Raw genomic sequence first — 141,775 nt, forward strand, 5'->3', positions numbered from 1 at the left:
AAAGAGACACAAAACGACCACAAAGAGACACAAAAAAAACACGCAAAACGACCACAAAGAGACACAAGAAAAGAGACACAAAACGACCACAAAGAGACACAAAAAAAGACATGCAAAACGAGCACAGAGACAAAAAATGATATGCAGAAAAGAACCCCACAAAGAGAAAGAAAAAGACGACAAATAGAATTAAAATGACCACAATAATACAAAAAATGACGGCATACAACAAAAGTTCACTGAAATACACTGGGAAATTTGAAAATTTGAAAATCTGAAAAAAACTACACTTGCATACTCACTTTGGTACCACTTTCAGATGAGGCACTATTAATTAACCACTTGTAATTAATAAATATATCAATGGGTAATACATAATTTACTAATGATTTATAGATAAGTTATAAGCCTATTAAAAGAAGTTTTGGGTTTGCAAATTGTGGAAAATTACACTTTTTCTTCTTAGCTCTTTGATACATTAGGAAAACCTCTCTGATGGACCGTTTGACCACCAAAGGTCTGCAGGACATCTGGACCAAATTGCACTTATAAACTGCTTATTAACATTTACAACAAACAGAAAACAATGTATAATATTATACGTTATGTAAGAAAAAATGACAAGAATTTATATAATTCTACATGTATGTATGTGTGTGTGTGTGTATATATATATAGAGAGAGAGAGAGAGAGAGAGAGAGAGAGGGAGGAGAGAGAGAGGGAGGGAGAGAGAGAGAGCTAGAAGTTGTATTTTAAAAAGAAATATCAGTAAAACACCAAATAATATTAAGAATATGAAAACACCAGTAAGCTCGAGTAAATGGAGAAAATAAATGCATTGACTTTTCACAATTGTCACTGAAAATCCATTATCCACATGAAATATTCCAATTCTGTATAACCGAGCGATGTGTACTGTAAAATATAAACTAATTGTGTCCATTTGTTTTTTATCGGTTCGCTTTTGGCATCTCTCACGTGAACTGTTGAGATGTAGAGGAAAATATCGCGAGGTTTTAGCGCGTCGTTCTCGGCCAATCAAACGCCAATGAACGCCGCCAATAAACGCTCGGCCAATGAAACGTCAGTTTGCTGTCGTGCGGTTGCTACGGAGGGAAAGGTTCTGCTGCTGTTCGCGGGCTGGCGGAGTGGAGACAGGCGTCGCCATGGACGTGGTGATGGCGGAGTCTGAGTGTGAACAGAAACCGACGGAAAGCGGACTGAAGACAGACACAGAGGCCGGAGAGAGTTCGTCTAAAAGCTCCGGCAGCGCCTACGAGCTGCCCTGGGTGGAGAAATACCGTCCGCAGAAGCTGAAGGAGATCGTGGGGAACGAGGAGACTGTGAGCCGGCTGGAGGTGTTCGCCAGAGAGGGAAACGTCCCCAACATCATCATCGCAGGTCCGTATGTGCAGAGACACGGAGGAAGGGAGGTCTGAAAGTGGAAATATAGACTTTTTGTCTTCTCCAGACAGCTGCCAGGCTGGAGCTCCATTTACAGGGAATCTGCAGGTCTTAAAAAGTCTAAAAAACCCAATGAATTCAGTTCCCTCAAAAAGACCGTAGAGGCTGTTTCATGCACAAAGCCTTAAACATTTGCTCTCGAGTGCTGTAGCTTTAACTTTGGTTTGTGTGGGATCCTCTTACTGTTGTGAAATGAAGCCTTAACGCTCTTTGAAAGCCACTTTCAAATCGGTGAAAACTTTATTTTACTCATGAAAGGGAGATTTCACTGCTTTCTTCACATCCAGACCACATTGGATCAGGTCTGGATCCAAAACCACTACACTTAACTTGTCAAATCTGGACTAGATTATCACAGAGAAGCTGAAAACTCTTAAAAACCAGCGTCAGGTTTGTGAAACTTTGAGAATAGGAGCTGTTTCCCTGAACTTTCTCCTCAAGGAGCCTGCTCGGTCAAACACTGTCACTGCTGCTGCTACAGGAGCTGGAAGATCATCGGCTCCAGAGCAAGTCAAGATTTTAGCCAAAACTTGCAGGGATGAACATGGTCAGCATCAATACTCAGCCTGTGGCATTCAAACCACAATTGGTTGGTGTTAAGGGGCCCAGAGTGGAGCCAGGAAAACTTTCCCCCCACCATTACACCACCACCAGGCAGGACTGTTCACCCAAGGCAGGTTGGGTCCATGGATCCATGCTGTTGTCTCCAAATTCTGACCCTACCATCTGCTGCCTCAGCAGAAATCCAGATCCATCAGACCAGGCTCCGTCTTTCCAGTCTTCAGCTGTCCAGGTCTGGTGCAGCCTGTGTCCACTGCAGCGTCAGTTATCTGTTCTTGGCTGACAGGACTGGAACCTAACGGGGTCTTCTGCTGTTGTGGACCCTCCGCCCCAAGGTTCTGCTCACCACAGTTGTAGAGAGTGGTTACCTGAGTTACCGTAGCCTTTCTGTGGGCTCCAAACGGTCTGGACGTTCACCTCTGACCTCTCTCACCAACAAGACGTCTCCATCCACTGAACTAATTTTTAGTTTTAGTTTTTTACACTGTGTGTGTGAACATCCCAGGAGATCATCAGTTTAAGAAACACTCAAACCAGCCCCCCTGGCATCTAATTCTTTTCAGATACACGCTTCTTGCCTGTTGCACCAAGCTGGAAAATATTGGGCTGGTCATTGTGGAAAATCATCACAACTCTAAAACAAATACTTTGGTATCAAATCTATTATTGTTTGCATATCCTAGAAAGCAGCAGCTTTATAAAATTTCTCAGATTATCGTAAAGCATTTGCGGCCCAAAACCTTGACGCTTGGTGGATCAAGCCAAACTCTGTGTAGCACTGGACTTTTATCAGTGAGGAAAAGAGAGTAACTACATCTGACTGTTGTGATCCAGGTCCTCCCGGCACAGGAAAGACCACCAGCATCTTGTGTTTGGCCCGAGCGCTGCTTGGAGCCTCCATGAAGGACGCCGTGCTGGAGCTCAACGCTTCGAATGAGAGGTGAGACTTGAAACAAACACCAGTATTTGACAAAATAATCTTAGCTCAGGGTCCGTTTACTAGCTTGAGACAGCTAGCTAAGATTATTTCTGTTAAACTACTCTCTCCAAGGTCAAGAACAAACGCTAAAACAACCCAACACACACTGGCATTAACGGGTGGACGGTGACTGTTACTGTTGTGTCTGTAGGGGAATCGACGTGGTGAGGAACAAGATCAAGATGTTCGCTCAGCAGAAAGTCACACTGCCCAAAGGACGACACAAGATCATCATCCTGGACGAAGCCGACAGGTGAGACGGCAGCAGTATTATCAGCTCCTGACTTTGGCTTTAACATTACAGAAGTCTAGCTGAGTGGTCCGAGGATAAGTCTAAAGGGTCACCAGACAATTAAAGGGATGAGAATGACCCAAAACGTTCTGTTACACAGAATTAAGTTTGACTTTGTCCGATTTTGCAGCTTGCCATCAATAAACGACACCAGAAAATGTAATTGACATATAATCTTTGTTTTTGCCAGACTGTAACGTCTGCATCTTTCCCTCCCTGCAGCATGACCGATGGAGCTCAGCAGGCTTTGAGGAGGATCATGGAGATCTACTCGAAGACGACGCGCTTCGCTCTCGCCTGCAACGCCTCAAATAAGATCATCGAGCCCATCCAGTCTCGCTGCGCGGTGCTGCGTTACTCCAAACTGACAGACGGACAGATCCTCGCCCGGCTGCAGGAGGTGGTGGAGGAGGAGCGTCTGTCCGTGTCGGACGACGGGCTGGAGGCCGTCATCTTCACCGCCCAGGGAGACATGAGACAGGTGAGACGAAGAGCTGAGAGCCCGGTGCTTGGCTCAGAGGCGCGTGGGCGATCGGCTGACCTCCTGTTTTTGCGTTTCCAGGCGTTGAACAACCTGCAGTCCACCAACTCCGGCTTCGGCTACATCAACAGCGAGAACGTCTTTAAGGTGTGCGACGAGCCTCACCCTCTGCTGGTGAAAAGCATGCTGGGACACTGTGTGGACGGGAACATTGACAAGGCCTACAAAGTGGTGGAGCAGCTGTGGGCACTGGGCTACTCTCCAGAGGACATTATCGGAAACATCTTCAGGGTCTGCAAGACCTACCAGATGGCCGAGTACCTGAAACTGGAGTTCATAAAGGTGAGGCAGAGCTCCACCCCCTGACATGTTTGAACAGGACGCTGCTTAAAGTGGATTGACAGACAAATTCAGGAGTCAATTCATTGTTTAAGTCATTTATCGAGAAAAAATGCTGTTTTCAGCTTCTCGACACATCAAGATTAGCTGCTTTTGTCAGTTTTGTATTGTAAACTTGATGTATTTGCGTTTTGGACTGTTGGATGGATAAAAGAAGTTATCTGAAGATTTTGGCAACGGACATTTGCCTTGTTTTTTTTCTTTTTGTTTTGAATTAATTGATTGCAAAAAGAATTGGGAGCTTGATAACAAAAATAATGGTTAGTTGCAGCCCTACATTCATTAATTGATAAAGTCAATTATGGAGCAAAATTGCCAAACATTCTGGTTCTGCAGCTTTTCCGTCATTGTAAATGGACACGTTCTATAGTGCTTTTCTAGTCTTAATGGCCACTCGGAGCACTTTACACTGCTGCCGCACGTTCACACACCAATGATACGTCGGAATCTGGACACTTCGGCATGCGGCCTGGAGGAGGAGCCGGGGATCGAACCACTGACCGTCCGGTTAATGGTTCGATTAGTGGACCCGCTCTAACTCCTGAGCCACAGCTACCCCTTGTAAACTGAGTATCTCCTGGTATTGAACTGTTAGTTGGACAAACAAAACATCTGGAGACATCACCTACAGTGTTTTTCTAACATTTTATGGACTTGATTAATTAAAAAACACAAACCAAAAACCCCAGTAATCGCTAGCCCTGCCTGTGTGCGATGACAATCGTTCCGGTTGACCAGAACACAGCAGAACAGCTAATTTATTTCTGGAAAGATCTTCCAAAGTTGAATTCTACAAATATTTGTCTCATGATTGTACTACTAAAAAAAAATAATATATATACGAATTACAAATTGATTTTAAGGTACAATTTCACTTTAAATGCAGTGAGGCAACGGGGGAAGGATTCTGTTTAAGTACAGAAAATGAAATTCCAAGGAAATCAGTCAAAATCGAAGATAAACGATACTAATATTACTAGTTAATAATATGCTTATTTTAACCAGCAAAAAACCTCAACTTGTCCTTTAAGTTACAGTACAGCCCTGAAGGAACAGTTCAGTGTTTTGGAAAATTTGATTTTTCACTTCCTCGGGAGACGTGTTGGGTGGATGGATACACCGTTGTCAAGAAATAGTTCCTTCACATAACTTCCCCTAAACCCACGAACTGTTGTTTGTACATTTCTGTCAGGCTAGCTGTTTCCCCCTGCTTCCAGTCTTTACGCTAAGCTAGGCCAACAGCGTCCCGACTCCAGCTGTGGACTGAACGCATAGACGAGAGGTTGTTTCCAATCTTCTCATTTCACTGTCTGAAAGAAAGAGAATGTCTTTCCCAAAATGTCAAACTGTCCCTTTAACCTCACAGGTAAAAGCATCTCGGTCCCAGTTTCATTCACGGCAGGTTGAAATCCAAACAAGCGTTTCACTTCACTCACCCTGTGATTTTCTGGTTCCTTCCTCCAGGAGATCGGTTACACTCACATGCGGGTGGCTGAAGGTGTGAACTCCCTGCTGCAGATGGCCGGTCTGCTGGGTCGACTCTGCAGCAAGACAACGCCCCCCGCTGCCAGCTGACCCTGCAACCCCCCAGCCACTTGAAACCTGCTGCTGCCCGTTGGGACTCTATTCTGGGTGTTCTGTTTTCTTAAAAATCAAAAATGGTGCATGGTTTTTCATTCTGACAGCGCTGTACGTTGTAGTCAACCCTTCAGAAGCTCTGATCGGCGCTTCGCACCTGATGATGTTTCAGATCAGATCACCGGTGTGTCCCTCTGTGCAAGCCAAATAATGTAAAACAAAACAACAAACTTGACTGTATCATCTGAAATAAAAGCTCTTTTCATTGATTTGTGCTGACGTGTTTTGGTTTGATTTTCCAGTTTTTCTTCAAGTGAAAACGTGACTTTAACTTACCTCTAGTATTAAAGAATCATTCACCTGTCTGCAGGTTTTAATGGATGCTGATTGACACCAGTGAATTAATCACTTTGCAGCCAAGAGGTATCAACAAATACACGAACCGAACAACTGATGCAGTCGTGTACGCTGGCTCTTTTTCCATTAGGACTTTGGTTTTGAGTATTTCATTTCTTTCTAAAGTAAAGTACAGGTTATTCACACGATTAACTCTCCTGTTTCATGTATGATTCGATGCAATCACTGTTTGCCTTTTTTTTTTTTTTTAAATCAGCATTCCTATTCGTGTTTGAGATGCGGGTCATTGATTGTGATCACCTGATTATAAACTGTTTACTGGGATTTGCAGGCGCCTTGTATCTACATTATGTTACCTGCAGTAGATTTGTGGAAAATTATGCAAAATGTTTCGATGCAAACTATAAAAGGGAAAAGTGAAGCTTGTGTTCGGGGGCCAAATAATTTGAGTGGTGGGCCAGGTTTAGCCCACAGGCTTTTTGCCTACCACGGCCGTAGAGACTAGAATGTTCGTTACACGAGCCTGATGGCACACTCATGATTTATCACCTCCCACGTTCCATGGAAATCCCCGTCCAATCAGCTACGACACATCTTCTTCATCCTCTTTGTTCTTGAAATCCCTCCGGACAAATCTGTAAAACTTACGCAAAAACTGGTCAGTGGTCAATACAGCTGATCTCAGAGCAGCATGCGCTCTCTTCAGTCTGTCTGGAAACTGCTCTGTGCTGGTCTGTGATCAGCGTTATATAATGATCGTGCAGATGTTTCACCATCAGTCAGAATATCAGTGGTGGAGAGTAACATTTACTCGACTACTTTATGGTACTAAGTATATTTTTGAGGAACTTGTATTTGAGTTTTTCCGTTTTATGCAACTTTACACTTGTAAAGTTTTTTAACAATTGTCCATTTTACTACATTACATTAGTGTAACAGCTGTAGTTACTGGTTAGTCTGCAGATTCAAATTTCATTTATGTGCTCAGTTTATTAAATACAATATGCTGCTTGGTTAAACTAACAAACTACAACAGTAAAATTCTGCTTGCACAGTGGTCCATCAGAAACATGATCCAATAATATAAATCAATAACAACACTCTCTTACATAATAAGTTCTTTTGTTCACAATACTTTGCTGTAGTACTGATGTTCCTATACTTTAGATTTCTAAATTCAGGACTAAGTCTTTTTACATAGTAGTGTTGCTACTTTTACAGAAGTAACATGCAAACTTTTTCCTGAATGTTCAGGTCAAACCGTGTTTTCGGAGAACAAACTTTATTTCATTACAAACCTTGTTTACATCCAAAGTCATGGAACAACATCTAGTAGGTACAAACCTCAGTGTAACACAACAGCTACTGATGCTTCAGTACAAATCTCAAAAGTAATAGTTGTAATAAATATTAAGAACAATAACAGACGGCAGAATTACACTGAGTATATATAGAATAGAATAAGTAAATATTTGCCTCTTGTCTACAGGTGACTTCGTCTGAACCGGACTAACAGGTTGCGGGTCGACCGTGTTGATCAAGGAAGCGCCTCATTAGTATGTTTTAAGTACAGACTGGAAACCAAACCGTTCTGAACGTCTAATAAGAGCCGTTTTAAAGGCTGCGCACAAACACCAGGATTCATGTCTTGAGTCCTCCAGCAGGGGGCGGCATCACCCCGACCATGCGGCAACACAACGGAGAGCAGAAGAAAATCGGAGTATGAGACCGAGACAGCAGGGACCAACAGGTCAGCGGGAGCAGGACGAGCAACGTGACTCTGACCCACAGCTTCAACGACCATCGGGGCAGAGCTCATCGGCTCCTCATCAGGAACCACATTCACCACATAAATGTGACCGAGGCCAAACACGTGCTGTCCAGTATGATGATCAATAATCAACACGTTATCGCTGTCCAGTGAAAATGAAGTATCTAAATTCGGTTTGAATTTTTCAGATAATTTACTGCTGCGTGACAAGGCTGAGAACTCTGCTGTTTTTCTGGACTCGCGGAGCATGAATGTTCTGGAGACACTGGGTTTTCAGAAGGCAGCGATGGTGCCTCGCTCAATGAGCTCGGACCAGAAAATGAACTCAGCCGAAACCCAGTCCAGAGACAAGAACTGGAACTGCAACGACACCATGTAGGAAATGAAACATCAGCATTGTTTTTATGTGGAGGACACCCCCCCCGAGCTTAGAGACGCTGGACAACATCAGTTACTCACTAGACCACTGAACAGTTTGCATGCCAAAACTCCACAACGAGCATGCTGCCGACGGGCCTAATGAACAGAGCAGGGAGCTTCTGGGGAAAGAAAAGAGAAAAAAAAAAAATCACGTACAGCTGTAGAAAAGGAACAGACCAGGTCACAGGTCGGGGCGGGGTTCAAGATCTGCTCTGAAGGAAGGAATCACTTAAAGAGCTTTGTTTTCAATCAATTATTCTCCCCCCACGGCCTGGGATACCAGCGGTAGCCACTTCTGACACAATTCACTTTAAAGTCCGGTTTTAACATCAGCATAACAACATCTGAACGTCTGCCGCATAAACAAAGACTCAGGTATCCTGAGATGTGTTTGAAATCACTCTCAGTTTTACTGTTTGTGTGACAGTCTGTACTGACGACTTCCAAGAAAGCAGCTTTGAAACTGAGCGATCCTGCTGAAATAGAGCAAACTGAACTGAATCAAATCCACTATATCCAGCAGTGTTTGTCTTAGTATCCAGTCTTACTAAATAATAAATAAAAAAGTGTGGCTGACAGAAAGGAAAAAACCTGAAGTTGACTAAGACATGAAGCCATGAAAGGTGTCCGATCTAAAATATGAACCTGAATTAACTCCTGCACACGTTTAGTCCCCGTTTGTGCCTCTCACGTATTCACGTTACATTCATGTCACAGAACTAAGCTTTAGATTTTCGGAGAAATACCAAGAGGGTTGTTTGACATTCATCATTGTTCTGAAGGTATTTCCAGAATCCTGTTCGTATAGAAATAAAAAATATTTAAAAAGTCAATCAATGGAAACAAACAAAACTTCTGAATTTCGGTCCACGTCATACAAATTGAGAAGGAAATGTCACTTCCTGCTACCATCTTGGTTTGGAATGGGGAAAAGTCACAGAATCACTTCATTAAAATCTTTTGTATGATGCAGCAGCAGGGACACTTTTTTATCCCCACGGTTAGAAGGGTCTGAGGTTTCTGGAGACATCTTAAGACGGGCCATCAGTGTTGTTAATCAACGTATTTATTTTTCAGAATAAGAGACGCTCTGTGACTTGAATGTGACGATAATACAAGTTTCACGGCTTCTGAAGTTATTTTTGTTCGTTAAAAAAGTTACCGCGCTTAGAAGAGCTATTCGGGCCGTTTAAAGTAACAAGAGCGTCGTTCGGAGTTTCTGATTCCAAACAGAGCAACCGACAGCACAGTTTAAAACGATCTTGACAGTGTTTTTCTTTCGAAAAATGTGGATCAGAACTGGATTTGAGTCAGACTGTTCTGCACGTGTAGTTAAATACCTGAGTTTTTATTCATATTTTGATTTTGTTTCGCTGTTGTTAAAACTTGTCTCCCATCAAATTCCCCTGGCTCGGGCATCCCAGGGTGGGAGGGGCGATTATTTTGGGGTCAATTACAGCTGCAGTCTTACAGGTAGGAAAAAGGTTCATCATTTCAGAAGCAAGCTCCGTATCAGCCAACGGCACCACCGTGAACAACAATCATAACAAAATAATGATGATTATAATAAGAGTAATAATAAAAAGAAGAGATCAGGACCAAACTAAAGGAAGAGAAGAGTAATGTGAAAATCTGGTCTGACCTGAGAAAACCACCTGAAGAACAGTCTACTTTAGAAATACGACACAACTGTATACAAATATGAACCGGCTGAACTCCACGCACAGTTACATCTACGCCGTCACCAACCGTCTGGCTCCAGAGAGGAAGGAGTGAAACTACGAGCCAACATCAGCGTCCTAAAGAGCACAGGATAACAGAGCTAACAGGGCTGCTGGCGCCACAACGTTTATGACACCGCTCAGATCTAAACTCCCTACGCTCACTGGGAAGATATTAGGAGAGGGACTTCTGACAGCAGTCATCTCTACTTTAAATGATGTTAGATGTGACATTTTTCAGCAATTTGGGAAGAACGTTTACAACTAACACAGCAGGACTGTTGGGCTGCGTCCTGGAAGGATTTAAGTTCAGATGAACACGGCATCTGAGGAGCAGAAGAAAAGAAGTAGAAGCGCGAGGTCTAGATGGAGAAAACGGAGCAGGAGCAGTCCTACGCGGTCATTTCGATGGTGTGTGGTGCTGTGTGTTCGGGGCTGGTGGCGTTAGCGCCCTCTGCCAGCGCGTTGGTCGTGCTGCGGCTCCGGACGCCGTCGGTGGAGCCCACGCTGGAGGCCGAGTGAGTCCTGGAGCGAACCAGCCGGGTCATACCAGCTGTGGGCACTGGGGGGCGACACAGAGACACGAATGAGTTCAGCGTGCAGCAGGTTGAGGTGTGTGTTGGTAACCCGGTTGCGTGACAGCAGGTCATTTCAGACGTCACTGTCCAACCGGCATGTGCTGATTTGAATCGTCCACACTGTGCTGAGCAGCTGGATTCAAATCTGATGATGGCGAGTCTGAGGCTCCGTTCACACTGAAGATAAAAATGTTTCACATTTTATGTTCAGCAAAAACATGCACTGAACCACATTTTTACTGTCTTATGGGGACCCAAAGAAGAAACGCTGCAAATCAGAGTTAATCAGGGTCTCAATCCCAGCAAATCCAGCTTCCACCACTGACCTGAGCCAGGTGTCATCATGTTGTCAGGCTGTGTGAGCAGCGTTAACCTTACAAACGATGTGACGCACAATGATGAGAAGGCAACAAACCTTCAGGCCTTTTCCACTACAGGAAGTTAAGGACCCGTAACTTAATGTGTTGCCACTGTCACAGGTTCTGCTTTTGTTTCCACTGCGCTCCCACCGCTTAAGGGACAAGTTCCTGTAACTACATTTCTGCTCTCCTCGGGAGCTGATTCTAAATCCAGTTCCTGGTGCTTTTGGGGGGATGGAAAGCAACGGCTAACTGGTGGAGACAACGGGGCAGTAACAAGACAGTTAGCTAAGCACTAAAAGGAAGCGTGTTGTAATATACAGGTGATATTCTGATTTAGAATATCCCACGAGGTTTTTTGCTGCTTTGTTCTGCATTCGTCCTTGCCAACTGTAGACTGTTTACTATGTTGGGGAGGACACTGCTAATTTGGCTGCATTTTCCTGCAATGTTCAGGTAGCTCAGGTATTTTCAGAATCATGAATCATGCAACGCTTCCAGTATGGAGCTATATTTTCCAATAAGTGGCGGGGTAGGGCAGCCAACGATGCAGTGCCATATTTGATTTCTTAATGGAGAATAAAAAGCTGAGAAATTATTGTTCTGTATCCTAAAGTCTGTTCTCCACCAGATTCTTCACCGACACCTCCCTGTCTTCTGATTTAGGAGAGACACAAGCGGCGGGCTGGTTTGACAGTAGGGAGCAGAGAGAGCGAGACATCCGGCTGACGTGTCCTGAAGGAGGAATTAAGCCGATCAGCTGGGTGGGAGCTGGTCTGGAGTCAGTCTCCGTCACTCTGATCCATTCTGTCCACCTCCCACTGCGGGTGGGGTCCTCCTATTAATCCAGTTGTACTGACATCACTACACGTCATTCAGATCTCAGACAGGCGAAAGAATATCAATATTAGAGCCACTTATTTAGAGCGACCGACGGATGGACCAGAACCCAAAGATATTGAATTTACTGTCATTATGACAAAGAGCAGGAACAAAGCTGAAACCAGAGTTTTTAGTATTTTGCTTAAAAAATATCTGAAACGATTAATCGATTATCAAAATGAGCAGGTCACCATGACATTTTTTCCAGTTTTTCTTTTAACACTTTATAAACTAAATTGTTAATAATCAATTAAACTAACTAAGCAAATAACCGGCAGATTCATTTACATTGAAAATAATCAGTAGTTGCAGTCCTACTCTTATTCCACTGCTGTCTGTCCCACAACTGCACTCGATTACCAAACAAGATTTAAAGAAAAACCTACGTTTTTTTGACCCTAGAACCAAAGACTTACAGGTTCTTATAAGATCATGCTACAGATGGCTCCAGATTAGGGGTTGCTACATTCTCGAAGCGGGAAAGGCCTATTTGGTTGAACAGACGCGACATCATCTGTTACTGTTCCTCCTCTCATCACTTTCACGTCATGTTTCTGTGGGATATGAGTTTTATCCCACAGTTCATCAGATATGAGCAGCAGCTGAGAACTGAGCCTGAACACCTGCAGTGTGAACGGAGCTGAAGTGTTGGCATGCAGCACAGCCTGCTGGTCACTTTCACTGCAGAGGAGGAAAATCAGTGTGATCAGCTGAACAGCATGCAGACAGAGACACTAGGACACACAGAGACAGACAGACAGACAGACGAGGGGAAGGTCTAACGAGAAATAAGCAAAGATGGAAATGGGCAGAGGTGGGGAGGTGGAGCGGGTTTAAGATTCTGGTTGAAGTCCTGATACCTGATTGGCCGCTCAGGTGATTTAAAACAACATGAGGGACTGGAGGAAACAAAGACAAAGAAACGGAGAGAGAGAAAGAGAGAGAGAGAGAGGAGAAGAGCAGAAAGAAAGGAGGACACGTTGAGAAATAATTGTAATTTTGGAAATAGACCAGACACACACTCACACTCACTAAGCAAGAACTGTACGTGCGTGTGTTCAGGAAACTCAACTTTTTCATAGACTGCTGTTTAGAGTACAACCCCACAAACTGCTACTTACAGTTAGTGAGGCAGGGCTGTAGACACACACACACACACACAAAAACAGCTTTTGACTGTGTTTAAAGGTCCGTTCCCATGTTTAAATGTACTTAAATAAATAAATGATCAATAATAAAAACAAAACAAACAAAAGACAAACTGCTGAGATCAAACTAAAAACAGCTACAAATGTTTTTACAGATGTCAGAGGAGTTCTAGCAGCAGTCTAAATGCTTTCTACTTAAGCCTTATACTTATACTATTACTAGAACTAGAACTGTTAACATCAGGGCAGAAACATGGGAGAGACGAAGACCAACAGGAAGTTGGTGTGTTGAAGAATCAGGATTAGATACTCACTGTAGCCCATCCCCTGGACAAAATACTTGAAGGCCTCTGCTAGTTTTCCAGGCTGAGGAGAGAAAACCACACGATTCAGTTAGGATGGCTGATGATGTGTAAAACTGATCATTGTTTATTTTTATAAAACAATGTGACAAACACTACATCCGCCTGATAGATCAAGACTTCTTTGCTTTTCACCCCATCATTCCAGTGTGGACATTCAGATCAGATCGTCTGAAGCATACTGAGACCTTCAAGGATAGGTTCACATGTTTGGACAAGTCTGTCTTAAAACAATATCAGCAAGGCAACGTGTACATTAAAATAATTACTGGTCAAGCCAAGAAATAAGAACACAACGATTCGACTTCCCAAACATAAGGGAGGTGTGGCCCTTTAAAGAATAGGGAATAATATTATTACACAGCTCTGACCTTTGGTAAACTAGTTTGATACAGGATTTACTACAAGATGGTGGGATGCTGAATTAAATGTGGAGGGATGCCACGTCGAGAGTTTGACCTCAAATAGGGATACGTTCAAGGAAAATGAGAAAATGCTTAACTCAATCACTAAATCCCCTTTGGAAATCTTGTATACAGTGGTAGAGAAATATAATTTGGAGCAGGAGGTAAAAGTTTCTCAGTTGGAGAGCTTAGGTTTTTAAACTCAAGCCGGCGACCCTTGATCATAGGTTACAGCAATTAGCACGATAACTGAGAGGAAAATCAGATGATATCAAAAATGAAAGAAAAATACGATCTGGAGAACAAAGATTTTTTAGGTAGCTGCAAGTCAGAGTATTTTGAGAAAGACAATAAACCAAATTTCCCTTCTGAGCCACACAGAGTGATTGTGACACTGTGTAACACACACAAGAGCATGACAAGAGTGATTTCAGTGTTTTATCGAGGTTTGGTGTTGATTAGAGCTACCGCCACTGCTGTTTGTTCTGTAATAATATAAAATATGAAGAGCAGAAAGATTTAAGTTTTAAACAAAGTGTTATTGGCCAATGCTATTGTTTCTACTGTTCACACAGGATGTGAAGAGATCCCTTCCTGAGTGGAGAAATGCACTCGGAAGGCCAGCTGAAACTAATATGAAGCTTTTTTGGTCTGAATTAGACAAATCAAGTGGATATTTTCAAGTCTTTCAGTTCAACATGTTACTATCCCATCACCATAGATCAGCAAGGAAACACTGTCCAGGGACAAACTAGTGGAAGATCTGCTGAAGCCTCATATTAACTTAAGCTGAACTCTGGAATACATTTTTACATTCAGCCAAAACTGTGTATCTTGTTCCCAATCACTTACATTGGAATCACCTTAACAACAGATCTGGACAGAAGGAACAATTACAGCAACCAGTCAATCTTTCAAAGTACATATGGACATGTCAATATTGTTTTAGGACTTGAAAAGGTGCAAACTTATCATCTAAACCCACATTATGAGACAGTAAGAGGCTCAGACTCACCTGCACCACCTGAGGAAGTCCTCCACAGTCTGCCATCTAGCAGAGAGACAAATAACAACATCTGGTGAGAACACAGGCCCCTTAAAAGGGTACAATTACAACTGGAACTCATTTTCAGTTTCAGGTTGACCTGTTACCAAAAAAACAAAATGAAATCGGGGCCAACCAGATCACTCCCAAACTCACTCACAGTTGAGTCCATACAAGGATAAGATAACTAAGTCGAAGGAGGAGTTTGGATCCAATTTTTTTCAGTTTTAAATCAGTATTCTACCAGCACCACCAATCCCCCCCCCTATCTTCAACTTGTTAAGTAGAAAGTAAGTACAGTAAGTCTGCAGTCTTCCTTGCAACAATACACGAAGGGTACTTCAGTAGGAACTTCCAGACAGACTCTCTGTTAATTCACCCTGTAGTAGACTGCTGAGCTTGGCCCGACAGTTCAGAGTTCAGGTCAAGGTAGGACCGTGCCCTTTTGGGAAGGGCCGCTCAGTTACTCCCCCACTGTGGAATTAGTTGAGCAGTTAACTTACTGCATGTGTGGGTTTGTATGAACACAAACAGTCAAAGACTTATGTCGACTGAGATTGCACGATCCAAATCTTCGCCAAAACTTGCCATTTTCAGCCTGCAGGTTGCTAGCTCGGTGGTTTTTGTTGTGTCCCGTAGCGGAGGGGGTAACGGGAAGGGGAAGTGGAAATGGAGAATGCCACGTGAGACACGCAGCCAATGGCAGGCTTATACTCGCAGCCTACATCCGGTGAGTCAGACTAACCACCAAGTAACCTCTGTGTTTACGTCCATTTATTCATACAGAGTGATGATCGCAGTGAGAAGAAGGTTTGCTGTGTTATTGCTTTGTTAGATGTCTGTTACTGAAAAGGAAGGGACTACTGAGAGTCTTTCTTTGACTGACTGAATAATGACACTCTCCAACCGGCATCAAAAACATGGAGGAGAACACACGAGCAGCAAGTCACAGTTTTTGCTGTCAAACAGCCTGCGGTATCTCCGTCAATGCCGCAGTCCTGACAAGTAGTTACATTCTGAGGAGGCACACAACAGCTACGCTGTAGCCTAAAACATAACCTTGGAGCGTACGCACAAAGCCGCCGTAGGTAACCTCTTAACACACCAGTATAAATCCAGTTTAAGAGATGGAGGAGACAGATACTCAGGTGAGGAAAGAGACAGCCAAGTGATGAGAAGATGCATGATAAAGAGACAAACAGGCGTGGAGAGAGACAGACACAATAATAGATAGACAGACAGACATAGACTGGTACCTTGAGCAGGGTGGTCTTGGTGGGGTTCAGTCTGGAGTTACACTCCACCTGCAGGGCAAAGCAGCGCACACACACACACACACACACACACACACACACACACACACACACACACACACACAATATAGTTACAACAATGTGACATCACATACTGGCTGTTGTCATGGAAACAGAGCAGACACTCACCACGACATCAACAGCAGGCGACGTGTCTCCAACCACCAGCAGAGCAGGACACCTGACACACACACACACACACAGACTGACTATGAGCATGTGTCAGCAGTAATCAGACATATTAAAGAAACAAAATAAACAAAGAACAAGTGATACCTGAGTGTGGTGACTGTGTTTTCATTCAGACCAGGGACCGGCCGCTCCATCTGCAACTCAGTACGACTAACAAACACACATACACACAAACAGCAATGTGGATCATAAAGAACAACAAAGTGCGGAAAACAGCATGATTGTATTGTTGAATTTATTAAAGGAGTAGAAATGTACATTATGCTTAACTGGCATGCGCATTATATGGCAGTCACCAGGAGATTATCCACCCTTGTTTTTCCCTGGCTTGTATTTGGGGGCCAGCCTTTATTTGTTCGTGTCAACCGCGACCCCGGCCATTATTGGAGGCCCGGCTTTAAATTGATTACCAGTTTTTATTTGAGGAAATATGGTATTTAAGTCCTTAAACTTGGAACAACTAATTTTTTGACCACTTGGACGCAGTGGAAACAAGCAGCGAACACAACATTGACATATCATCAGCTTTTAAGTTTATATGAACTTGTTAGCAAACTGTTGTGTATTTACGCATCCAGTAGTTACAGAGCAACATTAGCTTTCAGTTGGACTTGTGTTTCTGGCAAACTTAAGTCCAATATTCACTCTCCTTTTTGCTCTGGTTTGGTCTCTACCAACTCCTGAGGGAAACATCTGGCTCTTTAGCTGCTAAATGCTCCACTATGTTCACCAGCTGGTCCCTGACTGAGTCTGTCTGCTGTTTGCTGCTGAGCAGGTAGTGGACAGTGGCTTTTTTACAGCTGTTTCTCTGAAAACATCTGCCTGCTGCCACCAAAAATGACACTATGAGCGGTAAGAGTGAACCAAAGCAGTGAAGCTCTGGGTCCAGGCGGATAAACAATGAGCTGAAACTCACCTTAGAACTCAGTAAAGCTGAGGTGGAGCTGCAGATTCAGCGGATGATTCTCTTTAGATTAATCACTACCAGAGACTCCTTTCACACTGTCATATTGTTTTCACATTGTCACTTGATACACTGTTATTCTAAAATACCAGATATAGGCGCTTTCAGTATTTAAGTAATGTTTTGATCCCCTTGAGGAAAACAAAATAAGTGCACACACAGCCTGTAGCGTCCTACCTGTCATAGCTGTTGTAGAACATAGCCAGGTTATCCTGCGGTATATCCTGAGAAATGTGCAGTCTGTACGTCTGGATGATCTCCTTGTTCTCTGTTAACTCATCCTACAAACACAGTTAACAGTTCACAGTTCAGTAGAGATTCTTCAACTGTCAAACCTGCTCCTTATGGAACAATAAAATGTCTCTCTGTGTCTGTCTGTTTGTCCTCACAGTGCTGAAGTGGTGTCCCATGATGATGTCGACCAGGTTGCTCGTCCAGCCGCTCAGCTATAAGAAACAAGAACATCGCATTTTAATATGATATTTCAGTATCAACACGCAGTCCCCATCAACACGCATTCTGAACTGTTTTCGTGGCTTAGACATTGATGGGCATTTTAGATGCTTACACCTCTTACTCTTCAGCTGACAGTTCAAATGCTTTCAGAGTCTACACTCCAACACTGACACTTTCAACTTTCAGTTGAGCTCTTCAAATGAAGAGCTCAACTCTTTTCATCTTGTACACTTCAACTGACCGTTTAACTGCTTTCAGCGCTTACAAATCAAGTAACATTTCAGTTGCATTCGTAACTTCAACTGAGGCCAAGTGATGACAACTGAACCAACTCTTTTACATCTGCGCAAACTCCATACTCTGATCACGGCAATTACATATGGTTGGAAGCTCTGGAAAAACCTAGTAAGTGGACCTTAAGTTAATATTATTTTGTTAAACTACTATTCTCAAGGTCGAGAACAAAGTTTCAGGCTCTAATAACGAATTTATTTTAAACATCAAATACACTGTTATTTGGTTTAAATAACTGAAGTATAAAATCACTTCACTATGTCAGTGTATGTGTTTTACCTTAGAAGCAGCCCAGTCCATCCAGCCCTTGGCACAGGGGTCAATGTTGATCAGAACTAAACCCTCCACCAGACTGGGATCATTCAGCTGAAACACAACAGCAATCATCATCATTGAATGTTCCTATTAGCAGCACCAAGGCAGCGGCAGGCAGACGTGATGTGGCAGAAAGGAGAACGTTGGCGTTAAATTCTCTTCCTTTAGTAAAGAAGTAATGTTTCCCAACTGCTCCTGGGTTCAAACCAGCAACCCTCCAGTCACAGTTGTGCCTGCCAGAACCTCTACCTGCGCTCAGTGAGCTTCTCTACCGTTTGACTTAGTTTGTTGATAAATGAGTGAAATGTATTTACTTACAGCCATTTTGGTGAGGATGTAGGCTCCAGCTCCAACACCGATACCAATTACACTCTTCACCCTGATGACAACGAACACGAACACACACACGAACACACGAACACACACACACACACACACACACACACACACACACACACACACACACACACACACACACTCTAAGAGATCAGGGTGAATTAACAAAGAGTCTGTCTGGAAGTTCCTACTGAAGTACCCTTCGTGTATTCTTGCAAGGAAGACTGCAGACTTACTGTAGCTGTGTCAGGACAGATGGCAGCATCTCAGCCAGCTCATCCATGGTGGGGTACTGGTACCTGCACACATGTACACCCACGCACACAGAGTCACTGTTAGCCTGTAAAATGGGCAGCACTGCCATTTTACTGCCAACAGACTTATTAACCCACTGTTGCACAACTGATAAATAAAAGCACTTGAGTAATTTCGCCATTATTGTTGTGTCAAGACACAGAACCTACTGGGGAGTTTTTATGTCACTTGACTTCATGAGGATGTAAATGTAGGTTGGAATATCTTAAAAAAGAAGAGGGACTCAAAACACAGTCCAGCATTATGTCTCGAACTGGATTCCAGTTCATCTAAACATGTTGACCAACTGGGGCTAATATCCATTTATGTAAATATTTTGTGTACAAAGTTGACTAACAAACATCGAATATCTAAACCACCAGTAGAAAATCTGCTCCAGAGCAGATATGGCAAGTGCTGTAGTTGTGCTTTATTTTCAGATACTCAGCTTAGTATCAACTTCAAAGTCAAAATTTAGGTAACATGTCACCAAAAGCAAAAAGGCAATGCATCACCTTTTTGTTTTATTCAAACCTGCAATAGCTGATTTTTTTTCAACATTTGGCTGTTCAGAGATCCAGCACTGACATATGATTACATTTCTAGTTGATATGGTGTCAGAAAACAGCGGCTTATTTCGACATCCAGTTACAGAGCAACATGATCATGCATCTGGATCTGGTGTTTGAGTCCACCTGATGAGTCTCAGTCCAGTATTCTCTCTCTTTTAGTTCTGGTTTTGGTCTCCACCGGCTCCTGAGGGAAATATCTGGCTCTTTAGCTGCTAAATGCTCCAGTATGTTCACCAGCTGGTCTCTGACTCTGTGTGTCTGCTGTTGTTGCAATTATTGTTGCTGTAGAGACATTTATTTTACAGAGCACTACCTTTACCTTGTCGCTAAGCTTGTAAGCTTTTACTACCTAAGGATTTTATTTTCCTTTTTCTAATCAGATCTCTGTGCCAACAGTTGTCTTGTTGGTCAAATGTGATCAAATATTTTATTTTCAATTCTGTCTGAAAAAGAAAACAACTGGTATTTAATGGTAAAAGCACTGTCTCGAAGTATAACAACAAATCACATCAGAGCCTGGGGAAAACATTGGTGTGTGTGTGTTAAGCAGTGGAAAACGGTAGACGTCTTGTGCACATGTGTATTTATACCCAACAGAGGCTGGTGAGGATGTTTTGTTGCTTTATTCGGTGTGTGTGTGTGCGTTTGTTACCCGGTGGGGAATATGGGAGCATTCTCCTGCTGTCCTGGAGCATCAACATGCAGAACTGAGAAATGCTGTGTCACTTCCTGCATGTCCTCGTAGTTAAACAGGCTGTTGAAACAAGACTTATCTACACACACACACACACACACACACACACACACACACACACACACACACACACACACACACACACACACACACACACACACACACACACACACACACACACACACACACACACACACTTATTAACACATTATTTCAGCTATACAGAATGTAAAATAACATATCTACAAACTAATGTATGAAGTCCATGTGTTTATGTTTTTGTGCATACTGTAACTCTGTGGTACATATGCTGTATGATGACAGTAAATGTGTGTGTTCATGTTCACTCACGGTTAAGTCCGATGTCGTGGTAGGTCAGGATTGTGGGTCGGTTGCCCTTAGTAACTCCCCTCATGGTAACGTGCAGCACACCGTGGGCTGTTTCCACATCGTGCTCCTGAACAACACAACAAACAACAAATAAACATCATCCTGTCAGCACCAACATTTAATACTCCTACAGAAGCCTTGACGGGTGAACTTGTTAAACTTATTTCATGCTGTAAAGTAAATAACACACAGCTAACAGAGCACATAGGGAGCATGTACCAGTGGGGTGTCTCCAATTTCAACTTCCATTTTAACATGAGTAAAGATAACAGTAAAACATCATCCTGATATCCCAAAGAGAGTCAGCAGCTCATGATTTTGTTTCTCTTTGAAACGCCTGAACCCACAAGCAAATACGTGCCCAGGCAGCAGCTGCCCAGTGAAAAAAATGAAAAATGAGGTTTGGGTCAGAAATCATCAGCCAAGTGGTAAGCAGATGCTTTATCACCTTCATGCTTGTTTGTATTTCCAAAGAACAAGCAGTGAAATGTGATAAAGGAGAACAGTGCTTCCACGGTGCACTTGAATGCACCACATTATAATTTTGGGACATGGTTCAGCTGGTTCACTTGTTTAGAAATCAGAATGTGGAATGATATGATTTTATTTCACATTTTATTTCAGCGGTGTGGTCACCGTCAGGGAGAGACTGTACTGTTTGCTGTATATTTAGCTTGTTACGGACTGAAACATGGACAGACAGATGAATGGTTTCATATGTTTATAGGCTGAGGTGTTGTCTAGTAATCCCATTAATGAACTGACCATGGAAACACCTGACAGATCCTATTAATGGTTCTTAGGCTTCTTCACATTCATGTGCAAACACACTGTTTGTAACTACATTGCAAAATTTATATACCTGTAAATATTTTTATTGGTTTTTCATGAATTTTATGCATTTTTAAACTAAAAAAATTAAAGTTATTAACCTGTGACATCCCTCAGAGCTCCTGTGGGTGACATGCTAACGAACCCCAAAACCAGGACTTAAAATTTTGTGTGGCTGTTCAAAACACTGACAGTTTTAGATGCGATCTCAAAAAATTCTCATTATTCTAAATATGAGATTAATCAAATACATTTATTTATTGTTATTTTCTGCAGATCAACTTTTGCTTTTCCTTTTTCGAGCTCGGATTTTCTCAGTTTGCCCATTTTTCTCTGCCCTGGGAAATACTTTCAAATGTATGTACATAAATGGAAAATGTTATAAATAAAATTTGACTTATTGTTGTCTCTCTGTCATACAACTGAAAGAAAATATATACATGTGAGCAGTTAAAACAGCTAACTGCCTGCCTGCTAAAAAGGTGAGCGGGCTAAGTAGCTAACGGGCTAAAAAGCTGACTCCTGTATGTTAGCAGCTGGCAAAGCATGACTCAGGAGAGCAGGATAATGAACAGCTAACTGGCTAACTCACCACCCCAACTCCTAAAGAACAGGAGATCTGGTGCAAGTCCAGAGAGTCACACATCCTGACAGAGGAAAGGAGGAGGCGAGAGAGTCAGAGAGTTTCAGACAGAACTAAAGTTAGAAGGTTTCACATACAGATAGCAAAAGAGAGAGAAATGTTTCAGAAAGGAAAGAGACAGAGAGGTCAGTAGAAAAAGAAGAGACAGAGGTCAGACTTGTTGTTGTCCTTTAGCCTTCAGCTAAGTTAAAGAAGAAAGATTAAGTGGGGGCGTGGTGATTGGATCAAGAGGAATAATCTCTGTAGTCATTGGCTGAGAGCTGTAAGGTCTTAAGATCTGAACAGCCAAACACTTGTTGCCCTTCTTTCATCATGCATTCTCTCCAACTCCCTTTTATTTTGGCCTCCACTCCTTCCTCTCCTTTCATCTTGCCCTTCCTTATTTCCCCTCCTCCTCCTTGTTTCCCATTCCACAGGGAAATCAAATTTCACAACCAACTACAAGAAAAATCCTAAAACACCATTAGGAAATTATATCTGAGATACCTGAGACATGCAGGGTGCTTTTAATTAAAGTTTTCTCCCTCACTGTTCAGACTGAATATAAAACAAAAAAATATTACGACAAGTGTGGGGATATTTTAGGGTCCTGAAATTATACCGAACAACAGACGGACAGAGGGCAGTCAGACGGACGTCTACAGGCTTCAGAAGGAGTCTTTTTTAAATTTATTCTCTCTTTCATATTGTGCCATTTCAAAGTGGATTTTTTCCAACACTTAAAAGTCAAAATAGAATGAAATATACAGCTGAATAGTTTTGAAATAAGAAGCAACCTTCTTGTGGTGACAATAACGGAAACATACTATGCAACCAGTGTTTTGCACATACAGAATTTAATTGGGCAGCCTACTGAGATTCTAGTATTAATTATTTTTTCCTTTCAAAAATGCAAGGAAATGCAGTAGAAATTCAGACTTCCCTGACCTGACTCAGCTCCTGAATGAACTGCTGTTATGCAGCTGACGGCTGGATACAGGTGGGTGATATGGCTTTAAAATGATTCACAAGATGTTTTGGCGGTACAGACAGAGAGGCAGAGCTGTGACTCTGTGCTCTCATTCAAAATAACTCTGATCAGACTCATTGATGTAAACTGACCTGATGTAGTGACGCAAGTCCTGCTGATCAATATCTGTGCATACAGCTAACTGCTACGGCTAACTTATCCAACTAAATTCAGCCTAGTGTTTGAATACTCTTTCTCCTCTGCTTCTGTGGTGTTTTCCTCACACATAACCTCCTGAATATGACTGGCTGAGCTTTTTGACTCTGCTTTTCATAAACTGGAAGAATTCAGAAGACATCCCTCCCCCAAATGTTGAATCCTGCTGCTCTGATCAATTACTACAGTGACATACAATGTGATTGATCCATCATGACCTTTGCTAAGTCAGACAGATCCTGATGCGTGTCATTACATGGTCAGTGTAGTTACCAGATGACGGCATATGTGGCTTTTTTCTGTGAGGCACAGCCTCTGCTCTGTCTTTCCCTGAAGGTTGAATGGTGTAAAATCCTATCGCTTTTACTTTCAGTCTTGTGTTTTGCTGTTGAAAGCAGTCATGACGTAAATACATCAACACCATGTTATAATCAAAAATAACATGATATGACAGGTTTTGTCATCAGGAGATTTATGTTGGTATTATCACAAACATTTTGATATGAAACACCTCTTGAGCTTTCAAACATAAATATAAACATATAAACACCCCCCACCCCTCAGTTTCAACCATGACAAATTAATTCTCAACCTTTGGGAAACAGACTCTCTCAAATTACTCACAGTTAGGTACATGATATGTTTCATATTTGAAAACATGATTTAACATATGAAATTATCTCCTCAAAAACTGTAATGAAAACCTACTCTAATCAATTTTGAAATGAGTTTACAACACCACAAAAAAAAGAGTTTCAAGGTATCAGTGTGTTGGTGCTGAACTTACCTGACAGTCAAAGTCCTGCAGATTTCTCCCATTCTGAAGAGACAGAGAGAAATTCTTTAATCATAAATTGTTATGAATTTAGTTTGTTAAGAAATGAGGGTATCCAGGATATGAGGCTGATCGAAGGTTTATAACTCAGAGGGAATTTTTATCGAATATTTTTGTATTCACGTCATCAAATATTTTGAAACAGCTTAAATTTAACATGGACTAAGTCAAGGGGGATGATGAAGTCAGAAAGATGTAGGAAAATACCCAGTTACAAAACAGCCTTTAAAAATGTCAACATGGAAGAAAAACAAGTTTTTGTCCTGTTATGCAATTTATTCCATGTTTACAGTTATTCGGACGACAGGTATCCATTAAAATAAATAAACGTAAAGGATCCAGTTTTATTTTTGTTAACTCAGTTCATTATACTGTAAGAAAGCTACATGTTAATTGTGTCTTTTGGTCTGGATTTTTTCACTGAACAGCACATTGTTGTAAGTTGCAGACGTCCACCTTTCTCAGCAGCGTATGAACGCTGGCCAAGACCCAGGCTAAGTCCCGCCCCCTCACCTGTCCTGTCAGAAGTGGTTTGATCTCAGTCAGCTGGACGTCATGAAGCTCTTCCATCATAGGACCGCTTTACTGCCAGTCAACTTTATGAGACACACCTTCCAGACAAACAGACAGATTTAAAAAAAAAACACAAACAAGCACGTAGACAGTGTTAGTGAGTAACAGGAATTAAACTGTCATGTGACTGCCTCCTTCTGAGATTTTGGTTCAAGTTGATGCAGTTTACATGTTCTCTGTTAAAAGATCTTAAAGGCTTTATAGCAGCTAATGACACAATTTGGTCAATTTATGTGACTGTTGAAGACGGAGATCATAAATGATTGGTCAGTTGATCAGTTAAATAATTAGACATTACTGACAGTGGCTCCCTTCAGAGCAAACTCCAAGGTAGGCAATTACGGTAAATTGAAACACACAGCGTTACAGAAGGTTGCATCTTTTGACAAGCATCAACTGATACCTGAAGCATGCACCGCTAACATTTATACAGACTGAAGAATTAGTGGAGGTACAGTAGCCAGGGTGTGCTGACTGAAAAACACAAATTAAATATGAAAAACGGTTAAGTTGTAAATTAAGACCTAAAAAATTCAGCTATACTAATGAATTTAAGGATCTGAATTTTAGACATTTTAAGACTTCTTGCTGGTACCTGACAACACCCTGGCAACACTAAGAATAGATTATTTGAGTCAAAAATAAAATAATTTGTTTCTATCGCCCAGCTCTGCCACCTGTCTCGCTGCCCGTCTATCTGACTCTCTCTGGATGTCTATCCGTATGGTCTGTAAAAACTGTGTTATCCAACTGTGTGAATTTAATGGAAAGAGCCAGTGATCTCTCATTGGCACTGAGCCATCCGGGTTCATGTGCAAGTGTGTGTGTGTGTGTGTGTGTGTGTGTGTGTGCATGCGTGGGCCGACAGGTTGGGTAACAGTGTTTTAGCAGAGTGCTTTGGATGGATGTTGAGCTCCCTGCCGGCTGTCTGGCTTTGACCCAAACAGATAACTGACTGACTGACTGCGAAGCTACAGCAACCAGATCAGACCACACGCTGAACAATGACCACGAGATGTACTGTTAAAATAGTTAAAATCCAACATCAATTGTACAAAATTTTACTGGAGATGAAATGAAGAAGCTAAATTGAGCAGAGTGTTAAATACAGCACAGTCCAGGCGGCCAAAAACCTAACCACTTCATCTTGAGGTAACTCAGTTGGTACAAAAATGAACGCATGATATGTCAAGGAGTCAAAAACAAAACCTGCACACAGACGATCAGAAACACGGCCAGCGTTATAATTGTAAAGACAGGGAGCTGAATAACCAGATTTCTCTATGTTCCATGTAAAGCTCATATTCGGAATATAATCAAAATCAGGACATGACTCAAAACCCAGATAGTTATGTGTGTTTTTAGTATATGTGGGGATATGACGTTAAGATGGAACACAGAAAAACCCAGTTGTTCAATACCCTGTTTACATTCTTATGGTTCTGTTTGTCTGCAGTGGTGGAGACTTGTCTTTGACTCCTCCATATCCTACAATTCTGCCATTTAAAACTAAATGAACTGTCTCAACAGTTGAGAATGAATTGCTTTCTCACTGCCTGTACTTCTCTGCTATAGCTTCTTCTTCTAGTCTTCAGTAAGGGAAGACAACAATTAAACTGCTCTGCCATACCAATGTCAGACTTTTATTTCAGCATGCAAGCCATCGCTACATCATTTATCATCAGATTTTTTGTTTTACTGACAAAAACACATAACTCAAGTTAAGGACACACCTGCTAACAAGACAGACAACCATCAGACACCTGGATCAGGTGTTTACATGCCAGAGTATCCTGGTTTCTCTGAACCAGAATAAGGGCTTATCCAGGTTCCATAATAACTGTATAATCTTTACATTTGTAAACACATAACTAGGATAACTCAGGTTTTTGCACCGTTCATTACATTAACTTGAACACTTTTTAATACTTCATACAGTTGAATTTAATATCTGTTTCACAATATGTATCAGTAGGGACAATGAGGCCTGGAATTAGGTATTATAATATCGCATTTTTTCATTATTTCCCCGCAGTATATTACAATAATATTGAATTATATAAGTACTTATATTAATGCCCCCTGGACAAGTGGCAAAATATGGATGGATGGACTAACCAATTTAAACTGACTAACATATTTAAGTTCACACAAGTTTTTGCTAAAATCTTCACTTGCTCATTCAGAGCTGATGCTCTTCCAGCTTCTGCAGCACCAGCAGTGACAGTGTTTGACTGAGTCTCCACAAAGAAGGACTGAACAGCCTCCTGCAGCTGGATCCACTGTCACAACAATCACACTTTTAGCTTAGAGGCGTAGAACATCCTCCAACAGCCGCAGTCACACACAGAAACCTTCAGAACCGACATTACTGCCCACAGCAGCCAAATGACAAGATTTAGGACTTTAGTCAATCAAATTTAACACTTTCTAAAACCGTCCAAGGATTTTTTTTTAGGAAACTGAATTCAGTGCTTTTCAAGACATTTTAAGACCTGCTGATACCTGGACAAACCTGATCATAACTGGGATGCAAGTGTTTATGTAAACACACTAAATAAACACAACACACCTGCATGTTAATGATCAGTAGCTCAGTTACTGAAGATATTTTTGCTTCATATGTAATGTTAGGTTACTGACATTTTTACATTTTAGATCTGGGCTTTTATTTATTTTCATGTATAAATCTGCTAATTAGGGGAGAACTACCTAATTAGCAGATTTGTCTCAACTTTACACTCAGGGTTGCAAACCAGGTTGAGTCCATGTTTTCCCCCGCGGGGCATTTAGTGACTGTGCTGATGATGATGTACAAGTGCAGGAAACATTTATGTAGAGCTGCAACAATTAGTCGATTAATCGACCAGTCAGACTCATTCATAATTTCAGTTATTTTTCCAGCAAAAATACCAGCTGTTCTTTGGTTTCAGCTTCTCAAATGAGAGAATGTGCTGTTTCCCTTTGTGACATTTAGTTGAATATCTTTAGGTTTTGGACTGTTGGCTGGACAAAACGAACAAACTGAAGACATAACCGTGGTCTCTGAGAAATTGTGAATGGTATTTTTCCACTGTTTTTAAAAAAATATATTTTATAGACAAGAAAAATAATCAGCAGATTAATCATTAGCTGAAGCCCTAAATCTATGCAACCCTGTCGATGTCTTGTTTCTTCACAACCATACCTGTATGATGGTTTATGCATGGCTATTTTACATTATTCTTCTGAAAGACGATTTTTGGCTTTTAAGTTATTTATATAATCTGCATTTCATCTATCCTATCGTGAAGCATTACCTTTCCAACCCTGAGAGTGTTTTCTCTCCTCACAACTACGGTTGCTGTTGCTGGCGTTCGGCAGTGATTTCGCTCAATGACAGGGAAGTGTGTTCCTTACCTTCCGCACAACACAACGCAGAGTCAGACCCAGCGCACACGGAAACACACTCATTGCAAAACCGAACACTAAAATGTGGATGCAGATAAACGATAAAACAGGGCCGACTGAAGACGACATTTTGTCCTCTCGTAACTTGTAACTGAATCATTCATTTGTCATTTTTCAGATTCGGTTCATGTAAAAAAATCGCTGGTTGGAGCCCCCAGCTCAGATCTGAGGTTGGGTTTCCATGCTGAACTGTGTGTACCGATGCTCTTAGCCCTGCTGTCCGCCCCCACACACACACACACACACACACAGACGGAGCAAAGATCTAAGAATCTGTGCAGATGAGCTAATGTTAAACGCCGCCTAATTAATGAGCTGGGATGCTAATGTAAGATCCAGACAGACAGCTTAGGCTTAGCAACCGTTGCTACGGGAGAGCTCGTTAGTTAGGGACACACACACACACACACACACACACACACACACACACACACACACACCTGTAACCAAATACTCCATCGCCATCGTGGATAGCCTCACAAGGAGCGGACACCAACCTTGTTATCCGAGCTAACTCGGTTCACTTACTAGGAAACCGTTAACACTTGGCCGTTAGCTGGCTAATGAGCTAACCAGCCGTTACTAGGTTAGTAACGCCACAGCGGCCACCGAACCGACCCGAACCGAACCGAACGGCACCGGCCGTATGCACTCACCGTCAGCAGCCGTTGGCTCCAGAAGCCGCCAAAGTTATGCGTCTAGTCCAACGACTAGTTAGCTGGTTAGCCGACTGGTGACCGTTGGGGCGGCGCGGAGCTGGTCGCGAGGTTCCTCTCGCCGGACTCTCTGTCGGCAGCACGCGGACCGGGGCGGGCGAGGCGACGTCACGCAGCGTACGTAAACAACGGGTCGATCATCCGCGGTCACGAGACCAGCCGCCGAAATCACGACAGGTGTCACAGTTCACCTGTCCTCACACTGATTTTACACCAGGGCGAAAAAAGTCATTAGGTACATTTACTCGAGTACTTTATGGTACTAAGTATACTTTTGAGGTACTTGTACTTTACCTGAGTATTTCTATTTTATTCGACTTTATACTTCTACTTCACTACATTCAGGGGAAAGTGTTGTACTTTTTATTCCGCAGCATTTGTCTGGCAGGTTCAGTTGCTGTTACCATGGACGGTTGTTTAGTGTCTCTTTGTGTCCCTTTGTGGTTGTTTTGTGTCTTTTTACTGAGTTCTATGATTTTCAAAGAAGACAAATTAACAGCCACTTCATCCAGAGGCTCTGTCCCCATCAGGCCTGGTTGCTGATCCATCTATGCCAGTTACTGTTCAGATTAAGACTTCACACATAATAATCTTGTAAACGCATTTTTAAAGATTAAATCAGCGGGTCCCACCTTTTTTGGCCTGTGACTCCGTGGGATGTCTATGAGCTGAGTGAGATTTCCCAAACTGCTCAGGTGGTTTCATTGAAACTGTTCGAGGCCCAAACTAATAAAATGATCAGATTTTTTCACAAAGACAGCGAGAAAAAAATAAAAAGTCCAGAATCTGAAAACAGACCAGTGAACCAGAACAGTGTTTCTTCTTCTGTCCTCTCCAATGAATCATCCGACGACCCCTCAGGTTCACCTGGTGACCCTCTGGAGGGGCCCGACCCCCGGGTTGGGAACCAGTGGACTGAACTCTCTCCCTGTCCATGACGTAGCTAAAAGCAGCTCCACCTGGAGCAGCTCCAGCAGTAAGACGCTGCTGAAGCCTCAGGATTAAACTTTATTGACAACTGTGTCAGCCACAGGAGACATTTTACTGCAGAAGCAGTACTTTTACTTTCGGTACTTTCAGTACATTTTGCTCTGAAACCCTTCTGAACGTTTACTCAGGAAGGATTTTGAACGCGGGACTATTTCTTCAGTAGAAAGTAGTTCCAGTGAAAACTGTAGACACTGTCACTGTGGCTGAGGACAGATGTCTTACACTGGATCTAACTATTTAAACATCCAGATACCACTAGGGAGAAGCTGCACATTCTCACTTTCCTTTATTTCATTTATTTATTGGCAATTCAGGTGAGGCGACCCTTTAAATGAATTCAACCTCTGTGAAGCGCTGTCAGGTGCCGAAAGAAAATAGTGTCCCACCCTAAATATGTGGGCCTACACCCAAATACGCACAAAGTTTTCACAACTTTGCTCGACCAACACTACACGTGATATAAAGTCTCTAAAAACACGTTCTTCTTCACACACATCTCTGAACACGTGGATTCTCACAATATGAGGATAAGGGTTGCAAGGGCCTTTATTCTGACACCACCCCCTGGTCTTACATTAACTCTTTGCATCGCAAAGATGGATCCATCTGAGAGTTTGGTTTTCCTCCACGTTAAGCATTAAAGTCTCACAGAGCCGCTAAAATTCAGTCTTTTCTCATGTGGAGACTCCAGTCTGAACTTTTGTTTCGACCAGGCTGGATTATTGTTACCGTTTTCAGGCCTGCTACCTGCTCTTATGGTTCACCCTCTGGGGACCAAGAATGTGTGAGAAATTATTATTGTTAAAAGATTCACTCTGGACTAAAGTCAGGCTGATGGATCGACCGACACTGTCATCCCTAGAGCCACTGTGCTTACGTGGCTTAAAGAATTGGAAAATCCATATTTAGGATGCTCAATGAACTGTACTGTGTGGGGGGAGGGACCACTGTAACACACACACACACACACATGCGCCATAAGGGAGTGTCCTAGCGGTCTTTGAACACACAGCGAGACCATCTGGCTGACTGGAGCGGCCTACAGCACAACAACATACACGGATACCGTGTCCTGTATCGAAACCTACAACTCAACACGAACACAAAGCTCAGACTTTCAAAACAGCTGAAAATTCAGAAACGCATTCGTCGGCCCACACGAACAAAGACATAACGAAAACCATTCATTGTGCGTCACCGCTCATCAGGAGGTTTGTAGATCAGCGACATGTAAACACTCTATTATTATTATTATTATTATTATTATATGACATTAAAAAGAGCCGAACCGGGACTATTTCTCCCGGGTCCTGATCCACTTGTCATTATTATTATGTGACTAAGTTTATGAGCAGATATGAGCTGGATCTCTGGGACTGCTTGGACCCACCGACGGATCCTAGTCTGTCCTGTGTTTGTCTATTGCTTTTCTATATACCACAAGTTTTACTTGTTAGAAGTGATTTCCTGCCAAAACTTTTCCAAATTTTAAGACTTCTGAACCAGAGAAAAGTGTAAGTAACGGATTAGCTGCAGAAAAAGGAGGAGACTCGATAGCCTGCCTCAGTTGAGATTTTGCCATGATCAGTAATTCATATTCATGATCATCTGTGAACATGTGCAGGGCTGCACTGCCTGCTGTCGTATCAGCACCAATCTGGTTTGTGGAGGAATTAATATTCTTAATTCCTAATGAAACGGATTCATGATGTTTGAGTCTAACATCTGCTCCTTAACCTGCAAGTTGAGGCTTTATTTAACAAACCTACCAGATGGACACAAGAACTTAAATGAATGTTTAGATTTGACTGCATTTCAGAAGAAAAAACAAATACATTTAATTAAGATGAATGAAACATAATATTCTCTATTACATACCTGGCAGCAGAACGTAATGCAGAGAGAGCAAATTTACAGAAAATATGAACAAAACAAGAATTATAATAACGTAAAACTTTGGTTGTTCGTAACACAAAATGTCCTAAATGTGACACGTCCGTGTCCACACAGTGACTGGCATTTTATCGTTTCAATCAAAGGTCGAAATCCTCAGAAAAATCTTTAGAGTAAAAAAGAAAACTTTTACTTCTGAGTTTGAGGCTCGATGTGCGTGAACGTGTACTGCATTCGGGCTGATCCTCCTTGACGCCAACAGAAACGATCACACGACCGAATCGCGTGCTTGCGTTTCGGTCAAGATGCCACCGTGGGTTTTCGAATGACGTGAGGCGGACTTGTCCCAGGTGACGAGGACCGTCCGAACACACCATCAGAAACCGGGGTGAACTGAGCAGGTAACCGAACAGCATCGGAATGAGAACAAACCTAGTTGCGCAGTAACTGAGGAGAAGCACCAGAGGCTGTGTTCCTCCACCAGACAGCCAGGAACTGGAAACACACCAGAGTTCATCAGGAGAATGTGTATGAGGATAAAAGGGCCACTGCTGGAGAACAACTGGAGATTTTGAGAATAAAGTCGTCAGTTTCAGAAAATAGTCGAATTACGAGAAAAAAGAAAAAGTCCTGATACAGTATCTCAAGACAAAAGTCACATTTTGAGAGAAGCTGTAATTTGTAATATTTTCATAATTTTACCAAAAAAAATATGAACCACTTTTTCTTGTAATATTTTGACTTTTTACTAGAAATTACAATTTTTTTCTCAAAATATTTTTTCTAGAAATCTCCACTTGCCCCCACTGCTCCATCGTAGATTCATAAGCACTCTTTCTATCAAAATAAATCTGCAGCTTTATACAGTTTGCTTCTTGTATAAGAGTATAAAACATTCAATTGGACATATTTACATTTTAAAGTTGTTTTTGGGTCACAACGGAGGAAGCTTGTGTTGGTTCCTTTTACTGGGAGCGGGCTAGCAACGCTTATGAGCACCGCCAGTGTTCTCCATCTCCGATGAATCATTTCTACGTACAGAGTTCTTCAGAGGGACCCGCTGGTTCAAAATGTGTCGAGGCTGAACCGAGAAGAGACAGCTTGAGGCTCCGAAACACTCCGGCAGTAAGAGAACCTGGGAGCTTAGAGAACTGTGTTGCATACATGGTGCTATTATACTGCACTGAGCTTGTTAACCTGGAGACAAAGCCAGGAGCTACTCAGAGTGAAACTATGGAAACGGCTTAAAGCTGATATGCAAAATGTCTTTTAGTTGAAAAGTCTTTTACATATGCATCGATATGTATGTTTGCTCATTAAATGTAGATGGAAACTCTCTCAACACTCTGCTTTAATTTCAAATTATTTTATGTTATGAGTCTGTGTAGCATAAATTTGTGTCTGCGTCGGTTCGTTTGGACTGTCAGTGCAGATTGGACGCACTGACAACTTCTCTTTTGTTAAACCTAATTTGGACGAAGATGTGTGCCGAGTTATGGAATTTGAGCTTTAAAATGCTCGTTTCTGCCTCACCATGTCCTGCAATGGCCCAGTCACGCCAGCATTTAAAAAGTCCATGAACTTCAGTGCAACCACCACAATCAACGGATTCTCTTCTCGGATTAATCTGCTCAAGTTTTTTTCCCATCAGCTTCAAATTCGGTGAACACAGATGCACAAATGTGTCACGCAAAACTGTCCTGACAGAGCGGACCTCTGAGTGACCAGAGAGGCAGAGAGTCCAAAATGGAGGGAGCTATTGCAGCTTATTAGCTGCGCTGCACCTCCCGGTCTTAATCAACCTTCACCGTAAGAGCATGAACGGCTCCACAAAAGAGGACTGGTTTTCAGACGGTTAGGAGACGGGTGTCCATGCTACCTGTATGTCTTTTAAATGCACCGTGGGAAGCGAAATCTCGCATTAGCTACCGAGCTAACTAGCTTGTTAACTGACAGTCGATGCTGGTTAACAGTTAACAAGCCAGTTAAGAGTTCTTTATTAAACTCTGTACTGGATGACATGAAGTACAATCCTGAGGAAACCGAAAGCAGCTCAGGGAGCTGTTATGACGGACTAGTGCTAACACAGCTGGCGTGTTAGTGGTCACCGGGCTTTTACAACCAAATATTTCACCAAGATGCACAAATGAATTTTGCTGCAACGCTTGACTGATGCTGTGACAAAGACCTTAAAACCCCCTGAGAATGTTTTCTCTCTGTTCTTTTACCTAAAAAGGGTAATGACCCCTTTTTAAGTAGAAAAAATTTCTCAGTCGGTGCTAACTTTAGCACAATTACAAAAATCTGTGCAGTGAGAAATATCAAACCAATGAAAGCATCACTGTGGAAATCTTTTGACTAAATCCTCATGTTTTGAAAAATCCACCCAAACCCTTAAGGTGCGTGTGTCGGCGGTTACATTTTACACAGCGGGACGTTTGTTAGCCTGGATAGTTGCTGGAATGCGCTGTGTGACAACGTGTTAAGCTCAGTCTAAGCTCAGCTGTAACTTCGTTCTGATGTCACGGCAACACACGCTCCGAGGCGACGCGAACAGACAAACATGATTGCGTTCCTGATGACAACATGGACGACAGAAGCTGATTAAAAACCAAATCCAAACAAATCAATCATTAATCAAACCTGTCTTCACCGTAAACGGTGCGGTATTGAGTCCTGCTGGAGGCAGTTCGGGAAACGCTCTTGTGCCTTTGTCAAATTTAACTGCAAAAATCACCCGTTCAGTCACTTTATAAAAAAAAATCTCGCCCTTTTTCGTTCTCTTGTTGCAGTGCACCTTTTCTCCACCAGAGGGGGCGTCGTCCTGTGACTGTGTGGAAACAAGCCACGTTTTCCCTCCAGACTCGAGAGTGACGCGCTCAATGACTCGCTCTCGACAGGTCCGTCTAGTCGTGTGCTGGCAATCGTCAGTCAGTCAGTCTGTCCGTTTGCTCCTATTGGCTAGCGGTGACGTGCGGGATAAAAGGTCAGGGGGCGCAGAGATGAAGGAGTGGAAGCGTCAGCGGCAGACTGACAGGCATCTCACAGTGCAGAGGTCACGCAGCAGACGCCCGATTCGCTGTTTGAGCTGCGGAAGTCGGGACAGAGGGTCGGGAGGCTCGAGCTCGCCCGAGTGGTCCAACCAGGACTCTAAGACTGGAGAGAGAGAGAGAGAGAGGGCGAGAGAAGAGACAGAGAGAGGGAGAGAGAGAGACAGAGAGAGGGGAGAGAGAGAGAGAGAGAGAGAGGGCGAGAGAGAGAGAGAGAGACAGAGAGAGGGGAGAGAGAGAGAGAGAGAGGGCGAGAGAGAGAGAGAGAGAGAGGGGAGAGAGACAGAGAGAGGAGAGAGACAGAGAGAGGGCGAGAGACAGAGAGAGAGACAGAGAGAGAGAGACAGAGAGGGGAGAGAGAGAGACAGAGAGACAGAGAGAGAGAGGGCGAGAGACAGAGAGGAGAGAGAGAGAGAGAGAGAGAGGGGAGAGAGAGAGAGAGAGACAGAGAGAGGGCGAGAGAGAGAGAGAGAGGCGAGAGAGAGAGAGAGAGAGGAGAGAGAGAGAGGGGAGAGAGAGAGAGAGAGAGAGAGAGAGAGAGAGAGAGAGAGAACAGAGAGGGGAGAGAGAGAGAAGAGAGAGAGAGAGAGAAGAGAAGAGAGAGGAGAAGAGAGAGAGGGGAGAGAGAGAGAGAGAGAGAGAGAGACAGAGAGAGAGAGAGAGAGAGAGACAGAGACAGAGAGAGAGAGAGAGAGAGAGAGAGAGAGGAGAGAGAGAGAGAGAGAGAGAGAGAGAGAGAGAGAGAGAGAGAGAGAGAGAGACGGGGGGTGAGTTTTTTACTTTTTTCATATGGATTATTTGAGAGAAGACTATCCATCTACAATTAAACCTACAACACAAAAAAGTGAAGGGGTCTGAATATTTTCTGGAGCCGCTGGAAGTCTGGGACCAGATTCAAAATCAGCAGATACACAATATTAAAGACTCGGACTGCGATCAGGGTCTAAAAAGAAAAAAAAAATTCATCTGGACACCGCTGATGTCTTCCAGCATGACTAAAGAAACGTGTGTGTGTGTGTGTGTGTGTGTGTGTGTGTGTGTGTGTGAGTGTGTGTGTTACCGTCAAGCTCTCGTTCGATCAGGTCCATCCTGGCACTGATCTGGTGGTGAAGAGACTCGACGTGCTCCAGCAGGTTCAGCTGACACTCGGCCACAGACGCCGGACGAGGCCCGGGTGCGTGTGTCTGAGTGCGTGTGCGTTCCTCGCAGTCCGCGCGCGTGTGCTTTTCCGTTTTTATGCCGCTGTCGCTGTGTGTGTCTGTGGTTGTCACAGTGTTCCTATGGTCACCTGTCGTAGCGTCAGTCACCTGCTTGCTGATGTCTTCGGGCTTTATTTCCTACAAAAGCACAGATTTTCTGTTTTAGTGAAGGAGGGGCGGGGTGGGGGGCTCACGTTAATACAGTTTCCTCTGTGACACTGGCTTCATTGTGCTCACGCTCAGAGAGCACTGGGAGGTAAATATAGTTCCACATTTACCACAATGAGCCCAGAGCCTCAAACTGGATCTCAGTGGTCTCGTAGCAACAGCAGGAGCCTGTTTAGCGCTGAGAATAAGAAGTGCAGCTTCTACTCAAGGTTTCTTTGCCTCTCTCATCTACATCTACTGTCTGTCCGTCCCGGAGGAGGGATCCCTCCTCTGTTGCTCTTCCTGAGGTCTCTTCCATTTTCCCCTCGGTTTTTTCCTCATCCCAGTCCAGGGTCGAAGGACAAAGGGGGCTGTATCCTGTAGGGATTTTAAAGCCCCCCCCTCAGGCAGATTCTGATTCGTGATATTGGGCTGTCACATGAAACTGACTCGACTTGATACTGCGAGTTCAACCTTATTTCATTTAACTTGCCTCGGACACGCGGCTGACCCGCAGTTGGTTTTACCTTCTGCTCAGTGTGTCGTTCCTGCTTCGCTGCGGCCGCCTGCCTTTCCTTTTCTCTCTCCTCCGCTTTTTCCCACGATGCTCCGGGCTTCTGGTAGCAGTGCTCGCTGCTGACGTAACAGATGGCGGGGTCTCCTCTTGGGCTGGACGTCAATCTCGGCCCCTCTTCCCGTCTCCACGGCAAGCTCCACAGCTGCAGATCGGGGTGGGGTGGAGAGCTGCGCGGACAGACGCACAAGCAGACCGAATATACGTCTGTGCGGACTGAGAGAGATAAACAGAGTCACTGATGTAGCCGTACTCACTGTAACAGGCTGATTTTGAGCTGCAGCCCACTGAGGACCTGACTGAGGCCGTGTGTGTGCGCCAGCAGACGGCTGGTGTGTGTGATCTTCGAGGCGTTTATCTCCGAGTAGTTCTCCTTCACACACGACAGGCCAAACATGTGACCAGATATCAGAAAATCAGGCTCGGACAGGAAACGCTGGGCCCGCCTCCAACCTGAACGAGACAAAAACACCATGAGAGGACACACACACACACACACACACACACACACACACACACACACACACACACACACACACACACACAGTGCAGGACACAATCAGTACTGAAACAAACTAAGAATGAACCGGTAAATAAAAGGACCAAAGGTAGGAGAGCTTTATGGCTGCTATGATCATCATGTTTATTAAGTGTTTATCGATTCAAAGGCCGTTCAGACCAGATTTAGCTTCCCGTTCATTTCTACGTGGAGCGGGGCGAGACACATCAGCATCTGGCCTCGAGTTGACTCTGCCTCCTCCGATTCGCACAGAGTTCAGTCTGACTGAACTTTAAGGCGTGAAGGGTCCAGCCAGATATACAGAGGGGATGGGACTGACCTCATATTCCTGTTTTATATCTGCTTGGGGAAACAACAACAGACCATGTCCCACTCGGTTCCATCAGTAGTCACTCCCAGATCATGTTCTGGATTGGCTTAACCGACACAATGTGTGTCCCTGCCTTAGGTAAGCACCGATTTTGTGATCTTCAGAGTCTCCAGCCATGCTAACAGTTCTGTGAGGCTGTGCTTAGGACACAGCAGCGCTCTGAGCTAAATGCTAACATCTGCATACTAACATGCTCACAGTGACATTTTTAACAGGTATGACGTTTACCATGTTCGCCGTCTTAGTTTAGCTTTTTAGCATGCTAACACTGGCTAGTACAAAGGGAACGTCTAGAGTTTTTCAGGTATTGGGTCATGAACCAAAGCACTGGACAAACTGAAATTTTGACCTGACGATGGCGCTAGAGGAAAAGTCAGAGGATTAATCGCGAGTGGGATGTGATTGTCTGAACCAGAGTTCATGTCAGCTCATTCAACAGCAGCGGAGAGGGAGGGCTGCCGACTGGTTGCAGTGACCTAGCGTGTCCCGACGCTCAGAGTAGTAAATCATACCTGCAGCGTGTCTGCAGTAGTAGCAGATGTAGTTATGTGGGATGTTGTCTTCATATAAACCCATACAGGTGCCGTGCTGCCAACACAGACACGACTCACACTACAGAGAAACACAGACAGACAGGGTTATAATAGACCATCATGGACCACCTGTGATGTGTGTCAGGGATCACTTCACTGGTAGTTTGGACAGGAGAGATGATTACAGACCAATGACGAACAGAAGGAAAGTGAATGGAAAAGCTGCAGCTCTAAAAATATCTCTCTGTATTTCTATCGGCTGAATATAAAAGAGTACGGGTGTGTGTGTGTGTGTTAGTTACCTGGATCATGAAGTCGTTCTCCTCGTCCACCTCACACACACACCTCACCACCTCACACTCCTCTGTCTCCATGGCAACGGGCCAAGAGGCCGTGTCCTCTCCGCTCTCCGCTGTTAGCGTCGACCAGTCGCTGCCGTCGTCAACTGAAAGGGTCGAGGGACCGAGTCACCTTTATTTTCAACGCAGATAATCCAAACTTCACATAAATAAGAAATACTGCGCAGAGTTTTCGGGATGTATGTGTGTTCCCACCGGGTTTGTGTGTGTCGTGGTGTGCGGTGGAGAGCTTCAGAGTGATCGGAGGTCTGTCTGAGTTCTCATCGTCGCTGCTGCCGAGTCCTGACGAGAAGAAAGAAACAATTAGTAAATACTCACACTGAGACGCAGCCTGGTCATTATTCTAATACACGTAGGTTCCAGCTCCAGGTTTTACCTTCTGAACTTTCAAACTGGAAAAACATGGCAACAAGAATTGACCAAAAAGTTTCAACTCTGAGGCAAGAAGCCAGCCATGCAGGTGAGGAATCATGCTTTAGTTTATATTCAAACTGCCTACACAAGCGTAAATAACTGAGTTTTAGGGGATTTTAAGAAGCGACGACTCACGTACTTAACGTAAAACACTGTGACTCCTAAATAAACTGTAGCTGTGTCTGAGTTCTGGGTCTGAAACCTTCTGAAGACTGTGGGCAATGTGCACTGACCCTCACCTGACTGACTTTTCTTCTTCTTCTTCTTCTTTTTCTTCTTCTTTAGTTTGACTCTCAGGAAGTTCTTCCTCTCCTTTCTGTTCTGCCCTCCGGTTTTCTCCCGCTCTCCGTCCCTCTTCCCTTCTGCTTACGGACAGGCAGGTTAGACGGCTCAGAGAGAGTAATGTTGCTGTCTGAACTCGTGCTAAAACTAGAAAATACCTTAAAAGTAGCCACATTTGAACTTTAAGCAGAGCCTTGTATTTGAACAAAGATATTTCTTATTGTCTTTAAACATTAAAGATGTATCAGATATCATCGGTTAATAGTCTTCCGAACTGTGTTTATGTGTGTGTCCTGGTTGTTTGTTTACCTGTCCTACCTGTTCCCATGGTGCTGTGCTCTCTGTCGTCTCGGTGACAGGTGATATTCCGGTTCTCGTTCTTCCTGTCTGACACGAAGTCGCCTCCCTCAGAAGACGACCGCTTCCTCCTACAACAACCCCAGTCAGCGTTAAACACTTTCTGCGCAGCTCCGGCTCGGGGATTTGAACCGTCAACCTACCTCGGTGCCTCCTGCTCGCTGCCTCGCTCGTCCAGCTGCTGGTCGGAGTGGTAGTACTTGATGTGGTAGTGTAGCAGACTCGCCTTCCTGAACGACTTGGTGCAGCCCGCTGCGGGACACTTGAAAGGGTTGTGGTCCAACTCAATGGAGAGGATGGGAGGAGGCTGGTTCTTTATCACTCTATACACTGAGACAGGGAGAGAGGGAGTAAAACAGGGAGAAGAAAGACAAACAAGTGAGTTTCTGACGTTAGGAGTGGGTCTGGAAATCAAACCTCAAAACCTTTTTGCTACCGACCAGAATGTGTCCGTAGCAGCGCGTTGTAAAGACTGTTGAGTATCGAAATCTAGCAACGAGTGTCTGGTAAGATTCATACTCGTGTTCACATATTCCTTTGAGATTTAAATAGAAATTTTCCATTTGAGACTGCGTTTTATTAAGATGTTGAGTTGTCGTACAGCTCTCTGTGTTTGGACGGCTTTAAATATTTGAGACATTTGAATTCTCTTGTTGAATGACGAAATAAAAAGAGAGAAAAAAAAAACATGTCAATATTTCTCAAATAAGGTGTCATAAAAAGGCATAGTTTTGGTATCAGTCACCAAAACTCAGGTATGGGATTATGAAGAATTTTCAAAACACCCAGCTGTAGTGAGCAGGGGGTGTGTTGTAGATGTGTGTGTGCTTTGAAGTTTGGAATAAACTACATGTAATATAAAGCCACAAATACATTCGTCTTCACTAAGCCCTTACAGATTAGAGCGGCAGTGTGTATGTGGGTCTGTGTTTATGTGGAGCCTGGCGCTTACGTGGTTCTCTGCTGAATTTGTGTGTGGTGGGCAGGTGGGCCTGACGCTCCAACAGGACGTCTGAGGAAGAGAGAGAGGGACAAAGATTGAGATGAAACAACAGAGAGAGCATGTTCTTACAGAAACACTATTACCCACTAAAACATAAACAGCAGTTATAGCAGTTCTTAATATTGTTAAAGCCCAAATCAAAGACAGGTTTTTGTTTCGGTCTTTTTCTGAGACACTACAATACACACTGGGCACAAAGGACACATTTTAAAATGTTTCAACTGGGTTATTTGGTTTTTGCTATATTTTATTTAACTTAAGTCTAGGTTTTATAGTCTAGGTTTTATAATAATAATAATAATAATAATAACTAATTTATATATAGCACTTTTTAAAAACATTGTTTACAAGTGCTTAACATTGTTTGCACATGTATAAACAAAACACACAACAAAAGCACATATAAATAATCAACAGATTTTTAAATTAAAGCGTTAAAACAAAACACAATGATGCCCACGGGAATAACGTAAAGGAAAAGAAAAGGAGATCAATGGGAAAAATGAAAACCACGAGTGCCAAACGATAAAAGCAGGCAGACACAAATACTGATATAACTAACGCAATTAATACAAACACAATTACAACAACAGAAAGCACCACAAACTAAATTCAATCACAGAGCCGAACAAAATCTCCATGTTTTCTAAGTATCAGGGACATTGCTCCTTTTCCTTATTGGCCTTAAACTAAAAGGCAGATTGTGCAAATGCAGAGCTTGTTTTAGGGATTCGCCCCCGACCCCGACCAGTCGACCCTGAAGGTCTGGTCAGTCGCTGTGAGCAAAGTTGTACAAAGCCTTTCAGTGGTGAAGGTGCGCATGTACAAGGTATTTTAAACAACAAATGTAAATGTGAATACGAAACCAAATTCTCACAGTTCAAAATTCTGCATTTAAATAGTATATCACAATGACGATACTGACATGGTTTCCTATCCAAGACTCTCAAGGCTTGTTTACGAAGCGTAGTAATAAAACTCGACGCACGGAGGATGTGCATGCAGAGGCTGTTTTCTGAAATAACGTTACCACGGCCATGTTCTTATTTTCCACCTATTTGACATTATATTCAATCATTTTGCCTCCAAAATCTGCTTCACGTTCACTCGCCCCACACATTTATAATCAACGTTGTCTTATGTTCCGTTCGATAGTTACTATGCAGCAGTGATCTCAAATTCTCTGATGTTTACCTCTGTCGATGTGGGCGGGGTTAGGAGCGGCTGGCCGGGTGGAGTCAACCGTGATTGGCTGATTCTCAGCGCCGCTGCTTCTACCTGGAGGAGTCAATTAACATAAGAGACACGACTGCAGACTACGCAAGTTTCCCAGTTACCTGCCTGAGGAGCTAACTAATCATGCTAAGTCCCATGCACCAATCAGCTTCAGGGGCATTTATCATCACCCAAAATGCATTGCAACACCTTTGAAAGCATCGATAAGCATCAGTGACAGTTTAGGCAAATTACATCTGTTGTTGATTTTTGAAGGGAAAAGAGGTAAATCCAGCCCCTGCAGCAAAAACACATTAAAAAAATTAGCTTTTCTGCAAATGTTACTGTTACAGTAATTGTGTCAAATGCAAAAGCTTGGGCTCAGTACTTAGTAACCCCCCCCCGCCCCCCAAACACACACACCTGTATGTATAGACCTACTTTATGTTAAACGCTGGGTGCTGGATGTCAGAGGTCACCTGACTTACTGTCATCTGTTTTCTTCTTTGCTGGTGGATGCGAGGATGAAGCTTCTGCCTTCCTCTTCCTCTCCTCCTCCCCCTCCACAGCTCCGTCCCGCTCCTCTGATGTCACCTTCTCCTCCGCCTCCTCTTCCTTCTTCTCTTCTTCTTCTTCTTTTTCTCCACCATCCTCCTCCTCCTCGCTCTCTCCTTCCTCCCATCCCTCGCTTCCCACCGCACTCTTCTCAGATCTGGACTTCTGTTTCCACACACACACGTGCAGAAAAGACAAAGCTCTCAGAATCAAAAAGACTGTGACTGGTGAAGCCAATCAGATGATCAGACACATGGGCGCTGAGTATTTCTTACTTCCTGGAAGGGTTTGACCTTGGTGGGCTTCACGGTCCGAACCACGCCATCGTAGAAACGCACTGTGTAGGAGTCTTACACACACAGACACAGACACAGATACACACACATACATACGTCAGGTTTACCAGGTTTAGCATTGGTAGCATTCGAGTACGTTTCTGTGATCCAGTTCCTAAGCATAAACAGCAGCGTGCCGCGGTGCTGTGATCTTACAACTCTAAGTCAGGTTTCAAGTCTCCAGTTCCCAAGTCCAAGTCCAAGCCATTTAATCACCAGTGCAAGGATTTGTCCCATAGGCCAGTGGCCTTCCAAAAACTTTAAGCTTTATTTGCAGCACAAGGACAGATAACAGAAGTGAACCAGATGTGACAGGAGAGTTCAAACCCTCTGCTCCCCACAAAAATCAAGATATAAAGAGACAGGAATCATGAAAAAATAGTAAGAATTCAAAGTACACCACCAACAACAGCTACTGGAGTTCGGCTACATGACTCGAGTCTGGGCCTTTTTCTTCTGACGATGCTAATCATCTGCGTTCATGTTGTGAAATATATGCAATGGTCACTGTGAAGAGGGAAAGACACACGTAACCAATGCGTCGCAGCAGCCTGGCAGACTAATGGTCATTGATAGAAGAAATGACACAAAAACACAGCTCAGGGTTCGTGTCTCAAATTTGGCAGTATCGTTCGATTCGGTCGGCTCAGCCGGGGTTTCACTCTCAGTTTTAGGCCCCTGCAGAACTCTTGTCAAAATGTTCTTCTGGGAGTTTTCCTTCATTTTTTTCCCCAGAAGACATCCGATTCAACCATGCCGGCTGTTGCCACGTAAATGCAAGAACAGCAGTAATTTTAGGAAATTGTAAGAATGCAATAGACAGCTCAGCTCAACAGACTACTATTTCCATTGTTGCTTTATCTGTTGTGTTTTTTCAAGTAACAGATTTGAACATTTTATCTACAAAATGTTGGAAAATACCCGTCACAATTTCCCAGAGTCGAAGGTGACATCTTCAGACGACTTGTTTTGTCTGAACACCAGTCCAAACCCCAAAATATTCAATTTACAATGATATAAAACAGAGGAAAAAGCAGAGGATCCTCAGAAACCAGAGATTTATCAAGCATTTTGACTGATAAGAGCCTTAAAAGATGAAAGAAAACAGATTGATTTTCTTTCAAGTGACTGATCGATTAATCAACTCATTGTTTCAGCACTAATGTACAGCAACATAACTCATGAGGCGTATAAAAGGTGAAACTGAGCCTCACCGTCCTTGTTGACCCTGAGGATTTTGGCCGGGTAGAAACGACAGTCTGTCCAACAGGCCAGAACCTTCGTTCCTGAAACAAACATCTGAGACAGAGAGAAAAATTCAGTCCACCGAAGAAAACAAAGAAGAGGAGCAGAGACTGACAAGGCAACATGCAGATACTTGTACATGCAAAATATTCCTTCAGTGAAGCTCCCAAAACTTTGTCAGTGAAAACCTCTCAAAACTCTCAGTCTAATGACCGGGACGAACAGTGTCACTCTCACGATGTGGCGCTGATGGTTAAGAATCTGTAGAAAACTTTTACCAGGATGTATGAAACAACACACATGTAGCCAGCGCGTCGTACCGGGTGAGATCGTGGTGGATTCAGGCCCTGCCTCCTCAGACTGACTCGCTCCAGCGGCCGAAGGTACGGCGAGTTCCACTGAAACCATTCATCATGTCGACGGCTCCACTGACGGTAGTGGATCAGGACCCGCTCTTTGTCGTAGTCGATTTTTTCAATTGTAGCTGTGTACCTGAGAGGAAACCGACACGGTGCAGGATGAGTTGTTTAAAGTTATCAAAACTGTGATCAAATTTTAAGGGTCAACTGAACAGTTTGATTAAGACGCAAAATCCAATTTTGAGACAAAACCACAATTTTAAATACCATCGTGAATCAACTATTGCAGGAGTGTTTGCCACTACAGATGTGTGTGTGAAAACTCCAGATAATTTTCTATATTAGTGTATGGTCCAGACCAGTTCTTGTGTCGATCTCGGGCTTCCAGCTGCGCTCCGACCTCGAAAGTGATTCCTGACCTGTCTGGAGGAGTCTTCATCTGCAGAAACAGAGAGAAAAAAAAAAAAAAAACTCCACTAAATTTAAAATTTATAAGCCATTTCTGACAATTCACATTTCCTTTCTTTGGCAGTAAAGTCTCCTGGTACTGTCCGTCCACACTTTGTAAAGATCATGCTGATACTTGCATTTTAAAATGATCCCCTGCTTGCTTTTCTTTTGTTTTGAGGGAGCTGAGAGGATATTTTTACACTTTGTATGTTTCCCGGGGCCTCGTGCGTCCGGTTTGACACCTGTCAAAAATTTGTTCACTCCTCTGGGTTTAGTTACAACCTTTATCATCAATGTGCGTCTGCACTTCTTTCTGTGGCATCAAAATAAAGCGCAAAGTTTACTCTTCGCATTCAGAATCAGAGTCAGCTTTAGTGGCCAAGTCAAGTTCACTTACAAATTCAAGGAATTTGCCTTCAGCTATAAGTGGCTGTCAATATACAGAACTACTTACACACAGGGCAGAGAACAAATGTTTATACAGATAATGACATACAGCTAAACAATGATAAGCAAACTCTGCCGGCATACACAGGTTTCGAGGTGGACAACAAACTATCTATATATAGATTGTTATGTACTGTATGTGCAGGGTTGTGGAACAGATACAGTGGTGTGAAAAAGTTTGGGCACCACTGGTCAAAATTTCTCTTACTTTGAATCGTTTAGCGAGTAGAACACGAACCGATCTCCAAAAGATGAAACATTGTTTTTCAACATATTAAGCAAGATTAGTGTATTATTTTTGTTTTGTGAAAGTTTAGAATGGAAAATAAAGGGCAGGAGCAGCAAACAAAAGTTTGGGCATCCCAAGAGATTTGAGCTCTCCAAGGTCTCAGACCTTAATTAGCTTGTCAGGGCTATGGCTTGTTCACAGTCATCGTTAGGAAAGGTCAGGTGATGCAAATTTCAAAGCTTTATAAAATACTCTGGGTGCCCAAACCTTGTCCCAACAATCAGAGTCCAAGGTGACGTCCTCAAACGTTGTCTTTTGCCCAGCAAACACTTCAAAACCCAGAGAGGTTCAGTTTATTACCACGTAAGACAATAAAAGGCCCCAAATCCTCAGCTCTGAGAGCCTGGAACCTGACAAGGTTTTGCCAGTTTAGCTCAAAATGATGACGAAAACAAACCAAGAGCTGCGGATCAGTTCTCTATCAACTGACTAACTCACTCATTGAGGAATTGCTGCAGCTCTTTTTAGACCTCCCGTCTGATTTAACTGTTTTTACAAATGTGATGCCAGGTGGGAAAAAAACGGCCATGTTGGTCGTGGTGTATCCCGGACCTGGCATGTGATGGGTCTGCAGTCTCGTTATCAGTATGTCACCTTTATGCTCAGGAATAACCTGGAAATTACGCGTGTGGACATTAAGCTCCAATGTCGTCATCGTGAGCGTGCAAATTTGATTAAATTCTTTTCAGTATAGGCGGCCACCCACTTCCTGTCAGCTACAAAGATAGGACTGACTCTTGTTATTATTTTAATCAGAAATGAATAAAAAAGTAAATAAATAGATAAAAGCGCGCCGAGTGGTATTTAAAGAGAGATTTCATTTCCATACCAAAGGGTTGAGCGGTCCAAGTTGTTTCAGTGACGTCTGCTGTACGTAACGTGATGACAACGGACATACCGGACGTCGCCAGCGTCTCTGGGGTAACGGTTGCACAGACAAACTTTTTAGTTTAGTTTATTCATTAAGTTTCCCACAAATCTTGTCTGAGCTGTGAGAGATTAAAACGGAAAAAAGAGCAGAGGGCAACCAATGAAAGAAACTCCTCTCCTCTCCTCTGAAGCGTTTCTGACATTTTTGTGTCTGATCTGTCAGTGTTCTCTGTGAAAGAAGCTGATTGGCCCACAGGCAACTGAGGACACGTGTTCAGAATTCTCATTGGATCTCCCTGCTGTCAGTCAAATGGAAGAGGCCCGCCCCCTCTGGAGCTGCTCAGATATTTGACAGTAGCTAACATGCTAATGCTAACTGTGCTAGCTCCAAAAAACAGCAAGAAATAGCATTAGACGAAACACAAAAATGCGTAAAAAATACACGTTTGTAAACTACACCTGCATCAGAAAGGAGACGACCGGATGTTTCAAGTTGTACATTAAGCTCGTCCAGTTTAACGGAGTTCTGCCTTCTCTCCATTGACTGTGAATAGATAAGCTAACACAGCTAACTGTTAGCCTGCGCTCAGTCTGAAAAGTCCCAGTGACAGCTGCAAGCGGATTAGAGTTTCATGTCGGCCAGTGAGCTGCCGTGGAAGCGGAAACCTTTATAAAACCGTCTCCACTGTCCAAATGTGATACTGAGCGGTAAATGTGTAAATGAGTAACACGAAAGCTTGTTTACCTCTGGCGCTACTTGTACACTGCACTCTTCATACTGTGATGGCCGCAGAGCGCATGCGCGGATGCAGACTTTCAGCTGCTGCGTGTTTATCTGTCTCAGGGATGTTTTCGTGTAAATCGTATAAAGCACGGATTATAGGATGTGTTCCTATGATTCCTATGATACTGTTGGAGGACTGTGTTTTTGTTTAATCAAGCAGATATGTCAAAAGAAGAATATGGAACCAATGACGTCCCTGTCCAACAGGGTTTATGCTTAATAGTCTCTCACCGTTGGACTGATTTGCAAGTATTGCACATCTGATACACACCATATTTATTACGATCTGTATATTATACTACTGCAGAGATGTTGGCTTATAAGGGGGACACTTTACTTTAGCCCCCTTTATTTCGTATTTATTAGCAGTACGTAAACATTTCACAAATGGATAACAACCCATGTATTGATAGGCAGGTACAGCGTCTTTTAAGTGGTTACTGATGTATTTGTCAACAACTGTAACTTATCTGTTGCTGTATCAACAGATAATGAAGTGACAAGACAGTAAAACACATAGGAGACATGTCTTCGTAGGAGACGCTCGAATAAATACTGTACATTAATAACCACTTAAAAACGTCCTTACAGCTGTTACATTATAGTGTGTTATAAACTACTTACTGAATATGTATATACTGCCTATGAATGCTAAATACGAGGACCTAAAGTAGCGTTTTACCAAACACCCTTTCCGGTACCACTTCCTAATAAGACGCCTTTTCTAAAGAGCTTTTACTTTGTAACTGCTGGCTTTATTAATGGTTAGTAAACATTTGCAGCTACTTTATAGATGAACCATAAGTCATCAATAAGATCAGGTTGTGAAAAATCCCACTGGCACGTGTTCTCCTTACTATTTGGTAATACTGCAGGTTTAATCCATTAATAAATGCTGATGTGTTTTTCAACTTCTATCACAAGTGTCACTTAATGTGTTTGTTCTCCAGACCTAATAGATGAACAATGAAAAACTCATTGTTCCAGAACCAAAACAGACAAGTGATTAGAGAGAACAGAAGACAACAGAAGAAACCCCACTGGTGACACCTGGAGGCAGGAAGGTTCATCACTGTAGAAGGGCTACAAAATCAAATTTGTCCTGAAGGGGGAAGGTCACGGGCCACAGGGTCACTGAAAGAATAGGTTTGTCCCCTGGTAATGGATTATGACCCTGCGGCTTTGAAAACCAAAAACAAAGTTGGAAATCTTGGTTCTATTGTAGTCACGGATCCAAACTTTAATATAAATGCCTCAGTCTGCACACTACCCTCTTAGAAACATAGCAGGAGGATTCATGTTCAGGCATGATTAGGAACTTGTCCATGCTTGTCCAAAACACATCTCTGACTGACTGGGTCCTTCACCATTTGAAGCCTCTCCGGTTATCTGGTGGTTTGCTAACTGTTCCCGGAATCCAGTCTAAACATGGAGAAGCAGCAATTAGTGACTCTGCACCTCAGAGTTCAAACACATGTCCAGAAGACAGAAAACTTGCCCAGACTTTGACTGCCTTTAAATCCAGCTTAAAACCTTTTTAGTTCTCCATCACCTTTGACTGAACCTTAACCATTCATTATTTCCCTATGTTGGATTTACTCCTTTCATTTTACTTTAAGGTGATTGCTATGTCTTGTATTTGCATTTTAATATTCTATGCTGTAATTCATTTTTAATGTTTTCAACAATGGTGTTTGAAATGTGCTCTAGAAATAAACTTGCCTTGGGAGTCACCCAAAACACTGGGATGCATTAGGACTAATTCGGAGGAAGGGCTGTGGCTGTTAAACTATTGTAAATCATATCCATAGATTATTCTTACTCATGCATTAATATACAAACAGGATTTTACTGTTGTAGTAGGTTGAGGTGGAGGTAGTTCTTTAACTATTGGTTTAAGACTGCAACTAATAGTAATTTTCATTCTGGATTATTCTGCTGATTATTTCTATTGAATGGTTTGTAAGAATTCTGAAAATAGTTAGAAATACCCTTCAAAACAGTCCACACCTCAAAGTGATTACAAGTAAATTAAAATGATTAAAATATTGAAAAGGTAAAGCAGCAAATCCTCAAATGTGAGAAGCTGGGCCCATGAAATGTTTGGCTTTTTTTGCACGAAAAATGACCTCAACAATAATCAAAATAGTTGCCAGTTAATTTTCTGTCCATCGACCAATCGATTAATCCGAGAAAGGTTTCAGCTGTACTTGTATTTATTGTTGTGTAGTTTAATGTATAAGAAAGCATCATATCTTATAAGCTCTTCATATTCTTTGTATGCAAAAATCTTAATTTGTAAAGTGGCTCCTAACTGAAGACGTCGACAAATTGTAGTGTAGTAGAAAGTACAACATTTCCTCCTGAAATGCAGTGAAGTAGAAGTAGAAAGAGGTATAGAAAGAAAAGACTCAAGTAAAGTACAAGTACCTCAAATTTGTACTTGAGTAAATGTATTCAGTCAGATTCCACCACTGATGTGTTACAAATACATTTTAGCAATTAGCGTTGCTGGAGTTCTTCTCTCTGTTTTTGAGCTTTATTATTTGTAATTTATCCAGGTACCGATTAGCTGCTCCGGACAAGAGGCTCACCTGTGGTAACGCTAACACCATAGGAAAACCAGTCCACGAGCTCCGCTGTCTAAGCCAAGTCGAGTCAGACTCTGAGGTCTGGTGTTGTACATTCTGCTGCTGCTTTGCATTTGGTTAACTCATCTGTGCGCCCGCACTGGCATAAGAGCTCACGAGGAGCACTGTTTAACCGGACATGGGCCACTGGTTGATGAAGATCAGCTAACACTGATGTAAGGTATAATAAAGACAAACAGCACACACCTGCCCCCTACTGCCTCTGTGAGGAAAAAGAAAACAAGGCACGTGTGGAAGAGGATCTCTAAATCATCCTCTGTGGAAAAGTACGCACATGCATAAAATTCCATATGCTCCTTAAAAACAAGAAGGCAGGTATTTGGCTCATCCGAGCAGGTGAGGGGCCAGTCGAGGGTCTCGTCTCAGCTTCTGATCAAGAGCTCGGTACTTCTGAGGAGCCGCTTCCCTGTGCCTGGGTCAAAAACACACGAGCACATAAATAATCACATGGTATACACACACCGTTCAGACTCATAATTAGCTGTTGGATCAAAACACCTTTTGTTCCTTTATTGCAGGAACAGCCAAGCAATGGTCTGGCCTCATTATATGACGTTAGAGAGTTAAAATGTTAAAAATGAAACATTTTTCATTTTATTTTGTGGATTGAGAAATAATGACGATTTGTGTGCGAGTGTGTGTGTGTAGGTACATGCTGAGCCGTTTCTTGGCGACGTGTATTTGTAGTGTTTTCTCAGAGCAGTAGGTCCGGTACTCCTTCTCCTGCTGTTCCGTCATGTCGAGCTGATTCTTCTGGTACCACTGCTGCTTCCTCTGCAGCTCCTGCGTCTCCTAAACACAGTTTCGTGTCCTTTTTATCACAAAACGTCTGATAACAGCAGAGTTGTAGTGTCTCTAAATCCTCTCGTTTATCCCAAACTCCCGTCTGCCCATTTGCACACGTCTCTGTCCTGCACTGCTCACATGCAGAGAGTCTCTCTGTGGGTATATAAACTCTGAACATGCATAATAAGCATATGGCATGTCTCCTTAGAAAAATGTATTCAGCCGTCAGACATACATAATGCAGTAGATAAAACCAACTAGGAGCTGTATATAAAACCTTGTGATTGGACAACCTACATTCATGTAACGCTCTGTAACCTGAGGCTTCCTATAACTAAATACTGTGACCAACTATACTGTGTCGTATAACTAGAACTAAACTACAAACTTCTATGTGCTGTTTGGTAGGCAAGCGAAGGAAGTAGTTGCGGGACTGACATCGATGGAATACCGATCATTTTCCTCTTACTTTGAATCCAAGTCCTCGCTGGAGCCAGCGTGAGCTGGTGGGAGGCCCAAAACGCCGTCTGGCGGGCCGAACCACCTTGTAGTTTTTTGAATTTGCTCCACTGTGTACAGTGTGAACCTTTGTATTTCTATAATCTTGTTTCATCTCCTGAACAAATCTTTTCTGTTTCCAACTGCTGAGACCAGCTCTCTCAGAGTGGCCTCCTCACCACAGATACTAATGAGCGTCTGGACGTAGGTTTGTCCATCAACCTCTGTCCCCTGTTCTTTTTTTTAAGCTTTCGTTGTCCTGCTCCATACAGATGCAGGAGTAAAACGGTGGTTACTCTCACTGTGTTGGTTGTTTGTTGTCCTTGTTGTGATGTGATGAGTGTCTGGCAGACTATTTTTTTGATTTCAAGAAATGAGTCCCGTCAGCATTAATTTGACACGGGCATAGTATCAGACGTTTTTTATTAATGTTTTATTATACATTAGATATTCACTTTATTGCATTAGTTAAATCAGTGTTTGTGTCTACCTGCCAAGGACTGCAGATGGAAATGAGGTAGTTTCTAATTCTGGAACAACATCTTCTCTCTTTGTATGAAGATGAATGTTTTTGGGACATGGTCCCTGACAAATAAATGTATAAAACGAATAAACTAAACTAAACAACACATCTATCTTACTAATCATGACTGACAGCAAGGCTGGCAACCCCTAAAAGTATCTGGCACTTAGAATAGCAATCACCCTCTGAGCAGAGAAGAAATTTAGTTCCAGGAGAACAGTGGGAACAGAAGTGACACTGGCTATAAGTGACATCACATTTCATGACGTTCCTGCAGTGGAAAAGGGCTTAAAGCGCATCGTGAATAAACTTGTGCCGTACCTTCTCGTAGCGTTCCTGAATGAGGTTGGCGTGCTCCACCATTCGCTGTTTGAACTCGACCAAGCAGCGCTGGTGGAGCTGCTTGGCGTCCTCTGCGCTCAGGGTCTCTGCATTGTCCAGCCGGATCAGGAGGGGGGCCAGGATGTCTTTCTCCTTCTCCTGCAGCCACCTCTGCTCCTCCACAGCCAGACGCGCCTGCAACGGCAGAGAAATGGCTGACACATCAACACGAGTGGTTGGCTTTCTGAGTGAAGGTTAAGCCCTTTTTTGGACGTGGAACACTTATATTGACGGCTTCATCTATCCGTTAAAGTGAGGGACTTTTGTCATTCAGACTTTTACGCTAATGTTCATTACGGCTTTTATAAGACTCTAATTTGATTCCTATTTGTTCATATGTTGTATCTACAGCGCTGGATTCATTTATTCGTCCATGCAGTGGGAGTGAACACAGTGAATATAGGGAGAGACTGTTGGTTTTGATCTGATCTGAGAAGAATCTTCTCACCAACTTAAAACAGACTCTTTCACAGTGTTTCCTAGTTTGTGAAACTTTGTGCATGAGCCATGAGGATTGATATAAGAACTTTATTACAGTGATGTAAGACGCTGGTACCAGAGCGCATTTAACCTCCGTCTCTGAGATTTGTGCTGTATTGAAAGTGTTACAGAAACGTTACAGGTCCGCATTAGTAAGACTGCCATCGTGACTTCTATGTAAAAGTGACTGATGTTAAATTCCCCTCAGATCAAGGTAAAGGGGTTCATGTCGGAAAGGGGCTTTAGCCTGCTCAGTTGTATTTAAACAGACTGACTGAATATTGTTCAGTTTAAGGTTGTTGTTTAAGTTGATTTTGCGGCTTTTTAAAATGAATTCTATATACAGCGTAGGAATTATTCAGTGGGAAGGTAAACAGATAAGATGAATTGGTAATATAAAGTCAGGTAGGGTAGGTAGGTAGGTTCACTGTTCGTGACATAAAGGCTGTCAAATCGGGAATCCGACTGTTTTCATGCAGTGTCCAACCAATCAACACAACCATGTGTGTATGTGTGTGTGGGTGGGTGACTCACCATTTCCTGTCTCTGGCTGCGAGCCCTAGCTGCTCCTGCTGTGGTCCAGGGGGAGAAGAAAAGCCGAATGTCTCCCTCCTCCTGCTCTCTGCAGGCCACAATGTCTCCCACCTACTCACACACAAGTTTTGGAAGAAGTTTTCACATCCTCAGCTGAAGAAAGTGGCAAAAAACAGTCTACTAACTTACAAAATAAACTCAAGTATCACGAAACTTCCCCTGGTTAATCACTATGTCAGCTGCTCATGGGGACCTTCCTGGTGATCAACTGGGAAATGTCTGACTTAAGGAGTTGGCAAGGACTGGCTAGATGTACTGTTAGTTTTAGTCTCTGTGAAGGAAGCTAGACTTTTGGGGACGAGGCACAGGTTCAGCCTGGCCTTCAGGTCCTCCCAAGCTCCAGAGGTCTCTTAGGCTAGTTCAGAATACATCCAAGGTGACTGCGATACAGAGACAGAGGTGAACACACATTTTCTGAGACATATTCTGGAGTGATTGCAGGAAATATCACTGGCCATTACTATTGATATGTTAGCTGTAGGAACATGTCTAGTTCTGACCAGGGTAGTTTCAGCCTCCTATTTGCAATGGATTTGGAATGATATTACAGCACTTTTCTGCCCCGTCAGGGATGTAAAAATAACCAATAACGCTGAAACTGATTTTGTTTGCAGTCACTTTCCATGCATCTTGTGACAAGTTTGCAGTTGTCACTGTGGAATTAGGTTTTGCTTATACATTTACTCTAATGTACCTTTTTATCTCTCTTTGTTTCAGCCAGATTTCTATTATTTCATCCGTATTTATATGTTTTACATTATTAATATATTAGACTGTTGCAGTGGAGATATTGAGGATTTCACACAAATAAAGAAAACTTAAAAAAAGAAAAATTTAATCACATGTTTTTGCAGAATAACATCTCACTGAGTAAAATGCCAGGATTTTCTTAAAAGCATGAACCTTGTGGCAGATGTAGGGTAAATCCTTGTGTCTGATTCCTGCTCTAAACATACATGTGTTTAATCGTGTGAACTTTGAATCTTAAGTTTAATTCCTCTGAACTGGGACACAGCTGTCCTGTTGGGAGGACACTGTCACCTCTTTCTTAGACTGTTTGATTTGGAGAGACACCTTCTCCTCATCCTTCATCAGGGCCATCAGCATCTCATACAGAGTCAGGGTCTTAAGTTGCTTCTCCGATGGATCCACCTTAACTCCCCCACACACACACACACACACAAACAGATACGAACAGACAAACGTATGATCGCAGAGGCAGCTCAGAGTCTGTGAAATCTACTGTACATATCGTATTGTGTGTTTGTTGTCTGTACCTGGAAGCTGGAGACCATGTCGGCGGTGAAGTCCTCGGCCTTCTTTTCTTCCGTTGACTCTCGCGGTTTGGTGAAGCTCCTCTTTGAAGGGATAAATCGGTGATCCTCTAAGTGATAGGTCACCTCGATCCGCCTTTGAGACATTAGGAACACTCGCTCGGCCACGTCTTCATTGGCTGGTTTGGATCTGTTTCTGTGGAAACGCTCCACCACCTTTTGTTTGCACACACACACACACACACACACACACACACACACACAGAGGAACATAAGCATCCTGTCTAGTTTAAAAAGTCAGTGGAGATGAGACACTTGAATATAAACTGAAGCCGATCCCCAAGTTAGACAGACATCAAAATCCTGTGTGTCCCTGGGGGTCCACATTAGATCTCATCCTAGTTATTAGTGGGGCCTGCTCTAAAAACACTCATCCTAGTCTAAAACCAGTGGCTGCTGAAGAGTTTTACAACAGGCTTCATTATCTTACTGCTTCTATCTAAAGCCCTACACTACAGTGCTTTTGGTTTTATTACCAATACGTTAGCTCCATATGACCCAAAGTGATATCTGGGATCTTCTCGAGTCTACTGGCAGTATCTTAAAGATGGATCAGAACTGAAGGTGACCCGGCTGTAGTGATAAGTAAGTCTTTTCTATTTTTATTCACTCTTTAAAGCATAAGTCTGGTGATATCCTATATTGTTCTTATTGTCAACAGATCAAAAAAACCAAAACCAAATCCAATACTGAATGTATATAAATCCCATGTGCACAGCCAGAACAACAATGAATGTCTCCTGCTAACAAGTGTTGTGTGTGTGTATCCCAGCCTGATGTATATTATTCCTCTGAGCCATAGAGCTCCGTTGTTGTTGTGGATGTAAACAAACTATATATTTGTGAGGTGTTTTTAAATATTTTTTTCTTTGCTTGGAGCTGAGAGTCACAGACAGAGTAGTGAAGTCAGAAAGTGCTGAGAGACGAACTAACACATCATTTTTGGTCTGTTCATGTTGATGGTAAGAAAAATATGTACCATTGTTTTAAGAAACACTAAACAATTACAGTTATTAGTATGTTATTTAAGTGATCAATATGCATTGGAGACTACTGTGGATAACTGTATGGTCAAACATATGGCTACCAACTTAAAATGACTCAACTATCCTGAATTATATATAATTAATAAAATGTCAAACATCCATGTGTATTTGATGTGTGATTTTTTCACTTGTTCACATATTTTGACCTGTAGCAGTCGGTTTTCTGGGTCAGCGTTCACACGTGGTTCTGAAGACTGGACGTGTCGGTCGAAGACGACGTGCCTGTAGTGGAGGAAGTCGGCCCGGCCCTCGAAGATCTCCGTCATTTCCCCCGGTGACACCACCCTCCGCACCAGATCGTCGCTGCGAGTGCCGCTGAAGTCCATCTCATGCACAGTGTCTGCCGCCATGGATGGGTACCTGTGAACTGAGCAAAACAAATACAGCGTCACTCATGAGACTTAACACTGAGGGAATTAAAGCCCATTGATTCCCGTTCACTATGTTCCTGCACATTTTCCCTTAGAAACTTCTTGACTGTAGGTGAAAGTTTATGAAATGTATGTTCCATATGTTGAACTGTGTGGTAGTAGCTGAACAAGTCTGCAAATTAGTTCAAATCATTCTTTATAAAGACAAATACTGTGCAACAACACAGGGAAGTGAAAGGAGGATGTAATACTGACACATACTGCAAATTGTGTAGTAAACGTTTGAGTGAAGAACATTGTCTTTATCTCCGTATCTAAAAAATCAAACATTTCTACACCTGCGTAAGGATGGAAACATGCACTGCTGTGTGCTAGTGCCTTTTTTTGATATTAACACATAATATTAATGAAGTAAAGTCAGAATTTCTACAAATTCTACACAAAGTAACTTTGACCTGCCACAAAGTATTATTTGAATAATTATTTGATCTTTGTTATGTGATGTCATTTAAGATCTTCCTGTTTGGATACTTTAAGTCCTCTATTTACAAGATTAAGCAGAGAAGTCCAGGCAGTCCACGCTGTGCTCAAAGCTTTTTTCTCACTTGTTGCATTTTTTGTGTACTTTATTGTCTTGCAGTCACAGCAAATAATTTTAAACAGGGTGGACATCCATCAAACTCCAGACTTCAAAAGAAAGCAAACACTTATTTTTGCTACTAGTACGTTTTGTTTTCCAAGATCCTCCTGGAGCTGTTTCCCCCACATCTACACGGGATTTTAAAACATTTTTTAAGTATGAATTCTGACCTTTTTGAGTATATATTAGTATGAAGAATGGAAGTGGGGCACAGTGAGTCACATGTTAGGAGCATGGATGAAGAAATACAAATAGGAGCAAAGAATCTAAGGAGATTTAATTCTGCATAAAACAGCCATCACTGTGACATAATTCAACTCTGAACTCCTGCACAGGTAGTCTGGGTGATCAGCTCAGATTTCTTTTTTGAATGTTTCTGGACACAGTTGGGCCAACAGATCAGTACCAGCAGCGACAGTGCGTCGGTGGTGATGTGAGGGTTTAACTGTAGAGCAAGAGGGAGGGAATTTACACAGAAGGTGGAAACGTCGCCCACGTTTGAAGCGCTCTGTGGTGAAGTTGTCGACCTTGTTGACCTCCCTCTTCTCCAAGTGGTCGTTTCTGTGTTGATACCACTCCTTCACCACGGCAACCTCAGTGCCTTCAACAAACACACACACACACACACAAGTTACATGCTATACACAAGCATATTCAAATCAATTAGATCTAAACCAAGAGATGTTTAGTGGTCTGCTGTTACATTACACTTGAACCGACCGTACTTAAGACTCTTCTGTTTGGATCTGCAGGGACTGTGGTAAGGAAACCTTAACAGCAGCTTGCCTCCTTGTATTTCTTCTCCACACAATGACAGAAAACCCCCTGAATTATTTTTAGAAAGTCAAAGTTTCTCTTTAACACTCACAGTCCAGGTCCTTGTATGCAGTCAGTCGTGTGACCAGGCCGTCTGGCCTCAGGTACGGTGAAAACTTCTCCAGCTGAGCTTTTCTGTAGCGGGTCACCTTCTGTCCTCCCGGCCAGCCGGTCTCCAGGTCTGAACAAGAAAGGAGAGCCAGCAGCTTGTGGAGGTTTTACAGCATCAGGTGTCATGTGTTTGGGTTTGAAACGGCATTAGTTTGAGACTAGAGCAGAATTTTGACACTCATTATCACTGATTTATGTTTATTTATTTATACTCTGCTGTAATAGCTTTTTCTGAATAATGCTCAGATGTTCTGTTGTATTAAATTGCTTCATGTTTTTGTCTTGATGCTTTAAAGTTTTGTCAGTTTCTGAGCTCTGGTCCTGAAGAAACGACATCTCACGTATAGATGAAATAACAGATATTAACATTAACTTGACCTTGAGAGTGTTTGTTTGTAACATTCAGTATATAAACTGTCCTATCAGATAAGCAGTCATGTGGAGTTACTGCACCTTTTTTTGAGATAGTGATGTAACTGACCCAGGATCTTGGCATCTCAAAAACTCGGGGTTCCTCCTCCCCCTTCAAAACAAACAACACGATGCTGAGCTGGTCAACTTCATGGTAAAATCACATGTCAGTGTCAAGTCTTACTGTAACTCTGGTAAATCGTGGCATTTCCGTCTTCCTCTCCACCTACAATGGTTTGCCCAGAGGACCTCCAATGGAAGGCACCCAGGAGGCATCCTCATCAGATGTCCGAACCGCCAAGGAACAGTGGCTCTACTTCACCACAACGGTCCAATACAACGCTCGCTTTTCTGCTCTCGCCCCGCCATCCCTAGCGCTAGTCTGTGATGCCAAGGGTTGGCACACCCGGGCCCCCCCATCCACCCTGCTACCCGGCTCACAAAGCACCCCAATGCCTACCCCAGCAGGTGGTGAGCCCACACGGTGGTGACCTCCATGGCACAGAGGGATAAAATATATCAGGCTTTGGATACACAGGAAGTACTTGTTTTAGTAGGATACATTCGTTGTTGGTTTGGCTTTTTTTTTGGATTTATTGACAACAAGAAAAATATCACCAGGCTTATCCCTAAAGGGGGTTGGCCCACCTGCCTGCTGTCATCCACTGCTTTGAAAACCCGATTTTAGTCCGATCTGCTCTGCCTCTGAGTCTTGCTTTTACACCAGAGCTGCTACATAAGTCGAGGTATGAACCCTCACAAAGACACAAATGTAAACATATACATACACACACAGAGAGACACACTTACACACCTCCTCAACTTTGTTAATTTTGCCCATCATCTTAGTCTCCTTTCTCTTCAAGACGTCAAGAATCAGCTGCTTTCTGCTGGTTGCACCGTACAAGACTGGCTCCCACATATTTAAATCTTCCAGGTCATAAACCATATCCTACACAAACACACACACTGAAAACAGGCATATGTAGAATATATCTAGTCTATTTATTTATTCTTAATGATTGCTGTATCCTTCCTCTTACTTTCAGAAGGCTTCTATTGCCTCTAATGGTTTTGACTCTAACAGTATATTATCTGGAGTTGCAGTAGACTCACAGTGCAGCCGTTGCTGCAGTCCTGCATGTTGACGTAGTAGTTGAGATTGTTCCACAGGCTCTCGATGCCCAGGAAGTTGTCATCGACGGTGCTGTAGCTGATACCGGTCAGAGGGTCGATGAAGAAGTTTTCCCGGACGCTCCGACTTCCTGACAGCACCAGCACCCAGCAGTGCACCCGCAGTCCTCGCAGCGGGTCAGCGGGTCGCAGCTCACTCTCCTGTTCATGGAGGGAGAGAGGAGGTAAAAGGCAAAAGGCAAGGGAAGTACAGAGGAGTAAAAGGAGAAAAAAGGGGTTTAAGATCTCACTTTAAGCTTTATTTAATGGACCTTTCTCATTTAAGTTGTGTGTGTTGTGATTATTTGTCTGACTCAGTAGATCAGTGCATGAAAATGTTCCGTTTATTGCTGGGTCACTGGATGGGAACCTACTGTCCCTCTCAGACTGGATGACTGGGCTTTTAGTACAGGGACAATATTTAGAGCTGCCATAATTATTATATTGATCTATTAGTCAATCGACACAAAATTAATCAGAAACTATTTTGATAACTGAATCATCAATTTAGTCACATTCCAAACGAAAATGCCAAATATTTGCTGGTTCCAGATTCCATCAGAATCATCAGGGCAACTCCCCTTTTATCATCGATTTCTCTTACACAGGAACTGTGAATGTGACCCCCAGCCTCTCACATGTGGTGTTGAGTCCAACATATGTCAGTAGCCTTGAGCTACCTTTTGTTAGTTTCATCCGTAGGACTCCTCCGTGTTCTGTTCTTCAGCTGAACTACAGCCGCAGCTGTTGCACTGTGTTGTTGTTACCTCCAGTAGTTTTTGTTTTTGAAGCAACGCGGCTTCGGCATCCTGCTTCTTCTTCTCTTGCCCCATCATAAAGTGACTCTTCATTTCCCTCTGAGCTTTCACTGTGTATTTGTTCTCCTGTGTTTCCTGTTCTGAGATCACACTCTGTACGTATAAACACAAAAGACACACAATCAAACAGACACACTTACATCTGTGAGTCAGTGATTCTGTGACTGAAGGCTGTGGGAGGACAAACCCAGAGTCTGTTCAGCAGTTGTACACTAGGGTTGGAAGAAGTACTCAGAAACTTGACTTAAGTAAAAATAGTAATACAATAATGTAAAACTACTCCATTAAACCTAATTCCTACTTAAAGTAATAACAGTAACTACTCTTTATGCCAAATGAACCTTTCAATGGTGTAATATTGTTATAGGATTATTATCACAGATGAATTGTCATGAAATGTCAGCAGCATTTCTGAGTCCTATAAACCTTATTTTTGCAGTGCTGTAACTAACCTGTGTCAATTTATATTAACATGCATAACATTTAGAAATGAGTGACTGTATCTTGAAACAAGAAACAATAATGCAGATTTCATTATTAGAATCATGCAAAAAGTTGATTTTAGAAAATTTTTAAAACAAATCGATTTCCATGGAAATTGGTGTGAAATATTCCTACCACAGCGGCAGATATATTTCACTTTTTTGACAAAATAAAAGGACCAAAGTTCCAGACAAAAATAATAATGGAGTTTTTTTTCCACTCAACAATGTATCACGATTTAGACGCTTATTATATATGCTTTGTATGAGAAGTAGTATGAGAAGTAACTATTATTTATAGCTGGTAAACAAATGTAGTGCAGTAAGGAATACAATACTTCCCTCTGAAAACTACTGGAGCAGAAGTATAAAGTAGCATAAAATGGAAACACTCAAGTAAAGTACGAGTACCTCAAAATTGTACTTAAGCACAGTACTTGAGTTAACGTACTTAGATAGTTTCCACAACTGGTAAGCAGTGACCTACAGAGCAGCACTTACCTTGACCTTAGTGTCCAGCAGAGGGCACTCCTGCAGGCTCTGGTCGAGCACACACATCTCCTTTACCGCGTAGCCGCTGACACAGTAGGCGTCGTACTGGGCGCCCAGCAGCAGGCTGCACAGCAGGGTGGCAAATTCAAAACATGTGGCTCTCTGACTCTGCAGCACTGAGGTGGAGGAGAACAGGTACCTGGGCTGGGAGAGCAAAACACACACCTTCACTATCAGTCGTACACGCTGAAGAGAAGGTGCATGTGTGTGTGCGCATGTATTTATGGAGGTGTATGTGAACACGTGCATAACAACTACAGGCTATAGGATACTTCAGTGAAGTCCAGCTCTAAATGGCTATTGTGCAGCGTTGTCAAAGAGAAAACAATGACTGTTTTGTTAGAATCCAACAACTTCAGCTCCCAACTTCATATCACACCGCCAGGGACAATGACTGAAATAAGTCCAGGACTTTCTCATTCAATCCCTAACAAAGTCTTGGATGATGTATTTCATAAATACATTGATATATTAGAATAATCCAAACCTAAAAACCTATGTCTAAGACCGATGGGATCTTTAGTTGTCAAATGCTCTCACTGAGGCCATCGTGCATCACCACTTAATCATCATCATCAGCACTTGTCGGTGAAAAGTGTTACACAAATAAACTTGCCTTTCCTTGCCTCACCACGTTTTTAAAGTGACATTGCATTCTGTTTTAACTAGCCGCCACAGTAACAGGTATCACTGGTGTTAGATTATGGACAGGGACGACCGGTACCCTGTTTCTTCTTTTCAGAACAACTGATGGCGCCTTCATATCATCTCTGAGATGGCAGGCGACCGTTCATTTCATCGGACAACTCAAGACTTCAAAGATTTAAAAGAGTTAAAAAGATACTGTGCGTGGTCACTATAGCACCGTACCATTATATTTGTTTAATTACTCTAAACATGGTCGTGAGGCGTCCATGTTTGTTTGCTTTTTCGGGCACTTCCGTTTTGTTTGGCAGTAAATCAACTATATCGGCGCTTTCAGAGAAATTTTAGTTTGCCAGTGGTGATTACGACTCGGATGTTAATGTGAACAGTATTTTCAAATCAGAAACTGCTAGTCACAGTAACTCCAACATGACACGAATGAGGCATGTTATAGCAGAGGTCTTGTTTTGTTCCAAACAATAAACTGTTTGGTCAGTAGGATGTTTAAGTTGTGGCTGACTGTCTCATTCCAGCAGATGCTGAAAAAAAAGGAGGTGAAATGATTTAATGTATGTTAGCGTTTCCTTTCTGACCATGTCGACAGGCGGCTCCAAAGGGTCCAGAGACAGGAAGTTAGCCACAAAGGAAGCACAGCCCCCCCAGGTGAAAAGTTCAGGGTACATTGTCGGTGTGGGCCGAAGAGTCGTGGACACGAACTTCTGAATATTGGAAAAATAAACATGGGTATGACACAGAGATATGAACAGCAGAGGCTTTTTTGAAATGTAGAAGCTAAGTAGCATTTTTTCCTATTGAGAGAAAAAAAAAAAAAAAGATACGAACAGTGATACAAAAACAAGTTCAGGGGGAGTTTTAGCGTCACCTTCATACCACATTCATTGACAGGGCAGAGCAGCAGCGGCTTGCGGTCGGGATACAAGTGTGAATACTGACGCTGGAAATTGTCGGCAATGGCCAACAGTCGAATCTCATCAGGAGAGTTGATCCTGTAGGACTCAGGACATAAGTTGTCCACCTCGTCGACGCTCCGGCTGGTGAAGACAGTGAATTATCATGCTCAGGTGGTCTTACTCCATCATCGCACACCCTGATCTGCCATATTTATTGTGAATACGGTTTTTGTGATCTTATGCACCATCTGTACACGACTGGCCTGTAAAAAATCAGTAAGTCAAATATCTGTGCCTGAAAAATTCAAAGATGTCAGATGATAAGATTTTGGTGAAAATGTTCAATCAAAATAGTAGATAGTTCCTTTGAGTTAGAATTATCCATGTGTCTCAGTCCAAAATTTAAATAAAACTGTACTAAATTCATGTGGTCCACAGTGAGAGTGCAGATTATAGCTGATAACGATACTGATGTGAGGGAACGAATGAAGGAAACGGAAGTCACAAGTGCGTAAATCCGTACTTTCAAGGCACAAATAATCTGAAGCAATGTATTTAGGGCTGCAATTAACAATTATTTTTATGACTGAATAATCTGGCATTTATTTTCTTGATTAACTGAATCATTGCTTGGTCAATAAAATCACATTCTCCCAGAGCCCAAGTTGACATATTTCAAACATCCAAACAACAAAGACATTAGGTTTACAACCATGAAAGACTAAGATCACCAGCAAAATATTCCCATTGAGAAGCTGGAACCTGTAAACGTTGGTATGAATAAGTACATTGAAAAGCACCAATAAGTAATTTTAAGGATCATTTTTAATTTGAGGGTACAAATTACTAACCTTTCACCCCCTGACATCTCCTGGCCTCTTTTACCATGTGAGCGTGTGTGTGTGAGATGTGTGTGTGTGGATGCTCACAGATGCTGCTGAGGAGCTGAGACGTGGAAGTTACTGAGAGCCCCCTCCAGCTCTCGGGCATCCTCCTCCTCCTCCTCTTGTGTATCTCCTCTTCTAAGTTGCTCCTCACTGTCATACTCCAGCACAGTCTCCATCTTTTATAAAAGCATTAACTGTGTTTATATGCATTTGAAGTTCATACATACGTGCGGAACAACCAGTCAGTGACACATTTTCATTTTTGCAGATCTGGAGGAAGGAACCTGACTAGCAGCTCATGATGAATCATGACTTGCCTCTCACTATAGAGAGTCTGAACCTGTTTGTAAAGCTACTCCAGGTAGTAACTCAGTAACACTTTGGATTACAGCATGCACATTACAGTGTATTATTTACTAAATGCTGCATGTGCTATCAATAGAATACTTAGTGGGCACCTACCGAATACTGGGACCAATATGTAAGTACAAGGGAAGAAGACTGGGGGTTAGGGAATAAGGGAGGAATAAGTTTGTACTTATTTATTGATTACACATGTACTTTGGGTTCTTCTTCTGTCATTTCTTGTATCTATTTGCAAGGACAACACACAGTAATCAACATTTTGTAAATGTGCCAGTTGTAGCCAGCTGACTAATTTTCAGCTGGAGTACTTTGGTGAGATGTTCTGAAACCCCAGAAATGATGGTTAAAAAATTACAGACAGAAGGCAACAAGATGCCATAGAGGCAGCAACAGCAACAAAATAAGCATTCTCAAGACACGAAACTGCAAAACATGAGTACAATAATACGGCAACTATATCCACTATTCAGTGCACGCACCCATTCAAGCAACACAAAGCAACATAGCAATACTGATTATAACCATCTCACACATGCAGACATGCAGAGCAGAAATAAAACAGAACGTTAAATTAAATATGATAACCATAATGTTAATCTTGATAAAATGTTAAAAGATACGGTGACAAGTTAGTAAACTGGTAATATCATACACCTAATACATAAGCCATGCAGCACAGAGCCGAAAGACACAGCTATAAAAGATCACATACCTGTCTCAGTTTAGGCCAGTTTTCCTAAAGGAAACAGGAAGGACATTGTCTCTCACCTCAAATGTTCAATAAGCCCCGTGGATACCTCGCCACCCAAATCCCTCTGCACTGTTTTATGTTATTTCCCCCGGGTTGCTTGCTATGGTTAATTTATCTTCAACATCAGGCAGTGTCCCCGACCACTTGAAAACTGCCTGCATTCAATCAGTCTTAAAAAAAATCCTGCCTTGATACCTCTGACTTCAACAACTACAGACCAATTTTTGAATGACCTTTTATTGTGAAAATTCTGGAAAAGACCGTGTCTGTACAGCTCCCAGAAGCCCTGAAAGGTAACCAAATTCATGAAACGTGTCAATCAGGCTTTAGACAGCACCACACCGCTGAGACTGTGCTTACTAGGGTAACTGATGATCTTGTTGGAATCATTGATGACACTGTTAGATTTGTCTGCAGCCTTCGACACATTTGAGGACAGTATACTGACTGATAGACTCCAGCACTGGGTTGGTATATCTGGTACGGCCTTGAAGTGGTTTAACTCCTATTTATCAAACACAAGATGTTTTATCTCTATTGGTGACAGTATTCCACCTTCCACCTCCGTAAACTTTGGTGTTCCCCAGGGGTCCGTCCTGGGACCACCCCTATTCTCAGTTTGTATGCTCCCACTTGGTTACGTCACTCGCAGGCATGACATTTCATTCCGCCTTTATGCAGATGACAAACAGTTGTATACAGAATACCAGTTAAGCTTGACGATCATGTTAGCATTTCCACCTTAACCCATCGTTTAGCAGATAGAAAAGATTTAACGGCAGCAAATTTTCTTCAGCTAAGATCCTTCAAAAGAAAAACTCTTTTAATTGGCCCCGATCATCTGCATCCACAAATCCTGTCATCACTTGGTCCCCTCTGCAAATATCGTTAGCCTTCTGCTCAAAACCTTTACGTGATGTTTGACTCTGGCCCCTTCTCTCTCAAAGGCCTTACACTGGCTGCCAGCTGGTTTTAGAAATGATTTCATGGTGTTACTATGTTTAAAGCACTGCATGGTCTTTCTTATAGTCATTCTTTGTTGATTAATTTTTATTTTTTCTTAATTGATGCTATAGCTGTGGGAATGTATGTGTATTTGTACTCGTCTTTTTTCCCCTTTTGTCTGCCTTGTAAAGCACTTTGTAACTGCTGATTTTTATAAGTGCTTTATAAATAAACTTTTTCATTATTATTATTACTGTCATTATAATTATAATTATTATTATTATTATTATCATCATACCACGTTGTCCATGACTGCATCTAGTAGCTGTTAAATACGTAAGTGGGCCATATAGGATATAATGTATTTCTAAGTTGCTCCTAGATCCCTTCTTTTTCTATGAGCCTACATTTTCCCTTGTACCCAGTAGCTAGTAAAGTCTTTCAACTTGTATCCTGTATTGTACAAAATAATTCCAGTGTATTTTACCCGCGGTTAAATTGAGTGAAACCGGGGCATTATGAGCCAGGCCGTACAAAATGCGTTTCAAAATCCTTGTCGGTAACCGGCAGCGTTAAACGGCGCGGAAATCCAATCGTTACATCAATGGACGGTCAAATTAGCCACGATAGGGTTTAAACGAGCGTCCGGTCCGACTGCGCCGGTGCGACGTTTTACAAAGTCGGCAACAAATATTCGCTTGAACATCGCAAAAGTTTTACTCACCCAGTCTTAGTGAAATGAACGGGAGAATCCGGTACTTTCTGTTTAGCTAAATTAACGTTGATTAGCGTTAGCTCCAACCGAACTAGGAGAAACTCGGAGCGTTGAGAGTCCGTGTCCATGGTAACAACGAGACGCGCGACACCGTGTGGCCTTCGCGGACCCTCAACCAGGGGCGTAAATTTTGGGAATATGGAGCGTGTCATACTTAAAATGTTTCAAACATCACAAAGTATCCCTCGAAAAGAAAACACAAGAAACGGAAAAATATGAATAAACAAAAGTGGGGAACCGGCTTGCAGGTTGGTTTTCGGAAGCGCACGTCAATTCTATCGCACCATTGCTCAACCAGCTATTCAAATGAAAGCGTCCGAGAACTCAGAGGAGCCTGAGCCAGAATTCACAAGCCAGTAACGGTTGGGAACCGCCGGTTTAACGTTAACATTATTTTGCATTTCATAAGCTTATTTCATGTCCTCTATGCAAAATCTTAATTTGGGAAGTAAGTAAAGTAACGCAGTAAAAAGTAGAAAATTTCCCTACGAAATTTGGTGGAGCAGAAGTGGAAAGTAGCAAAGAATGGAAATAATCGAGTAAAGTACAAGTACCTCGACATGTTCCCGCCACCGGTCAGTCAGATAATACGGCTTAGAAATCAAGAGACAAACGTGAACTGACAAAGCCGCGGTTTGAGTTTTTGTTGTTGTTGTTGCAGTAAAAGCACTTTCAATACGGAAGTCATAAACATAAAATAACTTACTAATGCAAGTGAACTTTAAAAAAAAAAAAATTGTGTTAGACTTTCCAATGAAAGGAAAATCTTTGCATAACTAAAGTAATGATGCTCACAAAGCTGTACATGTTCAAATCACAAAGAATAAATGATGGCGAAACGTGAGAATTTAACAACTAATTATAGAAAGTATTTTTTAAAGACCCACTTCCCTGATGCAGCCATGATGCTCAGAAGAACCTTTTCCATCCTTGTAGGTTCCGGTTTCTCTCCTCTATGACTGTGGATAAACGGCCATTTAAATGACTTATTGAGTTACACATTAACCTCCCTCCAAAGTGGTTCTGGAAGCTTTTATTTTGGTGTCCACGCCTTCAGGTTCGCTTACTTTACTCACCTCCCTTACTGCCTGACCTACATGATGGCTGATACCGTAGGGAACAAGCTGTCAGGACGAGAGTTAGCGCTATTTTCAGAAACATTTTGGGGATTGGTTTGTTCGGCTGGGGGCCCCTGACTGACCAGGGCCACGTAGAGTCCGAAAGGGGCTCTGATGTATGCGTTTAGCAACCGCGCCTGCTGTGGCAACCTGTCCCAAGGCCGGACGAGGACCGAGGAGGCCCCTCGGCAGATGCAACTAAACCGTTTTATTTAGGGGGAAATGAACCCAATGGAAACAAACCACGATGGAAAAGACGAGAAAAGAAAATAAAATAAAATAAAAAGAGACAGACTGACACCAGCTCGTACTGTCGCTCCACCTTCACGTGTGTAAATGAGTTCTCACACACGACCTGTTTCTTGTAAAAACACATAAAAAGAGTTTATACACACACACACACACACACACACATATATATATATATTTGTGTGTGTGTGTGTGTGTGTGTGTGTATACACGTATATATATGTATATATAAACATACGTATACGTGTGTGTGTGCGCGCGTGTAGTATGCTGTGCTGTACGTTCCTTCCTTTATCAATAAAGCACAAGGAAAAAAACAAAAACTCTTCGTCAGCGCACCGGTGGGCGCATGCGCACACGGCTCACTTCCCGGTTCCTGACAGCCGCACGGCGACGTCGGAGCTTCACCTGAGCGCCTGCATTTCCCTCGTTCCTCGGCGTCCACCGTGTCTCCGGGGCCCGCCCGTCTCTGCCTCTCGCCGGGTCTCTCCATGCGCGCTCCCGGGTGTGTGGCGCTGCTGGTTTGGCTGCTGAGCGATGCGGCGGCTCGTCAGCTCACTGGGGAGGAGATGGCCGGGGTCAGGTACACACACACACACACACACTCCCAGGTGGTGGAGGCTCTCCGCTGAACCGGCACACTTTGACCGACGAGCTCCAGATGCCCGAGAAAAACTGGTCCTCAAGCGCAAGTTCGCCCCTCCACAGTCCCAAACCTGCTCCTCAGAAACAAGACCTGTTCAATTGGCATCAACTTGAATTGAGTTCGTCGATGATTTAAAACCAAAAGGTTCAGTTTTTAAGTTTTCAAGTCCATTTTAGGGGTGGAAGAAGACCAGGTCTCTGCAGGTCTTCAAAAGTCTGCAAAAGCTCTGAATTCAGTTTCCTCTGAAAGGCCTCGGAGAATATTAAAAACTTTTCTTTACAAAATCTTAAATCTTTTTCTTGATGTTAGTCGTAACATATTTAAACAACATTGCCCCCCTTGTAAAAAGTATCGATACCACAGTGCAAAAGGTTCCGAGTCAACCTTCTTGGTTCGAAACCATTAGTTGATCAACTGATTAGTTGACCCAGATGAATCGTTTTCACTAGGTCCTGAAAAGTTGAGCCAACAGATAGAAGACTTTCCCCTGGAAAGGGTGCTGGTTTCCAGGTTCCTAACCCTCTCAACCTGCCCCATGTTTCAGACAGCGCATCAAGTCCATGTTCTACCACGCCTACAACAGTTACCTCGACAACGCCTTCCCCTACGACGAGCTCCGCCCGCTCACCTGCGACGGACAAGACACCTGGGGCAGGTAAGGCGGCATCCGGGGAGCAGGAGGAGTGCGCTTCAAAATAAAGCAGTGTAGTTATCCTTCACTTTCTTTTATTGTGAAATTAGTGGACACCCTTGTAATCAGCACGATATTCCTCACTCTTTGGTTTGTGTCGTTTTCTTCTCACTGGGATGTGGCACAGACTTTTTAGCAGCAGCCACATTTTTAGTTTCATTAATGAGCCTTTTACTTTAAAGGAAACCATTAGAATTTTTTTTTGGCACTTTTTTTCAACACATTGTCAGTTTTAATCTCTGCTCAGGTTTCACTCTTAGAGCCATATGAAAAACCACACATCTTCCATGTTAGTGTGTCTTCATACACAGGATTAACTCATATAAACGGATTTTTATTTTTCAATTGTGCCTCTTTTGCTGTTAGTCTTGGTTTTGTGTATTATCAAGATCTTCAGGACCCCCCCCCTCGTCTTTTCTCCACAGTTTCTCTCTCACTCTGATCGATGCTCTCGACACTCTGCTGGTAAGATCTTAAGAAGAACTTTTGAACATTTCTTAGGCAGAAACATCTCAGAAAGCATGAATAAAAAAACAGGATTATTTAACAGGCTCTTTAACACTAAGTTTTAATTGTGTTCCCTTCAAGTCTGATGAATTCTCCCTAAACAGAGGGTCTGTAAAAGAGCACGCTGCCTTCAGGTCTGAGTGACAGAAGGGACATGGTTAGAATAATTTGGAATAAAAAAAACTGTGTTTCTGAAGGTTTTGGGAAACCACACCGAGTTTCAGCGTGTTGCGTCGCTGCTCCAAGACACCGTGGACTTCGACATTGACGTCAACGCGTCGGTGTTCGAAACCAACATCAGAGGTACGCGGGAGGGGGGGCCGGTTCAGATTCTGACTGGAACATTATATTTATGCTCAACAGTCAAACTGCGGTATTGTGTGTGTGTGTTTGTGTGTGTCTCTCTGTGTAGTGGTGGGTGGTCTACTGTCGGCCCACCTGTTGGCCGGGAGAGCGGGGATGGAGCTGGAGCCCGGTTGGCCCTGTTCAGGGCCCCTGCTGAGGATGGCCGAGGACGCCGCCAGGAAGCTGCTGCCTGGTATAAACACACACACACACACACACACACACACACACAGGCTGCAGTGTGTACAGTACAGGATTCACTTTGACAGTTGAATGTGAAGACAAAGTTCAAACTCCTGTCAAGGCAACAATATATTACAAACCAAACTAAATGCAATTTTTAGCAAATTTAAACTGCCGTGAAACAAGGTGCTTTAAAGAAATGTCTGTGTACTCGCTACTTATACTGGTTTGACACTTCAGCCGAGCAGGAGAAATAACGGGCTTAGACAGGAAGAGTCTCTCTGTGTCATCATAGCTCACACAAAAAAGAAAAAGAGTAAGTAGAAAGTAGGTGTAGTATTTTCACTTTTAAAGAGTAAAGGAACGTCCTCATTTCACAAATGCTCTGAATGTCAGTCCAACAGTTTCCAAAGGTACATGTCAAGTGTGTTTACATGAAGTGTTTCATTCCAATAATAATCATATTCGAAATTGGAGCTGAAGCAATTAATTGATTGACAGAAAATGAATTGGCAACTATTTTGATGATCGGTTCATCTTATCAAGTGCGTCTGTTTATAGGTCAAACAGTTTCTGTAAATGTAAACTAGTGTAGCAATAGTGCAGGGCTGGGTGTCTGTGCACAGAGTCCTGGAACAAATGGATGATGTAATCATTAGATGATATTACTTTATTTACTTACAGTAGAGTGGTGTATAGAGTTTATGCATAAATACACATCCGTTTATGGTACATACAGCCTGCATTTTTCTGTTTGACAGTGAAAGTGATTAGTTGTTGTAAATTAAATCACTGTGGGTCTTCTGACACTTTGCTTGGACAGAAAATGCAATTTGAAAACGTCACTTTGAGCTTTGCTAAATTCTGATGAGTCGTTTTTCACAATTTTCCGACATTTCAAAGTTTAAGTGATTAATTGAAGAAATAATCGAGGGACATATCCGTCGGGCTGCGACGCCGTTGACCAAGGCAGTATAAAGGGCCCCGCAGGTGCTCAATGTAACCGGTAAGAATGGTTTCAGCGTTTCAGACTCCCACCGGCATGCCGTACGGCACCGTGAACCTGCTGCACGGCGTCAGTTCCACCGAGACGCCCGTCACCTGCACCGCCGGCGTGGGAACCTTCATCTTGGAGTTTGCCACACTGAGTCGACTAACGGGAGACGCTACGTTTGAGACCGCGGCCCGCGGAGCTCTGAGGGCCCTGTGGAAGACCAGATCTGACATTGGACTGGTAACTAGTCCACCCGCCTGTCTGTCTGTAGTTCAGTGGCCATGAGAATCTCTTGTCTCTAAATGTTCTGTCTTTCTTTCATCTTTTAATTTAAGTTTTATTCATTTGAACTGTGGGGAAAAGCCTATAAACCCCATTAAAGGTCCTCAAATACTTTTGGTCATTAAAACTTCAGACTTTCCGGTTTTAAAGGAGAAAGCAAAAAAAGGCTCAGTAGAAAAAATGAATCCAATGAAATTTAACCCAGTTATTCAAAAGAAGAAAATCACTTGGTCAGAGGTGCAAATAACAACCAGAAGCAGCACAGAAATACATGAGGTAAAATGATAAAGAGACACGGAAGCCTGTGTGTGGTATGTTCTCCTCCCCCTACCTGCTGGCCTTTCCCTGACCTCGCTCTTTACACCATCTAATCATTTGTTTCAGCTCTCCTCTCTATGAAAACACGTTGCAGACCCAGCACCGCATAAAGAAACACCACCAACGCTGCGCCAGCTGCGCGTTTAAATAAAAAAGAAAAAGACTGGGCTGAGAGGACTGGCAATTTACAAACCTCTGAGCCTCCTCAAGATGTTCAGATACTGTTCAACATAACTAGCAGTGCGTCTTCAACCCATCTAGGGTCCAAGATAATTCAAGACACTTTCATTGCGAATGATGATAAAGTCAAAAGGGTCGTAATCGTCCATTTCAACTGCTCTATTCATTTTTAGTTAACGGCACAATCCAAGAGTTCTTCCACAGGTCTCCTGACTTACCTGTATCCACTGACCACTGAAACAACACACACACCTTCCGTGTCTCGCACCTGATCCTGTCGGGGCCCGTGGATTTCCAGGCCTCTGTCACCTCGTCCACAGTGATAATTATATTTTTAGCTGTAAGCGTGTCCTGCCGTAGGCTGTTGGCCAGCTTCGTTTGAAGAGGTCTCTCCCTCCCTCACCTGTCTGTGCATTTGCTCCACCTGTCTGTCTTTCCGTCCAGGTGGGTAACCACATTGACATCGTGTCCAAGAAATGGGTGGCTCAGGATGCCGGCATCGGAGCCGGAGTGGACTCTTACTTTGAGTACCTGGTGAAAGGAGCCATCATGCTGCAGGATGAGGAGCTGCTCAACATGTTCCTGGGTAACACTCTGCTTTTCCAAGGCGGCGCCGCCTGCATCCTGTTAACGGATAGAAAAGAAACAGCAGCGGGGGGGGGCATAAAGTGCAGCCTCAGATTTACATCAGTGTGATGCCTTTCCCCAGAGTATGATCGAGCCATTCAGAACTACACTCGGTTTGACGACTGGTACTTGTGGGTGCAGATGCATAAAGGAACCGTCTCCATGCCTGTTTTCCAGTCTCTGGAAGCCTTCTGGCCCGGCCTGCAGGTACACACAGAAAACAGAATACACAGTCTTCTCCTTCCTTAAGGCTGCGGACAAAAGCAGAAATCCCCGCAGTCACTGAGGAACTAGTTTCAGGACACTTGCTGCATTGAAATTGCACTGGTTGAGTGTCAGTGTCCTTTGTGTTTCAGTCTTTGCTGGGGAACCTGGACAGCGCCGTGAGAACTTTCCAGAACTATTACTCAGTGTGGAGACAGTTTGGAGGTCTGCCTGAGTTTTACAGCATCCCCCAGGGTTACACTGTGGACAAGAGAGAGGGATACCCACTGAGACCAGGTCTGTCCCCCAACTGACCCACCAGCTTATTAACTACTTCACTTCAAAGCAGCCAATTACGTAGTTAGTCTTTATAAAAGGTACGGGAGGGTTGTCCTGACAGTCATTGGTTTCTTTAAATAAGCAGATCAGTTGATTGAACGTCAACGTTTCTCCTGTGTGATGAGCCCTTCAAATCTCGTGCTTATTAAAGAGTGTGTATCTCTAAATATTAAGATGTGATTATTATTTTCCACTTGGATTAAAAGAAAAAAAACTCAACGCAACAACTAATAAACCAAACATTTTAACCAAAACCCTAAATGCTGATAAGACGACCAATCATATTCGAGGGGCAGTACTAAATAAAATAAACTGAAGTAAGTTAAGTTACCTAGCAACCAAATAGAAGAAAAGTAGGTGGAAAAGAGAGTATAAGACATAATCATAGCCAGACGTAATGATTAAAGTTCAATACATTAGTTTGGTTTGGTAATTCTTCATTTTAACAGCAATAACTTGAGTAATTTGTGATGGGGGCTTTTATTTTGAAAGTAAGGAAAAGTTTGCCATGAGCAGATTGATGAACCGGCCAACTAATCAATTCATTACCCAGCTCCCTGGATGTCTGATGGTCTGCTGTGAACTCACTCACTCCAAATCATTTGTTCCAGAGTTAATAGAAAGTGCCATGTACCTGTTCAGAGCGACAGGTGACCACACCTACCTCCAGCTGGGCCTGGACGCCCTGGAGTCCATAGAGAGAATCGCCCGGACGCCCTGTGGATACGCCAGTGTGAGTCTGCCTGTCTGTCTGGTCTCTCTCTCACACACACACACACACACACACACACACACACACACACACACACACTTAGCTTAGAACAAGCTGACTCGGTGTAGTGTGTCCCGCTCTGTCGTGTCAAACGGAGCTCGACCGATACGGAATTTTTGAGTCGATCATTTTTAATGAGGATCCCTTAAATCTGCGGATTGAGGAATTTTGACCAAACGATGCACCGACTGGGACACTGTACACTCGTCAGCGCCCCCTGGTGGACGAACCGTGTAACGGAGACGTTGTTTCTAATACGGCAGCACGGACAGCTGCGTTAAGCCATCAGGGATTAGCCAAAAAACAAATATTCCCCGTCTGCTTACTTTGGCTTCTCAACTGTTCTGTCATAATGTACTGTATCACAGTACACCTGTACGTTACAGCCTGACAAAAAAATCTGAGATACTGGCCAATATTTTTTTTTATTTTAAAGAATTGTGACCTAGATACTGTCCGTACTGGACGGGACAGTTTACAGTGTAAAAATCAACTGGCGTCTGGTGGACAAACACTGTAATGGCGACACTGCTTCTGGATCACCTCAAACCTAGTCTGGCATTTCTGTGCTGACATTTCTTGTTATTTATCGGCTGACATACACACTGAAGAATGCCAGTACATCTGCAATGAGCTGCCAATTTCCTGGTTCAGCAAATTCCATATAGCGTGACGTAAGATTTTATCAGTGTCACACACCCCTCCATGAAATGCTGCTGGATGGTGCGTAAGCTACCGTGTTGGAACTGATTTCTTACTTTCAGTGTCTCTTTTCTTTCTCCTTTCTTTTTCTTTCTGGTGTTGTCGAACATATGTCCTGTAAAACGACTTGTGTGATTCTTTTGCTTTTAAGTAAAACATTCAGTAGTATTAAAAAAACATCTCATAAGAAATACAGAAAACGTCAGTGAGGCTAATTATAATGACGCTTTGCGTAATCTAGACGAGCACCGAGGGGCTGCCACTGCCTCATTACACGTCAGTGGCAGCTCATTAAATGCCATCGCATCAAACTCCACTGATCATTTCAGATACTCCAAAATTATCCACAGCGAGCACGAGCGCGGGCATCGTCAAAGGCCGTAGTTTCACACCCAGCAGCAACACCTGTACCTGATAACAGTCGGGCTCCTCAAATGCGTTTCTTAGTGTACGTCCTCGAGATGCTCCACCTAGTGCTCCGAGGTGTAAACGCAGACAGATGAGCAGATAAAGTCCTAGAACCCTCTCGGCTCCGTCACGCATTGTCGTCGGTGTTTAAATCAGACGTGTCTTTCTGCCGTGTCTCCTCCTGCAGGTCAAAGACCTGCGAGATCACCAGCTGGACAACAGGATGGAGTCCTTCTTCCTCGCTGAAACCATCAAGTACCTTTATCTGCTCTTTGACCCCGCCCACTTCCTGCACGGCGGGGGCACGGAGGGGGACGGGTCCTGGGAGGAGGGCGGCGAGGGGGGGCAGTGTGTTTTAGGTGCGGGGGGGTTCATCTTTAACACGGAGGCTCACCCTCTCGACCCGGCGGCGCTCTACTGCTGCAGCCGCCACACTCAGGACCGACGGGAGCTCCGAGACATCCTGCTCAGCCTGTCGCAGCCCGCGGAAAAGCGCGACCGCCGATCGAAGCCGCCCGCCGACGAGACAGAAGGCCCCCCCCCTGGCCAATCGGAAAGCATCGCTCTGAAACCGGGCGAGAGGAGGAGGCCCCCCGTGCTGTCCTGTCCCGTTCAGCCGTTCAGCGCTCGACTCTCCGTCCTGGGACAAGTTTTCAGCGATAACACCTGACTCTCACCGTCCTGGCTCTCGCGTTAAATACGGACAGTCGATTTCCGAGCTTGATGCAGCAGCTGAGCTCTGGACTTACGGTGGGACTATTTTAACTTCAGCCACAGCTGGAGTTATGATCAAGTTGCCAAGCCTGTTCAAGTCCAATTTGGGGGGGGGGGGGTTCCCAAATAGATTCACCACAATCCATGAAGATGTTTGTTTGTTGGGATGAGGGCATTCAAGACCAGCAAGCCAAGAACTCAACTCCAATATAGTCTGTTGACTGTGTTGCTCTAATTTAAATTGAAGGTGAAATATATTTTTATTTATTATAAAGCGGTTGTCTTTTCATTTGTCATATTCTTATTTGTTTATTGTCTTCACAGTGAAGACTGAGGGAAACTGGCATTTGTGAAAATAAATATTTGAAGTAGAAAAATCTGCAACTGTCAAACTCCCCCCCTAAAGTTCAATCCTGATTGCATTGGATTTATTTTTTTTCCCCGTGGAACCAAAATCTGAGTCGACTGTTTGTGAGTCGATTATTGGTCTTCCAGCGCTGTTTTTGAAGTTTTAGGCACTTGTGAAAAAAAGGCTGTAAAGTGAGGATGCTTTGACATTAAAGCCACGAATAGTTTTTATTTCTCAGTGAACTTCCTCCAAAGTGCAGTAAGAGAAAAAAACCTAAATCGGACCAGTATTTGCTGTGACCCCCCCTTTGCCTTTAAAACAGAACCAGTCCTCCTCGGTCCACAGTTTTTCAGGTTCTTGGCAGGTAGGTTGTTCTAAGCATCTTGGAGAGCCTGCCCCTGGATTCAGTCAGTCTCTGTGTCTTCTGTCTCATGTGGTCCCAGACTGACTCCATGATGTTGAGATCAGGCTTCTGTAGGGGCCAGACCATCTGCTGCAGGACTCCTTGTTCTTCTGGTCTCTGAAGACAGTTCTTCATGACTCTGTCTGTGTGTTTGGACTCGTTGTCCAGCTGCAGGAGGAATCCGGGACTGATCAGACATCTCCTGATGGTACTGATGATGGAGAAGAATTTGAACATCTAAAGTGGCTTTTCCACAGTTCTGCACATACTGATCCCAAGTTCAAAAACGAATATCCGTGATCAAATTATAAATTTTTAAAGAAGCTTCAATTTCTAATTTTTACAACACACACACCAGTGTGAGTTTCAATGCGAGACCCTCATTACGTCTTATGTTCTCTTTGTGTCTGTCTGTAGGCTGTAGTTGTGTGATTGTTTGGAGCTGCCAGAAGGAGGCAGTATAAGAGCTCGTAGTGTTCATCGTGGGCTCAGGATCCTGCAGGAACCACCAGAGATAAATTTGGGGGGATTGTGAAGAAAAAAAAAAATCATATTCATTCATTGCACAAAAATAAGTTCCTTTTCTGGTATTTCTGGTATTTTTTCATGTGAAAGACTTAAAATCTCCAACCACAATTCCTCATGTTCCTTCCCTAGAATTTCTTAGTCATTCTACATATGCAGCCTTCGCCTAGGGACACAAATAATACAATAATTATTGTAATTTGATACTGATACTATTGTTAGTTAAACTTGCATCATCAGCAAAGAAACAAGAAAAACAAACAACCCACTTGTAGGAGCCAGAAAACTGTAATTTTTTCCAGGCCAAGTCGTGTTGTACATGAGGACATTTCCCTCCATTCTGTTTCTACAGGACGACGAGGGGCATAAAGCCAACTTATTAATGATTAAAAAAATTCTTTGTTACCCCCACATAGTATTACAAATAAGGATAACAGGGTGAAAAGCAGTATTAACTGAAAGTTATAATTCCTGTGTTTATTTTAATTAATGTGGGTATCCAGCTCTCCAGCTCTGCCACCACACAAGCTAAAAGGTTCAAAACCACTGGTTTTAATTACAGACTCGTTCACAGTTTTAGTCTGGAGGCAGATGGGTCAAGTCGTTCAGGGTTGAGCCTCGTAACTGTTCACAAACGCAGAAAACAACAAGATAAACATGCAAAGTGTCCTCATGTCTCCTCGGGTCACTGAGCTCACCACCAGGCGGTAATTGTTTGATGCCTCGTTATGCTCCGAACGAAGCGCTGATCGGATGGTCCAACAGTTTCTGAAACCCTCATTTTGTTGGTGGCATCGAGGGGACAGAGTCTGCTAGTTTTTTCTTTGGTAACTTTCTGAAACGGAAAATTCAACAATCGTGTCCATTTATGCGGTGATTGGTCAGGTGTGCGGAGATGTGAAAGTACCTTGAACTTCTCTCTCGAGGAGAGACTGTCTTAAAGTGTCCTCTCTTATGTATCTTTGAAACCTGAGGAACCCTCACATCTGTCTGTGTTGCACAACTGTATTTGTGAGATCACAGATTGGATGTCTCATTTTCCTGCAACTGAACCACAAGAAAGCCGAAGTTCTGTCCGTTTTTTTTGTCTTTCCCTCAGTCAGACCCTTGAGCAGAGAAGTGTCTCAGAATGAACAACACGTCCAACCTTGAGGTTGATGAGCCACAACAGCAAAAGACCAGCCCTGTCAGCCAGGAACAGCCAGGAACAGAAACCTGACGCTGCAGTGGACACAGGCTCACCAGAACTGGACAGCTGAAGATTGGAAAACGTAGTACGATCTGATGGATCTGGACTTCTGCTGAGGCAGCAGATGGTGGGTCAGAATTTGAATCCATGGACCCAACCTGCCTTGAGTCAACAGTCCAGGCTGGTGGTTGTGTAACGGTGGGGGGAAGGTTTTGGGCCCCTTAACACCAACCAATCATGATTTTAAAGCCACAGCTGGTCTGAATGTTGTTGCTGACCATGTGCTCCCCTTTATGGCCACAGTTTACCGTCTTCTAATGGCCACGTCCAGAGGGATAATGCACCATGTCTCAAACTGGTTTCATGAACATGACAGTAATTTCAGTGAACTTCAGTGGCCTCCCCAGTCACCAGATCTGGATTTAGTACAAAACCTCTGGAATGTGGTAGATCAGGAGACTGGCAGCTTGAATGTGCAGCTGATAATTCTCCGGAAATGATGTGATGCAATCACGTCAACATGGACCAGAATCTCAGAGGAAGGTTTCCGACATCTGGTGGAATCCAGGCCACGAAGACCTGAGGCTGTTCTGAGAGCAGAGGGAGGAAATACCCAGTATTAGAGAGGTGTTCCTAATAAAGTGCTCGGTGAGTGTGGACCCACCAGGCCACTCAAGTCATGGAACAAGGCCTTCTGGTTGTGCCACATTCAGAGTTGAAGACCCGTGGTGACCGAGCTTTGCTGCCCTGACCCCCAGGTTATTGCTCAGTCTCCCTCTGGGGGTCACGTCAACAAAATCTCATCTCAAGACCTGTTTGTTTCTGTTTGTTTTCATTCTTTTAATTTTTTGTCCTTGTCTTCGATTGAATGATGTATTCGTAAGCTTTTGTGGTCATTGTATGTTTTCATTATCAGCTTGTGAAACACTTTGTAACCCTGGTTTTGAGAAGTGCTGTATAAATATTTACTCAATCACTTAGACTGCAAGTTACCAGCAACATTACTGTTTAATGGAGCTTTATTCTCTGACTGGATAAGTTCTGATTCTGGTTCTGTTTGTCATTTAGAAATCCCCTCCTCTGTCATTCAGGGTGGAACTGCCTCTCCTCTCCTCCTTTCCTTCCCTTCCTCCCTCCCTTTTCATCTTTTCTCCTGATCTGTTCCTCCATTTTAATCCCCTCTCCTCTTATTCGCTCCATCTTTCTTTCACTTGACATCACCCCCACCCTCGTCTTTGTTTGGGTGGGGTTCTTTGCTTTTATTTGACCTTTTCATTGCTTCTCCTTCACTCCTCCTCCCTCTGTATCCCCTTCCCTCCCTCCATTCGTCAATTCTCTTTTGTGTCTTAAAAGGTTGATTGTATTTTTTTCCTCATTACCTCTCCCTCTGTCTCTCCCTTTTCCTCCCTCATTCCTGTTTTCTGATTTCTTTTTGCCTCTTGCTCTTCTTTCTTTCTTTCTTCCGTTCTTTCTTCCTTTGTCTCTTCCCTTTTTTGCTTTCTATTTTACCACCAAACCTTCCTCGTCTTCTTCCTCCTTCGCTACCTTTCTTTTGTCTGCTCCTCTTCCCTTCTTGTCCTCCTCTTTCTCTCTCTCCTCCTTCTTTCCATGGCTCCTTCTCTGTTTCTTTCTTTCATCTTCCTGTATCCTTGCTGTTTTTACCTTTTTATCTCCTCTATACCTCTTTGCTCTTTTTTGCTCTCCCACCAAAACAATCAAACAAACTCTTGAATCTCTTTTCTTTCATTCATTCTTTTCTTGTACTTTTATTGTTCTTCACTTCTTTACTTCCATACTTTTCCTTCATGCTTTCTTTTACCCCCACTCTAGCCATCTATCTCCTTTCCTAAATCCCCAAGCTCCCTCATCATTCTTTTTTCATTCTTGTAACATCCTTCGTTCCCTTTTCCTTCCTTCCTTCCTTCCTCCCTTCTTCTTTGGTTGCTCCTGATCTATCCCTCCTTTACTTCTTCTTTCTTCCATCCTTCCCTCGCCTCCCCCTCTCAGGGAGTGTCTCTGGATCTGTCTGTATTGATGACTGAATCATGACAAACGGCTGTGGCTGTTTATAATTGACTTTATTCCAAACAAGTCCTTAAAACAGATTAGAAAAATTCCTACCTCACGCTCTTCTCTCTGAGACTCAACTTTCATATCAACTGTCATCTCTCATCTCTTGCCTTCCAGCAGATAATTGCAGCTGCCTTCAGTGCTTCCACTGTGGCTGACACTTAAGTGCTTTCATCATCAAACTGACACTTCAATTTTTTCTAGTGCTCCATCTGAAACTTCAATTGCTTTAATCATTTGCACTTCAACTAGCATTTCAACCTTATTTTCAGTGCATACCCTCAACTTTGTCTGGCGTTTCAAGTGGAAATTCAGTGGCTGTCTTTGTCTGCAATTCAAGGGATATTTCAACTTTCATTTCTTAATCTTTAGCTGACAGTTTAACTGCTTTCAGCCGTTACACATCTACTGACATTTCAACCACTGATATCTCTTACTTCGCAGCTGGCTTTTCAATGGATTTTAGCCATCCTTACTCTTTAACTGACACTCCAAATGCGTTCAATGTTGTCATTTAACTGCTTTCATCCTTGTACTGACACTTCAACTACTTTCATAGCTTACGCTTGCAGTAATCTAAAATTTCAACTGGTTTCACTTTCAACACATTGACTGCACGCACTTCACCTTTCTTTAGCATCTCAACTGGAATTTTAATTGCTCTAACAATTTCAAGCAGCAGTTCAACTGACACTTCAGTTTTATAATCTCTTACTCTTCAAATGACACTTCAGCTGCTTTCATCTCTAGCCATTACATGCTGACTGACATTTCACTTGCTGTGATGGCTCAGAGATTGACTGACATTTCAGTGCTTACACACAAACTGGCAACTCAGAATATTTCGATGGTTAGACCTCAGCTGACACTTCAACTCCTTCAACTGCTTCGGTTTAAACGGCAACTTCCACACAATATTTCCCAGCAAAAAAAAAGCATTAACATATTAAGACATTTTACAGTGTTCACATCTGCTATTTCCAGTGTAAGCAAACACACTTTTCTAGTCCTTGGATAAATGTTGATTTTACATTCTTCTATTTTTTCAGCTTTCTGTCTTTCAAGCTCTTTTTAAACATGTATTTGGTAGAGTGTGATTTAAAAAAAAGCCACCCTGTTGGCTCACGATTTCCTCTGCTCTCCACATTCTAAACAATAACAAGAGTAAGAGAGACATGTGGTGATGCAATCTGCCTCAGCTGCTCTTTATCCTGTAGGAGTGAAGTCAGTCAGAGGGGATTTACTGCAGCTCAGCACCAGCACATTTTTTTTACCCTTTAACACATTGGAGTTTAAGGGTCTAATGAAAAAGACTAAAATTCCTTGAGATGAGCTCAAAGATAAATGCGAACCATGTAAACTGCTCTATGACACCGACTGTACAACCGCCCTCTGAGTCATGTTACAGCTGCAGGTGTTTGTTTGTCTGTTTGTTTGTTTTTTCGGTAGTATTGAGCTTTGGACGGAGCCCTGCTAGCTGTTCCCTCCTGCATCCAGTCGACCACGTCCTCACCGCAGCTCTGTGCTGAACACACACACGAGCCTGATATCCATCTGCACATTTCACTCTCAGAAAGAAAGAAAAAAAAACCTATTTCCCAAAAGATTTAACACTTTCTTTAAGATGCAAAGAACCTAAGTGTGGAAGAAGGAGTAAGGAAACACATATTTAGTGAAATGAGACAAGTATCATCAGAAGAGACCTCACTTGTTGATGTTTATTTGATTTTACAGCTCATTAAGTTCTGCCCTGGATTCTTTTCACAAACCTGTTCTTTAATGGCGAAATGAAAACTTTGTGTATCTAGTGTATCTAAGACCTTTAAAATCCTCTGATGTCTTCATAGTTAGATCATTTCCTTCATCACTTTTCCCAGACAGGAGGAGCTGATGTTCCTTCTGTCTGTGTCTCTTTTAATTAAAAGTGATGTGGGAGATTAGGTCCAGAGTCCCAACATGAATTTGCCCTTTTTCTCCTCCCAGCAGGAGGAGGAGTGTTTTATTGACTCGGAGGAGTTTAGGTTATCAAATTTAAAATGATGTTATTTAGTACTGATGTGTCCTCAGAACAGAAATATCCTGAGGATCCTGTTTGTTTCTAAAGTTCTCAGAGCGCTCTGTGTGGAGACCCACGCACCATCACCTCTGGGGGTGTGTGTGCAGCGTCCGTAACAATTAATGTGTACATACTCACGAGAATCGTGCTTTCGTCCTTGTGAGAGTAGCCACCGCTGTCCCACGCTTTGGCAGGTATTCTGGACACATCTACAGCAAAACGGGGGAAGGTCACCGTGGAAGAGGAAAGGCAGAAAAGCGTGACTCCTCTCTGTCAGCGGTGGTTTTCTGGAGTCGGCGTGTTTTGGTAGGAGGTGGAAGAGGAAGTGATTGAGTTGGGGGTACCGCAGACCAACAAGCCAGTCTCCAACAAGGATCCGTATGCCTGCTGCAATATGTGCAGTGGGTCTAACTCCATCCACGTCCGTAGTCGGCGCCTGTCATAGATTATCAATGGTTTGTTGGATTGTTTTAAAACATCCCATAAGACAACGGCTTCATCTCCACCTGGCGTTAACCTGTGGTTTATATCCGGATATGTTATGTTCCCCGGGTAATGGCAACTGATCACAGGCCTTTGCATTTGCACCTGGTATTAATAAGCGTTCTACTTATTTTGATTTTGCCAACTTTGCGAGCAGATCTCAATATGCAAATCGGGAAGGCCGAGCTGACGAACTTGTCAACGAACATGGTGAGTCCCTGGATCTGGAAAGATGAGATCTGCAGCACACGGTTATAGAGAGAGCTTTTAACGAGGTGCGGCGGCCAACATGTCCGCGTAAAGTTTGTCTTCATCAGAGTAAGAAGAGGCAGTGGTAGTTAAGGCGTTTAAAGATGCCACCAGCTGACAGCTGTCTGGCGTAGGATGGAGGGGTTCTGGGCATAACGGCACAACATCTGGCCAATGCCATATGCACATCGTAAAAATATCATACAAACCGTCAAACGTTTCAGGAAACATCATCGAACCATCTTAAAGCATACGATAGATTACTTTCTCAGAACTTTAATAATGGTGTGTTTCTGGTCAGGAGAGGTGATGCAGGATATTCTACGCTACGACGTGAGAGGTGGCGGTCACGAGACATTTGGAGACAGTCGACTTTTCAGTAGCCTTGCTAACCAGGCTGACTAGGATGTCCCTCATCTTTCACATCGTAGCGGCCTCATCTGTAGCTCTTTCTTTTCTGAAGAACGGGGCCGAACTGTACAGATTAGATAATCAAAACTAGGATGGATCGGGTTTTAACTGCAATGCATTCTGCATGTTTTTCCACCTGCGCTAACACGTGTTCTTCCTGATCCAGAGACGACATCCAGATCCAGATCACGTATTAAAACCAGGGGATATGAGGTCAAAGTGCTTAACATCAACATCTGCACCTCTTTATAATAATCATTAACATAAACTGATCAGGGTTTGTGGTGTAGCTAAGATGTAAAATGTGGATCCACCCACTGTAGGATACCAACGTAGACATCCCCAAATGGTCACGGAATTTAAACCAGTAACTAATTCATTGGACAAACAGACAAACCGAGGAACTTCCTGTCCTGCAGAGAGAGAGAAATAATAAAAATGTTTATCCGAAGAGATTTTCTCCCTGGTGCCTCCGGAACTCCAAACTCCTAAAGACCTCATCCCAGACCCTCAGTCAGAAAACCAGCGACAGCAGTAAAACTAGCAACCAGAGAAACGAGAGACCCAGTGTCCCCAGTAAAGGCCAGAGACATGAGCAGTGAAGCCTACAAGACCAGCATAACCAGTAAAACCCCAGACCAGTGGAATCAATAAACCCGGTGGAACCAGTGAGACCAGTGAATCATTCAATCGAGTGAGCAGTGTGAAACCGGTAAAACCACTGAAACCACTTAACCCAATAAGAAAAGTGTGAACACCTAGATGAAACTAGGTGTTCGCACTGTAACCAGTAAAACCAATTAGATTAGTGAACCCCTGAAAACCAGGGAAACCAGTAACACTAGTAAATCTAGACAAGACTGAGACCAATTAACCCAGTAAAACCAGTAATAATGACTCTAGTGAAACCAGTTATACCAGTGACGTCAGTGAAACCAGTCAGAGCAGTGAGAACAATGAGACCAGTGAATCCAGTAGGCCCAGTGAAGTCAGTTACACCATTAAAACTCAAGACCAGTGACACCAAATATCCGAGTGAGACCAGTGGAACGAAAAATACCACAGAAACCAGTGAAACCAATTAAACCAATGGACCCAAAAGTACTAGACAGACCAGTAAATCCACTATACCCAGTGACACTAGTGAGAACAGTGAAACCATTAAAAACGGGTAACCAGGGGAGATTAGTGAACCTGTGAGAACCAGTGAAACCAATAACACCATCACTGAAACCAGTAAGACCAGTGAACTCAGTAAAACCACTTATACAAATGAACCAAGTAAAACCAGTAAATGATATTACATGATATGAATCAGACCAGTGACATCGGAGACAACAGAAAAACCAATGAACCAAGCGAGACCCCAGTGAAACCAGTTCCCAGGCTCTCTGGTCCCTGGGCGAGGTGCAGCAGGTAGACTGGCTGGCGATGTTGTCGGTCGGTCGTCGAGGACATTTCTTCCCAGGCTCTCTGGTCCCTGGGCGAGGTGCAGCAGGTAGACTGGCGAGTGTTCGGAGTCGGTCGTCGAGGTTTGACATCGTCTCTAAGGAGTGGTCCCCTTCCTGTACCCATGACATCATCACCGAGCACGTGCAGTGCAGCCAGGTCCAGGAACAGATGATGATGATGATGATGATGATGATGATGATGGTGATAATGGGATGCTCGTTTCCCTCACACACACACACACACACACCAGGACCATGCTACTCTATGTGCTGGTCTGCTGCTATTGCATAATATTGCATGTGAGTGTGCAGGATTTGGCTCTTGGACCCCGACCTAATCATACCCAGAAGGGCTAAGAGGGTCCACACCCTACACCCCTACACGCAAACACACACACAAACACACACGCTGGCTCATCTGTTAGCCATTAGCAGCCAGTCAATGACAACAGAATCACATGGGCTGGGCTCGGTGCACTCACACAGCATCGCATACTCTTTGCATGATGTATGGATCTGTCGTTGTGTGTGTGTTGGTGAGTGTGTGTGTCCATACCATTGCCAGGCCGGTCACTTAGCAGCTGGGAGCTATGGAGGTCTCAGCATCAGGCCAGTTTAACATCAGTCCCTGTGTGTGACTGGAGGGGAATTCCAGTCGAGTCTCCCCCGTCTCCTCAGCTCTATTATCTCATCTCTCCTCCTTTGACTTCATTCTTGTCAAGCATCTTTTTTTTTTTTCTCCGGTCTGGTTTTCGTTCCCGTCTCACTCTCACTTGCTGATTTAACCTCTCCTGGTATTCGGTCCAGTGCAAGGCCTGCAGCGAGATCTCTGGGTCCGTTGAGCTCTCACTCTTGAGCTGGACTCTGAGATACTTGAACCCCTTGGTGTGCCCCGGCACTGAAGGGAGCAAGCCATCATTTTCCGGCAGAGTACCATGGCCCCAGGCTTGGAGCTGCGAAACCGTCCCGGTGCAGACTAGAGCCAACTGTCGGAACTTCATCATCTGCGAGAAAAGGGGGAAATAAAACACCGTACAAAACAACGTTATTACACCTTAGAGGGCGATGGTTCTGATAAATACACGTACCACGATCTCTTTGCTTGTTCTCGCGGCCTCGGCTTCATCGAGATCCTCTCCTCCCTTTTTTTTTTTTTTTCTGTAGCTACACGGCACTGCGGTGATTCAGATCGTTATTGCGTCGCATGTGGTGTCAGTGCATCATCTGAACATGTTTGTTGGACTAGAACCGAACAGCCGGACCAGAGGGAACTGGTGCTTTCGGACTAAGCACGACTAAACGCACCAAATGATTTCCTGTATTTGAACGAATTTGAGCGCTGCAGTACTTTTGCACTCTGTGTTTACTCAGGGTAGACAACCAACGCAGGGACCAAACTAAGGACCCGTCAGGAACTGCACTTCTGTTATTTTCATCCCGTTTCTCTCCTTTTTCCTCTCATCCTCGTCACGAGGGAAGTGGAGTAAAAAAAAAAAAAGCTTCGGGCCGAGTGTCAGTTTTGAAGTTAAGTAAATAGCTACGTCCACTCATTAGCGTAACGCATAACCTGAATGAATGACATCTTGGCACCTTGCTATCACCTATTCTAGTGGAATACTGGGCTCGAATGAAGGGTTCTCGTGTTCCAGAAGAGGAAGAGGAGAGGCGTAGCCCGGCTGAACGCTCACGCCGTGGGAGACTCACCGACAGAGCTGTACGCACGGGAGAAACTCGGACGAGATTTGAGTTGAACTAATCCTTCCCTCGGCGGTTCGTTTGACCTTCCATACATCATGTCTTACAACACCAACTCCGCAGAGGCCCGTATTGCTCTCTGAGGAGACTCCTGACATCAGAATGAACATGAGTGAACTTGTTTTTGGCTCGTCTCCACCTTCCAGCTGGAGCAGACTGCGGGACAAAAGAACAAACTGACGCTGGACGTTCAGACTCCACCGTCCAAGTTTCACATATCTGGAATAAAGACCTTACGGGATGTGATTCGCTACAGCTCTGTTGTCTGTCTCGGGGTGCTATTTGCTCTTTGATTGTTCTTTTTTCTCCATCACTTATTTGGTTTCATGCAGCGTTTTTACTGTTAAAGAGATCTCGCTCCCATTGTGTTTAAATAAAGGCTGATGAGTTCATGAACAATAGTTTTGTCTGGGGAGTAAAAAAAAGCAGAAGTGAATCCCTGATCTCTTCAACGTTAATCTGAAAATGGACAGAAATGAACTATTTTCTTCTGTGCGAAGTGCCAGGAACTGAATGAAAGAGTTTTCCAGAGTTCATTTTGGCAATTTGATTCAGTTTGAGTCTTTCAACGAACATGCAGCCACGTTATGGTCATTTTTAGTCTGGTTCCATCCAAACAAAGCGCAAAGTTTTAATTCCAGAAAATAGGCAAAAGTAAACGCCAAAAGATGCGTATTTCCCTCCGCTACTGTTGCGCGAACAGGACAGGAGTCAGGTGCATCAAGATAAACTGTCGGTGGAGCTAATTCTCCGGTCGCTGCTGTTAAACCGCTGCAGAAAAAGAACGGGGTGGAAATCTGACGTTTCCGTTGGTTCCACGCGTTAACGTGAGGAAGGTTCCAGCCTCCTCACGGCTCGGCGACGGTTCTGATGGTTTCCTCTCCTCGCTGGAGGTGACGAGTGACGTTTCAGTCTCATGCTTCACGTACGTCAGCGTTTATTCACTCAGTCTGTTTCTGATGGGATTTTATCCTCACACCAGCTTCGACACCAAACCAAGGCGCATAAACCTTTCCAGCGTTTTCACTCAGGTTTTCACGCACAGTCTGAAAACAGGGGGATGGAAACACACTTCCTGTAACTGTACATTGTTAACCTTTACGTATTTTAATGTCTAGCATTAGCGTTCGTTGGATTTATTTTAATTACGAGGTTTCAACTGCTAGATAGCGTTCGCGTCAACATCCAAGTCAACTAGGAAAGCCCCGAAGTCTGTCGTTGGATGTAACTGCAGCCACATTTAATGAATATAGTGTCATATTGTTAGTCCAAAGTGTGTGACGGCGAGGTCAGGACACACATGTGCCGTGTCTCCCTGCTTGAGGTCTGTGTTATTGAGCAAATGGTGACCCTACAGGATTCGTTCTGACACATTCACCCGCTCTGCTTCCCTTCAGCACACACACACACACACGCACACACACGCAGAAAGACACTGAGGAATGTGTTTTACAGTGAAATGTGAGCCCGTGGGTACAGCTGGGTGTGTGATGTACTTGGCTAAAGGAATGAAAACAGCCTAAGCGAGCGTTCACAGCGCAAGTCACAGGCTGTAAAGGCATCTGTGTCACGGACGGTATCTGGTAAGGCCCCGCAGTTTAATCAAAAGACGTATTTGTGCCATCGACTCCCGTCTCATAACTGTCTCCAAACCAGTCCTCTAGCAGGAGACTAAAGGAGACTAAATAAAGCTGAATGGCGACACAGCTAATAATCTGATCCTCCATTTTGGACTCTCGTGGTGTGTTTGACCTCAAAGGTCAGCAGTGTCAAGACGGCCTGCTATCGGCTAACGGTGCAAAGTCATGGACCCAAGTTCACCAAAGTTGAACCGAAGCAAAAAACTGTGTCCGACATTTACTCCGGTCAGAGTGATTCCACTGAAATGCACTGATTTAATTGGAAATTGCTGACGTAGCCTTCAGAGTCTTTAGCCGGACGTTTATCTCGCTCTTACGTCCTCAGCGGGACGGACTGAGATGCCAGCAAACGAGGGAAACGTGGGTGCAGTTAAAGGAATTTGAATGTACCCATTCACTCTGACATCTGCCTGCTTTAGCCACTGGGAACACTGGAGTTGACTCGGCTGTTACCAGTTATTCCTTCTGAAGGTACGACTGCATTAAGAGAAGTTATAGCTGGAAAAGGTTGAAATAGTTTTAGATGTTCAGTCTTTATCAGCCGTTTCTCACTGACCAACTCACATATTTGTTTACCTTTGACAGTTTCAGCTGTAGTTTTATCACCTCCCTGATGTGTTGCAGTGTCGACGTGTTGCTGGGACACTTCATCCCAGTTTACTGTCCCCTGGGCCCAGGTTCTTTTCTCTCAGACGTGACAGCTGTGAATCCTCCTGCTCCAGGATGTGATTCTTTCTCTTCACAGATCACAGATTTCTGACTTCAGTGTTTATTCTGGGTAATGTAACTAAAAACAAACTGAAGGTCCAGTACGTGGACCTTCAGTTTATTACCTCATCTGTCAGTAAAATATTGCAGTCCAAAACATTTCTGGGTTGTCTGTTGGAAACAGAAAACACTCTTCTTTATTTACATACTTATTTTTCATCTCACCACGAACAAGGTTTCCATCCAAATTCAGCGCAAATTTTAATAAAATCTTTTAAAAATCGGCAAAAGAAAATGCGCCTTCGTTCAAGTTGCCATCCGCTAAAGCTATGTGAGTATTAGGAGTTGGTGGCGCTGATTTTCCAGTCAGGTGCCATTAAACCACTGCAGAAGAAGAAGACTCAGGATGATGTTATTAAAAGAGCTTCAGTCAAAGCTCAAAAAAGAAAAAAAGAAGAAAGAAAAAAGGAGAAATCACGTTGGAAACCGGACATTCCTGTTGGTCTGTTTCTATTGCACCGTGTCACAGTTCCCTTCTACTGATACACCAACTTTTCCACCTCAGTCAAGAGTCAAAACTTTTTGGCAGTGTTTTGAGAAAAGTTTCTTGTTGCCTCATCCAGCAGTTACAGGACAACATGATTACTCATCTGGATCTGGTGTTTTGAGTCCACCTGATGAGTCTCAGGCCAGTATTCTCTCTCTTTTAGCTCTGGTTTTGTTCTCCACCAGCTCGTGAGGCTCTTCAGCTGCTAAATGCTCCGCTATGTTCACCAGCTGGTCCCTGACTGAGTCTGTCTGCTGTTTGCTGCTGAGCAGGTAGTGGGCAGTGGCTTTTTTTACAGCTGTTTCTCTGAAAACATCTGCCTGCTGCGGCTGAAAACGACGCTATGAGAGCGGTGAGAGTGAACCAGGGCAGACAAACAATGAGCTGAAAGTCCCTATAAAGCTCAGTGAAGCCGAGGGGAGCTGCAGGTTCAGCGGATAATTCCCAGTTTTTTCACATTGTCATTTTGGGAAAAATGGTCTAAACTCCAGTAAACGTAAAAAAAAACATTTGCCTAGAAGTACTTTTGTACCGCAACAGAGGAAACAATAATGCACATGAGTCACAAAATGTATCAGGATCAGTTGGTTGGTGAGTCAAAGTGGGTCTGTGTGTGTGTGTGTGTGTGTGTGTGTGTGTGTGTGTGTGTGTGTGTGTGTGTGTGTGTGTGTGTGTGTGTGTGTGATAGGAATGAAGAAAGAGAAGGGGGAGTGGGAGAGAGAAATGCTTAACATACTAAACTGTAGCTTATCTTCTCCCATATCTTCTACTACCTCTTTTCACTATAGTACACTGCAGTAATGTCCATGTCTTGTGTTTGTCTCTTTCTGATACAACTTGTACAACCTCCTTTGGCATTGTACATACTGTACTTACTGCTGTACTCAATTATGCCAATGAAGTAAATGCCTGTGCATCTTGGAGACATGGACGTTCGGGATGCTGACCGTGAAATCCCAACATCGGTAGTTGGAATGTGAAATGGGGTCTTTTCTGGCATGGCAACCCTCATTTTTCATCCCTCTATCCCCCCTGCCCCCACCTGTCATCTGTCTACTGTTCGCTATCACAATGAAGGTAAAAAAACTGACAACATTTTTTTTTTAAAAAGCTGATTTGAATTTGAAAATAGATAAGGAGGGAGGGAAGGGGTGGCCAATGAGAGATAGTGGAAGAATGGAGGAAAGAGAGAAAGAGATGGGGATAAAGAAAGAGGAGAGAGAGGTGGGGAAGAGAGCGAAGGAAGGGAAAAACAAAGGAGGAGAAGAAGAGAGAGGGAGCAATAGTGAGATGGAGAAAATGACGGGTGAGAAAAGAGAATATGAGTTTTAAAACAACTTTATCGAAAACAAGAAAAGACAGGGACGGACAGATGAGGGAGGAGGAGAGAGCAAAGGAGAAAAATAGATATTAAGTTCCTCATGTTGACTTCAGCTGAACTGTTTCATACGGAGCGAGGACTGTGGATTTTGTCTCACATCTGTTTCAATGAAACGTGTTTGGAAGGGACAGGAGGAACCATCACAGTGACCAGTATCTGTGTCAGCCAACACATGGGCACGTGTTCTCGGACAGACCTGAAAAAGTACGAACCTATCCTTTACGTGGCATCAACAGTAGAGCAAACCGACACCGAAGAAGGGAAGGGGAGAGCGGCAGAAGAGGCTGAAGGGAGACAGAGAATGAAAGGAGAGCAAGGGAGGAGATGGGGAGAAAAGAGAGGGGGAGAGAAAGAAGAGAGAGGGAGGAGGAGGAAGGGGAGATATGGAGTTAGAGGACGGAGGGGGTTGCGTTTGTTGTGCGTACCAGTCAGTGCACTGTGTGAAATGTGAACCGTGGAGCGTGTGTGTGTGTGTGTGTGTGTGAGTGTGAGTGAGTGTGAGTGTGTGTGTGTGTGTGTGTGTGTGTGTGTGTGTGTGTGTGTGTGTGTGTGAGTGTGTGTGTGTAGGGGAGGATCCTCTAACTCTTAAAGCCGGGTCAGAAAGAGAGAGATCGGCAGAGCTGAGAGTGAGAGGCACTGAGGAGGGAACACACACACTTTTACCGACTCTTAAACACACACGTAGAGACACACACACACACACACACACACACACACACACACACAAACAGTTGCTGATCACTAAAAGACACACACACACTCTTCACTGGACTCTGGACTGACCACTTGAGGATACATCCCTCAGGACTCTGTTTCCCATCATGCACCAGCGGAGCCTCTCAAAGCACCAGGGGGTCTCGACCCAGCGGGGGGCTTCGACACAACGCACCACCCAGGATCGAGCCTCGGGGAGCGTCAGGCTGAGTAGGGGGTCCACGTCCTGCCGCCTCTGCACACCGAGGGGGGCTCCTCTGTGGGCATGGCTGCTGCTGGGTGCCCTGGTGGTCCCGGGAGCCTGGAGCTTTCTGAACGAGGAGGAAGAGGAGATGCTGGTGGAGCTTCATAACCATTACCGAGGACTGGTTTCACCCAGCGCCACGGCCATGCTGCCCCTGGTAAGACACCTGCAGCCCGCAGGGCTTCAGATACCACCGAGCAGGACAGCTTCGTGTCATCAGCTTACGTTTCATTGTGGCATTTTTTAAAACACAGACCGAAGCGAATCAGGTGAGAGTGAAACTGATATGATGAGCTAATACTGGCTGTTAAATATCAGCTATGACATGGCAGTTTCCTCCCTGACGACGGCCACAGAAACGCAGGTTCAGTTTTCTATGTACACTTTCAATAATTAGTTGAATTCTCCAGTTGTTGTTTTGTTTTTTTTGTGACCTGATTCCTCATGAAAAGTCACTAAAGCTTCCTTTAGTCTCTCTGGAGTTAGTTAGCTAGTCGAAGGTGTGTTTTGGTCTTGAGAAGTGAGCCGCCTTCGATTCACCTCTTCTAAATATCTAACAAGTCGAATGACTGAGAAATGTCGCCGACATGCCGTGATGACGTGCGTGAGCCTGCTGCCGACGCAAACGTTCGACGTCCGATTCATTCAGTGGAGAGTTCAAGTGTCCCGTGATGGTTCAAACGCGCTTTAAGAGGCTCTCAAACCCTGACCAGAAGTAAACTCTTGGAAAAATGACACTGAGCAAACTCTAAATGACAATATATATAGAAATAAGATAATGAGACCCCGGTCTAAAAATATTGGTGGTTGGCCTTCAAAAAGTTTGGTCTTCCAGAGGTCGAAGGTAAGACTAAAGCGTTCAGTCAGTACAACAGCATTAGAACCTGAGAGTTCATGTTTACTGTGATTTAGCCTTTTTTGTCTGACACTCTATAAAACCTTTAAACAGCGACCTCCAACCGTATCCTTTCTGAAGCGACAGAATTTAAAAAAGGGAAATCATTTTAACAGATATTAACTTTGCTCGCGATGAGCAGACTTTTGTGCCCCGGAGAGCAGACAGGAAAAATGTCAGCCGTTTTTACAAGCGTTAGATGGCGAAATTTTCAAGTAATTAACTGAGACTAGTCTGAGGTAAAACATTTCACATGCATGCATCCGCGTTAGCAGACGTCAATGGTAACCCCGGAGGTTCGGTTGAGTAACTAGTGGTTTTGAGTGGTCGGTGTGTCATTAATCTTGGGAAGTGACTGACGTACATTTGAAGAGAGCAGTAATGTAGAACTGTTAAAAAAGCTGGTGCTGCAGTTTCAGCACATTAACAGCGGCGACGCTTGGTTAGCAAACCAGACTTACTGAACATACTCGCGTAACATCGCTGATCAGCTGTAGTTGTGTGAAGTTGGGTCATAAAACAAGCTCTGTGGCCCGGTGTCACATACGGTGGCTCGGTGGGCTCTATAGAATCACTGCAGCAACAGTTCCCCACCAGCCAAAGCTCCCTAAAATGCATCAATCGTGACACCCACTTTAACCGCTTTTAGTTCAGTTGGTCAGGACCAAGGTAAAAAAAAAAAAAAAAAAGATCCATTGCTGCTCCTTTAGTTTCGTGGGTTTCATGTTCACACCGGTCTGGTTTCCGTCCAAATTTCAAGAAAATTTGCAAAACAAAAAGTAAAATATTAGGAGTCAGTTCATCGAGATAAAGAGTCGGTGGAGCTGATGCTCCAGTCAGGTGCCGTTAAACCACCACAGAAGAAGAGGACACGGCGAGACGAGGTCACGGAAAGAGCTGCAGTCAGAGCTCAGAAGATGGAGAACCACGTGGAGAACGTGATGGAGATCTGACGTTCTGTCGGTTTCACGTGTTGATGTGAGGAAGGCTCCAGTCTCCACACGGCTCCTCACAGATCCGATGGTTTCCACTCTTCGCTGGACGTTTAAGTCACATGATTCATGTACCTCGTCATGTGCTCACTAAGTCTGTTTCCATTTCACCCTATCGCAGTTTGTTTTTATCGATACACCAACTTTTCCACGTCAGACAAGTGTAAGACGTTTTTGCAATATTTTGAATTTTTTTTTCTTTTTCCCTTTTCAGCGTCTCTGCTACGGTTTTTTTATGCACAAATTTAAAATGCACAAAAAAAAAAAAAAAAAAACGAAAAACAGGTGGATGGAAACTGAGCCAAGGGCTGTAAAGTCCAATGAAGTCATAGAGACTAACTGAATGCCTGTCATGCAGCACTTTATTGCTTCCTTGACCGTTCCCACTCTCAGCAGATGGATTTTGACAGTAGTCCATCCTTTGAATTTATTGCATGACTGCACATCTGCTGTCACGAAAGCCTGTGGGTGGTCTGCTTTGCTTTCACAGGAGCCCAAATGAACCGAACCGAACGGGTGCAGGGACCAGAGGTTGTTTGAACCACAACCACACATCTCATCCCAAACCACGAATCTCTGAAAAGCATCCTCGGGGGGATTTGCTGAGGTTCTGCGATACCGAACGTAGCTCACATCAGTACAGCGAAGCTCGGCGGTACTTGGTCTGTGCCGCTCAACATAGGGACGCACTTTTTAATCATTATTATTTTTATTCAATCCTTCTTTAACGACTAAAACTATTGGCATCGGCGTGTCCCGGCCAAGCTAGGCAGCAATGGCAAAGACTTAGAGACTAAAAACATAAAACAGATAACAAACAAAAAAACAAAAAAATCTCACAAGACCAGAATTAAACAAAAATGCAAAAAGAGATCTCATCTTTGAGACGACATGAACTGCAACAAGGAAGAATAAGATCTCGAGCTGTCAAACAGCGAACGAATGAGACGAGCGCATCCAGAGTCCACATTAACCCCAGACACCAACAATCAAAAGAGAAGAAGTTTCCGTTTCCAGGAAGAGACCAAGTTATGTAACTTTCAGTTTAACCGTGGAAGGTCTCAGTCAGACGGAGCAGCGGACAATGAGGAAACCACAGACCTCAAGACGCAACAGACCTGTCATCATGCTTAGAGAGGAAGAGACGCTGCTGTTGAGATATACTAATCTAATTTTGAACCAGTAGGAGCACCACAATTGAGTCATTGAGCCTTATTGTAATGGGATGATGTTGATATCTCCAAACCTCAGCACGTCCGACTGGAAGCATCTGGACCGATCAAACTGTGGGGAACGGGAAAAATGTGTTTTAACTGAGGTGTGGGGTGAACAGAACCTTCAGAATAAGTAGCCACAAAGAGTTTTCACAGAAAGAAAACTCTGTCGCTACAACCCAACAGCAGTTAACCAGATCCCTGTTGGCTGTGTTGGTGAGTTAGAAAATGTTTGAGAGGCTTGAACCGTGTCTCACGGTTCCTGTTACATCACGCTCCTAAAAAACACAACCGTCACAAACAGGGCAAATATGGAAAACCACCGTTCAGCGTTCGTCAGTCAATCATTTGCTTAAGGTCATCAAATCCCATGCGCACGGCCAAACCAACAATGAACGTGTCTGACTAACGAGCATCATGTGTGTATCACGGCCTGATGTATCTGATTCCTCCGAGCCACAGAGCTCCATTGTTTGCAGGAACTGGTGAGTCACAGCGTTGCTCTGGGTGACATGTTCCTTCATCACCATCAACACACACACACTGTAGTTTATTCTGAATCAGTCCCACACACACACACTGTAGTTTATTTAGACTCAGTCCCACACACACTGTAGTTTATTTAGACTCAGTCCCACACACACACACTGTAGTTTATTCTGAATCAGTCCCACACACACACTGTAGTTTATTTAGACTCAGTCCCACACACACTGTAGTTTATTTAGACTCAGTCGCACACACACACTGTAGTTTATTCTGAATCAGTCCCAAACACACACACTGTAGTTTATTCTGAATCAGTCCCAAACACACACACTGTAGTTTATTCTGAATCAGTCCCGCACACACTGTAGTTTATTTAGACTCAGTCCCACACACACCGTCCTCCTGCCACACTCACCCACTACGTGAGCAAACCAAACATACAGTAATCCCCCGCTAAAATAGTCCCCAACAAATGCACCATTTCCTCCTGTTTGTTTGACAAAAAACTACAGTGAGCAGCTGTTTTAGAAAAATCGCTGAGACTTTTAAAAAAAATGAAACTATATCGTTGCGGTTTTAAAGATTTACGTCTTCTGTAGGAACCAATGGGCTCGGAACCAAAGTGTCGAGAGACGGACTAACACATTGTTGGTTTGGGTCCTCATCCTTTTAACATGCCAAACACACTTATGTCCTCTAAGCGAGAACGTGAAAATAAACTATTTTCTTGCATGTAATTAGCCCCGTCAACGTATGTCAATACCAGTCAATTTGTCTCTCCGAAGACCTAGGCAAAAGACAAACTGGGATTTTGAAATCTCAACAAAAAGAACGAGAGATGATTCTACACAGATGTAATGTCTCATTATCATCTACAATTTATTCAAATCGCGTCCGGCTGTGAGCTGCTCCCTCATTTCCGTCCTGCGTTGTAATGTGGGATGGCAGCGTCCATCCACAGCAGACTCCGAAGTGAAGCGGATTTAGCCCGATTTTCGCTCAACTTTGTCCAGAAGATTCCTGGAGTGTTTGAGTGCTAACACAGACACGGCAGGATGAGGTTCAGATCAAATGATGTGGTAAAAGAAAGAGGAAAGAGGAGGCAGACAAGAGGGAAGTGAGTGACTGAAGGAGAAGAGGGAAGTAGAGAGGAAAAGAGGAAGTCTGATCTGCTGTGTCTGTCTTAAGTCCCTAACAGAGCTGGTCCAAATTTACTGATGGGATGTAAATCCATCCTTCCCTCGGTTTTTTTCCCTCCATCTTTCTCTAGTTTTTTTAGGTTTTTTGCCAAATGGCAAAATGCAAACGCACATGTTTGTTTGCTGTATTTGTCTTGATCTTGCTCCATCTTGTTCCAATTATGGTCGTTGGTATGTGGTTTTTGTGTCCATTGTTTTCCCGACCGAACCACTTTTTCCAGCTATGGGGCAGAATTCGGAACATATAGTCAAAGTCTGAGAGAGCTTTGAATGTGAGATTGTCACGAGTTCTTTTGTTCTTGTTGCGAACAAGGGGCTTTTAACTTTGAACTCCCATAATAAAGCAAGCGATTTTTACGCTGGTGTTTGTGGGAATCAAACGATGGAGGATCAACGTATGAATCCCTGAGCTTCAGAGGTGCCGGTAGGTGGATGTTGTTGCCTTTGGACAGAGCCACGTTAGCCGTTTCCAGTCTTTTATGCTAAGCTAGGCTAAGCGGCTGCAACTTACAATGCGTGTTAATAACTAATGTTAAAATACCGACAGTGATAAAGTTTAGGTTGGGTTACGATGTTGGGTTGGTAGTACTGCAACATCCATCATATCACATTTAGCATAACACCCAAAATCTTAGAAGCCGACTTTGGTTTCAGTGGTGTCCTGTCATGAACTGTTGTTGAAGCGATTTACAAATTTTGTCGGGGGAACATCATGAAGCTAAAAATGATGTCACCGCCTGGCAGAGGGGAAACGTGGCCGCCGTCACTTGGCTTTCTCTCGTACAGGGATATTAAAGACCTATTGTTCCATTTGTCATGGCGCTGCGTCTGACAGTTTGCTCTCTCGGCGGGACGTCCAGGTGAAACAAAGGTCCGATTAAAACTGCTGTGTTGGGTTTGTGTTTCGGAGCTTCGGGCAGGCTGAGGCCGGTCCGTTGTTTTGGTTTGGGTGTCGGACCAGAGAGAAGCCTGAGGTTGTTTTTTATTGCTTTATGGAGATGTGAAGATGACTGATATGCCCCTCTGGCTATGGTTTTCAGATAAAGGATTGCGGCGGGGTTTTTCCCATTTTAGGATAAAAGACCAGTTTGACTTGTATCTTATTATCAAGCTTGCAGCTTGTACCTTTCTGCTAAAAACCATAACAGCTTCCAAACCTGTTTTCACGCAGCCGTTTTGTCATATTATGAAGCATTTTTTGTTCATTTCCGTGTCCGTTTGAGACTCTGAACTTTAGCTGCCTCCACCCTGCTGTCAAAGAGCGACAACTCAAAAACTGGTTCGGAACAGATCAGGCATCTTTACCGAGTGAATTATGTCCAACAAGTTGTTCTTATCACCGTGGGTATGAGCCAGAGGCCAGGAGAGGATGATAAGACAGGAGTCCTCGTAATCTGAACTACCAGTTTGTTTTTCATAATTCGTCAGGGGAGATAAAATGTCTCTCCCTTTTTTTTCCCCCCATGATGAATTTGCCTTCCATGCGACCGACATCTTGATCGCCTTTTGTCAAACTTCAACTAAGTTTGAAAGAACCAATACATGTGCAGACACGTCTGCACTGATTGGCCTTTGCAGTGCTCTTGTACTTTCTTTTACCAACGCGTTTGTGTAATTACGAGGGCTGCACCTAGTATCCTGCCAAACTGATGCGCATCCAAAGAATCTACACGTCAGTAGAGAAATGAAATTAAAATTCACAAAAATTGGGGGGCGGTACACCGCAGCAACGACGGAGGAAAGTTTTGATGGCGCTCTTCCACATTTTCTGCCATGGTCTGGGCATTTCCAGTACAGCAACCTCCTGGATTCTCGGCATGACTAGTTGTGTTTACTTTGCGCAGAAGTAGAAGATCTCGAGGAAGTTATTTTACTTTGGTGTCAGTTAGGAATGAGTCGGTCCCGATCTGCCCCCTAGTGGCTGTAGTTTGTAATCCTCCAGATACACACAATGCATGGGCAAGTAAACATGGCGCTGACGTTGGGGCTGTTTCTCTATGCACATGCACAGTTACAAACCAAGTGCCAGTCTAAGGAGGGAACTATAATATGTGTGATTCGATTGATTGCTGTAATTCTTGGCAGGTTTTCTCCCTGGTTCATTTCTGCAGTAAAGACGTCAGGAGACCAGTGAACTCGTTTTCAGCCGACATGAATTTATTTCCTCTGTGGCAGCAAAACACGTCACCGCCGCCTTCAGAAACTCCTGCAGGTTGAACTGGACCAACCGAACACTTTCAGTGCTGATTAACTCTAAAAGCCTCGCTATAGAAGGACTGAAAACGCTCGCTAGCCTGCCAACATTACGGCTGCAGACAACCCATAATGCAACGCTCTGTAGAAGGCCGCGTTACTCTGGTCCTCTCTCCGTTCAAGAGGAACATCTGACGTCGGGAACAGGTGATTCTCTTGTCCAGGAAAATAGACGACCCTCATTTTTTCAAAACCTCAAAGTAAAGATGGTGAACGTGGTTAACATTGTATCTCGTCAGCATCTCAGCATTGTCGCTGTGAGCGTTTAGCCTGCTAACGTTACCACTCTCGGTTTTTTTTACTAGTTTACCCAAACTTTACTTGCTCCCACGTTTTTCCCTCGTTGCTCTTGTTCTTAATTACTTTCACAGAGAAGTGAGAAGTTAAAGGAAATTTTCTCTGCCAGATAAATATCGCACACGATTAAATAAAGACATTGGTTGGCATAACATCCATTTCAATAACCCCCCCCCCGGCAGTTTAATGCAAAACCATTATTAATTCGCTCGTCAACAGTCTCCCACCCAAAACTCTTGTATGCCCAGGTTAACAGATAAGGATCGTCTCTTTACAAGGAACCAGAAAACGCTGAGTAAATCGAGGCCTGAGTTCCAGGAACAGACGGGTGTTTCCTGCTGCAGACTCCGTCCAGCTAATAACATGAGTGTTAGAAGAGGAACATCCTCCGAGACAGACGAGGAGGGGGGTCGGCTCTCAGGGTTGAGCAACAGAGGAGGAAGACTGTTGGCAGAGAGACAAATAGAAGGAGCACCATGTTTAGATAGAGAAGAGAAATGAAAATTAGGTAGTGAATGAACGAGCACCCAGGGGAACGTCCGTGTGCGTCTTTATGGTGCGTGAAGGTGTGTGTGTGTGTGTGTGTGTGTGTGGACCAGGAGAGGTCTCAGCCGGTACGGAAGACCCACTGGGACATTTCCATATTCATGTTTTTCTCTCTGCCTTTAAGCTGGACTAGAGAGAAATGGAAAGAGCGACAGAATGGCAGAAGGAAAGACGGAGAAAGAGGGGAGGAAATAGAAGGCGAATGAGGAGCAAAGAAGGAAGGAAAGGCGGGAGGAAAAGAGGAGAGGTGGACGAGATAGAATGACGGGACAAGACAAGGAGGCAAAACTGAGATACGGGGCGGATAAGCAGGGGGTAGAGAAAGAGAGGAAAAGAAAGAGAGAGGTGGTGGCTGTAAAACTGGGAGAGAAGGAGACGATAATATGATACAGACAGAATGAGATGTGGAGGGAGGTCAGTGTTAAGAAATAGGAGGAAATTACAGAGGATGGATTACTGTTTCTGTTGGCAAGAAAAATATCTGTAAAATGTTACCAGAAGCTTTTCAGTCTGACCAGTTTAAATGAAACCGATAAAACAGTCCGTCCGGCTCAGATATAACTAATGTGCGTCACCTAGACGAGAGAAAAACCAGTTTGAAGCCGATTAAACAGCAGACAAACCAGTTAGACCTGCTTAATTCATACTGAGAGAATACCTGAGAAACCAGTCCCACCAGTTCAAATAAAGCTAAGTGAAAGTGAGAAACCAGTTTGACATAAACCTGCTAAAACAACAAAGAAACCATCTTGACATCTTCAAATATAACTGTTCTATGCTACAAGTAGAACCAGTTCAGATTAAACTGATAAAAGCTGAGAAACCAGTCTGACCAGTCTGACCTAAAACTGATAGGACCATCAGAGAAAGCAGTGCGACCTCTCCGCAGACAGAACCGCTGCCGCTTGATCTGGTTCTGTGAAACTGAACGGGCTCGAGCCTTCCTGCTGTGGCTGAGATGAAAAGAAACAGTCGGAGTGATGGCAGCCTCCGAGCCCGAAGCGGGAAAGAATGTAAATCCCCTCAGCAGGAGGCGCCGTAATAAGGCAGGACTGCGATCAACTCACGTCACGTGTCTGCGCTCTGATATTTCATCATCGGTACTGTACTGAGACCAAAAACCAAAAAAAGGTCCTTAGGTGAAGGCGCTGTTCAGGGAAGGAGTGAAGAAACTGAGAGAACCGAGATGAAAACCAGGCAAAAACCGGCTGAAACCGATCTCCACTGAGAGACATGGGAATAAACATTGGAAATTATATTAAGCAATATAACGATATTGAACCGTATGAAACTCAATTCCGGGTATAATCCCTTCAAACGATACCTCCCATTCCTGAAGGGGATAAGCACAGATCAGGCTGTTTGCGCCTGTTGCTGCAGGCCTGCACACGTCAGGGAGTGTGTAGCTTATTCTTAGGATTAAAAAAAACTAACAATAACATAATCTGCTGCATAAAATGCAAACAAGACCAGAAGACCGCTCTATGCGAGAGCCTCCCATTCCCACAACGGAAAATGACCTGAAACACACCTTCGTATATGATCAGCTGAGCAGATGCTACGGTCCGTTAGCTTACGAGCCGGCAGGTTCACTGTCCATGGCGGTCACTTCTACCACTGCGTTACCAGTTCTATTCTACGTTAAGCAGGACATGGGCATACAGCAATAAAGCCTCGCATGTGGGAAAAGCGCTGACAGCGGTGCCCTGGCTCCGGCAGTAGCTCACAAAGAGTGAAAAAATCCACCGGGTTCAGTTGATCAACGCTTTACACACCAGGAACGTGCAGCATGAGGGCGCCGTCATCGGGACACAGCTCTAGACGCATTAGCAAAGGTACTAATCGCATGTTTGAAACTCAATTCGCTGAACAGTCGCTGTGGTGAAGAAGCTAAGAGCCTGACGTCGAAACAGAAAATCAATCAAATAGATCAGTGATTAAGTGATCGGCTCGCTGCTCAGAAAAGGGGACAGAAATGACCCTCGGCTGTTTGACTCTGTTAAGATGAACGGAAACGCGATCAGCTGTTCCCAGACCGGACCACCTCCAGTATGGTCGTCAGAGGTGACGGCGTGTGTGTGTGTGTGTGTGTGTGTGTGTGTGTGTGAGTGTGGGTGTTCCTACACGACCGCGTTCATGACCCGAAAGTCATAACGCAGACCAGATGTGGAGAGAGCCTGGAGAGAGAGAGAGGAATGCGAAGGAGACCCCTGACTATTGTTTGTGTTGTGTGTCATCACCGGACAAATAAACACACACACACACACACACACGCAAGCAGGAATATTAAACTCTCACTCAGGGTCCCGTTGTTCATTCTTTTAGTATCTTAGCTGCAGCGACTCCGGCCATGAGCTGGAGGCAGCAGGCTGAGTTAAAGGCGTCAGTCTGTTCTGTCGGATCAGTCAGGGGCACTCGTCCCCAAACACGTACTGTAAAAACAACTTCCCCACCCGGCAGGTCATCTTCTAGAGGTTTCTTACGGTTCGTCCCTCAGCACCTTCTGACGTCCCTCCTCTCGTCTGTGAGCCCACGGGTTCCTGCTGGAGATTTAAATCTTTAACAACGCCGCACAAGTATTTAGTTTCATTCTTACAGAATGTCAGTCATTTTCCTACGACAACTGCTCACCGTAGTTTTCTGTCAGACAAACAGCAGGAAATTTGTTGGGGACTATTTTCAGCGGCGGATTAATCCACATCTGGTGCTGTAGTGAGTGTGTGTGGCAGCAGGACGGTGTGTGTGTGTGTGTGTGTGTGTGACTGAGTCTAAATAAACCACAGTGTGTGTGTTCATGGGGATGAAGGAACTAGGATACATTTGCACACGATGATTTGACAATAAGAAAAATATAGAATATGACCAGTTTTATTATTGGAATAACCTATAAAATAAATCCCTTTAATAATCAGCTGCAATTTCCTGTTTGATGTCGTCGACATTTCTTTGCTGCGTCATGTTATTCTTTTGCTCTACTTTCTGAACTCGGGTGATGCAGAAATGCGTCAGAGACTCGTTTTTAAAGCGAATGCGTTAAGTCGCTCGCCGTGGAGTTGATGCGCGGGCAATTTCCTCCTGCAGGGATTTGTGTGGCCGGAGATCTGGCTGATTGTTGCGGCGAGCCGACGGCTTGTCAGACATAAATAAACGTCAGCAAACAGCATCGGCAAAAAGAAAAACAATATTATCTCCTTTATAGATCCTCACATTTCCGAGAAATAAATTAGAGACGTTATTTTGATAAATCCACAACATATTTTAAATCTAATCTGGTTCATTTTTCACCTTAAACCCAGTCGGTAAAGGTTCGGCCGTCCTCCACAGTCGCTGCTGGATGATACTACATGCATGCAGGGAAACTGTCCTACCTCGAGTTCACACAGGTCAGCTGAAGTCAGAGGAGGAACACTTCAGGACTTTAAATCGAGACAGTCCGTGGGCCCTGGCTGACGACGCTGCATGAGTCAACGACGGACAAGGACGGAGTGAAAGGCCAGATATTTTACACTAACAGGGAAAACTCGCTCTGCTGAATCTAACATCCCCGCAGCCGACCCCGGTCTTCCTTTCCCTGGTTTCTCGGTTTCTGAGGAGGAAATAGCTGCGCTGTTAAAGCCACGTGCATGATGGAAAGGAAGCGTGTACCTCAGACAGGCAGGGTCGGGCTGTGGTCGGGGTCAGAGGTCAGGTCAGGGATAAGTGGGTGGCGAGGACGTCGCATTGGGGAAATAAAATGTTCACAGAACATGCTGAACAGAAATCTAGATATGAAATATCTTTGGACGGCTGTGAGTCCTGAGTCATGTGAGCATGACTTTAGGGTGATGGGTCGAACACAATGTGCTGTTTATAAATCAAAATGTTTCTCTACTCTCCTTTTCCTGTTATTTTTTTTTCCTCACATTTCCTTGATATGATATTAAATGTCAAATCATCTTCAACACTGTTGTTCTAACCAGCGGCTGTAATGATTAACTTGACAAGACTGTTCACAGGCCAAACATCCATCTTGTTGTCACAGAAAATCCCCAAATCATCCTTTCACTAAATCGGCCGAAGGGCTGCGATTGATTTTATAATATAAAGACATTGAAGGATTTAATATAATTGTGATCAAACAGCTCTGAAGAATTTGTGTAGCACATTCCTCGATAGAGTTTTATAGGCCATCAAGTGATAAATCAACAGCAGCCACACAATAAAATGATTGCGCTAATGAAAAGCAGGTTTAATGGGGGAAGAAGAAAAAGCAGGGATAAAAACTATAACTTTCTGACTAACAAACACACTTAAATATCGAGGTCTGGTTCTCCACTTGCATCACGAAAGGATCTGTGTTTTATCCGCACCAAAGGTCCAGGCTTCCCCATCTGTTTGTGCACATTTGTGTATTTTGTTCAATATGTAAAATGCTTCTACGGAGTGAAACGATTCTTGACAGTAAGAACGAAGAGAAACCCTTCTCTGAGGCCACGAAAGACGCAAGCTCTTCATTCCTCTTAATCAGCTGGACCCAGAGAAAGTAATCCAAGTCTGGAAACACTGCATTCAATTATAACTTGGAACTTTTTTCTCCCGAACTGGGAACCACGCTCTCACTTGGTAGTTAGAGATTCCAGGTCAGGTGGTCGGGCACGTTTTAAATATTAAAAAAAACGTGACAAAATAAGCTCAACTCAAGCTCCACTATTAGCTTTTTAAATGAGCTCGTATAAATATGGACAAGATCACCTTCTTGGTCGATTACAATCAGCAGATGAGTTGACTGGTAGTTTAGCTTTTGAACATATGCTAAAAGTGCATATCTTTGAATTGTCACACAGTCCTGTGGTCGGTCTGCTTCGCTTTCACCCCGATGACGGCAAAGTAGCTGAAAACCTTTGGTGAATAAGTAGCGTGTACTGGAGAGAAGTTGGGTTTTTAGCCAAGCTAGCGAGTCTACAGATACTCAGGGTGCCCAGATGATTAATCCCACTCCCTGAATTTTCACCAGCAGGTCAAAGATCTCTTTCATCCTGTGAAACGTCTCAACATCTACTTGATGGTTTGGCACAAAATTTGGTTCGGACATTCGTGTTCCCCTCGGGATGAACTCTGACTTTTCCTGCAGCACCATCATCAGGTCGACATTTCACTGTGTCCAACACTTTGGTTGAAGCCCAATCAAAACAAGGCTTCTGATCTTAAGCATTTCTTCATAACGTTCTACATTTAATGACTACACAAGCAGTTATAAAAGTAAAGAAAAAAACAAAAAAACCAACAGATTTGTTGGACAGTGACCAAAAAGTCTGGCTCATGTCATCAGATCCAACGCTGCTAAATCCTGACAGGTGCAGGTATGTGACATCACCTTTTCCACACTGAGCCCTGCCAACTTCAAACCAGAGAGAAGCGTGCAGAGAAAACAGGAATGCAGAGATATTTCACGTCAAATGGCCAAAAGAAATTTTCTAACTTTGGCAGAAAATAGTGTTTTTGTGTAGGATCCCATCAGTCAGAGCAAGAGGCTGATTAAGAAATCAGTTTTCATGGCCTTTAAAAACCAAATACCTGCAAAACTAATGAGATTCCCATCAGCCTCTTTGTGTTTGTGTTTATTGCTAATTACCAAACATTAGCATGCTAACAAGCTAAGCTAAGAAAAAAGTTGGGTATAAGTCTGGTTGTTTAGGCTGCAGCAGTTTGATCAATATGCAGAGAAAAAATTTCAGACTTTTTGAGGCAAAGTTTGTTCTCTGGACTTTTCATTGGTTCTCTGCAGAGATGGGACTCGAGCCTGAAGTTGACCGCAGAGGGCTACGCTGCTAAATGTGTCTGGAACCACAACCCAGAACTGGTGGAAACCGGAGAGAATCTGTTCGTCACCAACACTCCCCTGGACCTCAGAGACGCTTTGGAAAAATGGTTTCTGGGTGAGTTGGTTCATCAGAGTGCAGGGTCTGATTGTAAAACCAAGCCCAAAAGCGGCTGGTCGTCCATCTTAAAAAGACCATTCTCCCTCTGCAGCGAACAGCAGACAGACACGGTCAGAGAGAAGCTGGTGAACATTTAGCAGCTCAGGAGCTGGTGGCGACCAAAAGCAGAGCTAAAACGAGTTGCTCTGTATCTGCTGGATGTGGAAGCGAGGCGTTTTTTCACGGCAGGCATTTTAATATGTCACAGCAGGAAAAGCACAAGTATAAATATTGAAATTACTGATAGTTTATTCCATTTAGCTGCTTCAGACGCAGGGTCCCGTTATTGTTCTCGCTGGCTAGTTGTCACGGCTTATGGGGGAAACCTGAATCGTTGATGTCATTAGTAACACCTGTGCTGCCCCTAGTATGACAAGCAGTGAAAAAGGCTTAAAGACTACTGATTGATAACATGTTAGCCACAACAATTTGGCTAAAAGGTTTTCTTCCTCTCCTTTTGTTTCTTTGAATAGTTTTTCCTTATTGTTCGTCCCTCAGAGAGGGACGAGGTCACTAAAATTTCAGTTATAAAGAGTTTATGTAATGTAAGAGGTGGCTAAAAAAGGTTTAATAAGAATAATTTAAAAATAAAAGTAAAGTGATGCATCTTTAAGTTAGCTGTATCAGTGCTAAATGCTACAGCTTTTCTACCTGCAGAAATCATCATCTGTAATGACTGCGAGGCAGATCTACGACAGCGATACCACATAGGGCACCTGCACCAATCTGGGATAAGAGGATACAGTTAAATCCGGTCTGACGTGATGTCTGTCTCTGATACTCTATGTCCCCCTCTGGTCACCTGGTCGCGCCACTGGTGGAAAGTGACCGAGAACATTTACTCAAGTACTGTCCTGAAGTACAAGTTTGAGCTACTTGTACTTTACTTGGGTCTTTCCAATTTATGCCACTACTCCGCTACATTTAAAGGGAGATATTGTATTTTTTCCACTACTACTTTTCATTTCTATGGTAACTAGTCACTTTGCATATCAAAAGTTTACATATAAAAAGTATGACTGGCTAATAACATGAATAATACGCATCATGAGCCTAACGAGTACTTTTAGTTCTGAGACTTTAAGTAGACTGTGGTGGTAAGAGGTCTGCTTCACTAGTAACGGAGTATTTTTTTAGTGCCTGGTACTGCTGCTTTTTACTAAAGTAAAACATTTCCTCCACTACCCGGTGGAGCTGATATAACAACTCCACTGTATTCTGATGGCAACTGATTCCTGCAGAACACCTGGACTATGACTACCACAACAACAGCTGTGACGAAGACAAGATGTGTGGACACTATACACAGGTCAGACACAAACACACACACACACAGACATAGTCATACACACATTTGTATCTCTGGACTGGGTTACCTGACTTTGAACTGTGTGTGTGTGTGTGTGTGCGTGCGTGCTGGTTACAGATGGTGTGGGCAGACACACACAGAGTCGGCTGTGCCTACCATCTCTGTAACAAAATGGAGGGACTGGACTGGGAGAGAGTCTCCTTCCTCGTCTGCAACTACTACCCAGCGTCAGTACTAGTACTTGAACGGTGCTGCTGCTGCTGCGTCAGCGCTAACACCCCCACGACTAATTCTACCGCCACTATAGCAGCACTAGTAGCCCCTCAAATGTTTGTCCTGACCCTGCCACTACTACCAAAGCATCACTGCTATTTCTACTAATACTACTGCAAAAGTAGATCACTTCCACTACTCCTCCTACTACTACTCTGCTATCACTATAACTTCCACTACTGCCACTATACCTCTGCTACTACAACTAGTACTGCTGCTGCTGCTCTTTCTGCTAATCCTCCAAGACCACTGTTATCACTACTACCTGAGCTCTTGCTAGTACTACGCCTACTACTACTACTGGTGTTCCTACGACTAGCGGTGGTCGTAGCTGTACTACCTCTGTACAGGGTCGATAGTGTTCCTTCGTTCTGCTGCTACTGTCGCTGGTCCTCCTGTTTTCGTTACTACTACCTGAGCTCTTGCCCCTAGTGCTACTACTATCGCCATTACCTCAACCACCACCACAACTTCGCCGTCTGTCCTGCTGTTGTACCGGCAGCGTCACCGGTACCGCTGGAGCGACAGCTCCCTCTCGTGGACACTGGTCACTCTCTTCACCCGGTGTTTGCGTGGACGTGTGAGAAACGTGCTGAACAAAGTAATGAATTAGACCGGTCAGTGTATAAACAGTGGTGATGAATATTGATGAATCTGTGTGTGTGTGTGCACCCAGGGGGAACTATGAAGCGGAGAGGCCGTACGTGGAAGGTGGCTGGTGCTCCAGATGTCCTGAAAACCTCCAGAAATGCGAAAACAACCTCTGTGGTACGCCACGCAGGCTTTACTCCCCCGTCTCTCCCCCTCTCCTCACATCGACCTCCGTCTCCCCTCTGTGGTTCTCAGTTCTCCCCCGCGCTTGCGACCGTCTTGTGTGTCGGCAACACAAGCAGACAGACTCGGCGCTTAAATCAGATTTTTGGGGGATCGGCGCTGGTCCTGCTGCAGGTTTTATGTCCTGGCAGCTTGTTCCCAGCCGTAAATCGCATTCACTTTCCGTCCCAGCTGTAAACTTAGCCCCCGATTAGACGGGTTTAGTGAGGCCAACTGTTTCCCGGCCAGCTGCTGACTCCTCTGACTTTCTGTTCTTTTCAATAAAAACTCTCTTTTTCCAAATGAGAGGTGGAACCTATAGTAGACGTGTGAACAGACGATGTGATGATACAGTAATATTCCATTGCCACGATTTACAACTGCAACAACTTTATTCATTGATTCATTATTTAAGTTGTTTAATCATGCAGAGAAGCCAAACATTTCTTGCTTCCAGCCTTTTAAATGTGGAGATTTACTGATGTTCTCGCCATTTTAAGTTTCGTGATCTTTCTTTATCATTTTTCGCATTTTCTGCTTTCGTTCGATCCCGGTAGCAGAGAGATGACAGGTGACAATAGTCCCAAAATGTTTTTAATGCAATAACATGTCGAGGTTTTGGTTCTGGGTGGACAGGAGAGAACGTTTGGAGAAGTCACTGTGGGCTCTCAGACTGGAAGGGATTTTCACTATGTTTTGACATTCCATAGACAAAACAAAAACTATCACCACGTTGGGCTGCAACTCACAATTATTTTCGCTATTGACGGACTAATTGTTTGGTCCGTGAAACATCAGAAAACCTTGGAAAATGCCCTTGGCGATGTCCTAGAGCCCAGGGCGACATCCTCCAGTCCTGGTGTTGTCAAACCAACAATCCAAAGCTCTTCTAAATTCACTTTACTGTGACAGCATTTTAGCACCAGAGAACCAGAGAACGTAAAAGACTTAAATAATGAATCGATTATCAGAATTACTTTTCTGTCGATCGATTAATTGACAAATCGTTGCGGCTCTACTCAACAGATGAATCAATAATGGAACCACTTTTCTGTTGCAGCCCCGGGAGACGAAAGGTTTAAATGTCTACATTTGGCCGATACTGGTTTATTTTTGCTTTAGTAACTGTTAAATCTCCAGGACATTTGGATAAACGTGGGAGTGAAGGAGAAAAAATCTATTCTCGGTTTCGGTAGGAATGTCTCTGCTCTCTGTCGTCAGAATGTGACCTTATTTGTCGACGCCATGTCGCGTCTCGTCCTGACACTCAAACTACTGACGTGTCATAGCAGGACACGTTCACTATTTTCAACAGTGTTTTATCATTGCTTTATTGTCACCATTAGTAATAAATGGTCCACCTGCTTTTGCAGTACACGGTACCCTTAGAGAGACATGGAGGAAAAACCAGTAGGGACAGATTTCTAGAGATTTGTTTCTCCAGTTAATCGCAACAATACTGGTAATAAGTTCACTGTTTAGGTCCGTTATCAAGCGAAAATGAACAATCACTGCTTCCACGTTCCTTGATCTGCCGCTTTTCTCTGTTTTACATCAAAGTAGCCCGAATGTCTTTATGCTGCGAACCGCTGGTCGGACAAAACGGGGCCCGACGATGCCAAGCTGTGCTCTGGGAAGCTGTGACGGGCGTCTCTCACTATTTATGAACATCTTATCGATGAAATGTTTAATTATACTAATGACCCATAGCTGCTGCCCTAGAACCTGTCAGACCATCTGGGAAGGTTGTAAAGAACCTTTTCCTTCTGCCATTTTTTTTTTTTTAGTTGCTGAGACTGTGGAGGAGCACGCCACCCTGTCACCAGCCACAAGTACCTCGGACACAACCACTCTAATAGTCCAATCAACGACACTGGGAAAGGAGGAAAACATTGGAGAAGAGACTGAGGAGGAGGAGAAGGAGGAGGAGGAGGAGGAGGAGGAGGAGGAGGAGGAGGGCAAGGAAACTACAGATATGCCGGCGGAAAATGGGGGAAAAGACGGAGAACCAAAAACGGACCAGAACACAGAAGATATTGGCAGTGCTGGTTCAGTACCATCACCTTCCCTCCTTTTAGCCGGTCTGACTGGGATCCTGACTCTGAGGCTGTGAGGCTGTGAGGAGGACGAGGAGGAGGAGGAAGAGGAGAAAAGAGGAGACAGTACGTTCACCTCAGCTCTTGCATTGACTGCACATCACCTTGTCAACAAACAGTGTCCCCTCTCTCCCCTGCAGAGCAAAATGGGTCAATAAATAATTCACGCTCATCAGAAACAAGCAGCTGCCGTTTGCACAACATCTGCTCGTAGTCTGGGCTGAGATCTGGGTCAAACGATGCGTTTGCACAACCTGCTCAACCTGCTCGGGATACAAAAAAACAACAGCGCTGCCAGTAGGTTACCGGCCAAAGTCAAAATCAGTCTCATATCTGTTTGTTAAGATGGAGTCGGGACGTAGCTAGCTTAGCTTAACGTAAAGAGCTAGCCTGGCTCTGCCCACGGTCCAAAAGTGCACCTACCAACACCCCTAGAGGCTCAAGGATTAACAGCTCGTCTGTTTAATCACTTTATCAGGTGTCTGTGGATCAGGTAAATGAGGGGCTCCTCCTCCCGCCCCCACCTGCAGATGAACCCTTTGTTTGCTGCTCTTCACGACACCGGGCTAACCACGTCCTCGCTCCGGCTCCGTACTTAACTGGCAGACAGGAGACTGGTTCCCATCTGAACACACGCTCTCGTAACTTGGAACTTACTCTTGTCAGCTGCATCTGCTTCATCCATTCAATCGGTCTTATGATGAGAGTTTTCCTCCAATATTTTTTAACACATTGTCTTTAAAAGCCTTTCAAACATTGCTTTTAGATGAGCGCCATAGGAGTAAAGCTTATTGTCATAAATTTCCAATACCCTTACATGTATGCTTTCTGTTTTCAAGACATTTAAAGGAATACTCTGATATTTTGGGAGATTTTTCTAATTCGCTGTCATGAGGTGAAGAATGAAAGAAAGAGACCAGTTCAAACGCCGCCTTCTTACGCACCTCAGCGCCTGACCAATGGCCGCGTCAGAGAGGTGCTGTGAGAAGATCCGGACGCTTGGTTTGAAGCTCGCAGAGGCCTTTAGCTCCCCGCGGACGGAGACTAGCCTTCAACAACTGCGTTGGAGCAGTTAGCTGACGACGTCCCCCTCTGCTAGTTCACCCGTTACCGTAAAGCGTCCTTGTGCCATGCACATTCTACCTGAGGTGGACCTTAAAGTGCAGTGTATCATGAAGTGATGCTGTTTCCGATTGCTAATAATACTGTACCATCGCAAAATGATTCAGAAAAATGCTGAAATGGATGAAGCACAGCGCTTGGCAACCAGAAATGTGATCAATTACACAAGAAGTCGTTATTTGCTTGTGCCACTGACATTTGTAATTTGGTGTATGGAGCTGTGCCTCCTCTGTGCTGGAAACCCAAGCGGGTTAAAGTGCTGCCGCCTCTCAGACGGCCTCTTCGCGTCGGGCGGTGGCTCGTTTGCATCTGCAGGGGGAGGGTGGCATCGTGAAGATTTAAAACATACGGCGTCACCTCGACGGAGCGGGCGACGCTTTCACCGTGTTTTCAGTGTTCAGGAAATGCAGGAGAAATGATTGCTGAACAGCCTCTAGGTGTCTCAAACTGACCACCCTGCTTCTTCTCTGATCTTTTTCACCACTATATATATCTACTGTAAACCGTATACTCTCTCTCAGACTGGAACTACAACTGGACAGAGTCTCTAATCATTTACATATCTCTGTTACACTCTCTTAGTCAGCAGGAAATTACCATAAATATCTTCAATAACCTTTAGCAAGCATTGCTGTAAATGTCTGTATATAAGATTAATGATGAAATAAACCGTATTTCTTCTTGTTGACAATATGCTGCATCAGTGGCTCTTTTTTTCCACCAGGTTGTTTTTTTTTTTTTATTCTTTGAATCTTCGTCCAGACTTTGATGATCTTCGTTGAAAGGACTCTTCTCTCGGCCTCTTATGGAAGCTGATAGCAGCCAGGGCGTCAGTAAAAAAGTTTAAAAAAAAAAAAAAAAAGAAATCTGATTATCATGAGTTAATTATCTCGTCTTTTCAAGAAACAAACCTGTTATTCTTTTCCGGATAAAGAATAGTAAAAAGACGATAAATGTCGTCTTTTTCGCAAGCGCACAAAAGTTTGGTTTCCCAAGGCGACGACTTAATTCTCTTGCGTAGGTATTTTCGAGATAACGAGATAATTTTCACATTCTTTTTTTCTTTCTTTTTCTTAAATGTTGTAGCTCAAGATCTCAAGTTAATTATGTCACGGCATCGTAGTTGTAGGTGAATTATCTTACCTCGGGAAGACATTTGTCTCGGTTTTCTATCTGTTAACATGATAAATGTCTCATTTTCACACAAAAAGATTGTTTTCTCCGGATAACAATCTGGTCTTAGTTTGCTTTATCTCGTTATCTGAAGAAAACAACCAGATAATTAACCTCTTTTTACAAGGAAACAACTTTGTTATCAGCAGCCAAGGCCGCAATCATTTATATCCCTCATTAGGCTCAACACCATGAGTTCATTATCTGGTAATAACAGAGTTGTTATTCATGATAACGGGTTAATTACAACAGGTCTTTTTATTTATTTTTTTCTCCAGAAAATAACGGGGTCTAAATTTCATGAACAACAACAAAAAGACAACATTGTTTTCTTGAGATAACAAGTTAATTACCTGGATCGAGTAAAATGGAATCCAGCTCACCGGCGTCTCTCACGGAGTTTTCACTTCACCTCTCTGTGTCTCAGTTGCACCTGTGGTCTGCTCATTAAAAGAGGAAACACGAGTGACGTATCTCAAGAAACCACGGATATGCGTCTCCTTACTGGGAGAAAACAGTCTTTTCTTTCGAGACGATTCTCCCGTTATTATCCTCAGATAACAAGACAATGAACGGGATAGAAATTCTTATCGCAGCCACTTTGCTTCCGTAGCCTCTGTGTCTTTATAGCAAGCACCAACCAACGGCGTGACTAATGCCACTACGTTTTTCATCTCCGCGAGATCCATCTCGTATCCCGTAGATAACTTTGTTGACGCTGCAGGTGTTGCTTAATTCGAATAATGTGGTTTCACATTTACTCGAAGCCGCGGAAACGGAGGGAAGGCAGCAGAGGAGAAGGAGAAAAGGTTAAGAATACAAGAGGGAGGATTAAAAGTTTAACGAGAGGGGAACATAGAAAAGGAGAAAACGCAAAGCGGGAGGAGAGAGGGATACAGGAGGACGGAGAGATTTAAGGAGAGGGAGAGAGAGTAGCTGAAATATTCATTGCTAACTGCTGTTACCGCTCTCAGGCTATTTCTGGTGCTACACTTACTGCAAAGACTGCACACTGAGAGGCTGTGTGTGTGTGTGTGTGTGTGTGTGTGCAGCTCTTCCCCGCAGCTAAACAGCATTTCCGCTCCTCTGCAAAAATGATCATGTCTGACGGTGTTTCTCTCTCGTGCGTCGCTCTCTTGTCTCTCGCTGCGTGTCTGTGTCGTTACGCGCGTCTGATGGAAGGAGACAGTTTGGGCTTTGAGGGGAAGCTGTCCATGGAGCCCACAGTCGCTCTGCCGCTTGTTACGCTCATTACAGACCGGAAGACAAGTCGGCCCCGAGGTGACGGCCGCGGAAGGGCCGCGTTTCGGGAGGGTGCATTTTCTGTACTGCGGCCTTCTGAGGACATCTCGCACACGCCAGAGATGCCGTTCGTTATAAGCTGAAGCTCCCGCTGGTGCCCGGTCCGGCTTGAGGCAAACGCTGTTACGCGCCCACAGCAGCCAATCATACTCGCTGTTAGTGCCCCCCGAAGCCGAAGCACAGAGTTGTTTTCCTCTCCGCTCAGCCAAATCAAAGCGTGTCGAGCAAAACGGGGAAGCCGCCTCACAACCCGCTAGAGAGCAGTGACGCGAGGAAATACGTTTTTCTCAGGACGTGAACGACCTGGTCGTGCGCTAGAAAAGCGAGCGTCGGACAGCGTTAGCTGGAAAATGTCTGAAGACCGCGTGCGCCTGTATCACCACCTTTTATCATGTGATGAGCCACATGTGCTTGAATGTGAAATTCCCAGGGCAGCCTTTCAAATGAATTCTGTTCAGTTCGATCAGACTGTACTGGGACTGTACTGGGACTGTACTGGGACTGTACTGGGATTTCTTTCGATTGAGTTTACTGTGACTGGCCGTCGCTGTCTCCGACTGCTGCGCGCCTTAAAAAAAATCACCTTGCGTGACTCTGTCAACTGGCCGCTGGGACGTGTTGCTTATTTTGTCTGTTTTAACCTTTAACATAAAATGTAGCTAACGTTGCCTTTTATGTTTTTTTACATGGTGAAACAAATACACAAAAAATAAATGTCATTAACATTTCTGAGGCGGCCTCACCTGTCCTCACTCCACCTAATATTTACATATCCATAATTTAGCTGGTTCCCCCTGCTTCCGGGCTACATGCTAAGCTAGGCTAACCACGTGCCGACTCCGGCTCTGTGCCGAACACACAGACGCGTGGGGCTGATCTCCATCTGTTCGTCTCACCCTCTGAAAGAAAGAGAATGAGTTATGCTCCTTTGGTTTGGCCCAGCAGGAAGGAGCTGTAGCCTCCTCCTGGTTTAAGGTTTGTAATGTGCAGTTTAGCTGGAACCTGCATCTGTGTAGCTGCAGACTCAAGGTCGTGTTAAACTTTCTTAATCCCCGCGGCTGAATTGACTATTTAGGTGCAGTGAGCATCTACAGAACCAACTCCTTGGTCTGAGGCAACAGCAGAAATATTCCAGACTCCCAACGTTTGTGTCTTTGCAGCCGAAGGAAATTCAAAGTCTAAGTCACTGTAGAATTCGGGGGCCGTCCCGTGTCCCGTAGCGACCCTGCCCGGGGTCCACCGGCCAGAGAGCGAGACTCCCACTGCGGTGAACCGCCGCACGGGCCCCCGGTGACCACGGCGCCGACAACCTTTCCCCGGCCAGGGTGTGTGCGCGCTGAAAGACAAACCGTTGGAGGAGAGCGGGACGGGAAGGCAGACCACGACGGTAGGTTTAGAAAGTAACGAAAGAGGGATGGAGGGAGGAAAAAAGGGAAGAGCTGGAGAAATATGGGAGAAGGGGTCAGAGAAGACGAGTGAATGAGGGGCAGAAAGAGAGGTAGAAAAGTAAAAAGAGGGAGAGAAAGTCAGAGCAGAACAGCAGAGAGAAACAGTCACTGAAGCCAGAGACGATTAGTTGTGACGTGGCCTCTGGCTGCCCCCTCTCTGTCTTCACTTCCCCTCCATCTCTCCGTCACCTCTTTTTTCCTTCCGTGAGCCCAGGATCCCTCTCTCTCTGCAGTCCCCTTTTCTTCACCTCCTCTCCGCTCTCTCCTCATCCGCCTCTTTGCATCCTCGTTCTCTCCTCAGTCTTTCTCTCCTCTCATTCCCCCTTCACCTGCCTGGCTTTCCTGCATCCATCCCCCTCTGTCCACCCCCTTCATCTTCTTCTGCCGCTGCCTCTTCATCAGTATCGCATCAGTGACAGATCAGGCTCCTCTGCTGCGGAGTTTTTGGGAGCAAACGGCGACAAACGGCGAATAGCGCTCTGTACCTGATCCCCTCAGCTTCTAACATATGATGATTTGCTCTGATTAACAGGTGAAATGACCTTTGTTAACAGGGATCTCACACTTTAGGCGCATGTTCTACACAGTGCGGACCGAGGCCACGCTGTCAGGTTTTGCAGCCATAAGTTCAACCTCCAGTGGGATTCCGGCCTCGACAGGTGGCGTTACGTTATGACTTAGTCTTGCCGTAACTAGGCAACCAGCGGAAACTCCAGGAAGTCACCGCTCCCAGCCGAGAAATCGTCTCGCTCACGGCTCCCCATTAAGCCCCGATCTGAATTTTTTACCCCCAGTTTCTCTACAGATAAAACAAACAGGATATAACACGTTACTCAGCGAGCTTTAGAGGTGCTGGTAGGTGGACCCGGCGGCCCCGCCAGCCGCTTCCCCCTTGTTTCCCCCCTGCAAGAAGGTATATAAGTGCATTTCACAAAAATGTCTTTAACGCTCTCGGGCACTTGTGGGTGCATCATGCAAGAGGTAAGCACAGACGCAGATTCCAACAATTTTTAAAACACGGATTAAAGGTACCCCAACACTTTGTAGACCAGCTACTTAGCCATAACAGCTGTTTGTAACTCTGCTGTACCATATGAGCCCTGTCAACATCTGGGTTGGAGCCGTTAACATGGAAAGAACCAGACTGTGTTAATGACACAGATTCCTGGTCTTTAAGCTGCACTACTCAATATTTTTATATTAACAGTGGGTCTGTGTAACGTGAGAGTTCCCCTCAGCTCTACACAACCTTTTAGCCTCTTTTAGCTCCTTGTTTTGGTTTTGCAGCACATTTACAAGCAGCAGACAGACACAGCCAGAGACCAGCCGGTGAACACAGCGGAGCGTTTAGCAGCGGAAGGGCCAGATGTTTCCCTCAGGAGCTGGTGGAGACCAAAACCAGAGCTAAGAGAGAGGGAGTACTGGACCTAGACTCATCAGGTGACACAAAAACACCTGAGCCAGATGAAGAATCATGATGCTCTAGGTCTGCTGAGTGTACAAACAGGAAATTACACTTTTACTATAACAACTTCATAAGGTGATAAAATGTCAGGATAGTGTTTACAGCTTGTTATGCTGCCCCCAAGTGACCAAAGGGAAAAAAAACCTTAACTGATGCAGTTTAAGTTTGGTTGAGATTGTGTGTAACTTAGTTTTTTTTTTTCTTGGTACAGAGTGAGTGAGTTCTTTAACCTACTTTGTGTTCATATCTACGGGCACGTTTGTCTGCATACTAAGATGTGTGTGTGTGCCATATGTTAGCTTGCGTTAGTGTGTGTGTGTATTCAGGTCTCCCTGGACTCAGTGGAGCTTCATTAATCTGCATTAACTTGACTTATATAACTCTCCCTGTCTCTCCATCTTCCTCTCACTCCTCTGTAATCAACCTCATTCTTCTCTCAGGAGGACAGCTCATCAACCCAAACAATTATTATCTCGTTCTTCATTCTGACAATTTAATGGAGCAATTTTATAATTTTGGGAGTTCCTGAAAGTTCCATATAACTCAGTTTCTCTTTTTGATTATATTTGACAAAATGAGCGAGATTTCCCTCTTGAAATACGTAACAACGATCCTCCTTACTATGGCCATCGAGTCCGCGTCAGAGTCTGAATTCACTCTGCTGTTTCTTTTGAATCCGCCTTGTCTTTCATCTTGTTTATCTGTCCCTTTTATGGACTGCAGGTCCAAAATGACAATACCTGAATTAGATTTATTATTTCTCATCGTTTAGAGCGCGGAGGTTGGTTAAAGACAAGTACAGAGCTGGATAAGTGCAAGAAGCACGTTTTGCATTATTTATAGCAGAAACCTGAAATGATCTCACAAGTAACCAAAAAATTAAGTAACTGTATCAAAGGCTTTACCGAATTTTGTTACTTGTCTGTTGACTGGTTGTCATAGTGTACAGTTTGGAGCCTGTTCATCCTCTCGCTGTTTGTGCCTCTGAACAAGACACAAGCCTGATTCCTCGTGTGTTATAACCAGCTGCGGTGAGATGGCCCACGGCTGGAAGGACGTTAGGTTTGTATGTGCCATATAGATACTTTAAACACTGTTAAGTTAAGTCAAACGAACTTGATTTATTGCACAGCCCTACTGTCATACTGTTGTGTCAATCAGTATGAATGGGATGATAAAATCCGATCATTCAAAAAAGAAGAAATTCTGATAAAATCAGATAAATCAACATCTGACCTTTGGTTAAATTACGTATTATTATTATTATTGTTATTATTTTGTGTCCTAGTTGCTGAACGAGAGGATAAAAACAGGTCAGGGGAGTTTTTCTGGGGCACAACTTGTGTTTTGCAAGTCAAAGAGGGATTTCACGACGTCTGACGTGACTTGCTTGAGTGCAGTATAAATATTTACAGTACTTTCTCTATTTTTCAGGCACCAGTTATTGGTCGGTGCTTTCGTTTAGCCGGCGCTGCAGTGCATCACTCAGAACACTCTTTTCAGACAGAATTCCTCACTCTTATTCCGGATGTGAATTCCAGAAGACCTACCTCCGTGCGAGTGTATGGATTTTCACAGCGGTATCTTCTTCTACTGTTCTAGAGTGATCGATGTATTTAATGTGCCGTGTGTGATTTTCATGTCTGTGCCTCTGCTTCGCATGTTTCAATTCATTTGTGATAATGCAGCACAGTGTTGCTTCATTTACTCCATATTTCTACTAACATGATTATTCCCCATTTCGCTGCTCTTCACTCTCTCTTTCATTTCATCCTGCCCTTTCCACCTTCCTTTTCCCTCTCTCTTCAGACCCCTTCCCCACAGATACAGCACATGCACACACGTAGACGTTTTCATTCCAGTGACAAGTATTTTGAGTATTTCTCCCACGTAACTCAACATCTCCACTAATTTACCGGTAAAACTCACTTGGTATCGCTGCCTGCTTTGTCCTGTTGTCGGCACATTGTGTCCGTGCTGTTTGTTGTGTCGACGTTTGTCCGATTTCTGCCACCTTTTCTTTCACCTTGCACAAAAAAAAAAAAAAAAGCATCCCATGACCCTCGGGGGGCTCGTGGACCAGGACTGCAGTGCATTAATAACCTTCATACTAAAGGCCATTTGTTCGCTGAACTCTGGATCCTCTCTGAACTTTCACGGCACTTTCACCTGTTTCTACGCCTTCTACACTTTCTGGCATTTGAATTATTCACTGAATATTACATGTTTCATTTTAGAATAAAAATCATGAAGCACATAAAACATTAAAAGCCAAATCACACGGTAACGCACATGATGTCAAAACTGAGGTATAACACACACACACACACACACACACACACACACACACACACTAATATCAGCATCGGTCAAGGCCGGGGGCAGAAAGGCAGAGTAAAGCGCAGGAGGAGGAAGACATTTCGAATCTGATGGTGACGAGAGAAAAAGGCAACGCGAAGAAAAGAGAGAGACGAGAAGGAGAGAGAAACCCTGAATGGATGCTTAAACTGATGCTGTTCTCAGCCAATCAGAGCATCCGCCTCCTCTCCTCCTCGCATCTGGGCTCTGTGATTGGCCGGTGGGAGCAGAGAAGCAGAGATGCAGAGCGAGAGAGAGATAGAGAGAGGGAGGGAGAGAGAGAGAGGGAGGGAGGGAGGGAGAGAGAGAGACAGGAGGATAAAGAAAGAAGAAGAAGAAGAAACTGTCAGATGAGAGCAGCTCCGCTCTTCACACCTGTCTCTCTCTCTTTCAGTTTTTCAGTGGCGTCTCTGCCTCGCTCGCCCCTCTCAGAGCTGCTGCTGCTGCTGTGCTGCTGCCACAAGGTTGCCATGGGTTCACCAGCATCGGAGCTGTGGTTTCAGCTACGAGAGGCAGCTAATGAGCCGGGACATTGAGTTTGGTATGGTTTGTCTGACAATTCTCTGCTTTTCTTTCGATTAATGGTTTTTTTCTCATTCTTTCATCCCTCTCCTCAGCAAGTTTCAGCTAATCTCTCCATCTTTCTCTCTCTCCTTTCTCCTTTTCCTTCACTCATACTTTTATCCTCTCAGCCTTCATCCCTCCATTCCTCCATTTTTCTACCTCTCCTGCTGCACCCAGGAAAAGGCAGAATGGGCGTCGCCTCACCCGGCTGAGATGACCTGCTCATGTACACACACACACACAGACACACACACACACACACACACACACACACACACACACACACACACACACACACACACACACACACACACGCACAAATCCCTAACTCAGATAGTACCAGTGAACCCAGACAATGGCTGAGGGACAAGCTCAGATGACTGAAGGCTAAAGGCTATTATCTGTGTGTGTGTGTGTGTGTGTGTGTGTGTGTGTGTGTGTGTGTGCGCGCGCAGAGAGAGAATGAGGAGACAGAAAGTAAAGAGGAGCAGACTTATGGAGTTAAAGGCCTGCTTTGTCGTTTCTGGGCTGTGAAGTGAGAGGACCTGCGAGTTGTTTCCTCCACTGCTGATCCCTGATTTGGTTTCGACTCCCAGCGTTTAGTGGTCGCCGTCCGTGTTCCTTCCTCGGAGACTATTCCGACGCCCTGTGCGACGGCGTGCGTGTGTATCACAATACAAACCTGCGAACTGACTCAAACTCGCACAGACACCCGCGGGTTTCACTCCAGAACAACGGCTGAGCCAATTCATTCGAATGAATGTATCACAAGAGAAAAGGAACGTCTTGCATTTTTGGGGGGGGTTAGTCGTAATCGCAGCCAAGCAGTGTGTGATGTCTTCTTAGATAAAAGAAGATTCCTCCACTCATTGGCGGTGGGCAGACCGACTCGCTGCGCGTCATGAACAGCCTCAAAACGGACTCCTCAGTTACTTCTTCCGGAGCGGAAAGCTACAGGTGTCGGTCGGCTAAACTCCGTTCATCTGCTCCGTTCAAGTATTGCACGAGATGTTTAGCAATTTTCCAAACAAGTGTCACCTATGACGGTAAAGTTCATTGTTCATCTGGAAAACGTCCTGCTTCAACCCAGTTCCTACTGAGGCTGAATGCTTTCATGTTTTATATATTTCTGTCTTAAATAACCTCATTTATTTTTAAGTTTATTGCAAAAACTGCCGAGGGTTTTCGTTAAAAATGAATGAGGCCAAAATGTTGTTCTCATCCATTTTAAACTCTCAATAATGGATCTCCTGTCCTGTCTCTGTGTGAACGCAGAGCTGCGGCTGACGTTAATCGCATTTTTTCATTCGTTTGGAACAAAAACCGGCCAAGAATGACGGTGACTAATCAGTAGCACTAAAAACCGAGTCTGTTTTTAAGCTCCATTATTCTATTTGGACAAAGCCTGGACAGCCCGGGAGCACATGACGCAGAGCGCCGCGGTGCTCCAGACTGGTCTGTCGCTGGGAGACCTTCTCGTTTGTCTTGGTTACTGAGCTCTCCTCCCCGTTTCTCTCTGCTTTCTTTCGCTCGTCGTAGCACGATGCCACATCTCGTTAACTGCTGTTTGTGGATTTCTGAGGCTTCCTCCCCGGCGACGATCCGCGCGGTGTTTTCAGTTAGCGCCGCGTCTACTGGCCGAACGCCTCGATGATCGAAAGGCTCGACCGGCTGCGGTCGGACGCGCTCTTTAGACACGCAGAGCTGAACGATCTGCCGCAGCGACAGCGGGACGAGGGTTTTTCCGGCGAAACGTTCATCTCTGACCGCTGGAACGCGCGATGATCCAGCCACGCGTGTCAGAGCAGGTTTTATCCGCCATGCGCTGATGCTGCGGTGCACGTGAACAAACACCTTATCGGACGACTTCATGTAGCACGCGCGCAGCAGAGGGGAGCAGCGGACCTCTGACAGAGCAGCGGCAAACAGACACGGACAGCGGGAGGAGGGAGATCATAACTCGATCTGATGGCTGCTGAGGTGACCCGATGCGTGAGACGGCTGAGGACGGGCGTCACATTAAGACACGGCACGAGACATGAGATACAGAATGTTCACAAACAGTCACTACACACATCAGTACGACAAAACACACAACGGCCACAAACCGAGAGAAACAGAACCAGAGTTCTCCATGAGCTCACCGATTTAATTTGCCATATATTCTTCAGCTGCAACCTGAACGCGTTAGCTAGTTAGCCATCCATCAGAGCATACCGGGTAGGGTTCAGTACCAGGTTTCCAGATCTCGGTACTTTTCATAGTTTTTTTTCTCCTCTCCCAAAACTCGCTCCAGTCTGCTTGAGGAAACGCACCTGCGTCTTCCTGCACCAAAGGCTGTCGTATGTGCTGAAGCTAAGACGCCTTCTCGCCACGCTTCGCTAACGCCACCGCCCAAGTCCAAAATCTCGAAACGCCGTCATTACAGTAAAACAAGCGGATATTCAGCTGCAGCGGTTTCTTCCACTAACATTTCGAGCCTAAGTAGCGGCTCACAGTTCGGCTGCGTTATTAAATATTTTTTCAAATCAGTGTAAATGAACCAAAAAGCCAAATCAGATCATTTTGTCATCTGCCCAAAGTGTTCGTTCTTATACTCGCCCACAAACAGACACCTAAAGTAGTAAAAACAGAACCGCACGTGCATCCACAGTCTCCATGTGTCTGGTCTCTCCGTCCCAGGTCTGATTAAAGATTAACCTACAACTAAACGACGGAGAACAATGATCCAAGTCACCAAACAACAAACTGAGAAAGGCTGAAAGTGACGAATTTTCGTCCTCAGGTGTAATTTTTGAATTTGTGTTTTTACTAATAAAAGAACCACATAAACTAATGTTGATGTAATCAGAAGACGGGAGTGACATAAGACATTAGTGTTTGTGTTCGGATTCAACAAACAGGAGGCAACATGTTAATCAGTTGAACCCCAGAGGCGTTGGTTGGTGTATTTTTAAACTCTGGACAGAGCCCGGCTAGCTGGTTCCCCCTGCTTCCGGTCTTTATGCTAAGCTAGGCTAACCACGTCCCGACTCCAGCTCTGTGCTGAACAAACAGACGTGAGGGTAAATGAATACACCGGCTTCTATCAATTATGAATTATGAAGCCCAAGTGTACACAGTGTCCCCTCCTAAGAAGACGCCACTACGCCACTGATGAAGGGGTTATGAGGCCCATTACTACGCAGTCACGTAATGAAAGGATCATCCTCACGCCGGTGTTTAAACCGAGTCTCGGTCAGACTGAGATCAAACCTGCGCAGCATCGGCCAGGTGACAGCTGAAGTCTGGTCTCAGAGAGGATCGACGGGGATCTTCTGTCGTGGCTGCTGAAGCTGACTGTAAGTCAACGCAAACGTCTGACCTGCGCTGACAGTGTTGCCCCGAGAGCGGAGGACCGCGCTCGGTTGATTTGTTTCTGATACCAGGACGGCTGAATGAGAGGCAGCAGAGCAGGATGTTGTGTCATTCGATTGACAGCTTGACATAAATGGATGGTGGTGCAGGCAGGGTTAGCAGCTCAGTGTTGCCTGTGGGTGTACAGGACACTTTATAAGCTTATAAGACTGCTGGGAAATCTGCACTGACTGAAATAGTGGCAATCATTTTGTGTTGCCTTGAATTATTTTTGGGTTTTGTGCAGAATATGGTGAATGAATGAATGAAGTTTCTTTATTATTATGTTCCATGCATGCAACTAATGTCCAGCCTGCATGAGCTCAGAAGACACCGCAAATTATTATAAACCAGATCCGCAATGCAGCAGCTTCATTTTTAAACAATGGTCCAAAACCAAAGAAAACCAATTCACAAAATTTCAACAGTCCGATTTTCTGACATTCATGCCGAAAGTCATCAATCAGACTGTAATAATAACAATCCAGACCAATCAGACTAATTAAAAGTCAACCTGGATGAATCAAAATAAAGCAACCATTCCAATCTTTAATCATCTGTGCACCAGACATATTTCAGGGCTTTGTCAAATCAACTGATGAGGAGCTGACACTCTTGGTATGAATCATACAAAAGAAAACGTGACTCACTTTCCGCATCAGACAGCTCACACAATCTATTTTCCTCCTGAATATTCCTGAACGTGTCAGCCTCAATAGTCAGAGGGGGAACAACCGCTTCAGCGGATGATCTTTGGCTTGTAGATAAGCCAAACGCAAAATAGGATCCAGGGACGTGAATTCTATGTCGCGGCCGCATGTATGGCCCGATATTTTCCAATGGACTAAGATGGAGCAACACGTGAAGGCATTTAGGGGTTTATCAGACGCCATAAGACTGCACAGCGGTTTGTGATGCTCTCAGACTCTGGGAGGTGCAATCCGCCCCCAACCTTAACCACACAAGCGCTCGCAGGTGTCTTAGAAACACTGTCACTGAACACAACGCCCAATGTCATGTCTGTGAAGTAACATCCAGCATCGACATTCACGCACAGGTCTGCACAGTGAGTCTGCAGCAGAACACTGGCAGCACAGGGACGCGATGGACCGCTGGACGCGTCTGGCTCCATCCTGAACCGGTGTTTGGAGATATTCAGTCTCCGGTCTCTGCATCTTTTATCCCATCTCACACAGCAGCAGGTTACATTTCGCTTCTACAATATCTGGTGACTCTGAATGTTTACTGTGCATTATTCTAAAATACCAAGTACATAATTTAGGATGAAAGTCTCTTGTTCGATTCGATGGGAATTCTTTTATTTGACAGCATAATTCAGTAGAGACCAGGTTTTTTTTTAATTGCAGTGACTGAAATTCACGGCATTGAACCCAGGACTCTGCTGAATTTGACACTTTTATTTGATTTCGCATGGTAACCGTGACTTTGTGCTGAGACTGAGGAGTGTCGCATTTTGCAGAGTTTTGCACTTTGAGACTCAGTGAAAACTGAGTCAAAGCTTCGTAAAAAAGAACTGAGAGAAAGAGAGAGACAGATAGACGAAGAGGGAGAGAGAGAGAGAGATCAGTCCGTGTTACTGTCAAAGTGCAGTGGAGCGCAACACACTTCTCCAGGGAACAGCTCATCACTCTCACTCTGACTTCTGCCTGTGTGTGTGTGTGTGTGTGTGTGTGTGTTGCTGTGTGTGCATTTGTGTACATGTTCCTGCACGTATGACTTTGTGTGAAGCAGGTTTCCACATGTATGAACTTGTAATTTTTTCATATATGTGCACATCTTTCTGTATGTATGTGTGCTTGTATTTCTGTGTTAATGTCTGCATGTGTGTGTGCGTGCGTGTGTGTGTGTGCGCGCCTCAGGCCTTGCACAGAGAGTGTAAAGACTCCAGTGTTGGCCCAGGGGTTGCAGAGGGCTGCTGCATCCTGACCTACATCGTGCATCGTCTCTTTAACTTTCTTGCATCTTAACTTTCACATGTGATGTTATCACACAAACCAACACTATTATAGTTTTGTCGTCACTTGGACTCAGCGGACATAATGACAGAATGTCCTCCAGGGCTGGATCTGTCCTTTTATGTCCCGAGTTGACAGAATGGTGACACACTTACATTTTATACTTGAGGGCCTGTTTTTTCTGAGAGATAATCCACAACGAGCCGTGTAGTTATCAAAAAAATGAGAATATCAGTTCAATTCTGAAATAATAGACTCTGCCTTATCTGTTGTGTATCATCACTTACTCGCTGCAAAGGTTTCACTGGTCAAACATATAAAAAACAAAACAAAAAAATATACTTTTTGCTCTTAAATTCCTGTGTAGACAGTTGACTGAATCAAAAGGATTTTATTGAAAAAGGCAACATCAGCTATCAGGCAGTAACACTCCTGATACACAGCAGTGTGGCAGCAAAAGCAAGAAGCAAGAAGACAACTCCAAGAACATAAACGTGGATGTAAACAATGCATGTTTCTAATTGTTCAGAAAAATGAAGTCTTTGCAAATCGAGTGGGAAATGCATTTAACGGTGCGTTTTTCTGAGTTATACTGAACGTAAAATGAAACATTTTTTCGTTTACACCTATACGTCCAGCTTTGGGATGAATGAAAGCTGAGCCAGGTCTAAAAATGTCGTCTGGCCGTCTAATTCGAAGTTGTCCTAAAATGGCCACCGAACGGAGGTTTAGGTAACAGCATGGACTTTCATTTGGCGCCACCCTCGGGACCACGGAATTTTTTTTGCCCCCACCAGTGGTGAGGATCAAAGACCTGTAAAGTTGTCTCTCCATTTTTCATCCATCCAACGTTTTTGTTTCAAGGTGTGTGTGATGAGCATTGCAGCCTCGCAGGACTACTAGGGTGGCACAGGTTTTCAGTCCTGGTAGACTGTTACCTCGGTGTTTTCCGTTTTTCTTCCAGTTACTGTGTTTTTGCATTGTTGAAGTGTTCTGCGCCAAATTTTTCTACATACATTTTCATTTGGTTAGAACCAGCTGTCTGAGCTACATATGTTAGTAAATGGGTGAAATATATAACGTGCTATTTTAACGTAGTTGACATCAGTAGTCTCATGCTTACGTGTCACAGAGGGTCAGGGGTCTGCCCAGAACACTACAGCAGCTGTTTCCACTAATTAACACACCTTCAGCCAGAATGGAGTTTAGCCCGAACGGAAACGTGCAGACTCTTCTCTCCTGGTCTCAAACTTATACTAAATGGCTCAATCTTGTATCTTTTCATAAAAAGACAGTGTTAATCATTTGCCACGTCATGCAACGTAATCGTAGTCAGGCATGCAAAAAAGTTAGATCAAAAGAACCGACTGTCCTTGTATTGGAAGCCAAACTCCCACTTTGGCACTGTGCATTTATGCTGCCTCTGTCCTTCATCAGTACTACAGATAATGCTTGAACGATACACAGTAGAATCGGATCTTTATTTCAGATATTTAAACCAACCTCCTGCCAACCCTTTCTTAAAAGCTACATCCTTAACCGTAGTAGGTGTATAAGTACATCTACTACGGTGCTCCATGAGATAAAAGATTTCCTTTAGCTTAGCTTTTAATCCTTGTGCTGTGTGAGTACAGATGATATGTAGTGTTCCCTCTCATCAGGCCAAGACTCATAAACCTTCTCATCACCGACACCAAGAGGAGCTTCACTTTGTGGACGAGTATGGCCAGCCAATCACTATGCAGGTAGAAGGGAGAAGGGGACGTGGTCATAGGAGGCGGCGGTCCCGTTGCGCTATTGAGTGCAGCGCTCCGACGGAAAGACATTGGGAGGCCCTGAGAGCCATGGGGCTGATGGAGGGAGAGGAAGGCCATGGAGACGGGTACAGCGCAGGGTAGGTACTGTTGGGAGGCTGCGTGATGGGGGACAAGGCTTGGGGAAAGGAGTTAGGCGTAAAACGTTTTTGGATTAGCTTTCAACAAGGTCTGAATGATGTGACTGGAATTCTCCTGGGTAAACAATATCAATAACCATAAAAGGTTACTATTAGATCGCACTTTAAAAAGGATTGGAGACTGGGGAATGGACAATAGACCTGTGGAAAATAGTTGGAATTAAAGTAAGTTATGGTTAGGTAAAAGTTTGGGACTACCGACTAGTGAGACATTGGGGATGGTACAAAAAGGGTTATGCGTAGGGGGTAAGCAGTCAGGAGTGAGATAAACATATGTGATCAGGGTAACAATCATGCACTGGGTAAATGGGAAAAATGTTGGGACTATGGAATACTGTATATTTGAGTATGTTGTAAACAATTTGGGACCAGGGTAGAAGTTTGGGGATGAGGTAAAATTCTTGGGCTCAGATAAAAGACTTCTTTGGTAAATGATCTGGAATTGAATAGACATTCGGGACAAGGGTCAAAGGTGTGGACTGGGTAAAGGCCAACAAGTCCTCCAACCTATACGACCATTTAGGCCATTTGTCCCTACCCTTTGTTATGACCCATGGGAGCGTTTCCCGAATATGCGACCCTACCGGCAGCAGGAAATATGCCACAGATAAACTGTTAGAAACCACTGCTGAAAAATAAATAACTAACCCTTTTATGACGTGACAATACTATGGTAAAAGTTTGGTTGAGTTCACACACAAAAACAATTGGGTTAGGTTTAGGGAAAGATCATGCTTTGGGTTAAAACAAGCACTTATTCAGCGTTAGAGGACGTTCGTCGTCGTGGTTAGAGTAATATACACGCAGTTAAGCTTATGGAATGATTGTGGTCACGGTTATAAGAAACAGCATTGACTGTCAGTTTGAAAGGGGAACACATTAACCCCTGACCTCTTCCCTACAGGGACTTAAAAGGAATGGGCTGATGTGTATGGGCTGAAGTGAAAGTCACTGTCTATTGATAATTCAAATGGACGTACAATATTTTTTACTTGAGGGTTTGGGGGCAAGTTTAGTTTGCAAGGTCAGCATGATGTTGCAGTGAGTCTCTCGGCAGTCTCATAACTATTCATGAGTGGAAGGATGTCCTGCTGAGACTGCTGTCGGTGCAAAACATGGTATTATTATGCATGTAGATGAAAACTATAAATATTTATCGAGAAATTTACACATCATAGATCATATCATTCAAGAACATCTGAATAATAAATAGACCTACACGATGTGAAGGCTGACATTCTCGGTGCACTCTCTGCCTTATAATTTCTCTTTGACATCACCTCTTTATAAAACATGACATAACCCGATGGCTTCCTCTACACAGGCCCTACTATGGTCACATGACCGTGTCAACTGAACTATACCCTGCCAATAGTCGCATGGTGATGTCGCCCGATGTCTATCCTCCCAATGGCTACCTGCCCAGATCATCAAATGACCAGCATCCAGGTAACAACTACCTGCCCAGCGTCTCTTACAGCTTAGATCACCTGGACAGACTGGACTACCAGGTAATCAATTGTGTTGTTTAGCATTCTATTCTATTATGAACCCATGTATATGGATTATCATTATAGGCTACAATAGTAATCAGTTTACACTAATATCTATTCTGATCTTTTGTTTCTATTCCAGGGTCCAGAAATGTTGCCCTACCAGCCTAACTCGGAGAGCTGTCTCATTGGGTGCTACAACACTGAAGAGATGGAGCCCAAGAATTTCCCCACACAGGTAGCTAATTTCACTGATTTGCATCACGACTATTTTCTCAGTAACTCCTCTGCGCTGTCTTTCGCCCTCTTAGTCCTTCCCTTTTTCCCCTTCTTTCTCTCTGATAGTGCCTCTCTAACAATTTAGCTATTCATGTATGTGGTTTTTTTAAAAAATTTTCTTGGCAAATTTAGCATTTAGGCTGATTTAGTGCATTCTTGTACTTGTCAAATACTGTCCTTTTAAATAAATTCAATCCACATTCTCTTTTGCTTTCTCTTTAGTCCGACTATCCTCCTCCTTGGAGATCCGATCGTCCCCTAGGATACCTTCCCCTAAGTGAGCTGGACAGTGGGCTGGGCTGCGGCCCCGATAGCCCACACCACCGGGTGGCACTCTCCGAGGCCGAGACAGACGCCATGTCATCGCTGCCAGGCCACACCCCTTCCTCCCAAGGATCCTCCTCTTCCTCCGAGTCCCTGATCTCCTCTGAACCCAGCGACTCGGGTTTCCACAGCGTCAGCACCGGGGAGCACAGACGGCTGCACAAGATTCACGGAAGCCATGGCCATCGGCAAGCTCATCATCTCCGCTCAGGCCACTCCCCTCGAGAGCAGAGAGGACGTTGGGATTTGGAGTCCATCCCCGAGACAATTCCGATGACTCACCCTGGAGCACCACAGGCTTCCCGCTGCACTGTGGGTAATAGCACGACCACAACAGTTCACTTCCACAGAGCTGAGAGGAGTCCCACCTTACCTCGCCACCGCTCGCCGCCCTCCCCCTCCATCGGTAAATGAAGCTCTACAAATCAGTTCCTTAAACTATCCAGTTTAACCCATAGTCTACATATTCTAAATAAAAAGAAAATCTGGGACTACAATCCATCGGATTATTAATCTAGAATAGATATTAGTCCTGAAAATTGAACTAGTCTATGATCACACTGGACTTCTAAAAGTAAGGTTCACCATTACGCTTTTCCAACCTGCAGCTGTGATCTAAACCATGAGATAGCAGCAGCTGCTACGTTCAAGCAATCAAAAACAACAAACATGGGCCTGGTATTCCTTTTTGAGGGGATGATGGGTACTTTGGTCAAGATGACATTCACTATCTTAGTGCTACGACTGTCAAGGAGCTGTTTGAAAAAATTATGCGATATGACTGGCAGAGTAGGCGCCATGATCCCGTTACATAAAACCTGTAACATTCGATACCTTTGGGACAAACATGAATACAGTACTTATTGGCAGAGGACCATTTCTATTAATGCCATTAGGTCTTGGTAGTTGTGTGATGCACTGATGTCTTTGTGATCTTGTTTAAACCCAAGAAGCTATAAGTCTCTTGTTAAGACACTCCCGCAGCGCGAGGAAAGGGTTCTCCCGAGCAACCACGAGTCCTTGCTATAATGGCTACAGGCATATTTATAGATTTACAGATGTAACGTAAACCTCTGCCCCTGATTTCTTCTTTCTACCTGCAGGCTGTCGTACTGAGCCCTGCCAGCGGAGGGCACTATGGTTGGAGCAGCAGCAGGGAGGAGCTGGGACGATAGAAGCTCCAGGGCGGAGTCAAACAATAACAGATTTGAGTGAAGGACAGCGCCGCCGCAGGGCCAGTCACCCCAACATGACAGATCCAAACACTCTGAGAAACAAACCCCAGAGCAGCCAGCCAGGTACACCCAGCAACACGTTGGGGCCGAGGAGCAGGGCCAGTTATCCCAGTAACAGTCATCCCACCAATCACCTCAGCATAGACAGAACCAGTCTGACCAATCATCATAACATGTGGAGAAACAGCCAAGGCACCAATCGGAGCAGGGAGGAGGACTCCCTCTCTAAGAGTCCTGGATCTGGCTCCAGTGGAGCATCGGACTGGCGTGGCTTTCAGACTCTAGGGAATCGCACCGGCGACCTTAAAGGATCCTCTGTTCCTTTTTACAGCACGCTGGCTGCCCCACAACGGAGCCCTCACTCTCCACCCTCTCCCCGCTCCAGACTGTCCAATCAGAAGTCAGTCAGGAATCAGCTGCTCAGAGCCCGAGCTTACCGATTGGCCAGGGAGCGCAGTGAGGTCACAACAGATGAAGAGGTTCGAGGAGAAGGGGAGAGAGAAGGGGAAGAGGAAGGAGAGGACGGCCGTTTGGCGGGGCGATACTGGAGCCGGACTGAAAGGAGACGTCACCTGGCACTGTCACGGCAACACAGAGAGAGGAGGGGAGGAGGGGAGGAGCAGGCCGGGGGAGTTCAGGGGTCGATGTCGTCTCAGACGGTGCTGGAGCTGAGCCACATGAAGCAGAACCGACTGAGGAACAGCAAGCTGCTCGATGACTGGACAACAGTGGAGGAGCTGCTGACTCATGGGACACGGGTGGAGAGCGACAGTCAGCTCTGCCCAAGCCCTCTGTTATCTGTTACTACCGTCTGATAGGAGAACCTCTCACAAACAATCCTACCATCAGTTACTGCTGATCGATTGAATCCCCCAATCTATCACCCAGGCCCAGATTCATTAAAGGATTCTGTAGTGAAAAGTGTAAACTTCTACTAAAATGACCAAATCAGGTTAGTAACAGTAACTCCTGAAATTGTGCTGATCCATGGTAATGAATCTATCTATTATTATGAACACATTTGTAAGCAAAGGTACGTATATATCAAGGATGGACCTAATTTGCAACATTTAGCAGCACAGCACTCAGTAATTATTGCAGTAAATCAGGGATTTTTCGAAGAGAAGCGTAGAGACAAAGCGATGGGTTTAACCACGCAAAACATTGGCTGCCACAGTGAAAAGAAACATGTAGGGGACACGGAGAGGGATCCTAAGTCCGCCAGGCTTGGAAGGGTGGTTTTATTGCTAAAGGTGTTAATCTCATAGTCTCATTTAGACTTCGGACATCCTCTTATTTACTTTCGGTCATCCAACACCATGGGCGCGCTTCATGGACATTGTGAATCAAACATGCTGAGTGATAAAAAGAGTCTCTCGCTGAGTAGCTGAATACACCTTGGTGATTAGTTTACGAGCTCAATGACAGGTTTCTTGCTAGGTTAGCTAGTGGTAGCGGGTAATGCTGCATTCACTGCATGTCGTTTCAGCCTTAATTCTGAGCAGCAGTGTAGTAAAAAACACCAGTCAGCCTCTGACTTGTAATTCTAAGTGGTAGATATCAGGAATTTCTGACAGCGACGTTATCTCCCACTTTGTGAAAAGAACTACAGACGTGTCAACAAACCGCTGGAAGTTACATCAAAATAAATCCAATATCAACACATACAATCGATTCATCTCATTCTATTGGAGCTAGACACTGTTTGTATCCGGTTTCACTTGGTAACAAACTGCTGCAAACACGTAACACAACAAAAGTAGCTAATTTAGCGCAAGAGCTAACCACCTGGAATAATGCGCGAACAGTTGGAATAACGGGTTTTTCCCGTTTTTCCTATTATGCCGATGTTGCATGAATGCAGCATAAGCTCCCACGCTAATTAGCTTACTTGCTAGCTGTTTGCTAACTAACTTGCTTGCTAGTTAGCTCAATAACTAATTTAATTTGATTCAATCAGTGAGTTTCAAGCGGGACATGAGAACAAAGACAGTGACACTCAAACAACCACACAAGCGGCATAGACGAAACTACACGTTCAAGGTCAGACAATCTAGTGACAGAAAAACTTTCTGAGCGGACAAGAGCTTGATTTCTAAGAGCGGTTGGAGACAGTTTCACGTGGACAGGTTGGTGAGAGCGTGAGGGACTAAACCACACAGCATATGCAACTGAAGAATCAAAAGCTAGAAGAGAATAAAAGCCGCAGATTTGGTGCTGACTCTCGGTGGATTTAGCAATACTAGCGTCCCTTTCACACTGCACTCCGCACAGTCATCAAGTGTGCGCTGGGTGGACCCTCACAGACATAGTCTGGTGATGACATTTACGTTACACAGACCAAGAAGTTGCACATACTCATTAAGTAAAATCTGAGCTTCGACAGAACTTAAATGGCAAAATTACGAAATTAAATTGGACTCCCACCACAATCTTAGTGAATCTGGATCTGGATTGTGTTATTTACTGTCTGACAGGAAGTTCGAACTTATTTGCTTGTGAGTCAGAGCCTGGAAGTGTCCCCTTCAAACGGGTCTAAAATAAAAGAACAACAGAACTGAAAAACATGGCCAAAGGTATAAATGTGGTTCAGGAGGAAAATGATCAACAATCAATCCCCAGAAAAGGTTGAAATGAACATAAATCATGAAGTACGACAATCTTGGAGAAACTGATGCAATTTGAGTTTAAACCAATGCTACTATCTGACAAGAATCTCTAATCCAACCCTTGCTGTAGAAATGCGTTCCTGCAGGTTTGTACAAGTAAAAGGACACTAAAGAGCTGAATGCAAGGGACACCGGATGAACTGGTCGGATTTTTCACACACCAGACCGCCTGTGACTGGAATGAAATATCACAGCATTGGTTGTGTTGCCTTGTGGAAAAGAGTCTTCATCTCCTTTTCTGGTTTAATGCCTTTGTTTCTGTCTCTGTGCCATAAAATGTCAAGGTCGAGTCTGACATTAGAAACACTGTCGGGAGGCTCTGCTCCTTATAAGCTTGTTAGAGGATTTCTGCACCTTTATGATGAAACGAACTCTAAATCCTCTAAGTCACCGTTTCACCACACTGTTGTTCCTTTTCAGTCGCCGCTTTCACTGGTTTCTCCTGGGTGGTTTACCGCTCTAATCTCCATGCCATCCCACAGACTTGGAGTCTAAATAAACCAGACTCTACAGAGAGGGCTCACCAGTCTCCATGCAGCACTGTGTGCAACTGGATTTCTGTTTTAGAAAACCTTTATTTGGTTCCAGGTCTCCTGCTGGATTAGATGATTTTAGCTGTCTGAAGATGATTTGTGCAGTGTATGTGCTTAGCAAATGAAGGTCGGCCGGCTGTGCCATACGCCATAAAACAGAAATTACTATACTTTATCTTTAAAGGAATAGTTTGACATTTTGGGAAAAACGCTTAATTACTTTCTTGCTGAGAGTCAGATGACAGGATTGATAGCGCTCTCATGTCTGCACTTTAGATAGGAAGCTACAGCCAAGAGACAGTTAGCTTAGCTTAAAGGTTGTAAGCAGAGGGAAACAGCTGGCCTGGCTAGTCCAGTACAAAACACCCCATAAAATCACAACTTGTCATTTTTACACTTCTGTTTTTTGTCTAGATGAAACAAATGAGAGACAACATGTGGGTTCTAGAGAATCTGGCAGGTGGATTTTATTTGCCTGTGGACAGAGCCAGGCTTGCCGTTTCCCCCCCTTTCCAGGCTTTATGCTAAGCTAAGCTAAGCAGCTGCTGCGTTTAGCAGCAGCTCTCATCTAACCCTCAGCATGGAAGCAATTAACATATCTCGCCAAATGTCAAACTGTCCCTTCAACACGTTTCAGCTCCTGAGCGCTCGGCACGTGTCACTATGTTGAGTGCTTGGTTACAGAAGGAGCTAATTATCAGATCGGATTTTAAATGTAGTCCGTCATCTGATTCTGTGTGTGAAGAGTGGAGTACCAGATCACAAGAGCAGCAGTACATTAATCCCGTTACTGTTAGTGGGATTGCGCTCGTGACAAATATCGATATATCTCTGTTATCTCGGCTGCTACAGGCGCGTATGGTTACAGGCATCTTCGAAAGCAACGGGTGGAAGAATCTTTGTTGGATGAATTTGAGAAATGATAATCAGGGTTAAATGTTACGATGTAACAATGTGTCATATAATGAAACTGTTCAATGCAATTTTGTTTGATACAAGAAAATGTCGATTTATTTTCGTATTCTGTCGGGGTTCGGAGGGAGAGAAATCCTGGAGACGGGATCACTAAGCTGGACTCATCAAATTAATATATTTGAGGATTTCTTTTTCTAAACCGTGTGTGTGTGTGTGTGTGTGTGTGTGTGTGTGTGGTGTGTGGTGAATGGCCATAAAAGAAAGAGAATAAAGTTTGATACTAAATAGTTTGTAGTGTTTAGCCAAAGATGTTGTACAACTTCAGTTTGTGGAATAACTATCACTTTATGATGTAAAAATATATTTTATAATCATATTAGTTTTATATTTTTTATCCATTATTTTGCCTTGAGTAGATTTCTTCTGCTTTTCATCAACATCTTGCTATGCTAGTGTTCGTAGGTAGATGTTAGTGTATAATCAGCTGTTAGCATTAACAAGATTTATTAAACCTAGCATGCTAACTCATGATTAGCACAGAACAGGCTTGTCCAGGTTTGCCCAAAGAACGACGAGTGTTAAAGTCAGTGTCAATGTATTTTGTTCCACAGACCGGACTTTTTAATCGATTTGTTAGAGCTCCATCGGATTAGAATGACAAATAAGAGCAATTTGATTAAGATGAATTTTATTGTGACGCAAGAAGCTAGCTATCTATTAAAGGAAGTCGTTCTGGAGATTTGGCCAACTTCTTCAGAATACGACGACTTTTTTAAAAAAGATGGCCCTGGTGATGTTCTGTTCTACTTCTCCACAAATCCCATGCGCAGATTTCAAAGTAATAATTAACTGACCCGGCTAACAAGTGTGATGATGATATTTCCCGCTGCTGAAAGTAGTCCCCATCAAATGCTTTATATATTTCCTCCAGTTTGTTTGTTTCAAAAACTAAAGTGAGCAGATGTTTGAGGAAATTACTGAGACTTTTTAAAATAATGAACCTATAGATCTACATCCTCAGTAGGAACCCATGGGCTCAGAGCCGAGAGCCACAGATAGAGGAACAAAGTCAGAGAGTGTTGAGAGACGAACTAACACACTGATCGTCTTGTGCTGTATCTGAAATCTCTGCCTATTTACATACTATAACGTTTAGTGCACTGCATTTACTGTCTGTCCGAGCGTGAATTTGATGCAGCCCCTGAACAAAATCTCGCGGTGGAATGAAAAGTGTCATGTCAACAGCATGTTCACTCCTTTCTGCTGAAGACCTCACAAAATCTCCGGTCAGCGCCCAGTATAGAGTAAAGTATTGAGAGGTGACTGAGAGAACGAGGGAGGGACTCTGGTTCTCTTCATGAGATTTGTTGACAACATGGAACATACAGAACCACGCCAGCTTCATAGCTGACTCCTCAGAACTTTCTTGAGACCTTGCGAACTTCTCTATAACTCTAACGTTTAATCTTGTTTCACGTGAGGAGCTGACGTGAGAGGTTATGAGGTTATCTGAGGGTTTAAAAGATTCAAATCCGCTCTCAGAACTTTGCTTTTAACTTTGCTTTGCTTTGCTTAACTTTGCTTCAGCTAAACTCTGTTTTTTAGGATGAACATTGCAAAAAAAGAACGAAACGCATTTCTGTTTTAAGAAACTTTTTTCTCAGAGTTGTAAAGAGAAATCTGGTCCTGACTCTTTAATGCTGACTGTTTCGGTTTCATTAAGGGCTGTGTGCAATAATCCATACTGCTGGCCTGCGGTCCGTTGCCGGTCAGCTCTGAGGGACTCTGTCCTCTTGTACAACTGCGCTGTATCACCTTGTGCTCAGGTTTGTGGCTGTATCGTGTCTGACGCCCGATGTCTTGTGCGTGTGTCATGACACAGGAAGGTTTGCACGACTGGCGTTTCCATGCAACCCGTAACCTGACAAATGTGTCGGAAAATGTGTACGATGTCCATGAAACCGTCGGCCTGGGGGAAATTATCCGGGGAGCTTTGCAGAGCAGTGTCAGTAAAACCGTGCAAAATTTAGAAATCCTTGCTGTGAGTTCAGTTCTCTGTGGAATGGAATTTAAACGTGTACTTTCTTAATCTTTACTTTTAGACTCTAGCGTGGGTCAAACTCCACAACTACCAGATCCTACATTTCTGAGGAGATTCTACTCTTGAGTGAACTGAACGTGTGACATTGGTGGAGTGCAGCCCTCGCCCCTCTGGAGTTGGGGTGAGGGCTGGCACCAATAATAACAATCATATTGGGTCATCATATACAGTCATTATTCATAATGCAGTGACACCATTAAATCAAATTATGTCTTTTGACGTCAGTCATCACATTTTCAGACACACCAGTAGGTGGCTCCTAGTTCCAGCCATGACGTTTGAATAATGCAGTTTTATGGTCCGATTCCGTATATTATTAATTGAAGAGGAATTTCTTTTAAAGGAGATTCCGCTAACACTTTATTTTACAGGTCCCATATTTCTTGAAAAGAACTGTGTAGTTTGGTTCAAATTCCAGGAAAATAGAGACAAAGTTCTGAGTCTATTATTTTAATTAGCTCAGTTAGTTTAATGATGATTTTCACACAAATTCCCATTAAAGAAATTGCTCCGTTTAAACCCCCAGAGAACATCTATGAGTGATTTCTTTATTATTAGAAACTTTATTCTTCATTGATTCTGAATTGATTCTCCTTTGTTGTCGTTGTTGTTGTTGTTGTTGTTGTTGCTGTTGACAGACTCATTTCACGTTCAGCTCACCTGCTCTGGTCTGAATAAAGGTCTCAACGTTGTGCTTGGTTTTTAGAATAACTGTCAGTGTCCCAACGGATCTCCCTCCACTCCACCTGTCATTAGTACAAATTACTAGCCTGGCACTTTTTAGGAGAATATTTGGAAATAAATTGGAATTTACGGACCCATAAAATAAAGCGGAACACAATTTCCAAATAAGTTTCCTGAGCTATGAAATTTGGTACTAATGATAGGGAGTCTTCTTAAAAGGGGAGCCCAGGTAATTATCAATTCGTTATTCATTTATTATTGGAAACTTTACTCTGCATATATGTCCAAGCTTGCAAAGCTTGCCTGTGTACAAAACAGTCATTTCTGGGCATGCCAGCAATAAATGTAATGGGATGTAATTAACTGGAAGTTTACAGATTCAACACTGTCGCTGTTTTAATATAAATTGTACCAAATGACTTGGTTCTTACGTTAATTTTTGTTTTTGTTTGTGGTGACGAGTCAAGTGAAGTCGTTTCCCTTTGAGTACTGAGCTGCTAAACAGAGAAGCTGTTGGTTAAACCATGACGAAGAAGGAAAAAAAGTCATCATTTCTTATCATCAACAGTGAGAATCGACAGTTAGTGTATGTGAGACACTCCGCTGCCAAGTTCATACGCTCAGTCTGAGGGGACAGCTGGGTCCGAAGGTCTGGCCCAGAGCGGCTCTGGGTGAAGCGAAGCTCGGCGGGAAAACTGACACACGTGCTGAGGCGTGGGTGTGCCCATCCTTGCCGCTTCGCCACAAATGAAGTGCTCCAACCTCATACGGAGCAACATTGGTGTTGCACGCGGGTACTCGCCCGCTAGGGAAGTCAAGAAACCGAGTTTGTTTAGTAGCGGTAGGCGGCCTTCAGACGAAGCAGACTTAACAAGCGTCAAATCCCAGGGATCAACCGGGACTAGTTTGATAATCCCTGAGTTAACACAGGATGAACAACTGGTGAACACTGTAGCAGGATAATGCAAAACACAGAGCTACATGGACAATGCGTCCAGGCTGGGGATCGAACCTTATTCACGTCTTGCAGCAGTGTTTCCAGGCGTACGACAGCTGTTTTAGCCCTTCGTACCATCTGTTATTTGTTTTATCATTTACTGGTCTAGAGCAGGTCAGAACCGGGCCGGGTCGGTCTTCTGTTTGTCTCCACGAACCGGCTCCACAGAACAGCTCGCATTTTCTTTTTGCCCAATTCTCTGGACCCTCAGTCAAAATTTGTGCTAAATTACTGGGCCACTCGACTAGAACAGAGCCGTCGCTCGTAAAGACCCGTGGGTCATCCGTTCTCCTGCCAGATGCAGTTTTTTTTAGGTCTTAATGTGATTTTGTCAATCGACGTTAGGAACAATGGCTCACTGTGAATCCCCTGAACACCCCATTTGACTCATAGGTGATCTTGCAAAGAATTCTGGGACAGCGAGGGCTGAAAGGGGACGCATCTGGTGCCAACCAGGTACTTTTTCAGTCTGTTAATGCTGATTAGCACAAATACTAATCACACTGTATGTACCAGATGATGAGCAGAGAAGTCGTCAAAGGGCCAGTTCCTTCACTTTTGAGTTTTTTAAAACTTTGTGATAAATTTAATTCTGGTGACGTGTCGAGTTCTGAACCACCGGTGGGGGACTTGTGGCTTTGTCATCAAGTCACCATGAACGTTGTCTGACAGCCCTCTGAGTTTGGACGTGACACTTTCCACCGACGGCCATGTCGGCGCCTCAGTTCTGCTCCGTGACCGTTGCTATGGCAACCGGTGTTTCTACGGCGGCTGGCGGCTCAGCTCTTGGCCTTGTCACCATGGTGATGTTCTGCGGAAGGACGACGGGGCTCATTTACAGCTACACCCGTCAGCTTCGCGGAGGAAAGAGCGGCGGCGGCGGCGGCAGCGGCCACGGTGAACCCACCTGGACCGACCGTGAACGGATCTGTGTCCAGGAGCCACCCAGTCCTGAGGTCCCTGGACTGATTTCACCCCCGTACGCTCGTTACAATCAGTTCAACCAGGAGAAAGCAGCGGGCGCTATTCTCATGCTCTAATGACACACTGAACTCCACAGGGCCTCCTGTTCTTCTCCCACATCTGACCTGAGGAATTTGAAATGGAACTGCGTCATCACTCCAACATGGGTGGAAGCAGGGCGGCCTCTGCTGGCGGCCCGGCGGCTCTACCACCGGGGGACAAAAACCCTACAAAAGTGATGGAACAAAAAAGCTCAAGCTGCAGCTGCCAGAGAAAAACAAAACCAGGGAGGACGATTGTGACTGCACACTGACAGTCTGCCGGTCATCAGAGGCGACGAGCGGACGCCCTGGTAGAAGTTCGTCTCAGCTCAGAGTCTAACCACAGTCAGTTCACAACCGGACACAAACATAAGATTTTTATAACAAATTCGGAAAACTAAATGTGACGACACACTAATTTAAAGTCCCCCGGTTTCTTCCTGCCGTTTCTCGTAGCCCCCGCAGGTGTTTTCACTCAGGCTGGACCTCTCCTCAGAACCGCATGGGTGTGCACGCGTGGTGTCCCTGCCATGCGGGATAGACGGTTGTCACGGGAACGGTTGTATGACTGCGGAGTCGGGCGTGTGAGGGTTCGAACCGCTGTGCACCGATGATGTAACACTTTGGCTATTAAATCTGGGTGTAAAGGCCTTGAATGACAGACATTAGCTCTCGTGGGGCGTTTGTTTCCTTTCTCGGACCTGAAGTTGGACATTTCTATTTGCGATTTCCATTTTGCAATCAGGACTCCGTTGTTGACATGAACAGTATTAACAGGTCGGACACTGGTAATGACCGTAAATCCGATACGACCCGAATGTGGCATTAGTGCTAGTTTTTAGCAAACGTTATTCAAACGGGGGGGAAATGATACGTTTGTTGGACATGAAACTCGCCTCCATCAAAGGTCAGAAGCAGCAGAAGGCTGCGGACAAACTCTGAAGGAGAGAGGTCACCTACGACTCCTTCAGTGGGAAACGTGCGATCGCAGAGCTTTGAGGACGGAGCCGAGGCCAAGGATCACACCTCGTCTTCCTCTCCCTAACAGCAGCATCTGACGCTCATCGGTAGCCTAGTTTTTAGCGGCAGAAGTGATTTCCCAGACAAATACAAAGTTGAGAAGATTCAAATTCAGGACCACAACAATAAATCCATATTATGGCTAAATTATCCGGGAGGCTGGTGTTTCTCTGTTTAGAAACTCTGTGGTGAAAAAGAAAAGTCTGAAAAAGGCATTTACAGTGTTGTCATTCTCATCCAACAAGCCCAAACAAAGCTTACCAGCTCCATGGTTCACGTCCTCCCATCTTTTGTGCTGTAATAACATCTGGCACAATACAGTGTTACAGCTGCTCTACGCTGCTGCAAAGGGCCAAACGTGAAGAAATAAGGAGAGAGAGATCTGGCATTTGTAACAAATTTATTCCATAAAATATACTTGAAAATATAGTTGCACATAGCTCTAGGAAGCAGTGTTGCTACAGTTAAATCCACATTTAAAAATACCCCACGCAGGACAGACCGGGGAGTAAGTTCCACCGGGAGTAAGTGAAATCTTAAAGCACATCTTTCATCTGAATGTGGTGAAAGTGGAGTTTGGGAAAGGACCTCATGTTTGTGCTACGTAGATCGATTTCAAAATAAAACACCTTTTCAAACAGTTTCAAAAAACGACGGAAATCTCTGAAGTGACCGTATAAACACCTTTATATGGTCCCAGTAAAAATACAAGAGACACCTCAAATCAGAGTCACCAACACGCAGCGTTAAAATGAAAGCACCCTCGGAAACAGCTACAGTTTTAGACTCACAGGTCGTAGGTTCCATCAGTAAAATCTGTACTTGATTCAGATTTTTATTTTCCACATTTCATTTATTCATTCAACAGCTCGAATATTCTTTCTGCTTTCGCAGCTGCGTGGTGGGAAAATGGTGAATTTTGCTCCGATGGTAAACAGCGGACATAGACAGAGACAGAATGAAATGCAATAAAAGGTCCCCAGAAGCAAGGGAGCCGGGGACGCTGCTTAGACCACTTCACCCCTCAGGCACCCAAACCTCCACATATTCTACATATTGTAAAACTGTAACTCGGGTCGGTGAAACACCCAAACAAAATCGGTCGTGACCTCCGCGTCCTCAACAGAAGCTGCAGTGCTACTGGGGGACACAGATCCCCTGTGGGCTCAGGGCCGGCATCCCGGACCGGGTTCGGTGATCCAGGATAACTGGTATCACGAAGCTGGTTATCAGCTGGCTCCGTTCACCCCGGGGTTTTCCTGCCCGGCTACGAGCGCGTTCATGTGGAAGAGGCAGAGCTGATGACTACAAGCAGCGTCGTCAGAACCACGGACGAGGCGCCTGATATGAAACGAGAAGAAACGCCGATATACCGGCAGGAAAATCTGGATGCAGCGACAGATTGTCAGCAAGGTGAAGTGTGAGCAATATGATCACGTGACTGCGATATAATAAGAAGCTGTACAAACACTAGAAATGATTTCCAAATGTTCAAGTAAGGCCACGGATAAACTGTAAATATGTGCAAGAATGATTAAGTATGTCGTCGACTGAGGGAGCATTTTAGTTGAACAAAACTCCTCTGAACATGTGATGCAGACAGAAAAACGTTTCTGCTGCGGAAGCAGAGAGGACAGAAGAGAAGTAGTTCATGTCCGACCGAGATGTTCATTTATAGTCAAGGGAAACTTGAACGACACCAGAGGGTTTCGTTTTTATTCCCAGTTATCGCCTCCTGTTATTCGGAGCTGCAGCGACGGAACACGAGTAAAATCCACGACACTGTCAGGAGCCAAAGCATCTTTGTGCGATTAAAATCAAGCTTTAATCATCAGTATGTATTTAATTTAGTGTGATAAACTCTGCCTCCGTTTGTCACAAGCTCTGCTTTGTAACCAGAGCCAACAAACGAACAGTCTGCAACAGCAAAATGCTTCTACTGATCTGTAAAAAT

General features: G+C 44.0%; 7 protein-coding genes across 15 annotated transcripts; 4 read left to right on the forward strand and 3 right to left on the reverse strand.

Annotated features, from left to right (window-relative positions):
- The first annotated feature begins 1,073 nt into the window (after nucleotides 1–1,073).
- rfc2 (replication factor C (activator 1) 2) lies at nucleotides 1,074–6,024 on the forward strand. Its single transcript, XM_040151797.1, has 6 exons — nucleotides 1,074–1,402; nucleotides 2,861–2,966; nucleotides 3,157–3,258; nucleotides 3,520–3,778; nucleotides 3,860–4,120; nucleotides 5,642–6,024. Exons 1-6 carry the CDS (start codon nucleotides 1,078–1,080, stop codon nucleotides 5,750–5,752), a joined length of 1,164 nt encoding a protein of 387 aa, XP_040007731.1. The 5' UTR covers nucleotides 1,074–1,077; the 3' UTR covers nucleotides 5,753–6,024.
- A 1,074-nt stretch (nucleotides 6,025–7,098) lies between these two features.
- On the reverse strand, nucleotides 7,099–28,924 carry LOC120803871 (protein NDRG3-like). Of its 2 annotated transcripts, none has more exons than XM_040152854.1 (16): nucleotides 28,776–28,924; nucleotides 24,610–24,707; nucleotides 24,049–24,081; nucleotides 20,584–20,689; nucleotides 20,191–20,311; nucleotides 18,909–18,971; nucleotides 18,655–18,715; nucleotides 18,301–18,387; nucleotides 17,661–17,717; nucleotides 17,449–17,552; nucleotides 16,392–16,457; nucleotides 16,245–16,296; nucleotides 16,059–16,106; nucleotides 14,773–14,808; nucleotides 13,306–13,357; nucleotides 7,099–10,586 (listed from the first exon to the last, which is right to left on the reverse strand). In XM_040152854.1, the coding sequence occupies exons 2-16, from the start codon at nucleotides 24,667–24,669 to the stop codon at nucleotides 10,417–10,419; spliced, it is 1,116 nt and encodes a 371-aa protein (XP_040008788.1). In that variant the 5' UTR covers nucleotides 24,670–24,707; nucleotides 28,776–28,924; the 3' UTR covers nucleotides 7,099–10,416. The 2 variants fall into 2 exon arrangements, with proteins under 2 accessions (XP_040008788.1, XP_040008789.1); XM_040152855.1 differs by lacking the exon at nucleotides 28,776–28,924 and adding an exon at nucleotides 28,560–28,743.
- A 2,687-nt stretch (nucleotides 28,925–31,611) lies between these two features.
- Nucleotides 31,612–47,077, reverse strand: LOC120804076 (PHD finger protein 20-like). 8 transcript variants are annotated; one of them, XM_040153265.1, is made up of 19 exons: nucleotides 47,037–47,058; nucleotides 46,251–46,337; nucleotides 44,595–44,674; nucleotides 44,197–44,368; nucleotides 43,846–43,930; nucleotides 42,572–42,645; nucleotides 42,230–42,461; nucleotides 41,721–41,804; nucleotides 40,476–40,535; nucleotides 39,667–39,853; nucleotides 39,476–39,594; nucleotides 39,124–39,246; nucleotides 38,666–38,752; nucleotides 38,414–38,556; nucleotides 38,091–38,190; nucleotides 36,946–37,141; nucleotides 36,642–36,858; nucleotides 35,829–36,105; nucleotides 31,612–34,874 (listed from the first exon to the last, which is right to left on the reverse strand). In XM_040153265.1, the coding sequence occupies exons 3-19, from the start codon at nucleotides 44,672–44,674 to the stop codon at nucleotides 34,738–34,740; spliced, it is 2,373 nt and encodes a 790-aa protein (XP_040009199.1). In that variant the 5' UTR covers nucleotides 46,251–46,337; nucleotides 47,037–47,058; the 3' UTR covers nucleotides 31,612–34,737. The 8 variants fall into 8 exon arrangements, with proteins under 8 accessions (XP_040009199.1, XP_040009198.1, XP_040009197.1 ...); XM_040153264.1 differs by lacking the exon at nucleotides 46,251–46,337 and having other exon boundaries at nucleotides 47,037–47,077; XM_040153263.1 differs by lacking the exons at nucleotides 46,251–46,337; nucleotides 47,037–47,058 and adding an exon at nucleotides 46,751–47,003 and having other exon boundaries at nucleotides 39,485–39,594.
- A 1,218-nt stretch (nucleotides 47,078–48,295) lies between these two features.
- ccdc135 (coiled-coil domain containing 135) lies at nucleotides 48,296–66,595 on the reverse strand. The gene is made up of 20 exons (XM_040153308.1): nucleotides 66,577–66,595; nucleotides 64,264–64,287; nucleotides 63,228–63,361; nucleotides 62,271–62,439; nucleotides 61,981–62,106; nucleotides 60,692–60,886; nucleotides 59,658–59,801; nucleotides 58,834–59,052; nucleotides 58,532–58,669; nucleotides 57,760–57,829; nucleotides 57,248–57,376; nucleotides 56,852–56,980; nucleotides 55,515–55,735; nucleotides 54,266–54,478; nucleotides 54,030–54,140; nucleotides 52,929–53,039; nucleotides 51,855–52,049; nucleotides 50,379–50,518; nucleotides 50,001–50,138; nucleotides 48,296–48,497 (listed from the first exon to the last, which is right to left on the reverse strand). Exons 3-19 carry the CDS (start codon nucleotides 63,359–63,361, stop codon nucleotides 50,051–50,053), a joined length of 2,532 nt encoding a protein of 843 aa, XP_040009242.1. The 5' UTR covers nucleotides 64,264–64,287; nucleotides 66,577–66,595; the 3' UTR covers nucleotides 48,296–48,497; nucleotides 50,001–50,050.
- A 1,137-nt stretch (nucleotides 66,596–67,732) lies between these two features.
- edem2 (ER degradation enhancer, mannosidase alpha-like 2) lies at nucleotides 67,733–75,439 on the forward strand. Its single transcript, XM_040153592.1, has 11 exons — nucleotides 67,733–67,972; nucleotides 68,580–68,690; nucleotides 69,152–69,191; nucleotides 69,431–69,536; nucleotides 69,646–69,771; nucleotides 70,784–70,995; nucleotides 71,980–72,121; nucleotides 72,245–72,369; nucleotides 72,519–72,663; nucleotides 73,317–73,438; nucleotides 74,775–75,439. Exons 1-11 carry the CDS (start codon nucleotides 67,881–67,883, stop codon nucleotides 75,255–75,257), a joined length of 1,704 nt encoding a protein of 567 aa, XP_040009526.1. The 5' UTR covers nucleotides 67,733–67,880; the 3' UTR covers nucleotides 75,258–75,439.
- Nucleotides 75,440–91,109: 15,670 nt separating this feature from the next.
- LOC120804271 (peptidase inhibitor 16-like) lies at nucleotides 91,110–111,624 on the forward strand. Its single transcript, XM_040153618.1, has 6 exons — nucleotides 91,110–91,633; nucleotides 105,126–105,276; nucleotides 106,560–106,627; nucleotides 106,745–106,854; nucleotides 107,577–107,668; nucleotides 109,501–111,624. Exons 1-6 carry the CDS (start codon nucleotides 91,340–91,342, stop codon nucleotides 109,824–109,826), a joined length of 1,041 nt encoding a protein of 346 aa, XP_040009552.1. The 5' UTR covers nucleotides 91,110–91,339; the 3' UTR covers nucleotides 109,827–111,624.
- Nucleotides 111,625–126,457: 14,833 nt separating this feature from the next.
- LOC120803384 (E3 ubiquitin-protein ligase PDZRN3-like) lies at nucleotides 126,458–131,430 on the forward strand. The gene is made up of 5 exons (XM_040151788.1): nucleotides 126,458–126,507; nucleotides 127,892–128,078; nucleotides 128,203–128,298; nucleotides 128,562–129,069; nucleotides 129,767–131,430. Exons 1-5 carry the CDS (start codon nucleotides 126,458–126,460, stop codon nucleotides 130,711–130,713), a joined length of 1,788 nt encoding a protein of 595 aa, XP_040007722.1. The 3' UTR covers nucleotides 130,714–131,430.
- The last annotated feature ends 10,345 nt before the right edge of the window (nucleotides 131,431–141,775 follow it).

The sequence above is a fragment of the Xiphias gladius genome, chromosome 18, assembly GCF_016859285.1.
Source record: "Xiphias gladius isolate SHS-SW01 ecotype Sanya breed wild chromosome 18, ASM1685928v1, whole genome shotgun sequence".
Taxonomy (NCBI): Eukaryota; Metazoa; Chordata; class Actinopteri; order Istiophoriformes; family Xiphiidae; genus Xiphias; species Xiphias gladius.

Excerpts from the sequence above, each read along its gene's own strand:
- LOC120804076 (XM_040153262.1), bottom strand. The coding sequence starts at position 46,792 with ATGTACAACTTGAAACATCCGGTCGTCTCCTTTCTGATGCAG. Across the intron at positions 44,675-46,750 it reads TCGTCTCCTTTCTGATGCAG|ATGAAGACTCCTCCAGACAG; the intron begins GTGTAGTTTACA and ends CTGTTTCTGCAG. Across the intron at positions 34,875-35,828 it reads GATCGAACGAGAGCTTGACG|TCTTAGAGTCCTGGTTGGAC; the intron begins GTAACACACACA and ends CTCTCTCTCCAG.
- edem2 (XM_040153592.1), top strand. The coding sequence starts at position 67,881 with ATGCGCGCTCCCGGGTGTGTGGCGCTGCTGGTTTGGCTGCTGAGCGAT. Across the intron at positions 72,370-72,518 it reads CCTTCTGGCCCGGCCTGCAG|TCTTTGCTGGGGAACCTGGA; the intron begins GTACACACAGAA and ends TTTGTGTTTCAG. Across the intron at positions 72,664-73,316 it reads GGGATACCCACTGAGACCAG|AGTTAATAGAAAGTGCCATG; the intron begins GTCTGTCCCCCA and ends CATTTGTTCCAG.
- LOC120803871 (XM_040152854.1), bottom strand. The coding sequence starts at position 24,669 with ATGATGGAAGAGCTTCATGACGTCCAGCTGACTGAGATCAAACCACTT. Across the intron at positions 24,082-24,609 it reads AACCACTTCTGACAGGACAG|AATGGGAGAAATCTGCAGGA; the intron begins GTGAGGGGGCGG and ends CTGTCTCTTCAG. Across the intron at positions 17,553-17,660 it reads TGGGACACCACTTCAGCACT|GATGAGTTAACAGAGAACAA; the intron begins GTGAGGACAAAC and ends CTGTGTTTGTAG.
- rfc2 (XM_040151797.1), top strand. The coding sequence starts at position 1,078 with ATGAAACGTCAGTTTGCTGTCGTGCGGTTGCTACGGAGGGAAAGGTTC. Across the intron at positions 1,403-2,860 it reads CCCCAACATCATCATCGCAG|GTCCTCCCGGCACAGGAAAG; the intron begins GTCCGTATGTGC and ends GTTGTGATCCAG. Across the intron at positions 3,779-3,859 it reads CCCAGGGAGACATGAGACAG|GCGTTGAACAACCTGCAGTC; the intron begins GTGAGACGAAGA and ends TTGCGTTTCCAG.
- ccdc135 (XM_040153308.1), bottom strand. The coding sequence starts at position 63,361 with ATGGAGACTGTGCTGGAGTATGACAGTGAGGAGCAACTTAGAAGAGGA. Across the intron at positions 60,887-61,980 it reads TGGAGCCGCCTGTCGACATG|CCCAGGTACCTGTTCTCCTC; the intron begins GTCAGAAAGGAA and ends TTGCTCTCCCAG. Across the intron at positions 52,050-52,928 it reads GCAGCCAGAGACAGGAAATG|GCGCGTCTGGCTGTGGAGGA; the intron begins GTGAGTCACCCA and ends CTGCCGTTGCAG.
- LOC120804271 (XM_040153618.1), top strand. The coding sequence starts at position 91,340 with ATGCACCAGCGGAGCCTCTCAAAGCACCAGGGGGTCTCGACCCAGCGG. Across the intron at positions 91,634-105,125 it reads CCACGGCCATGCTGCCCCTG|AGATGGGACTCGAGCCTGAA; the intron begins GTAAGACACCTG and ends GGTTCTCTGCAG. Across the intron at positions 105,277-106,559 it reads TTTGGAAAAATGGTTTCTGG|AACACCTGGACTATGACTAC; the intron begins GTGAGTTGGTTC and ends TGATTCCTGCAG.
- LOC120803384 (XM_040151788.1), top strand. The coding sequence starts at position 126,458 with ATGGGGCTGATGGAGGGAGAGGAAGGCCATGGAGACGGGTACAGCGCA. Across the intron at positions 128,079-128,202 it reads TGGACAGACTGGACTACCAG|GGTCCAGAAATGTTGCCCTA; the intron begins GTAATCAATTGT and ends TTTCTATTCCAG. Across the intron at positions 128,299-128,561 it reads CCAAGAATTTCCCCACACAG|TCCGACTATCCTCCTCCTTG; the intron begins GTAGCTAATTTC and ends CTTTCTCTTTAG.